The following is a 139,473-nucleotide window of genomic DNA, read 5'->3' on the forward strand; positions in this document are numbered from 1 at the left end:
TTCTACTTGAGTCTTCGGATGGGGTAATAGAGTTACAGCAAGCAACCCAGCAGCACTAGTAAACTTCATAAAATGAGTGCTCCTCGGACTATGCTGCCGATCGGAGGGGCAAACCGTCCCTATCGGATAAACTGGATAAGAGAGCACACATCCCTTTGTGTTGAATTTGTTTTGTTCTAAATATGGTACCTTGAAGTGGCAGATACAGTCTTTTATCTGCGTTTTAACATCTCAATAGATTATACTACGGATTACCGATACTTCAAATTGTGATAATAACCGATAATGATGTCACATCGAGGCCGTGACAGTCGAAGGATCGGCATTCTGTGTGGGGACAAACCTGGAGTTGATATATACCTCTGGTCCAACTTTAGCCCAATGTACCTTATGTCAGAGCGCCCGAATAATTCACGTCTGTAGAATTACACGTGATTTTCAAATGACGTCCATAACAGGAAACCCGTTAATCGTTTCCGTCATGGCGGTATTTTTGTACATAGGTATGGCGGTTATATTTGTGTCAATCGCTGCTGGAGAGACTACCGAAGGGATACCAGATAAGCTGTGTGATTGCATAGGAAAGACACTATCAACGAAACCAAGATGTACCTGTCAGAGAAAGAACTTAACAAGCGTACCTCAGGATTTACCTGACGACATCCGGGTTCTGTGAGTAATAAATTTGAAACCTTCTTGCAAGTTTAGGTGTCGTGGTCAAACAATAATAGCTTAAGATCCTTTTGTATTATAATATTGCCGGTAGTGGTTTTTCATTGGATGTCTTGGGCTTGGTCAACATTGTATGACTTAACTATGACATAACTCTTTCTATACTGTTAGTATGTTAACACGAAAGCATATACTGCTGAACACATACTGCACAATAGGTAATATTTGCGTTTTGCATTATTAGGGTTTAATAATTATAAAATTAATCAGATATCCAGCAAATATTTTCAAATTAAATCAAAATATCAGATAATATATTTTATTCCTGTATATATTGATACAAATTGATAGAGAAAGGTCTATTTGAAAATTTCTTAGACTAACCGTGAAAACCACGGAATATTGCCCTCGCCAAATTAATCAACTGAACAGTATTTAAAAAATGTTACGCATAAGTGTCTTTACAATATTTATAGGAGATGAATGAAATCAGTGTTAGAGCTGACAGTTTTAGGCATATATAAGGTATACAGTTATTGAGAAACAGTAGTATGCTTCTAACCAGCACTCATGATTAAATACACAAATTCTCAAAAAAACAAAAAACAAAAAAATTCCGGACAATCATAATCACACACTCAATGTCTACTTCATCGATCGTCGCTTAAGTCACACATAAAATTCAGTTGTATTTGATTGCAAATAAACTTCGTCGCGAATAAAAACTTGTGCATTGCGCTTACAATGACGTAGAATATGAAATAAGGGTTTTCGTTTCTGGATGTAAATGGTCTGGCAATTTCCTGGAAAGTGTCGGTGATGTAAGACCATAAGGTCAAAATAATTGAGCCATGTAGTCGCTGATTGATCTCCAATAATTCTTTCTATGAAAGAAAAAGGTGAAACACTTGTATGCTGCAAGACGCAACCGTACAATTAAAGCGATAGAACAGAGAAAAAATCTGCTTGTGTTTTGTTTCATACTGGGCATTAAGTGAAATGTGATAATGCTTCATTGTACTGAACATTAATTTGTATTTCATTTGCTTGAATTGCTCTGCACGTCGATTCCGAGGCTGGATGATCACTGGTTTTCATGCTAGTAGCGTATTATTGAGTCCCTTTATTGGCTCCAGTCTCGTTTTGCTTCTCGTAACCTGGATTAGGTGCAGTCAGACATGAAGGGTTTTGTTACTATATACGGGAATATCCAGGCGACAAAAATATCGAAGCTCGCCACAAACAAATCAATGGAATTGAATTTAGGATTGATTAATTTGGAAAGCAGAATTTTAGAGAGAGAAAAAAAACAAAATACACGATTGAGCTATTGAAATCATAACACTAAAACAAAAAAACACTGTGAGTTCGTGAATTCCTCGTGATGGCCGTACAGAAACATCTCTCTAACCATGTGTTCTCTGTGTGTATAATTAAGTACACATCACCGTGAGTTTCTCGTATGACCGTACAGAAACATCTCCCTAACCATGTGTTCTCTGTGTTTATGAATAAGTACACAACACCTTGAGTTCCTCGTATGACCGTAAAGAAACATCTCCATAACCACGTGTTCTGTGTGAGTATAATTAAGTTTACATCACCACGAGTTTCTCGTATGACCATACAGAAACATCTCCCTAACCATGGGTTCTGTGTGTGTATAATTAAGTTTACATCACCACGAGTTTCTCGTATGACCGTACAGAAACATCTCCCTAACCATGGGTTCTGTGTGTGTATGATTAAGTTTACATCACCAAAGGTTTCTCGTATGACCATACAGAAACATCTCCCTAACCATGGGTTCTGTGTGTGTATAATTAAGTTTACATCACCACGAGTTCCTCGTATGACCGTAACGAAACATCTCCATAACCACGTGTTCTGTGTGTGTATAATTAAGTTTACATCACCACGAGTTTCTCGTATGACCATACAGAAACATCTCCCTAACCATGGGTTCTGTGTGTGTATAATTAAGTTTACATCACCACGAGTTTCTCGTATGACCATACAGAAACATCTCCCTAACCATGGGTTCTGTGTGTGTATAATTAAGTTTACATCACCACGAGTTTCTCGTATGACCATACAGAAACATCTCCCTAACCATGGGTTCTGTGTGTGTATAATTAAGTTTACATCACCACGAGTTTCTCGTATGACCATACAGAAACATCTCCCTAACCATGGGTTCTGTGTGTGTATAATTAAGTTTACATCACCACGAGTTTCTCGTATGACCATACAGAAACATCTCCATAACCACGTGTTCTCTGAGTGTATAATTAAGTACACATCACCACGAGTTCCTCGTATGACCGTACAGAAACATCTCTCTAACCATGTGTTCTCTGTGTTTATGAATAAGTACACAACACCTTGAGTTCCTCGTATGACCGTAAAGAAATATCTCCCTAACCATGTGTTCTCTGTGTGCTATAAAACAACTACGAATCCATCACCATGCTTTATGTGTATGACATGTGTGATCACGCTGTCGTTGTTCATAAGTGTCTACATCAACACGTGCTCAATATACTTGCACGTGTATGATATAGTATCTACTTCACCCAATGTTCCTTTCACGTGTAATGAAGTGTCTACCGTGTGTCCGGCGTGGAGGTACCTCGTGCCTTGAATGATCCTACTCGAGCGTCTAACTCACCTGTTGTTCCTTGTGTTGATATAATTAAGTGTATACCTTACCAGGTGATCCCTGTGTGTATGCGCAGTTCATTTCTTCTCATAAGTAACGGTCAAATCCCAATAAGTAAACAAGTACTATTTTTGTAAACAATAGTATTCTTTATTCATATTACATAAGCATATTCTTGACCAGATCATTGAAAATTGTTATGGAACATTTAGGGAAGCATCTTGTCCCTTAATTAATGATAGGATGACTTAGTGCTAAGAGATCGTACTATAGATCGGATAAGTGTTGCTCGACACTTGCTTTTAAAGTTCACTCTGTGTTAAGTGAGCTTGGCTTAAATCTTATTTTTGAGATCAGATTTACGTTGATTTTACCGTTATATAAGATTAAAGTATCACCGTCAAGATAAAATGGGCCTTATGATCCACAAGTTGGTTTCAGCTTTAAGAATTGAGGCAGATATAAAAATGCATTATGTATTCAAAGGAAATGTTAACAATAAATATGCAAGATAGCACGGATGTAAAATAAAAGTGAGCATTTTATAGTAATGTTCATAAACATTAATCAGTGTTTATTTCCAAAAATTTGAAAACGTGCTTCTGGAATCGTTGGTTATAAACCATTATCTAACGCTAGACTCGTTAACTTCTTCTGTTTTATATAGTTACTGTTATGTCATATTCAGAGTCATTGATCAACAACTTGTCATGATTCCCATCCTTGAACCCTTAAAAAATTGCAGTTTATATGATATCAATTCGAAACAAAACGGAATGCATCATTATTACCGAATCCTGTAAAAAGTGACTACCTTCATCGTTAGGATGACAGATTGTCTTTTGTAGAATAACATTGTTAAAATATTGCGTTGTGTGCTAAAATATAACAATACATTGAATAATTGATATGAGCTTACTATGTCTTCAAATGATAATGGTAAAAAGATATAATCTTCCTCACCTAAATTGTTATTCTATATTCCACTTCCATTTTAATGGGTTTTCTTGTCAAATCACAAAGATGTATTGAACATTGCTCCAGTGCAGCTTATTGAATGTATCTATTTCCCGAGACGAGCCAGTATTGATGAAAGCGACCCTTTCTAAATACGATATGTATTTAACGAGAAAATAATGTTAAAAGAAAGAATAAGACATATTTGTGAAAGTTAACATTCTATACACAGTATCAGTTTTACGAAACGACAATGTTAAAAACAGTCCACAATAGTACAAATAGACCTTCTGTACATTTTAGTACAAGGCAGATTCTTTCCAATCATTACCATCCTGTCGATAATTCCCACAGCCCCGTTAGTAATCTTACGTCACGGGAAAGATTTTTTATTCCTAATGTCTCTGAAGCATATGCAGCCATTGAGGACATACCGCGACGCGCATGCGCAGCTTTCTCGCTCCAGGTGAACGATTTTTTTAAATTATAGATTATATAGCGGCATTTCAGAAAAATATTGATATATCGTTTTGTAGATAAAAAATTCCAAAATGAATGCATCTGATTAGTAAATCAAACATTTAAAATGGGTCATTCTGTCAGTTTTGTATTCTGATGTTTAATGTTGTACTAAGGTCAAATAAGACTAAAGTGTAGAATGACAGCATCATCTATAGCTTTCCACCATTTACAAGAGAACAAAAAAAAGACGAACATGTATTTTGAAACCTCTATATCCGTAGATTTCTCCTTGGTTAAGCACTTTAATTCTTTTAATTAAACAAGGAAACGAGAACGTGATTATAACTGGCGTTTTAGATTTGAACAAACGATTTTTCATGTTGATGCCGCTGTTGGTTTGCATTGTTAGTTCCAGTTGTGCGCGTTTTAACGGTTTTCACGAACACATCCAAAACATTGTCGACACTCAGTTATTTCATTTACCAAGTTGGTACTGATTTCAACTTACAATGGAACAGGGATCAAGTGTGTTGAAATCTTCAAATAACATGTCATGATATAACTCATAATCCAAGTTCCATGGTGTTTGTTTTGTACCATTAAAATAATGAACTGACACTAAATACTAGATAAGTAATTCAGGCCCATTGGGCCTCTTATATTTCACGGATTCATCGAAAAATGTGTCCCCATTCGTCACAAAGCATGGCTTCCTTAATGATGTTTGTACTAGCTCTTTCCTTGGACATTTTTGATATCATTCACTATTTACAACAGTTACGGGAAGGAAGGAACATAAAGAGATAAACTGAAAGTGCATGTACTGACAATAAGTAACTTTAGTAAAACATTCTCCGGTAGGGACAATCTATTTGTAAGAAAGGAATACGTGATATGCCTCTTATATAGAGCGCTCTGTGGTTTTACGTGTTAATTTTCTATATAGATGAGTTCTAATTTTAATGAGTATTTTTTCACCAGGTCACTGGTCCGACGGATTTGAAAGTTTTTGTCCAACTCTGTCTGACGATCGTTTAAATATCAAAAGAGTCCAATGTGTTACTTTCACTTTTTCACTTTAAACTATATGCCCAGGGTTATAGCATTTGTGTAAATTGTATAAATTGGCTTAGCAACCGACAAAGTTTCTTTGTAAATTGCAGAACAGGTGAACGACCTAGGCCCATTGGACATCTTGGTTTTAGTACTTATCCTTAAAATGTTGTTGAGAATTGCATACTATGAAAACCGTAACAGCGTTTGATGCAATTTACTTCAATCATGTATTGACAAAACCTAGTCATCTGCAAGGCTATCCGTTTATTGATTGTGAGATAAAGATGTAAAAAGCTCTCTATTAAAGGCAGATATCTTGATTTTTTTTTTTTTTTTTTGAAAAAAAAAAGTCTTAAAACAATCAGCATTTGGATTTCAGCTGCCAGGAATGAAAACATCAAATAGCATTACTTGTTCCATTTGTGTGAACGACACCACGGTTTAAGAAGGAAACTAGTAATTCATCATTCTAGAGGGTAGTCATTCTGAAAAAATGGGCAAAAACAAATCGGAATTTCAGATCCATTCACTAAACGCTAAATTGATCAAAAGGTCTTTTCTGCACTTGAAATTAAAATTTTGTATCAGTATGAAATCCAAGGATAAGTTGGAAATGCTATGACTTCTACAAAACATACTTGTTTTTGTAATGAAACTTTGTATTGTGCATAAATGTAAAGACTTATGTTTAGCGGTTCAAATGTAGTTATCCAAGTGTGTGTACACTTCTAGTTTGATGAAACCAACCAAAGCACTTTCGACTTGGGTAGAAATTGCAGATATATTGAATTATTATAGCTGCTAAAACCAACTTTTTCTTGTTGGATGTTGAAAGTTCCTAAACCGTCCAACTGATGCCTTCAGATGGAACCATTGATCAGCCTGTCAACATGGAAGACGAATACGTCTCTCGTCTGTAATATTGATTTATTCCATACAGCACTCATTCACCAACTCCGTGTAAAAAGACAGTTATTGACACAATTAAAGAATAAATACTGATGCGAAAAAGAAACAAACAAAAACAAAAACAAAAAACAAACAAACAGGGGGCGGGGAAACAAAACAAACAAAAAAATGCACCAGTTTTTTTCCGTAATATTCCATAATACTTATTTAAAATAACTAAGATAATAACTTATTTAAAAGACATAGATCAATACTTTTGTTTTCTAGTACAAGCTAAATATAGATATTCCAAATATAGAAACTTTTCTGGTTCGAGGCACTCGCTCCAATTATATCGTCATTGTCTACAACGTCAATCTTTGCTTAGGGGCGTGAATTGATACGTTCAAAATCATTATTATCTAATGGATCATGATGACCTTAAAACGACCTTCTGGTTGACTGAAGCAATAGGCACTGATGTAGTTATACCTCTACTCAACCATATGAAAGTTCGTACAAAAGACACACAAGTTAATAGGGTCTTTATAGCCACAACATACGCATCATTTGGCAATTTGCAACATTCAGAAAATGTCTGAAAACTGTGATACGAAGTTCAGAAAGGCCGAAAAAAAAAACAAAACAAAACAAAACCCCGACCAATCTGCAAATTCGTCATTAACAGAAATACAGGTAAAGTGATATCACACTACTACGTTTTTTTGTGACGTCATATCACAGGTAGAATGCAGATGTATGTTCATTCGAGAGCTCGCCGTGTATTCTGAGTAGAGCGTACACATATTTATAGTAAATACGGACCTTTCACGGAAATGTTTAAAATATGTTCCTACTTCGGTTCGGCAAGGATCGTAAATAGAGTCATGTTCACAAAAAATTGAATTTCAACTGCTCTTATATCAAAACCAACCGATGATATCGTCTTGAGTTTTTCTCAAGAAAGTTGAAGTTTAACTTTATTAATTATGAATTGATTACATTTCCTTTTCGCTGAAAGCTGTGTATATCGAGACTTTAATTTCAACCCCGAAAACAAAAGGTGTCCGTGCCATTTGGTTGAAATGAGTTGAATGAGCTATATGGACTGCAGAACCAGGATACGTGGATAAAATTTCTCATTCCCATGAGCATCATCTCAAAGTTGTTTTTATTTGGCACTTATAATGAGAGCGTGTTATCTAAAATGGACTACCATCGTCAGTGATACTAATGTGCACCACTTTCTACAAGACGAAGAAGTAATAACACAATGATGGAAACTTAAGATGTCTTTATGAATATGTAATAATTAAATGTTCAGTGATGTTAATGATTACAAGATAAACATTTAAGTTGATTTTCTGTATTATACTTTAGAGCAATTCCTTAATTATTTTTCAAATACATGATTTTTAGTTTTTTTTTTAATCAAATGTCGGTTCGATAAGATAAAAAAAAAGTGACATAATTGTCGTTACTCCAAGTTCAGGTTGTTTTTCTATAGTAAACCGAATTCTTGAAATAGCAAACAAAACCGAACAGGATAAACTTTCATTAAAATGTTAATTTTAGATGCCGCTGTATACAGTTACAGGAAATATGTACATCACTTTATTTAGGGTTATACACAACATATACTTCCTTATTTATTTATTTATTTATTTATCTACATATCTATTGATTTATTGCTCGGCTGTCATCCGCCACGAAAGTTTCCACCACTTTAAGCAAAATAAGGAATTAGGTAAAACTTCGCGAGACAAAGTTGTAAATACCTTTGGTGTTTTGATAAACAACGACCATGATATCTGAATTCAGCTGTCTGATTGTCACAATATATTGATACCTTGGAAGGATAATACGGTTGATAAAGAACAATTTATTTAAACTTACGTCCGAGTTTGACCAGAAGTATTGCATAATTCCATGTAAAATTAATTCTAACGAAATCTTTTGGAGTTTTGTGTTTTCATGTACGCTATGTATAATTCTTTTTTAGCAAACGGAATTTTTATATAACGCTTTGAAGAAATTGCACTTGAGGATTATAATTTGACGTTGTAATTGGCGGCAGAACTTGACTGATATAGCGTCAACACTGTTTCGTTGCTAAGGTACATCTCTTTGATAGTACCCTGGAACTCTTTGGAAGCTTTTGACTAAGTTTACATGAATTATCACCACAATCAGATTTCAAATTCCAGAATTCTGATTAAATTGGCCTACGTCCCTGATTTTGGTACCCGAAAACAGATATTTGAGTTTGTGCCTCGATCTTGGAAAACTGGCTATATAAGTGAAAATTGCAAAATCATCACATTTTCTGAACTTTCCTTTTTTTGCTTGTTATGTAGTATCAGATTCCTTAAATCAAATTTAGCATTTTCACATTATTGTGTTTCGATATCCATGGCCATAGGCATACTATTAGCTTTTAATGACAGACAAAAAAAAACATGATTTTGAAAAAGATTGCCACGCAATAACAAAGAACGTCTGTCATTCAGGAAAGTGTAAAGGATAAGATGTGAAAAATGAATCATTGCCTGTATCATGTTCTACATCTTGCATCGGAAAGGGAAGTGTGGCGACATATTGATTTTTTTCTTTGAAATCATTTTCTATTATCTAGCCTTTCAAAATCATAGCGAATGGGAATATTAGTCTTGAAAACTGAACGAAGCACCATTATTATCAATGACGGCCTTGCAAGCAAGCACCATATTGCACTCTGACGTAATAAAGTATAATTGCATTCAGGCTGTGTCAGTTATATCAACTATAAATGCCATTACAAGATATTTTGATGCTTAACTGAAATCACAAATACTTATGAAGTGGCAGCAGTGGGCAGTTTGAAAATATCAACCTGGAATTATAGCATTATGTCCGACAAGTGAGCAATGCCATAGACATTTGTATCTCATCTTCTACTCTCTAATCTCCATTTTGTTTTGAGAACGCAATACTAGATGAGGTCTGTACAATCCAAATCGACAAGCAGGGAACAGAAACCATGGCCATTGTTGGCAAGTACATTAAACCAATAATACCTATCGATTTTCATCTATGACGTACATCTTGTCTTCAGTTGTCAGTGTCCACACTTCCTTCAAGAAATCTAATACTGACAGAATAGCTATTTAGTTTGTTTTTCTCCTAAAAAATGAGAACATCTCTTAGGTTTGACATTTGCATGAACTCGCCTTTTATTGGGTAAGAAAAACATCTGTTATGTGTGGATTTTTTTTCTAGAAGACATATCTTCCTTTATAATAAATAAAACATCTGATATAAATTTTGTTTATAATTCTTAAAGTAAACAAGAATGATTTAATAGTTCAATGAGTATTGATTACGAATCAATGGGACACAGTCTTAATCTTCATACTAAATAACTGAAATGTTTCCTAATGAAAAAAAATTTAACAGACACTTTTTTATTTTCATATTTTCCGTATTTATTCCTACGTGTTCTGTATCACGTTATCTATTTTTTATTTTTTTTCATACTTAATTTGGCGATGATACTTTACCAAAACGATCAATATATTTGTCAGCATGTATGACAATATAACTGCAATGTACCTTCGGTACACCGTTAATGCCTTCTGGTAGCTCCTAACAGAGGTCGGTGACACCGTTTCTCGCTCGCCGACATGATTGATATACCACGATCAGACTGATTAAAGATGTTTCTAAAACAGGCACACGGGCATCTATTACAAATCTCTTGCTTTTTGAGCCAAAAAAAATATGTAGTTACATACTTACATCTATTGAATTATGCCTATTCAAATTCGTGTAAAAAAGTCATCAACTGAAGGACAGACTCGTTACACAGGGTTTCAAAAGTTGCAGGTTGATGAAAATTATACGTTTTGCGGTTGTAAAAGTGATCTCGTTGAGAAATATTGTATATCTTTATGCGATATCAAGCTGGATGTATTTGATGCTCGTTAGCTGGTTCCGTTGTTGTATACCATGTTTGGTTTGAGAACGTGACATTACTTACTTGCGTTGACCAAGGTTACCATGACGGGTATCGTCGTTGAAACAGAATACGCTCACTCTTCCGGAACACCTGGGTTTATTCTCGTTCTACATATTCACTAGTGTTCGTGTAGATTTTTCTTTTTGTTCATATTATGCACGTTTTATTGAATTTGAGTTCGGATTATAATGACGTTGGCTTGTTGGTCTTTTCTTGTTGTTTATTAAGTGCCATCTATTGTTAAAGTCGATTTGGGTTTTCTATCTTATGTTTGTTTCCTTACAACTGGCCAAATGGTCTAATGAGGCAGTATTCACATTCGTTGACTTATCTAAATATATTGTAACACTTTCACATTAACACATGGCATTTTTATGCCTGCACTAAGAATCTGACTCTAAATCACTGGTTCTACCCATTGTTGTCTTCTGACATATATGACAGTTAACAACATAATATCCTACTGATAATGCCAGTATTCAGCAGTTGAACAGTTATGTAAATGTAAATTAAGCATTTCGATTAAAAACTCTAAAATATAGTAACAAACCGATCAACAGTCAAAGCTATTGACCGGTGAAGAACATCCGATGCATCAAGCATTTAAACGATTATAACGAAGCGCCTTACTGGTCGCGATTGTCGATGTAAACAGACGATTTATTATCTTTTTCTAGATATGTCTTACATAGTATTACATAGTATTACATGTGTATAAATTTCGAAGTATTATATATCCAATTATTTAGGGTAAATCCGGTAATAACAAAGTTGTTTCGTATCTTATCAGTCAACAAACAAACTTTTAACATCTCGGTGTTGGGACAAACACTTTAGGGAAATAGATTAGACTGTAGACTGATAAAGTATTAAACAACTGTATAGTGACGTCACTGGGCTATAAATATCACAGTCTTATAGTTAAAATTTCATTAAATTTTTGTCTATTGTTAATGTTTTAACAAAAGTGAAACCTGTGGCATCACGGTGCTTTAAACACCACCCTAGGTTGACTTCGATATTTATACGGAACGAAATGGATTTGGATTTTACTTTAACACTTTAGACATTTACCACTACTGACGAAATAACAAAAAATACGAGGCTGTTGTTATTTAGCCTTACTTTAACCAATATAAAAATCTGAAATGAAGTGTTAAATTCCAAGTTTTGCATACAGTCTAATTGAATTAGATAAATCTTTTTTTAACTTCACAATAGCACGCAGTATTCGTTTTAACATTCGTGCTATCGTCATCCCAGAGGATGTAAATGCGATAAAGCTACAGTCAGGTTGCCAGTCTGTCAAATGTCACTTCACGTCATACACATAAAAAGGGAAATCTCACAATTATAAGTAAATGGTCATGGCCATAACGAAACGTGTTGATATAGTTAGAGTTAATGTAATGTTTCGGCGTTAGATGCCTCGCAATAACACCGCATTAAGACAATACCTCTGGGAAGGAGAGAAAGATCGACATATCAACATCATCGCCTAAGCTTATGCAACTCCTGAGAGAAGTATACATTTGGAAGACAATTTTTCCCATGTTGTTTACTTCTACTTTAATACATCAATATACATTATACTGCAGACGATCATCAATGATTCAGTAATTTTTTACAAGTATCTGTAAACCAGTCATACCAAACTATTGATTTACAACGACAAAAACTAAGCAATTCAAATCTAGTTTAGCTTATGTGAAATATGTCAACTTATGTGTCTTTTGTACAGTGTTTGACATAGCCTATTTTCCTCTGTCACCTGCTGGCTTAGACGTCATGATTCAGGCATTTAGCATCTATAGAAAGACAAAACAGCTAGATGGCGCTGTGAAGTTCATATATATTTTTTTTGTGGTGTTTTTGTATTGAAAGATACTATCACTCGTCTATTATACAGTCTTGCACAAGTCCTTCATTTATAGTTATAATTATATCAAAAGTTCTCATCTATATTTACCAAAAATAATCTTTTGCGTCTTCCTTTTCTCTGGTAAATCTGCGGTCTATTTTAATTCAATATCTGGCCCATCGTGTATCAACGTGATGTTGTTAAAAATTCATTCGGAACTGCAAACTTACAAAGTTTATCGCAAAAAGAAAACACTACTTGTTAAAGTTTTCAACACTTTTCTTATACTGACTGACCATATCGCTTGATTTTGATGATAGCAATACATCTATTTGCTTTATTAATCAGATTTCATTTTTCATACAATAATATCACTATTTTCAAAATCATCAATAACTTCAGTTATGCAATTGTAAAAGTCTGGGGTATCATAATTCGGCTCATAGAAAGTAATGAGAGTTATTCTCGACACTTCAACTGTGATATCTAAAGCTCAAAAATTACCTGTACTATCCTTCTTTTCTTTGTTTACCTTAAATTCCAAATTATTGCTCATTAATATATTATATAAATATATATTTTTTGTGAAAAAAATGGTTTTCAATGTTACTGGCTCCATTCTATTATGCTAACATTGTACCAGTATGAACTAGTATAATTCGTGGACATTTTGTTTTGAGGGTTATAACCACCCAGAAAATCAAAAAAATAGTATACCAAGGACAACGAACGTGTTGAGAAAGGAAGTTATCAAAACATCCTACAGAAATCTTTCTCACATGTGTCAAATCATGAGTAATAAAATTCACTCTAGGAAAACATTTTGTACACAAATTTACTCAGTGACTGTACTCTCTCCCTTGAGCGTTTGTTTGTCACTGATGTTGTAGTAAACTTAGTTAATTTTGTGTCTATTAATCCTTAGGTTTACGTCAGTGACAGTCAAATAGTCTGCTGTTAAAGCGTAAAACGGTGGCTCAAAACGGAAATGATACTCTGGAGATTACAGTCAGCAGTATCGGATTTTCAGTGAATTAAACTTATTTGAAATCGGTGGTATTCGAATGAGATTTTTTTTATATATATATATCTTATAACTGTGTGTATTGTACTCGCTATTTCAACCAATACATACATAAAAGTTATTTCCACACAACAATCGTTATATATGTATTACTCCATATGTGTCGAAGCTCATTTTGTAACAAACAATAATCATTTCCTATGGAATATCTATCGATAACTGTCATGTATCTAAATACAGCAAAAAGTTTGTTCTTACAGAAATTGGATTCTTTTAACTTCAAAAGACTAAAAGTTTTTTCATATACTTGTTCAAGTCTTTTGTATATGTCACATATTCAGAATATATGGATAAGATGTCCCACATAACAAAGACAAAAATATGTGGATGTATATATATTATGGGGAAGTTTTATGGTCGCCATAGTGATCTAATTGAGAAATATTCTATTTCTTTATGTGATATAAAGCTTGGTGTGTTTGATGCTCGTTAGTTTGCCTGTTGGTTTCGTTGTTGTATACCTTGGTCTCATTTAAGAACGTAACATTACATACTTGGATTGACCAAGATTTACATACCGGGTGTCGTCGATGGAGCACATGACGCTTACTCTTCCGGAACACCTAGTCTTATTCTACTTGTACTTTTTTCAGGAGTCTCAGTGTAAATCTTTCGTCTGTTTATATTTTGCCATAGTTTTATGTAATTTGAGTTTGTATTATGATTATGTTGACATGTTGGTATTTTCTTGGTGTTTATTGAATTGTCGCGAGTTAGGTTTATTGGTTTTTTAAATCATTCCTCTCTTAAATATCCCTACGGTACTTAAAGGTTGAATACCATAAACAATACTGGCCTTGTGTAATCTAGTCACACGTATAGCAGGTACTTGTCCTTGAGTTTTGACACCAAAGAAAATTCTAAACCTATCTCTTACTTGTCCTGGTATGCTGTCTCATTGTACTGACACAATAGTGTAATGTCCCTGTGTGCTGACAATGTGATACGTTGCCCCCGTGTGCTGACACTGTGGTATGTTGCCCCTGTGTTCTGACACTGTGGTATGTTGTCCCTGTGTGCTGACACTGTGGTATGTTGTCCCTGTGTGCTAACACTGTGGTATGTTGTCCCTGAGTGCTGATACTGTGGTATGTTGCCCCTGTGTGCTGACACTGTAGTATGTTGTCCCTGTGTGCTGACACTGGTATTGTGGTATTGACACTGTGGTATGTTGCCCCTGTGTGCTGACACTGTGGTATGTTGTCCCTGTGCGTTGACACTGTGGTATGTTGCCCCTGTGTGCTGACACTGTGGTATGTTGTCCCTGTGTGCTGACACTGTGGTATGTTGTCCCTGTGTGCTGACACTGTGGTATGTTGCCCCTGTGTGCTGACACTGTAGTATGTTGTCCCTGTGTGCTGACACTGTGGTATGTTGTCCCTGTGTGCTGACACTGTGGCATGTTGCCCCTGTGTGCTGACACTGTAGTATGTTGTCCCTGTGTGCTGACACTGGTATTGTGGTATTGACACTGTGGTATGTTGCCCCTGTGTGCTGACACTGTGGTATGTTGTCCCTGTGTGTTGACACTGTGGTATGTTGTCCCTGTGTACTGACACTGTGGTATGCTGCCCCTGTGTGCTGACGCTGTGGTATGTTGCCCCTGTTTGCTGACACTGTGGTATGTTGTCCCTGTGTATTGACACTGTGGTATGTTGCCCCTGTGTGCTGACACTATAGTATGTTGCCCCTGTGTGTTGACACTGTGGTATGTTGTCCCTGTGTACTGACACTGTGGTATGCTGCCCCTGTGTGCTGACGCTGTGGTATGTTGCCCCTGTTTGCTGACACTGTGGTATGTTGTCCCTGTGTATTGACACTGTGGTATGTTGCCCCTGTGTGCTGACACTATAGTATGTTGCCCCTGTGTGCTGACACTGTAGTATGTTGTCCCTGTGTGCTGACACTGTGGTATGCTGCCCCTGTGTGCTGACGCTGTGGTATGTTGCCCCTGTTTGCTGACACTGTGGTATGTTGTCCCTGTGTACTGACACTGTGGTATGTTGCCCCTGTGTGCTGACACTATAGTATGTTGCCCCTGTGTGCTGACACTGTAGTATGTTGTCCCTGTGTGCTGACACTGGTATTGTAGTATTGACACTGTGGTATGTTGCCCCTGTGTGCTGACACTGTGGTATGTTGTCCCTGGTATGTTGTCTCTGTGTGCTGACACTGTAGTATGTTGTCCCTTATGCTGACACTGTGGTATGTTGCCCCTGTGTGCTGACACTGTGGTATGTTGTCCCTGTGTGCTGACACTGTGGTATGTTGTGTCTGTGTGCTGACACTGTAGTATGTTGTCCCCTTATGCTGACACTGTGGTATGTTGTCCCTGTGTACTGACACTGTGGTATGTTGCCCCTGTGTGCTGACACTGTGGTATGTTGCCCCTGTGTGCTGACACTGTGGTATGTTGTCCCTGTGTGCTGACACTGTGGTATGTTGTCTCTGTGTGCTGACACTGTAGTATGTTGTCCCTTATGCTGACACTGTGGTATGTTGCCCCTGTGTGCTGACACTGTGGTATGTTGTCCCTGTGTGCTGACACTGTGGTATGTTGTGTCTGTGTGCTGACACTGTAGTATGTTGTCCCCTTATGCTGACACTGTGGTATGTTGCCCCTGGGTGCTGACACTGGGGTATGTTGTCCCTGTGTGCTGACAGTGTGGTATGTTGTCCCTGTGTGCTGACATTGTGGTATGTTGTCCCTGTGTTCTGACACTGGGTATGTGTCCCTGTGTGTGACCCTGTGTGCTGACACTGGGGTATGTTGTCCCTGTGTGCTGACACTGTGGTATGTTGTCCCTGTGTGCTGACACTGTGGTATGTTGTCCCTGTGTGCTGACACTGTGGTATGTTGTGTCTGTGTGCTGACACTGTAGTATGTTGTCCCCTTATGCTGACACTGTGGTATGTTGCCCCTGGGTGCTGACACTGGGGTATGTTGTCCCTGTGTGCTGACAGTGTGGTATGTTGTCCCTGTGTGCTGACATTGTGGTATGTTGTCCCTGTGTTCTGACACTGGGGTATGTTGTCCCTGTGTGCTGACACTGGGGTATGTTGTCCCTGTGTGCTGACACTGTGGTATGTTGTCCCTGTGTGCTGACACTGTGGTATATTGTCCCTGTATGCTGATACTGGGGTATGTTGTCCCCGTGTTCTGGCACAAATTTATGTTGTTCCCATATTCTGACAATGTGAAATGCTTTCCCTGCATGCTAAGAACGTTTTCGCCCTATTGAGGTCACGCTATGTTATTTTATCCTTGTATGTAGTCAATGGGATCCTCTTGTCCATTGTGCGTTGTTTCTATGTATTTTGCCGTGACGTACATATTTTCTAATTAACATTTGTGATGTTACTGGAAAACTGATCCTTAAGAACTATCTTTATAATCCCTGGAATGTCATTGGATACCCTCTATGGAGAGTGTCTATGTTCCACATCCATCAATGTCGTCATTATTTAAGAATTGTTTGTGATGTAAGGATTCAAGTGTTGAACCTTATGTACGTTTCGATAACCCAATGATGAGAACCAGTTACGTTTATGGCATTGCTAATAGTACACTAAGGATCTATTTGTTCTTCAGAATTTTCATAATGCCAAAGGTCACGTGATAAAAGTGCCCACCACTAATTGGACCATCTAACGCCCACAAAAAATATCACTAAGGAAGTCACCAACTGAACAAAGACAAATTATAATTGAGATAATTACCTGGATTTTATTAATATTTTAATATCAAAATATTGGGGTAACAATCCATTTCAAGATTGTTTGGCATATTGAAAATTGGTTTAAAGGATCTGGAGTGCGTTTTGACATTCGGCCGTGCATTATGGCATTCCGATGAGCATGATGGCACTGCTGCCAACGCTATGATACATGTAGGCATGCTTGCGAAGCTTTACGGCTTTTGCCTGTTGAAATTTAAAAATAGGATATTTTTTTTAAACATGAATTATCTAAAATCAAATGAAAATGATACTGAAACAAAGATTTACATTAATCAACAGACATGCACGTTGCGGAAAGACCAAAATTAAGTATAAAGAAAGTAAGCATTTCTCACGGTCACTGTTGGTTCTGTGTCTACTGCAAAGTGTTTCAGGTTTTATTGGCGCGAAAGAATTTAACACTAGATAACAATAATACTTATCCATTGGTATAGATAAGGTCGCAGGTGAAAGTAGTTATAGAAACCACGTAAACCTAGAGATCGAATGTCACCTTTAGGACAAGGCTGTATGTTGTTCACATTGTAAAGGAATGCGATGCGCACTTCGTTGGTAATAACACAGATGTGGCATTCTATCGTACTTCGACTCTGTTGGAAAAAGTGAAGAAGTCATTGCATTGTCTTCTTTGAATTCAGCTGATTTGTGGTAAAAAAAAAAAAAAAAAAACAACGCCCACAAAATTGGCCCGAATTCTCATCCCCTTTTTATATGTCCGTATCAATGCGCTTTCATCCGGACCAACAAGAGTGATTAATATAGGTTAAAAAACGTGTTAAGCAAATGTTGCCATATAGATAAGGTTTAAGATTCATTAACAAAGACCATGTTTTTCATTAATCTTCTGAGGATCTGTGAGCTTCTACAACAACGTTCAAAATAGGAACAAATCTGATATTGCCTTTATCTCTAAGCGTAGATATTGTCAAAAATAACCGAACTAATTTTCTCCACAATATAAAGGAAACTAGAACAGAAAATTTAAATAGCTCTCTGTTTGATGATTTCATATTTCTTACTGCTGCAAATGTCATCATAACGTCATCAAATATTTGTAACAAATTAACTCAGTTACAAAGGTTACGCGTGTCATTAAATACACATAATTGAGGACTCGGGGATTTTCGATTTAGATTTATGACTACAACGCAGTCGATATCAAAGAGTTTAAAAACTGAATATGCTGGAAGAAAATGTCAACAAATTTCGCTAATAACGAGCTGTAGAGGTTTCGAAAGGAATCGATACATATCCATAGCTTATCGTGACATTTATATACCATAATTATGAAAACAGTCCGTATTTGGAAACACAGAGCCTGACCTACAATGTTTTCTATGCAGTAAGAAGAACGTTACACTTGGCCCAGCGAACTGTCCATCATTGTGTTTATTTCGTCAATATTGTTGTGATATGTTCGATTTCCTGGACATGATCAATTCTGAAAAAAAATGTTCTCTGAAATCTAGTAAGATTACATCAAATTCCGCATGTACATAACACACCCCACCCATAGAATTACACAGGTTAATTACACATCCCTCCCATAGAATTACACAGGTTCATAACACACCCCTCCGATAGAATTACACAGGTTTATAACACATCCCTTCCATAGAAGTACACATATTCATAACACACCCTCCGATAGAATTACACAGGTTTATAACACATCCCTTCCATAGAAGTACACATGTTCATAACATACCCCTTCCATAGAATTAGACAGGTTTATAACACATCCCTCCCATAGAATTAAACAGGTTCATAACCCACACTCACATAGAATTACACAGGTTCATAACACACACTCACATAGAATTACACAGGTTCATAACCCACTCACATAAAATTACACAGGTTCATAACCCTCTCCCATAGAATTACAAAGGTCCAAAACACACACTCACATATAATTACACAGGTTCATAACACACACTCACATAGAATTACACAGGTTCATAACCCACTCACATAAAATTACACAGGTTCATAACCCTCTCCCATAGAATTACAAAGGTCCAAAACACACACTCACATATAATTACACAGGTTCATAACCCACTCCCATAGAATTACACACACACACTCACATAGAATTACACAGGTTCATAACCCACTTACATAAAATTACACAGGTTCATAACCCTCTCCCATAGAATTACAAAGGTTCAAAACACACACTCACATATAATTACACAGGTTCATAACCCACTCCCATAGAATTACACAGGTTCATAGCCCACACTCACATAGAATTACACAGGTTCATAACCCACTCACATAAAATTACACAGGTTCATAGCCCACACTCACATAGAATTACACAGGTTCATAACCCACTCCCATAGAATTACACAGGTTCATAACATACAATCACATATAATTACACAGGTTCATAACACACAATCACATATAATTACACAGGTTCATAACATACAATCACATATAATTACACAGGTTCATAACACACAATCACATATAATTACACAGGTTCATAGCCCACACTCACATAGAATTACACAGGTTCATAACCCACTCCCATAGAATTACACAGGTTCATAACACACACTCACATAGAATTACACAGGTTCATAACACACACTCACATAGAATTACACAGGTTCATAACATACAATCACATATAATTACACAGGTTCATAACACACAATCACATATAATTACACAGGTTCATAACACACAATCACATATAATTACACAGGTTCATAACACACAATCACATATAAATACACAGGTTCATAGCCCACACTCACATAGAATTACACAGGTTCATAACCCACTCCCATAGAATTACACAGGTTCATAACACACACTCACATAGAATCACACAGGTTCATAACACACACTCACATAGAATTACACAGGTTCATAACATACAATCACATATAATTACACAGGTTCATAACACACAATCACATATAATTACACAGGTTCATAACACACAATCACATATAATTACACAGGTTCATAACACACAATCACATATAATTACACAGGTTCATAGCCCACACTCACATAGAATTACACAGGTTCATAACCCACTCCCATAGAATTACACAGGTTCATAACACACAATCACATATAATTACACAGGTTCATAACATACCCCTCCCATAGAATTACACAGGTTCATAACACATCCCTTCCATAGCATTAAAACCCACCCCTCACATTGAATTACACAGGTTCATAACACACAATCACATATAATTACACAGGTTCATAACACACAATCACATATAATTACACAGGTTCATAGCCCACACTCACATAGAATTACACAGGTTCATAGCCCACACTCACATAGAATTACACAGGTTCATAACATACACCTCCCATAGAATTACACAGGTTCATAACACACCTTCCACACAACTTGACATGTTCATAACAAATCCCTCCCATAGAATTACACAGGTTCATAACCAACCCCTCTCACAGAATTACACATGTTCAAAACACACTCCTTCCATAATGTTGTGTGTGTGTTTTACGGATATCTACATTTGAATAACACGTGTACGACACATGACCCTCACATTCAATTACACGATTACATAACCTGTCCCGACCATAGCATTTTGCATGTACTTAAGACTCTCTTCCATATGATTACACGTGTTTTCTATTGAATACACACGAACATTAACGTTCCCAACATACAACTTGCCCCTTTCCTAGAACTGTTATTGTAGTATATATCCATGTCATAGAATTGGGAAAAATATGATGAAGGGAACACAAACCTGATTTCAAATTTCTAAATCAAGATCGAATTATACAGAAATTATGTTACAATCGATACGGCCGTTCATTATCCGTGAAATGCATGTTTCAGAAACCGCAGCAGTCACCTGACCATGTGGCTCCTTGATTCAATGTTTATAAAAAGCTCGTGTGCTCATGTGGGTTTAAGATCCATCATTACAGGAGTGTTGACACAATGGTCTACCCAGGAGAGCCGTACTCTCGTAACTTCCATTAGCAAGGATCAGAGATAACATGAAATGGTGATCAACATGTCGTCTCCGTTTTGTCGAACATATGGAAGCCAGTGCATGAAAGACCGAAAACCTGCCAAAAGAAGTGTGTGGATGTAATATCAGGATTAAAACACTGACCTGTTTTTTTTTTTTTTTTTTTTTTAAATGTCCACATGCTAATTATCAATTATAGGAATGATGGACCGAATGAATTAAACCCACATTGAGAAATAATCCAAAGCATCATATTTCTGTTTAAGAAAAATGAAAAGTGAATTTTAGCTTACCTATAAATAAGTAACTATTTGGATGTTTCAGGTTGATTATATATAATTTGGATTTATGACAAATTTGAAAAGCCTATCAAACAAAATAACTTCTTAAAATGATTTCAAAAAGGGAAACATCGTTGAGTTTAATCGCCTGTATATGTATAGTGGTGAGAAGCGCGACACATTTTCTTTTCCATTCGCTAAGGAGATTGCTGCACTCCTAATACAAGGAGCTGAGTTTGCAGAACTTGATGGCAAGGTATAAATTTGTAGGTTTGTTCAAAACAAACTGTCAAGTTGATGGTATTTTACATTCTTTATACTGCTGTGCTTTTGTGCAGACGGCGGGCCAGGCGTTAAGGAGCCATTTTAATGTTGCGTCACTCCGAAAAACCACAGCCACGACACAACAGCTTGCTAGTACATCTTGCCACACTACACTGACAACTCGTTGAAAAGTCTTTGCTGTAACCCATTTCAAGTACCAATTTTATGTACGTTGATTCGATCAGACATTAAAAAAAATCATTAACTTCCCTGGCCAAAGGCTCAATACTAGGAGCATAAGCAAGGTGAAGCGAAATATTGAAGAACAAAAAATACGACCAATCACTTCCATCTTCAACAAACATCTTGACTAGCACGGAAGTCATGTCAGATAATACGAAGGAAGCATCGCAGTCTGAGCAAATACAACCCCTAATAAACACCATATGAATGATATGAGGATGGAGAGTCGTTTCATTGGTTGCATCCGTGTTGATGAAACCTGAGATGGCTTAATGTTTAACAAAGATGTAACTGCAGAACTTCCATACTCCACAAATGTGTCAGTTTTGACTTTCTATCTATAGATTTACACTTTCCTAATGGTGATGTTTTGGAATTTGTTTTATTTATTTTTATTTTTAAGAAAAAAAAATATTTTCAAACTGCAGTGCAAAAATTGACAGCCTAAATATGCTTTAGGAGAAATACCGTTATATTTCCTCGTCAAACTACGGTTTCTACATGTGCATCATTCCTCTCTTACTATGTAATGGATTAATATACAGATTTTCAATTTTTACGATAAAATAATAAAAGTAATGCCGAAAACGAAAGCAACATATCTATATAAGCTTGTATAAGTATTGCAGTGTTGAGAGGGTTTCCTCTTTTGTTGTGTAGATCGCTATGCGTAAGATGTTTTAAATAAATGACACGTCATTGTTTCAAAGTCTGGTGAGCTATTTTTTGGCCGTGTTCATATAGTTAGTGACAGCGCAAATATTAAGATGGAAGTATAAATCCTAAAAGTTTGTTTATACGTTCATTTGATATTATTGTAAGCTTTGAAACAGTCTGGAATCCGGCCACATCGATTGTCAATAGTCCTTGCAATAAATTTAATTATTCAGACGATTTAACTAGTCACATGGTTTCCGTCGAAATGAATATATAATAGATGCGCTTATCTAGAATACTTGGCCCACATGGCAATCAATAGTCTCTAGGACCTGCAACATTGTACATTGTAAAAAAAATCCTAGACCTAAATTGTTTGTTTTGGTGTTACGTCCTCACACCAGCAAATGTCATTTGAAGACGAAAATTACATTGAATGTGTGCAATGAAAAATGGGCAAATAATTCGTTCTACTTCGGCCTGATTTAGTACGTGGAATCGTTTAACCAAACCACAAAAATCGATTTTATTTTTCCGCAGATTCACAGTTGACTGCGCCGCAAAACTAAAGACGCGGTTCAGGTTGTTAAATTGCATAACGTTCTATCACAACTACATAATTTCAGAACAGAATCCCTGTGTACGAGAGGCGAGTGTACGTGGTGAGTGTGTGTAATTATGTGAGAATCCGCTATGCTCGCGTAGATAGCGCGGATCTAACGCTGACTAGTACTGCAACACTGATATATAGATATGTTCACTGCTGAAGGCAACGTGAAGGACATCACATCCGGTCACATGATACCGACATCGGACAAACCCGTCGTTACACTATCACAATGCAAAGCGTCACCAGAGGGACGTAAAGTGTCAGTAACTATCATGTTTAAAGACTGGTACGTTGTATGTATCAGAACCCAATGCATTTCTGTACTGAGTAAACACTCAAGTGAAGGCTATTTATTTTATTTATTTTAACGGGTTTACGTCCACTATACAGACTTTTCGGTCTTTCAGTGGACGAGTAGTAAAGGTGGACAGTGAGGCAGTTTTAAGAGAGACATCGGCATAAAATAAGTATAGAAACGATCAGATCCGGAAATTTGACATGTCATTCGCACCATGCTCTGCTGCAATTCTTGCGCCATGCATCTGCATTCCAGTTAAGGGCGCTGTTGCGTTTATCTGGAAACATGGTTAGTTAACATCGACTCCTTCCGGACATTTTGAAAATGTTTATTTGAGAACCTGAAGTGCTTATACAGTATTCTTATCAAAAAAGAGATAAACATATGATTAAATGTTATTTACCATTATCTTGCTCAAAAGACAGCCGTTAAAGTTTGCTTTTGTAACCTAGCAATGACCAAAAGTAGTGTGTAAACATGTACACATAGTGGCCATGCGGTTTTATGATAAGTATTCTCGGAATGAAAACAAAATGCTCTGAATACTGATAGGAGAAAAGTAATGTGATAATCATGAAAACAAAGGGGATTGAGATTGTGCCCGACATTATTGTCATGATCAGACATCTTTATCAAAAAATGACTAGGAAATCAGCAGAAATTTTCAGGAGGAAATCAATATGCAACACTTTGTGTAATCATCATCAGAGTATTTATTGTTCGTATGGGAATATTGACGAAATTGAAATAATTTAAAATATTATGATCCCTACTGATGTATCCGTGTATAGATTATAGTGGGATGGGGGCATGTTACTACAATGTACATATAAATGATATTAAAGTGTGATTAGGCTTTGAACCTTTGTTATCTTTCTTTGGGGGAGGTGCTGAGTGTGAGGATGGACAGGGGGGGGGCGGTAAGGGTGTATAGAGAGAAGGGGAGCGGTGTTGGAGCGGTGGGCGGTAGGGGAGCGGTTGGGTGGGAGGTTGGAAGAATAAAACGTGCACTTGTTGTTCACAGATGTGTGAACGTATCTCATATTGCAGTAAAGTTGTTGTCGATTTGATCCCGAATGAGTTTGTAATAATGCTTCTCGTTTCGTTATCGTTACACCGACTGATAAATTGTCCCACGTAATGACAAATTATTGTAATATCATCACAAGAATTCTCCTATCTGTGAGTTATAAGGGTTGGTCGATGGCGGTTATTATATCAAGTTGCGCACAGCTCAAACGCCACGGGAAATGTCTCTTGTCGTAATACATTTGCAGATGAAAATTGCCCCCCAGAAACTTGTAACGGTGTCTATGTTGTGTCAACTGCAATAAATTATATCCTAACGAGGTCTGATGTTGGTCAATAAAATATCGATTAATTTTTGTTAGTGCCTCACATGTTTTCATATAATTTTATATTAATGTTAATTGGTTTTAATGTGTGATTGCTTAATCACGTTGCAGATCACAACGGAAGTATAAATCCACAGACAGTGGCATTTCGACAGCCATCATGTCTTGCGTGGCGTCCTGCGTTTAAGTAATGATATCATTGTAATTAAATACTGTTACGAATTACTAATTAGATATTTCCATTTTCATTTCCTTATTTTTTTTTTTTTTTTTTTTTAATTATTTTCTAATCATTTATCCTTTCTTCGACCGTTTTCCAGCTTTTAGTTTAACTAAAACGCGATGATTGCAGTACAGAAGAAAAATCATAAATATCTGACTACTTTTCCGCCTTTATGGCGTCCTCCTCTTTGGGATCAACTTTCGAAAACCAACAGCAGGTCTAAGCAGGGCAAAGTCATTGGATTGTCTAACAATGTGCCATGACCTAACCAAGACCATTTTTTTCGAAGGCTCCGCTTTCGTTCAAACCCTGACCTTATGATTCTTTAGTCTAAAATCGACAATGTGAGTTTTCATAATTTTGATCTTATATTAGGTGGCATTTGTTTCATCTGAATAACAAACTTTTTTCAGTACGAAAGATATCATAGGATGTTTTAACAAAGGGAGCCGCCGGAAGCTTGTGAATTATCTGTATGTCCGGGTTCCTATATATAGTGAGAGAATACATGTTAGTGTCTTGAACTATAAACTGTATTTTGGCGAGGATGACGAGAATGACGAGCCTCTGGCGAGCCTCTTTTGTCTTTCTGTAACATTGGTTGAAAATCTGATTATTGAAACTTAAACAGTTTTGTCTTTCAGTCTGAGTTTACTTGATGAAGACGTTACGTTGAATTTTGCCCGATGGCGGACGCTAAATTTTTTACTACGCACGGAAATATAGTTCCAAACTTCATCGGATATAAGATTGTACAACGGACATAATTAGACGAATTTCGTAATTTTCATCAATTTTACAATAAAGTCAAGTACATGTGTATTTTCATGAACGTTCATTACGACATGTAAAATCGCTTATTTCAACAACTATTTACATTTCTAAACGTAACATTTACGAGAATTCATAGAGTATTTCTGTCGAATCACAGCTAAAATACAACTGTTTTCCGTCACTGTCGAATGCAGCAAAAGTATATGTGGCAGGTGTATTCCGACAATGACAGTGCCACTTACATGATAAATTTACATCCCTTGCTGGGTTAAAGTAAAATAAGAGCTGGTTGACGTTTTAGCATATACGTATAGTCGAGGGTCCAAAAGTCGCATTTTCGTGTCGGGATATTTTTATATCTATTTGGGGAAATCATTGAATGAATGATTCCTTGATTTCGGAGCCAATAAACCTGAAAATAAGTATAAGGATTTCACACTAATATAGACGCACTTTCGTTAAAATACAAACGAACATTCTTAACATTTGAGATGTCAGACTGTAGGATAGGGATACTCCAGCCGTGGGGACACAATATGTCGTAAAACCTCAGGATTTTTGTCGAGGATTTAACCATATTTTGTGACCTCTAGGATGAAATATCACATCCTTCACCCTGATATAGGAAAGGGTATAATTCTCTCATTTCTCATTCTAAGATATTAGAAAAAAAAAACACAGCTTCAGACGTCGTTGTACTACCAAGGACGCCATATTACACAAAACTCTTATCATTATGCAAATTAATTGACTTTACTCTCCATACCTTGATTGGTAAGTAAAGTTGGTGCTAGAAAATTTAAACGAAATATAAACAGTCACTACAAATAAATATTTGTACACAAATATCAAATATCAGGTGATGTCGTCAATCGGGAATGAACACATCATATTTTTACACCTGTACTGCATGGTTTGGTAAGGAATACAAGAACAGCGCACCTGTGTGTGTATTGCCCTGAACAGACCAGTATTTCACAGGTAGAAATGTGAGGAAATGGAATATATAGTCATAAACATTGATGTGTGAGACATTATATTTGAGGAAGACGGCATAGTCCACTGGACATTATAACTTCATTAATTATTCTTTAAGATCATTCGTGTATCCCAACAACGTCTTGCAATTAAAAAAAAATATTGAAATACATGTATATCAGCCATGAGATGTTCTCGTACCCCTACACTATAAGATCACCGCCTCCAAAACATGCACTCGGTCAACACATGTTTTAGCATCCCAAACACGTCGACAATGTCTCGAAATTACCATAGATGTTCAATGCAATGTAAAAACGTTAACAGGTTTAATCTTTATGTACATTTTATTAAGTTGTAATGATAATAACAGATAACGGTCATCTAGGGTCCCCTTGTCTCCCAGTAAAATTAATAAGGGTTCCAATTATGTTTTATGCTTTGGTGTTCGTAATTCGTGGTCATTTCATTTTACAGCATCTAAAAAAAATTCCCACATACTGAATTGTTTATATTGCTCCATCTTTGCGTCTCAAGCAAAGTCTGAGAGCACCAGACTGAGTGCTATTGGCAAGATAAGGTTGATGAGTCGGTCCTGTCAGACTTTGCAATGATGTTAAGGGCTTCCGGAAATAGATTGGAAGAGGTTGAGTCACTGATAAATCAAGAGAATCGGAAGAGATTTCTATGAAGGCACACGGTTAGACATGAACTATGGCATAAATAGTTGATGTGACGTACAAAATATGAAATCCTGGATTGGTCACAGGTCAGAGACGTGGGCAGTAAGATCAGATATATGTGTACCACAAAGCCTGTATCATCATTTGATTAAAATCCCCTACGTTTCCAAAAGAAAGCTTTCAGACATACTGTAGTGATACGCAATAGTGTTAACCCAAACATCATTTCTAACATACAACGTAGTAGTATGTGTCAGAGGGTTTCGTTTGATATCGAAGATAAAGGATGTGAATTTATATCAATGGAGGTCATTTTTTTCTGACATGGAATGTCTTGTCATTTTATTTCAGCAACGAACTATCCAAATATATCATATACAATAATCTTGTTTATTTTTTATGAAAATGTCTCCACTATAGCGACTTCAATCCAACCTTTGATAAAACTAAGAGGTTTTTTTCATTCTTAAATGAAAATATCAACACCAGTGATATTGAAATTCGAATCCTGTGATAAAAGAGAGATGCTACTCACTTCACTGCCAATCGCGGCATTTACCTTTTTTATATATGTTATATCAAATGGACTTCGCATGGAAACTGGATTTACTGAAAAATACCTAAAGAAGAACTATTTTACTGCACGGTTTCCCTCCTGACTCGCTCTCTAGCAAGAAGAGTTATAAAACACGGCTTTATCCTTTAAAAAATCTAAATACATTAATGCCGTATGGAATTAACGAAACCCTGTTTTCTAATATACCATGGGATAGAATATGGCTATAATTGTTTTCTGAACTAAAATGTCATGAAAATTGACATGACATAAACTTCAACAGGGGAGTCGCCGGGCAGAACAACAATGATGATTTATTATATTTAAAAAAATACAAATATGGAAATGGCAATAATAATTCCAAATGTTAAAGAGCAAAAACCAAAAACCAAAAATAACAATGAAATGGTAACATTAAAATACCACCAGGATCGAAACGGTCGTGTAATGGTTATAAAACATACCAATTTTTATAGAATTTGGAGAAAAATTTAGGAAAGACATCTGAAAACTTGAATGTTTAAAAAGGGCAATAACTCGCTCAAAGATTGTTTCACCAAATTGCTTTGAAGGAAAACACAACTTCAAAACATTAAAAAAAACCCACAAAAGATGGGCGGACGGACGGACAACACTATATTATGATACGACCCGTCAAAAATGTTAACGGAAAGTATACAAATGGTGGTAGCGATTGGTTTGTCCGTTGTCAGATTAATGTCGCCGTGTCTTATGGATGCCCTCGTCAGCATATTTCAGTGTGGAAGCAGTATGCAGAGATGCTGAGGACACACGCCACAAAACAATGAGAGTATCTGAGATACATATTCGTTATGGATTTTTTTAATATACTCTATGGCAACAGTAATTTGTAAACACATCACAAAATGAACTATATTGTATATACGTTACCTGTTTCATCATCAATGGTCGTTAAAATTGTGATGCATCGAGAGAAAGAAAGTTTGAAGTTAATGTGGTAAATATAACGCAGATTCAGTTTTGGAATTTTACGGTTATTTGTTTCAAATGGTACCATACAAAATACGACGAAACACAAATGGCATGTGACATTTTTAAACTCGTCACGATTTGTTTATCATTTTAGCGCCTCCTAGGTTAAATAAAATGAAAAATAAAATCTCGTTTCATTAATTCACACGTCAAAATGAAGTTCATATAGGATCCAGGCTATACTTTTCGCGAGTCTCTGTATAAATCTTCCTTTGGTTTATGTTCTGCATTCGTCTTATGATATTTCAGTGTAAATGGTGTAGGTTTTTGATAGAATTGATATGATTTCATTCATATCACACTGGTGAAATACAATTTTATTGTTTCTGAAATGGTATTTCTATAGATTTTTCGTTTTTTTTTCACCCCGTTTTCATGTGTCTATGACTTTCTTTTACGCTATTGTTTGAGAAATAGTTTCTGTAGAAGTATGTTTTACAGTAAATCGATATCCGTATGATGAAAATAACTAAAAAATACAGATTTCCAAGAACGCCTTCTGTTTAAATCGGAGCGATGTAATATGATCATACGCCATGTGTAAATGTGTTCTTTATAACAATTTAATGTACCAGTTCTTGTCAGTTTTACTTCCATACTCTACCATCTTTACGACTTTACAGACTACCGAATCAGATGACACCATGTTTCGACGACAACTTAACCACACACACAACATCATAGACTAAACGAAATTAAAATTCCACAACATTTATATGGGAAGATCGCAGTCATTTTCATTGTTGTTCTATGTTTGGAACCTTCACACGAATTCGTAGTTTGAAATTAATGACACAATTAGATATGTTTGTGAAGACACTTCACTGTACCTTTGGGTAATAAGGCGATTACACATGTATAAGATTCACTTATCATAGATTTAATGTTTCTTCTGTTAGGGAAACAGACTTTGTTCCTCTGGGATCAATTATTTTTCATGACGGTGGAGCACGCAGTAATCTAGATAGAATCATAGAAAATGGGAGATTGATAAAGAATTTGGTTATAATTTAATCTTTATATAGGTTTCCTTTAACATCAGTCACTTTTTTTATTTCTATAAGCATCCGCCGCACTAAAAATCAAGAACGGGTTTAACCATTTTTTTTCATGGCGATGTTGTTATTTGATCACCAGAACAACACACGTGAAACAGACAAAAGGCTTCAAAAACGTATATCGTAAAAATTACAAACAATTTTATCGACAGCAATACTTGATTCCAGCGAGTAAAGATTTATCTATGTCTTCACGCCTACAAGTTAATGGTGATTATTATCTTTTCACAGAATATGTTAGAAACTGCCATATTATGGAACAGGCGCCGGAATGTATATATCGTAAAAACAGCTAAAATCATAGCATTTGGTATTAAGATATCGTTAGTTAATGTAAAAAATAAGTAAATGTAACGCTGAAGTCATCTTCAGGAAAGGAAATAGAGCTTCTGATGTTGTCTACAATGAGTATTATTGCACCTACAGATGAGTTAGTTCTGGAGGATGTCTATTTTCTTCATTTCTATAGAAATGCTAATTTGATTTCGATGATCCGTCTGTTAGTCATTGGCATTTACTGTGAAGTTATCATTGCAGACAGTCGTAAAACGGTGAATATAATGTCGATGAGTAGCAATTAGCTCTCAAATTCTATTATGATAATGATTGTAGGAGTGAAAATGCGATATCTACTAGTGAACAAGGTTGTTAACGTGATGTTAGAAGGTTGCCTTCAAAAGCGGATTTATATAACTTCCACTCTCCATGATTAAATGTCATATATCAATATAGTGTTTCAAGCTTTGATCAGTGATTGCCTTGTTTTATTCGATGAACACACATGTACACTTTTTATCCAACAAAATTTATCAGGTGTCTATATTGGCAAGCATTATGTTCCGAGTGAACCGGAAACATCAGACTCTAAAGAGTGAGTATTTAAAGGAGCAGGTGACTATTATATTTGAGGCCCATAAAGGAAATTTCGATGCGTACGTAATTATTTTGCAGTTCAATGAATGAGCTGAAAAGGTTATTTTTATTTTTCAACTTCTAGTATATCATAAAATATAGGAAAATTAAAAGAAACTAACAATTTGATATTTTAACTTTCCGAAGCCATTATAAATTGGTGTAAATGCTGTACCCCTATCTGTTGCTTAATATATCCGACTTAGACCACACTGTGTTCGCATCGTTAGCCTGTACTTTTAGATACAAATTCGTAAACATTATTTGGTACGAATGAACTCTGAAACAATCTAATCTCTAAGGAGTTAGTTTAACCTTGGTTGAATTGTCTTGAGGGGTCAAGATTGTTTACAAACATAACGATAATAAGCGTCCTACAGTGGGAATATTTTATCGTTTTGGGACATGTGATAAGGCGCTCCATCTACTACGATAAATTTACACTGTATGATGGCTGACAAATGATCAAACTGGACTTATTTGTGATGAAGTTTTGGAGCTGCCTTGCAAATCATAATATATCGGTAACGCATTCCCCTTTCATTGAATTTTTTCTTCGATCTGACGCTGAAACATAAAGGGTCAATTACCTACCCAAGGGGAATTCCCTGATTGTTTCTGTTTTCTGCGAGAGTAAGACCCCTTCCACCCTTTTATCTGGTCTAACTGGGTCGCATAAAGAGCGAATACAGAGTAACATTAATACATTATAGTTACTATGATAATACAGATACAATGATATCACCTTCCAGTTAGGTCATTATGTTTTTTTAACAACTGAATAATTGCAATGTTTACTCTGAGACGAGATCAAATGTCGCTACAGTGTTAAATGTTGTTTGTATGCACATTTTTCAATTCCTGATTACAAAGTTAGCATGTTTCTTTGTCATTTCAATTTATTTCCAATACAGTAACTAGTTCTTTGAAATCATGTTTCACGTTGCTGTGTAATACAAAATTGTCAAACACGAAATCGATTTGTTCGTGTATGGAATATTCTGAATTAAAAAAAATCCGATATCCCTTACACTGTATGAGATCAAAAGTATCATATCTGGGGGTCATCACAACATAGAACTGTTCATAACCTAAATATATTTCTTTTTTTATTAACCGCGAAATATACATAACAAGAAAGCATTGTAATATATATCATTTTGCGTACTGACAGATAGCTAGAAGATGAGATTAAGCTGATGCCTTGACCTACATCGGTAGTTACTGTTGTACTCTAAATCTGTAAATAAACAAAATACACGTAAACAAACATTATCAGGCCCTTACAACATATCACTGTAAACATGTTTCTCACCAATTTTGTGTCTTATGATGGTTCCTAATGTATCAATGCAATGAAGATTATGAGGGTGATTGTCTTTTGAATGAGATGTGTTATTGATGATGATGATGATGATGATGATGATGATGATGATGATGATGATGATGATGATGCATGTTACACATCCTGATGTATTTATGGTATTTTGTGTGTGAAAGTGTATGTGTATGCTGACAGGGCTTTATGTAATGTATAAACAATTTTTTTTTTAATTGTGTCGTCTAGATTTTATTTCCTCAGTAGAAAACATTTCTGATTTTAAAGAAAATCTCAAAGAAATTTTTGTCTCATTTGACTGAAGGACTTTCTTACTTTGTTATACAACAGGTTATCTATGTAGGGATTCATTTCCATCCCGCCTTGTCAACTTTGTACCATTCAAAAGTATCAAATACGAATTCACCTACAGTTGTTTCATATGTCCATTGATGACAATCTCTTGTAAAATATATCAAAAATATAAAGTATATTAGTATCGTTGAGAAAATAGAAATTGGAATTACTGAACTCCCAATTAATATTATTTCAAACGAAAACTTCAATGCGAATTCTTATTTTTTTTTAAATTTTCCCAACCAGCCTTTAAGCACAGAGAATCCTTGACAAATCCTACAAACAGTTTTATTCAATATTTGTATGTTTTGTATCAAATGTCTACTATTTTATGAACGTTGCAATTTCTCTTGCCGTCTTATGCATAATCCTTCAAGATTTGTGTTCGTGAGAACGTTTCTGTCAGTTCGAACCAAATAAAAAAAACAGGTTTAGGTAAGGATTTAAATTCACTTGCTTCACAGTTTTACCATTGCCCTGAAATGAAATGTCATCTGTTCATTCCTGATGTTCATTGTTATCATCGGAACAAACATCATAATTCATCATCTTGAACATTGTGCTCTGTTAGAAAATTTGGTAATAGTTCAGCATTTTGGATATTAAACATTGTGTTCTGTTAGAACAATGTGGTAATAGTTCAGCATTTTGGATATTCAACAGTGTGTTCTATTAGAAAATATGAAATGGAATCGATATGCTCCTAGTCCCTTCAATTCCCAATTGTATTAGTTCCTGGTTAGCTAAAGTCACGTGATACTGTTTGTATTGTAAATTCATTATATATAAGGTCGAAGTTCTGGCAGACATTCTTTTTAGGTCACTGAATTTGTTAAATGTCACATTTTCATGTGTGTTGCTTGTCATGGGATTTCCCAGAAAATGTGTATGAGGATGCCTCGCAAGCAGTTATCATTGCTATCAGGTGCTGCCTGAGTTCAATAACTTATTAACAGGATGAGAATCTCATTCATTCGAAAAGGGAAAACTGTGAATAACCCCTGAAATAACTTTTAACCTTTCCTGGTTGACCTGTTGTGAATCTGTCATTAGATAATGAAATTGGCGTCAAACAATGGAGAACGCAGATATCGGGTAACGATGATTAAAAGTTTGATATTGAAATTCCGTCTTCTGCAATATCTGTCAACGAGAAGAGATCAAACTTGTTTCCATTGAAGACAGATTTTATTTCACCCATCACTCCAGCGGCCATAGATTCGTGTAAAACAAAACCTGTGAAATTGGAACTCCTACATTCATCCACCATGAGATCCGCTCTTCTTGATGTTGTCCGTTTTCACTTGCCCTATCTGCAATAAGACATGTAAAGATTAAATTTCACTTTACAAAGACATGATGTTTTGCCTTTGATGTAATGGGTACTTCATTTAACATCTCTTTTTTTAATTAAAAGCAGAACATGCCCTTGATAAGAATCGGATCTGGCACTTTTCGATATCGATGAATCTTGAGACTTGCCGTTCTAGTACATTCAGGATTACCTAATTATGTCATCTATCTTAAATGTTTTTATTTCACCGCTGAAATAATTGCAATTAATTCTGGCTCTAGACACAATCGAAAACAAAATCATTACAAGAAATATCTATTCAGACTCATTATCAATGTATTAATAAAAGAAATTTGAAGAACTTTCTAATCCAAAATTTGCTTTTCTTATCCTTAAAATGCCGTTGAAATTTCACCATATTTTCATATATCTGGTCTTCTGGTTAGAATACACAGAGATGATAAAGTAGATAAAGCTGTTTTGGAATCGCTTACCAACAACCTCACAATACCTAATTACCACGATGTTAAACCATGAATTTATCAAACTGAATTGGGAAAACACTCGGTTTGCATTAGTAAACAAGCAGCATGAAGCCCAAAGAGAGCAACCCGCACAGAGAAAGTTGCCCTTTTTGCGTTGACGCAATGGCATCAGGTATATTGCGGTTATATTTTAAAGAAAAGATCCATTTTATTCCATGTATGTAGTCAACTTTTCACCGCTAGACATACGGATACGTGCAATAAAAATGTATTTGATATGGTTTCTACATGGTCATATTCAATGATTTACATGCAACAGAACTGTATCATATGACATGATATGTATTTCATTTAGACGTTTGAAGATTTTTGAAGTGTGATTATTTTACTAGTCTACAATCCTTTATTTCAGTTTCCAATCTTCTCACGAAGCTGTATTTAGTCACCGTGTAGATTTTAATTGTCTATATATAAAAATCGTGTGGGTTTTGTTTTCCTTTGGAGTCAGTGGCAGTGATGTGTCTGTATAAATAGGTAGCTGTATTGATTTGTGCTCTTCAACGACTGTCACAGGATTTGCAATCTTATCCCCATAACTAGGATTTCCTGAAGGGAATTTTCCGAACACAGGTGTTATTATACGTCATAAATAACCGAGAGGAAAACTCTTGGGTGTATCATCTTATATACTTAGCACCACCATGTCGCAAAGAATGTAGCTTAATGGTGTTGTACTGAGTTAATGAAGTTCCCTTAGAAAAAAAATCGATGTAGACTTGTTCATAAAATGAAATGTTATGGAATTTACTACAGAATTATATCAGACGATGTCTAAACAGAGTGAACATTATCGAGATATTAAGCAATCCTGCTTTATTGTGCTTTTCCTGTGCTGCACTCTACTCTTACCCTTACGTTAAAAACATTAAATGTTCCTTGCTCTCTTTCTTAGCGTCACGCTTTAATACTGGAATTAATGGTAATCTCTCCGACTATCCTGCTGGTATTGTGGGTTTTTTATGGTTTGTTTTTGTAAATGCTTGTTGATGCAAAATACATCAATCTTCACATCGCACAAAGAATTAAAATATTTCTCAATTAAATAACTATGGCGACCGTAAAACTCATTTTCATCAACCTGCATTTTTTGAAACCTGTGTTACGACTTTATCCGTCAGTTGACGATTTCTTGCATGAAAATCGCGATAATGGGAACAGGCCGTTGATGATCCAATCAACTGCGATATGTAAACACCATAGGTTGGGGTTGAAGAGATGTTGCCATTCAAAAATGGAAAAAATAATAATAGGGAATTTAAAATCTTCACGCTTATCATACGAGCTTCGTGGAAAGCTGTCCATGTTGGTTTCATTGTAGGAGAATATCGAGATAAGCGGCTGATGTAGAAGAGTCTGCGGTGTCCTTGATTTTCAGTTATGGTGGGTGTATATGATAGACGTGGTTAACAAATGTCTTGCTATTTAGAGACAAGACGCCATCAATAAATCTGAAAATGCTATTAAACGTCTAAGCAAGGTCTTCGTGACCTGTTTTGATAAGCTCTTCGATAAATTCAGTCTCATATCAATAAAAAAACTTAAGCCAGCCAACAGATAGTCACGGTTAGTTCCCATGGGTATACAATGGTTTGTTGGAAGATCTTACCATCACTCGATCGCCTTGCATCCCAATTTCGTACAAAGAAAGCCTTGTTTGGTCAACGCCTTTGCCTTTTTTAAATCCTTCCTGTTAACATATCTCATATTTTCCCATATCAGTGAGGGCATCTCTTCATATGGCTTCGCATCATGAATTTCGTTGAGTGATATTTTAGACAAATGTTTTGGAAACCAAACGTTGGTCGATCATGCGCTATTTTGTGACTTTGTTTTTGGGAAAGACATATGATTTTGGGGATTTTGAGAAACAATGAATATATAATAGAAGCAACATGATTCATTTTGACGATGTGAAGGAAAGGGGAGACGCTCGACAAATAATCTTAGCATGTATTTCTTGTGTTTAGAGCATATCTGACTAGTGTTAGAGAAACGGGTTTTGTTGTAGCCCTTCCTGTGAAAAATTCACATGGTAATTAACTTAATGGTAACAAATATGTCTTTTATTGTTAAAGAGGATTGGAAAACAGCTTAGAAAAAACGTATCAAATCCTTTCCTCTAATTTTTACTAAATTTTCGGTTTGATCTTAATTTATTTTACTGATGTATTCCTGTTTATTTCTGTTTTCGATCGAAACCTTATCTATTCATGTACGTATTTATATGTATTTATGAGTGTTGACAGAAACGTCTTTCCCTCTACGATATGAAGCACGAAATTGTAACTGTATCATCGTATAAATGAGTTAGAAATGTCACACAAACACACAGTGTCGTTTATTGATGTGCAAACACAGAATGATAGATTGGGCAAACAGCCTAACCATCTATATGTAAATCAATACCAGCTGTTTTGTTGTCAGGTCTGTAGGTACATTGTGTATGCATAATAGTTATCGATGGTATTGTTAATGACGTCATCAAATGACACATCGACATCACATGGTTTTGATTACTCTTCACGAGCTGTCATTCAATGTGTATTCATTTATTAAGTACAAACAAACATGCTACTCTATTTCGATTAAACAATTTTCTTCTGTGGTCATTTCGTTAATGCATTTATCGTAACGTCACTTGTTCATAACTCTGCGCGAGACATTTGTATAAGACATTTTGTCAGGTTTTCATCTTTTTACATACTAGGTTCTATATTATTAACGCTCCTCCTAAGATTTAATTATTGATGTCATTACACCATCACTGATTAGTCCTAAAAGGATGAAACAGCTGTTTTCTGCAGTGATGGAGTTAAATTCATTTTATAGTTATTATTCAATTCTTATTTGGTATTGAAAGGTGGCATTCAATCTTGTGTCTTTTAAACCGTGTTTGCTACGTGTTCGTAATTTTTACTGTTCATATTTTATTTGTATTTGTCAGACAATTACACAACACACTCCAAATCCGTAGTAGAAAACCTGGATGAAAACAACATGCATAATGTTCATAAGTTTTACGAATCTCATTGAGATTTCGTTGGAAAAAATATTTGTTTGTGTGATATGAAACTGGACGTGTTAGATGCTGATAAGTTTGACTTTTGTTCTGTTGCTGTATACCTTGACATGACTTACTTGGAATTGCCAGGGTTTACAAGGAGGATGTCGTCGATAAAGCTTAAGACGCTTACTTTTTCGGAACACCTGGTCTTGTTTTCTTTGGGCTTTTTCATGGGTCTCCGTGTAAATCTGTCGTTTGTTAATATTTTGCCGTAGGTTTATTGAATTTTTGAATTCGAGTTTGAATTGTGATCACATGTTGGTACTTTGTTGTTGTTTTTATTCTAATTAGTTTATGACTTCTTTGTGTGTTTTAGTAATATAACTATACCCTACGAAACGAGTAATGCAATTTCAATAGCATAGTATAAACACACACATACATATATATAAAACATAATTACCTTATTCCTATTAATACCATCAGTGATTAATTCGTATTGAAAGTCCATTTAAAGATGTTATTTATAATTAGATGTATCTCGTGTATAATCCAGATATAAAACTGGACGCCTAGATTGTATTCCCTTGTTTGAACAGTGAAAAAAGACCACAAGCTGCTCATACATAAACTATTTGATGTTATCTTAAACATTAGCAGATTATTAATTCTATAGGATTATTTCCGTCAACTTTACGTCTTTGAGTCTCCTGTCCTCCCCTTTGGATTTCAAATGTTGTTAGCTCACAGCCCCTCTATAGGTCCAAAGAAGGACAAAAGACTGTAGACGATAGAGTTTTGTTCCTAACTAGGGACATGTTTCTATATCAAATAGAGATTGCCTAGTGTTTTAATGCTTTTAACGAAATGGGATACAGGCTATAAAATTGTTGCTAACGAGCTATAAACAATATGTTCAAACCACCGTAAGTCCAATCAAAGCGCAACTTTATACATATCTTTACATCCTTTTCTCATTTATAGAAGCTATTTTGATAGATTTAAAACCAACTACCGGTCGTAATTACGCGACGCTTAATGGCTACGGTATAGTTAAAATGGCTATCCTTATGTATTTTTAATTTTGTAAGAAGGATATTCGTCCAAATAAATTCATGCGTTGAGAAAATTAATCCATGTTTTGTTGATTGATATATCAGAAAACAATTTGCACGTCATGTACCAGGATCACTAAGATTAATGTAGCCGCATGCCGAAGGTTTATGATCCAGCGAAAGTTTCAAGCGGCCGTCAATCAGTTTCAATGTATGGGGATTTATATTTAGGAGAATGTGGAGGTGTTAGGCAAGAAATATTTTTTTAATGATATGGAATTTCCTATCTCAGGGCGGACAAGGACTGGGTAATATCGTGCATCCATCCACTAAACATTAACATATTCGAAACCCTTGATCCTTGATTCTAGGCAGAATGGAGAAGCTAGGAGACAAGGAAGTAGTATTCCATTAATGTTCTAACGCTATTGTAACGTTTATAAAGAATCAAATTCAACATCAATATCTCTTACGTTGGGTAAGGGTCCATACGGGAGTGACAGGCTGGCTTACAAGAACTTTAGATGAATTTTATGTCGTTTTCTCCGCTGTTATATGTCTTGCAAATCGTCGTTATTAAAAAAACAAGATTAGCTAGAAGAAATCCAATACAAGACCAGTTAACAGGTTAACCAAAGAAACTACAACCAATCACATCGCACGTGCATCTACATTCTACAGCGTTTTGGTCTGTCGCTTTTAAAACTTGGCCGTTAATTGTGAAATCATTGTGAAACCCAGATAAACAAATTATGCATTACCACTTTAATACATTCAGTGACATGCAATAATTTTTTTTTTCTAGAAAATGATATGGTAATGCTATGTATCCGTACAGGAACTTCGTTGCAAACTGCATTTAATTTTATATAGCAATGACTCATCCAATTGATTGCATTGAGGCCTAGGTAAATATAATCTTGTAAACGTGTTTATTTGTGTTCTGGAAAATCATCTGGGAAATTCGCTGTACGTTTTTCAATTTTTTATGCTGTTTTGTTATCCTTTTCATCGCGCAGGATACCAGTAATAATCGCGTATTTTTGTCAGGCGTTGAAAACAAGACGATAAATGTAACGGCTTATGCAAAATCTTCGACAGCATATTCACCACCTGGCATGATACTGAGAACGCGGCTCAATCAAATATTACGAAATGTACCCTAAATTCAATATTCAGTACATTTTGTGTAAACGACATGTTCAGAATAATACATACAGAAATATAATTAAAACCATTATTGTAGTTGTAATATAACTATATCTATCGAGGATATTTTCTAATCGTTGTAAGGGCATTGTGTGTACTTCTCCTAGTAAACATATCTTTTTCCCGTGATCCACAGTCTTCTTCAAAATCAAATGTACTTAATTTTATTTAGTCCTGTTGTTGTGTACTTTTGGTATAATAAACAAATATAACTAGGTTGGGATATTACGACAGAGGACAGACTTCATCATGTAAAAGCGTTCTAACACCAAGGAGAGCATTTGCCATATACAAATAATCGTGTTCCGACATCAGGCAGAAAACAGTTGGTCTTTTTCTTCTTGTACTGTTTCTGAGTGTATTTTTTTCGCCTTGGTTTATTGAATTTGAGTTTGGATTATGATTGTGTTGGCATGTTGGTATTTTCTTGTTGTTTTAAGTACCAAGTCATTGCCAAAGAATTCTGGTAGGGCAAAAGAGTGGTATGAATTTTATCCTTTTTTGCATATACTGTCTTGTGACTTATTTAATACTTGTATATTTTCAAAACTTACAGATTAAAAAGTTGGCATACATTGTACATTGTATGTGACCTCAGGCAGGAAAATGTTTTTTCATTTGAAGCAAACATAAATATATAGCAGCGAAGATGAACTACCTGTAATTTATCATATCTTTTGACAAAAAGGAATGAATAATACCATGTAGCGTTACACTGTGTTGCAAACCGAAAACTGACGATTCACTTATTCAATATTGAGATATATATACACCAACAATAAACCATACTACAACATCTCCATACCAACAAGCATGTATAATCAACTTGTAATTGACAAGATAAAGCCGTAGTGAACAAAATAAATATTTTACATGGAAACCATTAAAATCAGAACAAAGAGGATTCATCCAAGCATTCTGCCAGACAGAGTAATTGTCTTAGAACAGTACCATCGACGACACCCGTTTCATTGAAGTTAAGTCAAAATCGTGTCAGTTTCCCCGAAGGAAGAATGGAATAGAGCTACTGGTACCATTGTCCATGGTATCTAGCATCAAACTTAATAATACATCAAGCAGCTTGTCCTTAATTCAATTCATATGTTGTATACTTAAGTTTTGTCTACAATCAACGTTTATTACGGAATTTATGTGATTAAACAAAAGACACAGGTGGATAACTCATCATAATTGAATATTATAGATTGATACCGCGTAGTCACTGTGACATTAACTGCATCGTACAGTTGTTCGTCCTTTTAGGACTTGTCACAGATGCTACCAACCTTAATTTGGAAGCCTGGGAGGCGACCGAGGAAAATCCCAACCAATCAAAAGGGAATCCACAAATCTAGTTGGGAAGGTCATCTTGTCAAAAAACTCAACACATTTCGTAATTTTCTTAATTTAAGAACAAAAAACGTACATTTTTATATTCTGAATTCAAACGTGGCATGCAGACCTCGTGAAACCTTGGGGACTAAAAGTCTACCTGTAGTGTCTTTCACCTGCAATCTCGAAGATAAAAAGGCACACTAATTAATAGTGCTTTTAAATATAAATTTAGATCTAGACATTCTAGAGCCAATAAATGAATTCAGCTGCATCGCACAGCTGTTTCGTCTTTCTAAGGCGCGTCATTTATGACAATGTTCTCAATTTTCAAAATCCAAAGTGATCGGAAGAAATTAGAAACAGGTCCTGATATTTTCTTACTCTTATACACAAGTCTTTTTGAGATACTGTCCGTTTGCTTAATCTGGAAGTACTTTTCGTATGCTTGCTTATTAAGCTTATCAAGGATGTATTAAGATGGGGAAAGTAAGTAAGAGTTTAAGGTGTGGTGATTTGTAATTTAGGTGAAACCGAACAGCGATCTGGAAGCACTACTTGTTAAGAACTCCTCGCACAGAAGAGTTATCTACCGTGATGACAAAAAAACATTTGTAGCCATGATAATTAAGCGGTAAGTGGATAACGGACGCGGTAGTCACCGAGGCAAAATTTGAATAAAAAGCAAGAGATAATAACCTGTATTTATTCGAACGTCGATTGAACATGTTTATATATCATTTTTTATCAGTAGTAGAAAGATTGACAATTTGAAATTGATTGTATTAACTTTTGTTACCTTCAAAAAAGAAACATATTATCTGTTCACATCTGCAACACCACCCTATATCACATGCCCTTTCAGTCCGAAATATGAAGAAAAGCATCATTATATAGATGACGACTTTAAAAAGCTGAGTAATTTTCAATACATATGTTAGTTTTGGGATACATCGCTTAAATTATTTTGGAAACGAAAATCATATTCATTTGTCACTGTCCGACAAAATTATGTTGATCAGGTCGATCAGTGTGCATACTTACCACAGCATAGACGTGAATGGAGAGGAAACATCGATGAATTCACGACTCGGTGAATATTACGAAAACTAAGGCCAGAGATTACATACTGGGCCTAGCGCTCATCCTTCTATACTATACGTCTCATAAGAAAACCTATTCAATGAATGTTATTTTTCCCGAGAGGAACAAAACATTCTCCGCTGAGGTATCTAATGAAGTTGGTGATTTTGTTACTTACGACACCAATATTCTCCTGGTTGTTGGTATGCACGTCGAGATAAAGACCAGAGTTGTGCTCGTTAAGTTGCATAAGAGTTCGTTATTTACGATAGAAAACACACTGTTTTATTTATCACACACAAGACACTATTAACTGATGTCGATATCTCTCAATGTGTTTTGCAGATAACACAATCCTATTGTAGATCTGTAAGACGTCGCGTTCTTTTACAACACAGTATCAAAACCTGTGACATATTAACTGATTTTATGAAAGTGAAAGGTGACCTAGGAATAATGTTGTTGTCGTAATGTTCAAAGATTGAACAAAAGACACATAAGTGAATGACATATCTTACTATAACTTTAGAGTTTGATACGGAAAAACCACAGAATGTATTAAACCGCATCATACATCTGTTTCGTCCTTCTTGGACTCGTGAGTGAATCTTATGGCCTAGAAGGCGACCGACGAAGAACAGCAAGTGATCGAAGGAAAACCAAAAATCTAGACGGGGAGAAACAATAGCCTCATAATGTTTTTTTAAAAAATCGTAATGTTCATATATTTGTTGATCTCTTATTTCAAAAAGTTGAAATTCTTTGACAACTGGACAAGAACTCAAGCAGTTCATTGGTATCTTCGGCTAGGTTCGAGTTATCGTGGCGAGCGACAACAAAGAAAAAAACTGATAGACAACCACATATATTTTATTTCATAAAGAGAAATCAAATGGAGAATATTTTCGAATTTCTGATAATTTTATTTTGATAGCATTGATTTTAAACAGAACAAGAAAAGGAAATTGAAATCGTGATGGTTGTCATGTAAACACATGCGTTCAGAATGTCTGAAGCACGATCATAATTCAACTTTCCTATTAACTGACAATACAAATAATATGTTTAAAGTGAATAATGCGAAGAATTAATATTTACTCAACAAAAAAGAAAAGTTAACATGTTTCCTTGGCGAATACCTGTAAATGAGTGAAAACAAAATGACGTTTGGGCAATATTAGAAAATGGTAATGTTTTACATTACAAAATCCAAGGGGGTTACCAAAATCATTCAAGCGTGAAAGTCTGTATTAGCGAAAGAGCTGCACGAGGTTTTCTGCGATTAACTTGTATCTTCGCTTTAATTTCATAAACATTCAAACTGACAACTGTTCCGTAGATCCTTATGACTTAGAAATCACCGAATCTTGCTATCTATCAACTTTATCATTATGCCCTGGCTGTCACAAGTACAGAGAGAAAGGGCTGTAGGCATGATCCAGGCTGGGGAGTCTCGCCGTCGAGTTGCACGGCATTTTGGTTGCAGTGTTAAGACAATTTGCCAGTTGGTAAGTCGGTTAAACCAAACTGGGTCAACATCCGATCGTCCCCGAAGCGGCCGACCCCGTAAAACGACCGCCAGGGATAACCGTTGTATATGATTGATACACTTACGCAATCGATTCGTAACCGCAGTAGAGACTACAAGGACATTGTTTTGGCGTCGTGTGTCTCCCCAAACAGTCCGCAACCGGTGGAGGGCCTACCAATTGAAAGCGCGGCGTCCCTACACTGGACCCAATTTGTTGCGACGTCACCGTAATAATCGCCGTAACTGGACCCGTATTCACCGTCGTTTGGCCTTACGACAATGGAACAATGTACTGTTTTCAGATGAGTCCAGGTTTTGTCTGCAACACGGTGACGGAAGGCGCAGAGTTGGGAGGCGACGAGGGGAGCGTTTTGAGAACTGCTGCGTCGCAGAACGGGACCGCTTTGGCGGCGGAAGTGTAATGGTTTGGGGTGGTATTTGTGGGGGACTCGTACCAGGCTTGTTGTGTTAAATGGTAATTTAACCGGCATCCGATATCGGGACGAAATTTTAAGACCAGTGGTTCTTCCATTCATAAGACGCCATGGCGTTGGCGCCATTTTTCAACAGGATTATGCACTAGCGCACACCAGTCGCCTCAGCAGAACTTTCTTGCAGCAGAATAACGTACAGGTGTTAGATTGGCCATCTAAACCATCTGATTTGTCACCGATTGAGCATGTCTGGGACGTTCTTGGGCGACGCGTGATAGAACGTCAAAATCAGCTGTCAAACTTGCAGGAGCTGGCCCAAGCCTTGATCGCTGAATGGAACAACATCTCTCCTCGAATTATCTGCCGGTTTACGAGTTCCATGCGACGACGCTGCAATGCTGTTTACTTCGCAAACGGTGGCCATACCCGTTACTAATGGTGTTACCTTTGAAATTGACCCTAACGTCCTTTACAGTCGAATAAAATCAACTGAACGCAAAGTTTTATAATGAACCATGACTGCAGTTTTATCAGAATTGATCAATTACTTTATTCGTACATGATTGGTAAGGATTTATGAAGGGGTTGATTAATTAATCACAGAATAAAGTAGTGTTACCTTTCTTTTTCTGTTTAGTATATGTATATAGTCCTTTCCGAGCCATGTTAATATGTCGGCTGATTTCCTCAACTTTGATATATATATATATTTGAATGAATTTCGCAGAATGAAGAAAATCAATTTGCATAGGTTCCTGTGTGCAATCTCATCCATTACTTGGAAACTTATACAAGATAGCTTTCTAGGATTAAGATAATTGAAGCTTCAAAATGTCACGAATAATAGGCTTTAAAACCATACAGTGAATTACCTACATATTGATAGGGCAAACTCCAGTTTACCATCTGTGTGTTTTGCTGTTAGAGTGCCTCTTCATCAGGTTACATTCTAAACGCATCAGCATTTGAAACATTTTCCTCGAGTTTTGTTTATTACGCGAATTAAATTTATTTGTGGTGCTTCATGCAGTAATTACCAATTAAAGGGTAATTTCTTTCAGTAATCTGTTTCAAATGCTCATACAGGAACATAAAATTGACTCGTTCCTCTTTTAGGCGCCTCGTTGACCGAGTCGCTAAGGCCTCTGAACGTCATTAGCGCTAGCCTCCATTTCTTAGTCGCTGGTTCGAGGCCTACGTAAGGCAGCCGGCAGATCCTGGCCACATGAATATCCTGACCGAGGTAGTAAACTGGCAATCTCTGATATCATTTTCTTAAGCACTAGTAACCAAATAAAATATAACCTTGTAACATACGGTGTGTTAACAAGAGGTAGTATACCTTGCCCGTCATATTTGAACGATGATAAATATCTAATTAACAGGCTGGGACAGACTTGCCAAGATTTACTGAAATACGCAATAAGAGGACGTGTTGATGTTTCGAACATCCTCGAAAATGATATGAGATGTTTGCAACCTGTTCAGCGATTATCGCTGCCCTTGTTTTTATGGTTGACTGTGCATTTATTTTAAAATCAGGAAGAGTGGGAGAAGGTAAAACAAGTTGAATTTTTTTTGTTATCTAATTCTGCGTCCTTTATACAAGACCAAATGTTCTAAATTAGGTAACACCAAAATATTCAAATGGATGGCGAAGACTAAAGCAACTGATATCTAACTTAATGCTTCACAGTAAACTGGCTGACTTTTACCACCAAAAAATGCTGACATTTAAGAAATATTCAACCAAAAATTTCACATTAATTTTACAGAAATTTTATGTGATTTTTGAAGATGCAGTTTTTGCAAAAAATATTCTTTAAAGAAACTATTTTTTGACTATTTCTAGTTTATCTGACACTATTACTGCAATAGCAGTTACGAATATTTCTCGTATATCCAACATCGAATCAAAGAGTTACCACTTCTATCTACTGCTAAATAGATTTGATCATTTGACATACACAGACTTATTAGAACATCAAGCTTCAAAGCTCGATATCTCGATAACTGCTAGCCAGGCAGAACAAAATGTGTTAAAACCAATATCCTTCCTCTTTATCATGTTATAATTACTATCAATATCAAAGTGAAGCGGTACAACACAAGTATTTTTGGAATTCGAAATATGCAAATTTAAAGGATGCAATGGCGTTTAAGCACCAATTAAATTGAAAACAAAAAATAAAAAGTCCATAAAACACTGTAAGATTAATATTTTTTCTCCATAGACAATCGTACCCTATAAACATATATATTCAAATATATCAATTATTAATTTTAATGTGTTCACATAGAACAAAACAAAACCAAATGATAGAATATTATACTGAATTATTTGTAGAGCAAAAACATGCTATTATTATATTGTCTTGCCAGGTATTCAACAAGAAATATTTCATTTTTATCGTTACATATATATATATTTCCAGGGACTTGATGATGAACAACATTTCCACTATCCCTGATTATGCCTTTGCAAGATACCAGCACCTTCAAACATTGTAAGTATAAGGAAATAAAAAGGAATAATTGGTTTGTTACATTCAAATTTATGCTTGACTGTATGTTACCCTGTATTTCACATATTCAATACAGCTATGGTTCTTTAAAAAGTACTTTGTCGAATATCAAAGATATAAAACTTGAAGACTAAACAGAAAGCTGGAAATGAATTTTCTCTGGTGCAATATTTCAAAGATACATTAAATAAACCCACATAACATAGGCCTGGTTAAATGTACATTTCTCGCTTTAAAAGCACCCTTATAAACATTTAGTGTTTCGTCAATTTTATCTTCATCCCATATACGATTACATAACATTCATATTTGGATTTCGCTTTGGGAATGATTCCTTGTAAAAATGTGACGAGGTAATTGTGAGAAATTTTATTTCTCCTGTCATATGCCATATCTAATCTCTTTGTTAAACCTTTTGACTTTTAGAGTTAGATGTGATAACGTCATCACGATTCCTAGTCAAACATCTGAACGATCTTGATCATATCAGTATAGATATACTCATGCTTTCTACCAAAAATTGTCAAAAGGTAGTGGTATACTGCTGTCTCTCTTAACCTTACCAGCCTTTTTATAAATTATGTAGTGTAAATATTCAAACCACTATACTAAAAACACAAAAACCAACAAGACTTTTTATGTAAGATTTTAATTGCGATTGTGTTGAGATGAAAATATTAGTTTCTGATTTTGTAAATAAAAATAAGCTTTTATACAGATAGGATACCGATATACGATGTGATTTATTTTATAACTTTTGATACATTTTGACGGGATGACTTAACATATGGCTGCACTTCAGAGAAATCGGATCTGTTTTTAAGTTTGTTTTGTTACATTGTCGTTGTAGACGGCTCACCAGCAACGTTCTAATGGAAATGTCATATAAGGCTCTGCATGGTCTTACTCGACTCCAAGACCTGTAAGTATGTTTACAAGTCATCAATTGGCGTTAATGTTTAAATAAGGGTCTGCATTGTGGAACTAATTAAACTAGCCGGATATATCAAAATGTTGGCATACATATTTCATATATGGTCATAAATGGTCGACGAGGATGACAAGTTTATTCGGTGCTATTCTTGTTAACCAATACTTTTTGTCATACAGTATTAGCTCCTTTGTATGCGGTTATCTATTGAGTAGGGAAAATGTTCTTTCCAATGTTATGTAGCATCCCTTATTGTTTCCCTGGCATTATCTTGTTCTTCTTTTATGAACATGACATCATTTAAACATGAAAATACGATTTCCTGACTTGATAACGTTTTAAAAAGTTGTGTTTTCTCAGTCCGATCATTATCTTTTGTCTCTGTGTTTGAAGGTATGTTTTATCTCAGTGCATATGATTCAGACCAGAACCATTCCAAACATGATTCAAATATTCATTTCATTGGGAACATTGCGAGATCGCACAATCCTCTGTTTTGTGAAAATGTACACTATATACAGTTTTATTATTAAGATAAAGTCTCATACATAAAGATGCCTGTTATCATGAATCAATATTGACGAAATCATAGAATTTTATATTCCCGCGTTTCGTTAGTATAGCGGGAATTATTTGTCTTTAGCGACATCGCATGCATATCGCTTCGCACGTTCCGCGTGCGCGAGAATGCGGGTATACGGGTACGAACCCGGATACGTGTTCTGTATGGTCACATTCTAGCTGCCATCTCAGCAGGGCGAACACAGAAAGTCTTCTCGCTCTGTTTTTTCTCAATAATGGACCCCGAATTAAGCAGACATATCAAGTCTACAGTCGATGAGGCACAGGTGGCTATGGTCTCCCGCTTAGGTGTTTTAATGAGCGAAAAGCTGGTCGAATTGGAGGCTAAAATACACGCTAAACAGGTGGACATTTCTAACGCTCAACGGGCCCAGATACGCCAGGACATTATGAATGCTGATAATCACAAGTTCTCCAAGAAAAGTTGTGAAGACCAGTTCAGGTTTAACCAGAAAGTTACTGCCAAGATGCAAGAGGCGGAAGAATCATCACTCCATGTCCCTCGGGCCACAAAAACACTAATTGTAGAAGGTATGGACATGATTAATTACCGCCAAAAGTTGATCAAATTGGCCGACACATCAGAATCCGGATGGAAAGCCGTGGAAGAATATGTGTCCAATCCCCTTGCTGAAGATTCCGACGACGAAAAAAGAATGGACAGAGCACGTTCCAGGGCCGATCGAAAAATAAGGGCTGCGAAGCAGAAATCTGTAACGAAATGGAGATCTCGGTACTCACCATATCAACAACAACGGGTTTATCCAGCACCGACGGAAACAACCAGTCAACCGGATAAAATGGCTATTAGAACCCCGAGGCCCGGTTTGTGTTATGGATGTGGTCGGGCCGGACATTGGAGGTCGGAGTGTCTAGCCATGTCAACTGCGGGATCCAGCACCGTACAAAAGCTAAGTAGAATTTTTGATTCTAAGCATGGTCAGCTTAATAGCGATGAAACCGTTCCGACGGTGGTTGTAAAAGATGTGCTTTCACCTTTTGGTAGGTTAAAGAAATGTTTTGTATATTGGAAAGCTTCTGGCACTAATGACGCGGTTTTATCGGTAATAGCCGATGGTTATAAGTTACCATTCAAAGAAGTTCCGCCGAATGTTCGTTTGCGAAACAACAAGTCAGCGCGTGACAATATGCAGTTTGTTTATGCAGATGTCAAGAAATTGCTTCGTATAGACGGTGTGTCCGAGGTCAAAGGTCGGCCACGTGTTGTAAAACCTCTGACAGTTGCGTACAACCGTGCAAGTAAAGCACGTCTCGTGTTAGATTGTCGTCATATCAATCTATTCTTGCATAAGTTCAAATTCAAATCGCTCGAGAAATGTTTCATCAAGGTGACTTCATGTTCACTTTCGATTTAAAGTCGGCTTATCATCACATTGAAATTTATCCAGAGCACAGAGATATTTTAGGTTTCGAGCTTGAAATAGGCGGAGTTACACGTTCTTTTGTGTTCAATGTTCTTCCGTTCGGTATCTCTACCGCCGACAGGTTGTAAAGCACGTGCGATGTCAAGGTCATCGTTTAGTGCTGTATTAAGACGATGGTATTGGCGGACACGAAACGGTAGGTGGGGCTAGAGAAGCCAGTAATTTCGTTAGTAGTCATGTCGTTATGGGAACGTGGGACGATTCCGAGCGCATGCGCAGCTCCACGTGGAGAGAATTGGAAGCGGCCAAACGAGTTCTGTATAGTACTGTAGGTCAGGTCAAAGGTCACAATGTCAAATTGTTAATGGACAACAAGATCGCGTGTGCTATTGCGAAGGTCGGTAGCGGTAAAACACACCTACAAAAGGTCGCTATGGATATGCACGCGCTCACGTTCTCTAATAGCGTCAATCTTGAAACCCTATGGCTTCCTAGAAACGAAAATACAACAGCAGATTTTCTCAGTAGATGTTACGATTCGGACGACTGGTCCGTTCAGGCATGGGTGTTTGATATTTGCGAGACCAAGTGGGGGGCCACACGAGGTCGATCGGTTCGCTTCAGATTACAACACTAAGTGTAAGCGTTTCAATTCCCGGTGGTGGTGTTCGGGTACAGAGGCTATTGACGCCTTTACCGTTTCCTGGAGTAAGGATAACAACTGGTTAGTGTCCCCTCCCCGGCTCGTTTGCAAAGCTTTAAACAAAATGAGATCGGAAGGGGCATTTGGTACTTTGATTGTTCCAGTCTGGAGATCGGCTTCTTATTGGCTATTTTTATGTCCTGACGACATTTTTGCCGATTTTGTGACGGAGTACATTTCTTTATCCAGAAACGGAGTCACAAAGCGGGGTAGAGGAAAGAACGGGGTTTTTTAGAAAACTATTTTGTCGTTCAATATGCTTGCAGTCCGGTTGGATTTCAGACATTAGCATGTTGTCATATTGATGTGTTGATTATTGTTTTCAACAGGCATAGGCCTCCAGGATCAATTGACAAGGCCGTCAGGGATGCCGGGGTACAAAATGGATCATCGCTCTATTATTTGGCGAGTAACATGGCAATCCGACTCATGGATAGTAAAAGCGAAAACACCAATAAAAAGTACTTCGATATTTTTCGTAAATGGAAGCAGTTTTGTTCGTCACACGACTGCTGTGCATTGCCTGCTAATTCCGTACACGTGGCACTGTACCTCAACTACTTGTTGGACAGACATTCATCTTTTCCCGTCATTTCAACTGTAGTGTACGCCATCAAGTGGGTGCATGAAATCAACGGACTCTCTGATCCTACAACCAACAGTTTCGTTCAGAATATGCTGGAGAGCTCCAAACGGACAGCCCGCAAACCAGTATGCAAGAAGGATCCAGTTAGCAAGGACACTTTAATTGAACTGTGTAATATCTTCTCTAATGATAGAGACTTGCTTGTAGTTCGGGATCTGTCTATGATTTTGTTACGTTTTTCAGGATTTCTACGCTTTAACGAGCTTAGTAACCTCTTGTGTGCAGACCTGAAAATTTTCGATGGTTATCTTTCATTGAAGATCCGGAAAAGTAAAACCGATCAATATCGACACGGAAACGAGGTGGTGATAAGCAAAGGCGAGACGGCCGCCTGTCCTTTCGCGATGGTTCTCAAATACATCGAGATAGCAGATATAGACGTTCATTCAAACATGTTTATGTTCATGCCAATTTTTTTTTTTTTTTTGTAAACTAATTCATAAGAACAAGAGTTTGAGTTACACAGGGGCTAGACAGGCCATTATGAAACGTTTGGCTTTGGTTTGTGACGTTGGCAAGTTGGGGTTGCATAGTTTGCGCACAGGCGGCGCTACCGTCGCTGCAAATAACGGCGTCAATGATCGGTGCTTCAAGAGGCACGGCCGATGGAAAAGCGACGCAAGCAAGGACGGTTATGTTGCCGACTCGTTACACGCTAGGTTATAAGTCACCCAAAAGCTAGGATTGTAGTTTTACAGTAAATGTTTCATCTTGTATACTGAGTATAGTAGTTTTTGTTTTGTAATCAGTCGCGCGTCAATCTTTCCCTTTCTTTGTTTAATTCTAGAACTCTGGCACACTAGTACGGCAAATTTATTTGCTCGTTGTGTTGTTTTTTCGGAAGTAGTGAAGCGAAGACTTTTATATTCCCGCGTTTCGTTAGTATAGCGGGAATTATTAACAATCCTCTGTTTTGTGAAAATGTACACTATATACAGTTTTATTATTAAGATACAGTCTCATACATAAAGATACCTGTTATCATGAATCAATATTGACGAAATCATAGAATTTTATATTCCCGCGTTTCGTTAGTATAGTGGGAATTATTTGTCTTTAGCGACATCGCATGCATATCGCTTCGCACGTTCCGCGTGCGCGAGAACGCGGGTATGCGGGTACGAACCCGGGTACGTGTTCTGTATGGTCACATTCTAGCTGCCATCTCAGCAGGGCGAACACAGTATTTTTTTTTTTTTTTTTACAAATTTATTATCGTTAATTCAAGTCAGTTTCTTTTGTAGACATAGATATATATGTTAGTGGTAATAAAGAAAGTAATTTCGGGGTATCTTCGAAATAACGCAGGTCCAGCGTTACCCTTAGGCCCACCTGTCTGGATGTAATTGTTTTCCTGCCTTTGGATACAGATTTCCGGGGGCTATCTCCGGTTTTTTCTGGGCGCCAGGTGCGAGCTAATGACGGGGATTAGCGTTTAGGTTTTACAAACTACATGTACATTTACAGATACCTATATACCATGAAGCGATATGTAACAGATTGTATAGTAAAATGTATGGTGGCATTAAACTCCTTCTAGAACTCTGGCACGCTAGTACGGCAAATTTATTTGCTCGTTGTGTTGTTTTTTCGGAAGTAGTGAAGCGAAGACTTGTATTATTCTTATCTTCAACGCATTCAAAGAAACAAATACATGATTTCTTGACTCCCACGTCTTCAAGCGTTATTCCTTGACCTTCTGTTTCCTCTTTGATAACCTAGAATCGAAGACAATTATCTTTAAACATTTAAAAAAAACGAGTTGAAGAATCAAAGTAAGAGAATTCCCCTTCCCTGCTCAGAGCCATGACACGTACCGTTTCTTAAGTCGGCAGCAGCCTTGGGCGGAAATATCTTGTGTAACACTAATTGAAATCTTCATTCTCAGAACGATATCAATATTTCTATGAATATGGGTCAGAACTTATCTTCCGCGTGATGTCTAGCAGTTGATATGTATGTGAAGGCGTGTTATACTTCAAAGCGATTTCTACAATGATCAATACGAACTGTTTAACGTCACGTGTCACACCATTATTATTACTTGTGTTTGGTTTGAAATTATCAAGTAAAGCTGTAGTCATGACTTGCGTTGTTATCATTTAAGGACCGAATTTCTGAATGTCTGCTTGAGATATAGTAATGGTTAAAACCTGTCGTTTCGTTTCATTTTATGAAATGGTTTACAAGCATCGAAAGCATTGTTTGACGCCTCCAGCGCCTCCGAACGGATTAATATAAACTTAGCGAAATGTATTGTAAACAAATTAATTCGCTATCCCTACAATATTTACGACGTTGTGATCTGATCGACAAATATCATGGTATCAACACTAAATCCATGATTTAAAAATTTAATTTAATTTAAAAAAACAAATGTATAATACTTGTAATTGAGTTTCGATGCCTTCAGTCGTTCCAATGATATATCTCGGTTGAGCCAACAGGTTGTGTTCTAATGATCAAGAAAGATGTGTCATGTATCTTACAACGGTTGGATTACATAATACAGTATCTGTACACATTTTAAATCTCATATCTTAAGATTCGTATACCTATAGAAAAGCACTGCCATTGTTATCAATTGTTTTCGTATTTAGGGAGATATCGCACTGTTTTGTTTGATGTTATGTTGTTTAATGTCCGATAGTCAGTAAAAGTCATGAACATGCGTAGCATGTTTGTAGGAAGCTGCCGATTGTTCATGTTGGCCTGCTTGTGATAATGTTACCGCATGAAAATGTACTGCCGAAGTCCTCCTGCGGGACATAACACTCGGTTACCTTATTCTGACAACGAGTGAACCAGTCGTTACACCGCCATAATACTGATAATTGAACTGCCAATTTCATAGATTCTGGTATTTTTCGTCCAGAGGATAGAACCTCAAGCCTTCTTACATCGCTGAGGCAATGTCAAGGGGAGGCATTAGGGGTAAGGAATGGTGTTTAGAAACAAGAAAACGACAGAATTCCAGGTTTAGAAATAGGAGCAGCGGATACGGTTCATACGCCCTGTTTGAAGGGAGGAGACTGAGACCTACACCATCACATACTTCAACAATATAAAATATCAATATTATTGTATGTCCTCATTTGAAATAATATTCATAAAATAACATGTGGTTCAAACAATTATGTCCACTTTTCTTTCATTTTCATATCAATCATTAGAGAAAAAGATACCTGCTGGCCAGTAATTGATATACATCTTTGAAAAGAAAAAAATATCTCTTAGGTGTTATCATAATTACCTTTTTGACGGCCCATCAACTCATAAAAAGATCACTACAGCCAATAGGTCTTAAACGACCGAAAAAGGTGAAAACTAATGAATAAAATGATAAATGATAAAACATTTCCTTATTAACCCTTGGCAAGTAGATAAAAAATAATCTAAAATTTTCAACCATTTCAAAAGACGTTTTAGAATCGTTTAATGCTTGGTAGTAAGGCTGTTCGTTCCTCGGTATATATTTTAACGTACATGTATGAACAATTCGAAAATGGGCAAGGACTACCCCACTTCTGCATCTGTTTCTGTATAATCGAAGGTATTTCGTTGACTGTGTACCTTTTTCGCCGCTGTGACGTTAGATAGACGTTCGTTTTAATTTTTTTATTCTAAGGTGGCTACTCTTATCGCCCTCAATTTTCTGCAAACTATCATATATGTAAACACATGTCAATGGGGAAATTCCGGGCTAAATCCGGGTTAGTTATCGATTGTAAGCCCCATTTGTTCTTGACAATTATTGACATCAAACATTCTGATACGTTCCTGTATATGACATTGTCAAAACTAGAGACGCATTTGTTTATTTGAAGAAAAACACCATATTACCGTCAAAATGATAGACGTCTGTTGTCATACATGCGACCAATGATTTCAAAAAAAAAAAAAAAAAAAAAACTCATATTTTCAATTAAATTACAGAAAATGTTCAGATACTCAGCACGTTGTTGAATGACATGGGAAAACTCCCTCTAGTAATACCAGACATATACCGAGAGAGACAACTAAGAATATATCAATATGTTAACATAATCATAATCCCAACGCAAATTCAATAAATCTAACAATAAGTCTGACTTTTTCAAAGTGTGTGCGATCTGTGCGATCTGTGAGGGTATGAGTTGGGTTTTTTTCAAAAAGAAATTTTATTCTGATTAAACTGTAATCCTGTAAAATCGTAAAAGTAAGACTTGAAATGAAGAGCGGACGAGTAATCCTCACCGTTATGATGTTGTTAATTTTCAGTTTGAATGAGTTTGGCGAATCGCATTGCAATTTTATCTTTTGCTGTTTGGTATAACATCCTCATTTATGTTTCATGAATTATGTTTTACTAGCAAGTCTTGTTTTAACGATCTGATCCATATAATTACATTGCCTAGTAGTATTCGTTTTGAGTGAAATTAATGTGTCGTTTTATGTCTCATTACTAAATCCTGTTTGAAACAGATACCTGGATGGGAACAAGTTGAAAACCGTCCCACGGGCCTTCCATGAGCTACATAACCTTGTGAAACTGTAAGTATTACAAGACTAAACATTTTTTTTCAATATTAAAATAATAATAATAATTTCTTTTTAAAGACAAATTTCTATTGCCCAGACAAAGTTGCCGTGCTTCTACTATTGACAAAGCCGTGTGTGTTTTCTGAAACGAATAAACAACCTTTAGAAATGCGATACGCTCCCCCAAAATGCAATTTTCAAAAAAACTAATTTTAGTTTCCAATAGAAAGATATTGGAGACAGTTTCCCATCGACATAACTACTATGTTTTTTTTCTTCTAGAAAACGTTCGTTTGAATTCTTCCTATTTAAAGATTGAGAATAAAAATACTATAAGCGTCTGGCCGAAAACTTTCATCGTTACTATAGATATATAGTTGCGGTAGGATATAAATATAAAGAGATTCATTTATAAACCTCTCGGCTAACGGAAACAGTTGTGGAGTTTCAATATCGATAGACATTTTCAAATTAGTAGAAGTAAGATAGAGAAAACCATAATAGTGTTTCCGCTTCATATATGATCTATGAAGACAAGAAAACGATTTATGATCGTTATCAAATCTATTTCAGCGAACACCTGGTGATCTAAAATGGAAAACTTTGGCGTGATTTAATTGGCTCATATGAAATGGAAATTTAATATCTGTGATATGATTTCAGAAATTATGAGAGAAAATGGGAAATATATCGTGATTTACAATAAAGAAAGCTATATTGTAGCAGGATAGACATTAACATTCGTAAACGCATATATTATGTTCTTATTTATCTGTGTAATTTCAATATCGATATGTCTTTCTAAATTTATTGGCGTGTCATATAGAAAACCATACAAGTGTTTCCTTTTCATACATTTCTATGGTCATATTCATTTTCTGTTTTTGCTAGAATCTAGTGATCAAAAAGGAAAATAAGACGTGGCGTGATTCTGATTGTCTCTCATGAATCAAATGTAACATTATGTTTCTCATGCAATAAAGAAAACTGTTGTAAAATGTATCATCTTAATGTCCCTTCTTTCTTTTACATGAAATACGTGGCGTCAATATCGAAGTAGTCGCTCAACGATTTAATTACGGGTGTTAAAGATAAATTGTTTTATAATAAAAAAAAATTGTCATAAGATATTAAACTATCCTTTTGTAAACGAGTCAGTGAAAGTCTTTAAGAACAATTTATATTGAAATTCGTTACATATTCCTTACATTAATTGTAATTTTCATTATGTATTAAACTGTGTTATTCATATGTTCATATGTCTTACAAAAGCAGTACACAAAAGACGTTGTTCACTATGTTCCTAATGCTTTTTGTTGATTTTACAATGTCTAAATAGTTTGTGAGGTAGATGTCGAATAGATAGGAAATCTGTCTTTGACACACCGCGCTACATACGCTGTTTGTTATTCTTGATTATATTAATATATTTTCATTTCATAGTTTTTGAAGTATTTAATTGAAATTAAATAGTATCTGTTTAGATTATATATTATCTCTTTATGATTTTTCCTTCGCTTATTCTATTGTTATTTGTATTGTTATAATGTATAATGCACATATGTATAGCCGATATTTGTGATAGGTTATGTACATGAATTGGCAATTGTTTTTGATTATGTACATATATATGTATATATCATAACTCATTTCTGTGTTTGTTGGTGACATCCGGGTTCCTTTTGTGACGGATGGTTGCCGCCACTTATATCTATCATACTAAATTAGTGTTGTTCTGTTTTCGAATTGAATCAAATAGTCGTCTGTTTACAAGATATGTGTCAGTTGTGACAAATGGAATGTTACTGAAATGGTTAGAATAACAGCTAACTGACCTTTCACCAATAACAAAATGCAACTGCGTTTCAATACCTGTTTCAGACATCTCGATGCCAATTACATCAACCAAGTGCCTGCGGAGAGCTTCAGGAATTTAAAGCGACTGAAGATACTGCATTTTGAAGCCAACGCTCTTTCTTCATTTCCGGCGGATGCGTGTCAATATCTCTCTTCTCTAGAAATCTTGTAAGATGTTGCAATAACCTATATATGAAGTCGGCTCAAAATCAATCCTAGAACAATATATCAAACAATTTGAATTTGCATAACGACATCAGCGTATGAACTAAACGTCCAAATGAAAGAAAGGTAATATACGCTGGACGAAATCGTGAAAAATGAATATCAAATGATCGCATTGGTATATATTCAATACATTTGTACAATGTGAAGTTAAACGTTTTTCTGCTCTTTAATAATCTGATGATTTCGTTGCCGTTGACCGTATGCGCAATTAAAAACCGTACGAAATTACTAAATTGTGATTATTAATCGCCGCTAATTTCAAGATATAATGAGCACCTTAGATTACGAATTACAGAGGCAAACCATTGACGTATTGTAATGCCTCATCGACATTCTGGACGCTCGGATCAAATGTTTTTCTTGAATCAAATTATTGAACATTAATTGGAATCTGTCCATTATAATTATTTTCGCAGACACGAAACACCAAGTTCTCTTTCCTTTTTCTTTTGCAGGGATTTATCTGTCAACAAAATAGAACGAATCCCTAATTATGCATTCAGCAACCTGACCAACCTGGTGGGACTGTGAGTACATATATATAGATATATAAATGGTTATATCAATGTTAACCTCTCTCACCTGTTTACAATATTAAAGCATGACAACATACGAAATAAAATTTCAAAGATGTTTGGGTACGTTCCGGTACGTATATGGAAGATGATCAGAAAACATGCGGGTAGTTATTAAATTTCATTGAAAATTTCATATTTTAATATGTAAATTAAAACCTACAGAATAAAAAAATGTTAGAATGCAGTGTTGACACAAGTATAAAAGCCGTAACGAATATTTAGTTTTATATCTCGTAACCTTTGTTAATAATCACTCTCTCAATTGATTTCAAACATAATATACAACGAGTTTTATTGCAGATTAATAGCTGACAATCGGCTGACTGAAATCGGCGACTACGCATTTCAAGGATTAAATGTACTCGACAATTTGTAAGTAACTTGGATTACCATGTTATTTGAGTTGATACACCGGCATACCTTTATTTGTCACATATATCCAAGCCGGTTCATATAAGTACAATAAATACTTTCATAAAGAAACCTTACGGAAAGATTATTGCCCCCACCCCCAACCCCCGCCCTAGCCATTTTCGCCATATTAACATAGTGTTCATATCAGTACATTGTCGATATTATTTAACAAAGTAGTAAAAATTGCGTTTCAAGAAATCAGAACCGAGTAAGCAAAAGAATCCACAAGGCATAACAATGAACATATACTGATCATGATTGTAACCCTTAACCTTCATGGACCAGAATCATCTAAACCAAAAGAAGATAATGATGGCGTGACAGGTTCATTGCAAAGAAGCGAGGAATTTGTGACAACAGGGTTATCGGTAGACAGGATGCAACAAGGAGGTTAGGACTTAGGACATGCCCTTGTGTTGAGAAACAAATCGCTAAACGTCTCTGTGAACGGAATCCCTGATATATCACATATGTCTAGAAAAGGATGGAAAATTAAGTATCGTGAATAAGGAATAGACTTGTTCGTCGGCGTTTGATGATGCAAAGCTTTAAAAAAAAGTAGGTTATTACAGACTAGTGTAGAAAGTTGCTTTAAAAGCTCCTTAAATACTAGTAGAGTAAGGTGTAATTACATAGACCAAGTGCAGCCTCATGTTATATATATACATACGAGAAGCATATAGATCAACTTCATCCAGTTTAATATTATGGCGTCAGGCCACTGTGGTGTAGAGGGGCGGGGCACAAAAGACGAAATACAGCGGTTTCTTTACAGGCCTTCTTTTTCTATAGAAATGATTTTTAAAATTTGGTCTGATGTTTCTTTGTTTCAAGAGAAATCAGTTTTATAAAAAGATGGGTCTTGGCCTTTTTGGGGGACCCAATAGAGGGAAATAGAGCAAATTGTTAAAAATACAACTACTCCTGAAGAATGCTCGGGTTTTGCCAAATTTGATCGGAAGCGGGCCCAATAAAGAAATCTTTAAAAGTCTACTCGTATAAACGTATAATGGGTTTTGCACACAATTTTATCGGCAAGCATTTCATTTGAAGGGGCGAAATTTTGTGTAAATAATTATAAACACATCTTCTTCTGAAGGAATGATAAGATTCTTTCTCAATTTTGTCTGAATCATTTTTTGTTATAGAAGACTTTTGTATAAATGGTTTTGCTGTTCCTTTCGGGGTAAAGGGGTTGGAGCCATTGGGAAAATAAATATAATTCTTTATAACCCCTTTTCCTTTAGTTTAGATTAAGTACTTACAGCCAAAACTAGGTGAACAGTACAGGCCCTATAAACATCTTGTTTCGTGTACAGCATCATTGCGTTCTCTGTTCATGAAGAAGCCTGTTGTGGCACACAACAAAATTGATTGATTATCACTTTCCAACAATTGCCAAAGTCGCACTACAAATGGCGATATTTCTGTATCATTATTACGACTTCTGTCCATGAATGAACGCTTTTGTCAGTACATTTCGTGGGAAGAAACTCAATTACCACTGACAAATAAGGCTTTAATCTAGTATAGGCAATCAGCTTGATTTCGCTTCATTTATGGTTTTACAAGGTAAACAATGCCTTAATAAGCAGCAGGCGTTTCTGATATTTCTCGAGTCTACCTCATTTGGCCCAGTTAGGCCCACTCGTTTTCGTTTGTGCTTCTACGTACCGGTTTTCCGCTCATAATTAACAAAAGTTGAAATGATCTTTTATCGAATTTTTAAAAAATTATCTCTTTGTGCTCCATATAACCGCATTAACATATTAATATACTAATTGGTGCCTTAAGGCAGATTGTGAAGCTAAAGCAGCTTTGTTATTTTGTTATTTATCCTGGTACATTCTAAAGCTAGTTTTACAGACTTTAAACCGATTTTTTAATATGACATTGGTAAATTCATTGGACAGTAAACGTAGACAACAAATCGAATTCTATTAAACCGGCAATAGGTGACATGGTCTCTTTGCTATAGAAACTGCTGACGAGAAGTTGTCGCCTTTGCCCCTCTTTTTTGTCCATCATTATTGGTAATGATGATCTTTCTAGTAAAACGTTAATACCTTATTCGGACTGGATGGGTATGTGTGTTGGGAGGGGTTATGTTTTTATGTGAAAGCTATCTCTCATTGTACACTGATATAAATGGGTTTTTATTTATCAATGTTGTATTGATAGAGTTCTTGACGGGAATTTTCTGAAGCACATTCCACCAGCTTTTACAGCTTTGGGAGACCTTAAAACACTGTGAGTATAGTAATCGATGTTATAAAATGCCAAGATTTTCCAAGTTAATTTACAAACATATTGCATACATTGAATGTTCACATTGATGGCTGCCCTACGTCTATAAGAAACCCTTCACAACAATAAAAACATGAATCATCAACGTAGTTTGATTGAAGTGTTTTTGCATCACGACAAGTTGAAGTCGATTACGTAGCAATCATGCCACCAAAATCCACAAAAATGCATAAAAGGCCTGCGTATGAATAGAACGTTCAATACAATGTAATATAGTATAGCAATATAACGAATAAAACTGCATCATACAGCTATTGCAGCATTCTATAAATAGTCTGTGATGATAAGAGTCTATTTTTCAACCTATGAGGCGACTAAGGAAAATCAAATTTGGATCGAAGCAAATGTAAAAACCAGACGAAGGTGAACTGACCTCGGAAGTTCAATAACTTTGTAATGTTTGATACAGAATGATTCTTTTAAAAAATCCAGTACTTTGAATTATGCCACTATTTAAATGATAAGGCATGCAGGTTATGCAATGACTCCTTGGCTTGAGTCGTCTAATATTGCATAAATATGTGTTGCAAAGATGTTTCATTCAGTTACATTTTCTTAATGTTTAGACAGTGGCGTGGACAAAAACCATTCAAACTCATGAAAAGAATACTTTCAATTAACAGTTGTGCTAATGGTTATCAATTCATAACATAATTTTTTTGAGGAAGTTGTTACCATCCGTTTTGTTTTGAATAAAACTGCTTATATCACAAAATTGATTCCATTCTAAAATGCAGCTTGATGCCATATGTTTAATCAAACTGTCATTCTCTTGTAACTAATGTCATAATTGCTTACAGGCAAATACAGGACAACCAGATCGCGCACATTCCCGACAATGCATTTGCTGGAAACAACAAGATGCATATGCTGATGCTCAAAGATAATCCAATCGTTTCATACGGAAAACTGGCTTTCAGTAACTTACCATTGAAGAACTTGTAAGTTATTCACACCAATTCCAAGATAATTTGGCAAGAAGTTGGTATACAGGAAATTTTATTCTGTGTGAGTCCCCAGAGAATTGAGATACTGATTAACCATTACTAAGGGACAGACCGTCTGAGTTTTAAATAACTATCGATTATAGAACGCTGTACTGTCTTATTATTATCAAAATAGACATATAAGACATCTCCAGTTCTGTGTGTAGACGTATTACACACACGGACGCGTACTATATATTACAAATCGGAATCTTTACCAACTATGTTGAATTGATCAGCTAAATTCTGACCCTTGTAAGAGCCTTGTTGGGCAAATGTGTTCTTCAAAGTTTTGTTTAATGTAAAGATTAAAGTCAACTGTGAAAGGGTGTAGCCACCTTCATTCAATTCTGTATAAAATAAGAACACAACGTTTTACCAATTGACTGTTTAATCACTGTCACAACCATTCACATCAACGCCTAATGCTGTAGACAGCTTTGGGATTGTTTTGTGTTGTATTTATCTGGTTCTCACTTAAGAGAAAGCATCGACAATGTTTCAGGGTTTTTTCTTTTGATTTGATTGTCTTCCCTCATTGTCATAAATGATAATTTATCACTTCCGACTTTCGATCAGCATTGTATTCATGTACATGCCCTGGTAAAGTTTGGAGAGTGAAGCACACACAAGGAAACTCAATAATGTTACGCTTTTCATGTTATGACGAATTTGAACGATAAAAATACCGGGTACAATTATGTTATATAAGGTATTATGATATCCAAGTTTGGTGACTTATGTATCAAAGTTTATCGTAATAGCACGTGATTTATCCGGCGTACGTACACACGTGAAAACGATCTACACACATCTAGTATTGAATATCATGATTTAACCTATATCATAAATAACTGACCCGAGCTAAGTACGGCAACATCGTTGGGTCGTCACAAAAAATCCGAAATTTTGTAGAATTTATAAAAAAGTCTCTTTAGAATTTTAGATTTTTTTATTCATTTTCATTCGATGACGTAATATAACGGTATTTATTAGCCCATTATCATGAAATGATGGGTTATTCAAATTGCCTTTTGTCCGCATCTTCATAGAAGATGTAGATGTAAAAACTTGTGCTCATGTACAATAAAATATGTTTCAATCAAAAATGTGTCGTGCGCGTCCGTGTCCCTGTCCTTGTCCGTGTCACGTTTACGCGTGGACTGGAGATGTCTATTAAGTATATACATATAGCAAGTCCGTATATTCTACATGTCCCTGAAATATTCATCATTACAACAGACGAAAGAATGTAACATGTCTGCAAAGCGTTGATTAAAATGAAAGATACTTAAACACCTCTTTCTTTACATTATACATATGACAAGACACAGACATATTTTGATTTAATGTTATGGTATACGCCTGTGCTTTGAGAGGCGGGGGGTGTTGAGGGGGGAGGTTTTTTTCAGTGATAGATGTAAGTATCCATAAAATGCATTAGCGAAAAATGGAAATGCACGTATTGATCTTCCAAATGGACGTGGAATTTGATATATCGCAAAAAATCAATTTTCCAGATATTTGTCGTAAACTTTTAAATTCTCTATTTTCTCTCCCAAATTGACGCGAAGTTTTACCTCACAGCTAAACAATGACATTGATAGAATATCACGTCATATTTAGTTTGACAAACATACTAAGTATATTTTCTCTCTGTATAGACACATATCGGAGGCCAGAGATACGACGGAATTTCCTGATCTGTCTAGCGCTATTCATCTGACTACTCTCAAACTGGACAGATCTGCCATAACCGAGATACCTTCTGACTTTTGTTCCTCTCATCCCGTTCTCACTGAAATGTAAGTACAGTTGTACTCTTAATATAATGGATAGTCATTAAGGATTCGTGGCACATTGATAACAATCTGTGGCAAAAATCGATTTCAAGTAAAATATTATTATTGCATACACCAAATTAGTAAATGCGATATTACGTATTACAGAAGACATCTTCGCAAGCATATACAAAGGTTAGTCGCCTCTTAGAATACCAAGCAGGTGAGATATTGAAGGTTGTACAACAGGCACACAAATGAAAATGAGATTTAGATTGAGTCGAATAATGAGTTAACTGCAGCAGACAAATGTTTCGTCCTTTTCGGACTCATTAGCGATGCTACGGGTAAAAAATGTTGATACCTTAGAAGCAATGTATGGAAGCCTATATTGATCTTAAGAAATGTCACAGTAAAAATGGGGATTACTAGGCCTACGACTTAATACTTTAAGTAATTTAGAGGCACCTGATTACTTTTTTTTTAAAACTACATGTGTATATTCTGAAGTGTGCTAAAATACAGTTTACGGCAAACCTCTAGGACATTTTTTTTTTCATTTTATAAATATCCGTATGTGGCGCTTTCTCTGTAATGCTTGTTGGACTCTTCAGCATGATAGTATTTGCAGATCTTGTTTACCTTGGAGAATTGGTCTGGTTTCAAGTCTATCTATAGACGTGTACAACTTCAAAGGTCACTTTTGATCTATTTGGAAGCAAAATAAAAAGTATGAAACAAAGATATTTCAAAGATTATCAATAGATCTGTATTTATAGATATTACTTGTGATTTTAAATAAGGGTTTAATAGACAATAACTTTTAACCGTTGGTGTATATTGCTGTTTTTGCAGAAATATTCATTCCAACAACATCAAAACGATCCCGGATTTGAAAGAATGCCATATGCTGAAACTGGTGTAAGTATATCAAGTAAATGAAAATAAACAAAAATTATGAAATAAAAAATCATCAAAGAAAATAAGTACGAAGAAAATCAGATAAGGTGTTCTAGAAGGATATGCGTCTTCTGGTTCATCGCCGGCACTCGAAATTGAAATTTTGGTCAATCAAAGTAAGTAAGGCCATGTTCCAATGTGAAAACAAGATCAATACCGATCTGGCATACTAACGAGCAGCTTCAAATACGGCCAATTTCATTCACATTGCAGAAATAAAGAGAATGTTTCAAAACGAGATCACTATTACAACAATGCAACTCCCTCGAAATTTTTATCAACCTGCATATCTTGAAACCCTGTTTTAAACTTATCTCTCAGCTGTCGACATCGTGAATGAAATATTGATATTGGGATCAATCCCTTGAATATTGAATCAACTGCGACACCTAAATACTATTGCTGGGAAAGCAGGGTTGTTCTTATCTGTAAATAGAAATTCTAAAGAAAGAAATCGAAACTATTACGTTTACTATACAACTTGGTGGAAAGCTATCCTGGTTGGTTTCGTTGTAGAAAAAGATCGAGGTAAGCGATTAATATAAAAGAGACTGTTGTGTCATTGGTTTCCTGTTCTTGCGGGTATATCCGTTTGACATGGTCAATAGTTTACTATGAAATCAGAAACAAGTTAGCAAAGAAAGGGGCACAGTGCGTTAAGCGAGTGTAAGTCAATTTACGTAGCAAACAGTGGAAAGTGTAAACAAGCAGATACAAATAAAACTCTCTATCACGTGATATTAGGAAAGTGATAAGAAATGAGATTTATTTACAACTGTAATGCCACAACAGTTTATTTGAGTCTTGATGATAGATTAATTTACATTCATAATCTGGTTATTGGAATCAATACGGTTACATGAAGACCGAGAGTTTGAGCTGTTTGAGGTATTTGATATGAATTTGCCTCTTTATTTTTATTCACAGCTGTCAATAGCATTAATATTTGTTCACAACTTCTAGAATAATTTGCAATACCTACAAAACAATTTCTCGTCCGGAAATTAGTTACCGCTTCGTGAGATTTATTATGTCTGGCTACGACGTTGACTTCCTTGCACCTTTCAGCTCGTACACATTGGAAAAAAATATATCGCGTTCGCTTCTTTCTGTTCACGATGGAATCTCCTTGCAATGAAGATTAGATAGCAGCTGCTGGAAGCTTCTTTTCAAATTCGAAACGACAATATTCAACTCGTAGACATTCTTATAAAATCCATATCGTTTAATAGTTTGGACTTGATATGCCACACCATCACTTTAATCATTGTTCAACGACACTCCCAGCTGTTAATGTGATGGTAGATAATTTGGAAAACAAAGAAAGCGATAACGGGTCGCTTTTAAACAATAAACCGATATCAAAGCATAAAGTGTATCTTTTATCTACTCTCTTTCTGATACTATTCTTTTATATAAACTTGGCCATAAGTTTTGAACCATCAATTTCATTGTAAAAATTTTAATCAAAACTTAAATTTCCTTTTGTAAAAATATACCTTGTTCTATTTTTTTTTTTTTTTTTTGTTTAGTGTCGTATGCCACCAAGATATATATCAATATTAACGATTTTTAGTGTCAGTCATTCTGCTATTTCTCTTTAATAGACAACATAAGTGGGTTTGGCCATCGAAGAGTAAAACGTCAGATAGAGATTATATGCTTCTTTTAATCATGCACGTGCTCATACTGTATTTAAACCACCAATGTTCGCGTTGTCCGGTCCGCGTTATCATGATTACATTTTGCGCGTATCAGCATTTGGTGATGGCAGTGTAACTGTAAGCTTCTCTAGCATGTCCTTAATAGAACTTTAAATGGGCAACAGTATCATGACCACATCATTCGACCCTTGACAAATAGGCCTAATGGATTACAATGCCAAATCATATAGTATCCACTTAGTTCAAGACTATTTTCTACAAGAAGTGATAGAGACGTTCCAATGCCCTGTAATGTAACCAGACATTAACCAAATTGAGCATATATAGGACTTCCTCGCACAGAAAGTCGATGCATGGGATCAAAAATGACAAACAATCGGAGAATTGTGTGTTGCATTGAATCAAAAGTGGCAGAGGTTTCCTCAGAGCAAGATTTGGCATCTGGTAAATGGTATGAGAGGACGGGAAAAAGAAGCGTGGTGCCTATAATCGATATTTTCATACAAAATAGAGCTCGTTGATTCGTTAATCTGCTTGATAAAGTTACATGTTTTGGTGATTTGCTGACGTATCTGTCAATGACAGGCTGTTAATTTCAAACTTTTTCAAGACTTTGGGAAAGCCGTTTTGAGCAGCATTCCACTGTTGTAATTTCTTTTCACATTGACTGGTGCAGTTTCATTATATCCCTTATTGAGATGGCTTTGGCTATTTTTCTTGAAAAAATATTCAGTTTCTGGTTATACATTTTAAAGGTTTAAAGGAGTCGTCATTCAATATGAGGACTCTAAATATTGATACCATATAACTGAAAAATCGTATACATTTTTGGTTTGACTCTTTAGTGGTGAATTGATAAAATATTACCTATTTCAATTCTGATTTGTCATTTCATTGGACACTCTTTGTAATTAGTAATAGCATACTTATTCCTACATACTTAAACTCATAAAATTGAAGAAACGCCATGAAGATATTTACTTGTAATTCACGAAAACCAGTGACATAATTCAAACGCCATTGTATCCTAAACTTATACAAGATTATATTAATTGGATTGGCACTACGGTGGAGAATGGGCGTAACATCTTTAAAACGCCAATGAATTTTATCATGGCATGTTTTTGTTCTATATGCACAAGAGCAAAATTGAAATATCTTCCTATAATATTAAGATTTACAAGACGGAAGTTGTCGATGATGCAGAAGACACTCTTCCAGATCACCTGGTCTTATTTTCATTCCACTTTGCAGGACTCTCCGTGTAAATCTTGCTTTTGTTCATATTTTGCCCTAGTGTTATTAATTTTGAGTTTGTGATTATATTGACATGTTGGTATTATTTTTTTTTTTTTTTGAAACTCTATCTATGAACATGTGAGAATATTACATTCTCTGTTTAATCCTGTTGCCACGTTCTTTCAATAAACTTACTGCACTTGTCCTTCCCTTTCCTTGTATAGATATATAAAATTATCTGCATTGTGAATGAGTTTTGCATATACATTTGCTCATACAATAGTTCACTAAAAAATATCAATTTGGTCGTTTGACGAATCGGTTGCAAAAACAAGTGTGTTGGCTGTATCTATGATTTAACATTCACATTTCAGATTAATATAACGTTACAAATGTGAAGAAGCATTTTAGAACAAAACAGTAACATTTGTCAATGGAAAAAAAAACAGTGATGTATTGCGATAATGTTGGTGCCATATCGCTTTCGACTCAGTGGGCTGGTGCCGTTAAAGTCTATGAGAGTGTATACTGTACTGTGTTCAGTCCCTGAGATCGAGAAGGAGAAAATCAATATAACGAACTTGGTAATCAAATACATGTCTATAAGTCAGACGAGATTCGTGCGTTCTGACAATTCCTGTATTAAATTAGAAGACGCAACAGATAAAGGTATAGAATACAACTCAAACTGTAAACATTGTAAGTTTGTTTCTCTTTGAGGTATCATATTCGTCTTTAAAGTTCAATGTATTGTTCCGATAAACTTTCGGTAACAAAAAGTACATAAAAAGGATTTTGTTTTGAAGAATTTTCAGAGGTAAAAGATTAAGGTTTATACCAATAACCGAAATTTATCCTGAAAAAATCTAAATGATTAGTCTCCATTCATTCCATAATCTTCGTAGTTTCATGCCACGAAATTTGTATTATGGTTATTCGCACCAGTGAATCTTTCCAAAAACTGTTACTTACATAACCTCGCACTACCTTGATCCTCAGCTAGAAGTTGCAATTTAAGTTTGAACAATCCAAAGTAGACTATCTTTTTCAATATTATGGTATCATTTAATATATTATTCGGCATATATGGTATTTCTTATCTATTTTATTTTTAGTTTGCTTTACATCGTTACATATGACAGTAGTCTGTCGTGTGTTATATATTTTTGTCAGAAGAACTTGCCTTCATAAAGCAATAAACCAACAGTATTGTGTTTTCGCCATGAGAACAACATCGGGAGAAAGCGTTCAGAAAGCAATTGTCTACCCCATGATCATCATTTGAAAATTCAGAAGCAGCAACTGTTGCTCATATTTAAATGAATTTCGAACATGAAACAATCTTCTAATTCCAGGAACTTTGGTAACAACGACATAGCGTCCCTTGATGGCAATTTGTTCGGCAACCTGACACACCTAAAGGACCTTACTCTTACCCGTAACCGCATTACGTATATCCCTGAGGATGCATTCTCTGGTCTCGTCAAGCTTGATTATCTGTGAGTATAGATTCGGCTATCTGTGATTACAGACTCGAATGTCGGTGAGAAGAGACTCTTTAACATTCTTTTAGTAAAGAGTCAAGACTCAACTCTCTGTTGGTACTGGCTCTACTATCTTTAGGTGTAGATTTCACAACCTGTGAGTACAGACACAACTCTCTTTGAGTAAGGACTTGACTGTCTGTGTGTAAACTCGAATATTTTAGCTAATAATCAACTATCATAGTATGAATACATACCTCTGTGAGTAAAGACTGGACTGTCTCTGTGTGTAGATCGAATATCTGAGTAAAGACTCGACTGTATGTGAGTATGAACACATCCCTCTGTGAATAAGACTGGACTGTCTCTGTGTGTATACTCGAATATCTAAGTAAAGACTCAACTTTATGTGAATTTATACTCGTCTGTGTTATGAGTAAAGACCTAACTATATGTGAGTTTATACTCGTCTGTGTTATGAGTAAAGACTCAACTATATGTGAGTTTATACTCGGCTGTGTTATGAGTAAAGACTTAACTATATGTGAGTTTATACTCGGCTGTGTTATGAGTAAAGACCTAACTATATGTGATTTATACTCGGCTGTGTTATGAGTAAAGACTCAACTATATGTGAGTTTATACTCGGCTGTGTTATGAGTAAAGACGCAGCTTTATGTGAGTTTATACTCGGCTGTGTTATTAGTAAAGACTCAACTATATGTGAGTTTATACTCGTCTGTGTTATGAGTAAGACTCAACTATATGTGAGTTTATACTCGGCTGTGTTATGAGTAAAGACCTAACTATATGTGAGTTTATACTCGTCTGTGTTATGAGTAAAGACCTAACTATTTATACTCGTCTGTGTTATTAGTAAGGCTGTGTTATGAGTAAAGACCTAAATATATGCGAGTTTATACTCGGCTGTGTTATGAGTAAAGACTCAACTATATGTGAGTTTATACTCGTCTGTGTTATGAGTAAAGACCTAGCTTTATGTGAGTTTATACTCGGCTGTGTTATGAGTAAAGACTCAACTATATGTGAGTTTATACTCGTCTGTGTTATGAGTAAGACTCAATTATATGTGAGTTTATACTCGGCTGTGTTATGAGTAAAGACTCAACTATATGTGAGTTTATACTCGGCTGTGTTATGAGTAAAGACCTAACTATATGTGAGTTTATACTCGTCTGTGTTATTAGTAAGACTCAACTTTATGTGAGTTTATACTCGGCTGTGTTATGAGTAAAGACCTAACTATATGTAAGTTTATACTCGTCTGTGTTATTAGTAAGACTCAACTTTATGTGAGTTTATACGCGGCTGTGTTATAACTATATGTAAGTTTATACTCGTCTGTGTTATTAGTAAGACTCAACTTTATGTGAGTTTATACTCGGCTGTGTTATGAGTAAAGACCTAACTATATGTGAGTTTATACTCGTCTGTGTTATGAGTAAAGACTCTCTGACGAAGGTCGTTTTAGGCGCTAGTGCTGGAGGTGTCTCTTTATTTGTAAAGTGGTTTAGAGGAATGTTTTTTTGTAATAAATCTAAAAATGTTCTTGTTGTAGTGATTTGTCTAAAAACAAAATCAAAGAAATTGACGACGACGCTTTTACGGATTTAACAGAACTGGTAGAATTGTAAGTATCATTGCATGATCATAATTGTACAAACGACACACAACATTTCATGATTAAGATTGGGAGGGGTGGGGGTGAGGCGGGCAGACTCCATTATCAGATCAAATTTGTAATTTTCATATATCAGATAATTTTTTAATAGCGTCAAGTACATGTGTATTTTCTGAACCGTGCAACTATTCGAGAGAATGAAAATGTGGTGGCAAGCACGTTAAGAACAAAAACAAAAAACAAACTTTTTTTTTCAAGATGGTTATGGTATCTGATATCATCACATAAATATATAAAAGGATATATTTGTTTGTTAGGGCCCATTTCATTGATAAAAAGCCTTGAGAGAAAAGAATACAAATCAACTTAAGCTTTAAGTGTGATCAAATAATAAATAGAGCCTTAAATGATATGCTTACTTTTTGGATTAGTTAAGTCTAAAAGGAGGATTTTCTTTAGATAAATATCTTGATATAAAATACACTATCTTCATATAAACCGGGGTTTTTTTTATTTTATTTTTTCACTTTAAATTCGAAAAGAAAAATATTCACCAGTATGAATTTAGTTGTAGCTGTTATTATTTTTACCTATTTAATGTGTTAATTAAGCAGCAATACTAATGTTATATCAATGTTACTGATATTTCTCTTCCCAGAAATTTAAGTGAGAATGAGTTTCCACGCCTACCTATTGACGGTCTACAGAAACTACGAGTTTTAAAAACGTTCCATAATACCAACCTTCAGGAAGCCCTTCCTTCTGCCAGACTACCTAACATCGAAATTCTTGTCCTGTCATATGCCTACCATTGTTGTGACTTCATATATGGCGGCAGAAAGGTAACAAAGAAAACACGTTGTATATTTATCTACTTTTAACAAAGAACATGTAAATGATACGGTTGTGACGTAATATGGAGTCATGGCCAGAGACAGGTGCTATCCCGATCCAAAGGAATCTTAAAATTAAAATACACTCTAAGAGTTTCGTTTTTCCTTATTTCAATTATAAAAGTCATGATAGCGTTAGAAGCTATTGTTTCATATAATTTCCTATCACGTCCAGTAAATTTATTAATAATTTTCCGGCACGTCAATGTTTTAGAACTGGAAATGCAAATGATAGGAGACGGAATTCCTCGTGTGGAAATATGGGGAGATAAATATGCCCTTTCTTAAGGAAAAAGATAATTAATTTTACGATATTGGATAATTTTGGTTTGGTTAAACACTCAGCTGTTGATTTATGTGTATTTGCCTCACCTCATCACAAACAACTGGAAGATTCTAATAAGCGTTTGCTTCATTTTTTTTTTTTTTCACCCACAATATATAGAGAACGCCAGTTAATATAACACCTTATCCTTAATAACATTCAAATAAGATTAGTTGTCTCTGTATTTGTGAAGTAACAGACGCTGTATACCTAAGTACAGTTTGTACAAAAATTGATTCTAGGACTATGGAGAAACCAAATTGAAGGAGGATGTCCGCTGGCTTAATCATAAGCATGGTGTTGTTGATGATGATATGGACTTTGGTAGGTATCTGATCAATGTGCATAAGAAAAATAATTTTGCTATCATCACCTTATTTAAAAAAAAAACTATAATATTATCCTCGAAACAAAGATTTGTTTTCGAAACTAACATTGAAATTTATTATTTAATTTTAGCATCACATTCCGAACATTCATTCACTGTCATATATGATTTAATTGTTATACTTTCACTTCATTGTTTAACTTACAATTCAAAAAGAAGTCTGTATTTTTCATATTAGAATAATTATTAATTATACTTTTATTTTGCTGTTTCTAAAAATGAGAAATAAACTGCCATTCTGATGCGATGGAATCAAAAGCAGCTGTTTTTATTCTGTTGAGCTAGATAACCAAACTTTTCCTGACAGTGATGAGACTATCAGCATTGATCACTACGCGATTTACGTGGGCCCTGGTGATGATAATGGGGACATCACTCCCTCGGATGCAATGGATAGAGCAGATGAAATAATTCACGTGAGAAAGCCTGTGGATTGTACGCCTTTACCAGGTTTGCAGTTAGATATGAACCAAACTAAATCAACAAATCAAATATCTAAAATCCTATATTCTGGGTATTGCTGTGTTCTCTGAACTGTCTATGGGGTGCCAATCCTTTCGAGAGAGGAAGTTCTGAATATCGCATATCAGCCTTATATCCCCAGCGGATTGGATCATCTTTGCTAAAGATAAGAATTTAAACGTTACTGACAGCAATAGTTTTAACAGACCGACGATGCCGGTGTATAACCTTCCCAGTAAACTGTCAAAAAGGAAACGGTGGCATTTGTAAATATAAATTCTCATAACAAGAAAAGAACGAAAACATCCCAACCCCACATTCAACGAACAGAAAAAATCAATAAGGATATTTACAGTAAATAAATAGATAAACAAAAGCATTCCATCAATGTCAATGGACTATTTCCAAATACGTTACTTTCATTAATATCACAATGGTTTATTCCAAACAGGTTATTGATAATATCGCACCGAGTGTTCCATGTAACACAAACACAGGGTTTTTGGCTAGACTTTTGATGGAATACTGTAATATCATATACCTTCGAGAAATAAAAATTTCCACAATGCATATGAAGTCACGAAATTCGTCCGTTGTTCTTTAGCATTGCTTTCAAATTGTCCTCTGAGTAGCGTGACTGGCATACAAAGGATATAATATTTCTATCATTAGAATGGGCTTTATAAATGTGTTCGCAACACATTAATATTCTTATGACAACACAGACAGCATGTCTTATTAAAGCGATTACAACTCTGTAGTTTGAGAAAACATTTAGCATGATACCAATTCGATATGAATAGAGAGAGTAAATGTACTTTTACATGGTGTCATTACATTCTTACAAGGTTTGATCATCATTGTCAATATCCTACACTGGAGATACATTAAAAACTTGATAAGGCCATAACATCTGTTTCGGGTTTCTGCCTAAAACATTAGGGTTGGTAAGTAGGAATATACTGTTATTATTTTAGTCAATGCTGATCGCAGATAAGCATTTTTATATAAGAGCATTTGAAATACAGCTGTGTTTAAAAATGATACAAGCCATCGAGCTAGTGTTCTCAATCAAACATAATTCCTAACTTTTACAGTCAAATTATTCAAATGCTTATTTGAAATTATTTCTTTATTTAAAAGTCGGTGTGCCTAATCCTAACATCACATTATGGCATTGCTTCCAGAAACATAAGTTTTTCAAATCTGAAATGTCAAAATTTTCTCCTTACAAAAGAAGGCAAGTCTTATGAGAGAATGCTAGACATCGGTCTGTATAAATATTTGTCAAGCGTCTATCTGAATATTTGCCTCGGGGTACTTCAATTTTGGTGATAGCCAACAAACAAAACATGGACAAAATTAACATGGAAATATGATTATGGTCGGTAGCCAACAAATAAGAATCGCCAGGAACCCGGAATATATGTGACCTAATAAAAAATGATCCAAATTTGTATTAACCAGTAGTAACACAATTTGTAAAAACACTAAATAAACAAAAAGGTGAATAGCAATTGTATTTTTCACGAATATACAAAATATTTCGACCAACCAGAATTGATTTTTTTATCGTTTCCATTTCTGATTTCAGGTCCATTCCTACCCTGTGACGATCTGTTCGGATGGTGGTCGCTCCGTTGTGGCGTATGGATGGTCTTCCTCCTTGCAGTCGCAGGGAATGGTATCGTTTTATTTGTGTCTATAAGTGGACGATCCAAGATGGAAGTTCCAAGATTCCTCATATGCAATCTGGCCTGTGCCGATTTCTGTATGGGTGTATATCTGGGCATGTTAGCCATTGTCGATGCCTCAACCATTGGTAAGTACTGTTAGTGCTGTGAAAGTGGCAAGTTGGGGTTGTTTTCGTTCGACTTGTGTTCACAAAGCAGAGAAAATTCACTTGTAATTGTCAAATTATACCTTCTTTTATGTTGTTTTTTCTTCAACACAAGAGTTCCAATATTAAGAACAATGTTGCTTCCTCTGGACGAAACAACGATAACTTATAATGTGTTATCTTTAAGCATATACATTTCCTTTTTACACGAAAAGAGGTTTGTAATACTAATAGAATACAACTAAGAGATTCTTAAATTGCTTGAACATTTGTCCTTGTTGATGAAATGTTTATTAAGAGACCAAACATAATTTCTTGGGTGAATCTATGTTCATGTAACGCATGGAAATTCTGGACGATTTGTATCGACTGGTACTCTCAGTGTATGTGCGCAATGACTTTATCGCCTTGCTACCGCTGTTGACCACTTTTGTTTTACACGCTAATCAGCAATATTTCCCTTTGTTATTAAAAAGAATATCATAACTATTACATTTTCTTTCATTTTACTGTTTTTCGATTAAAACATCCCCTAAAAGCATATCAAACAAACAACGACAAATCTGTTTCAAACCATCCCGTTTTATTTTCTTCCAAGGGGAGTTCCAACAATACGCTATCCGTTGGCAGACGAGTCCTGGTTGCCTGGTGGCGGGTTTTCTTGGTGTATTCTCAAGTGAACTGAGTGTGTTCACTTTGACTGTTATCACGGTGGAACGTTACTATGCCATCTCACACGCACTCCAGTTCAACAAACGACTCACATTGAAATCCGCTGGTAACTACAATCAACTCCGTGTAATTTATGAAAGTTTCATATATCACAGTCTGCAATACATATTACAACTGATCCTAGATAAAGGTGATGTCCAGCCAATAGTGGATTGTGAGATATCAGATATGCCTAACGTACTGACTAATCAATGCAATAAAATTATAGATTTTCTTCTGCTGTTGCCTTCACCGATAATGTTTGTATCTTATCTCTGTAACCTTTGTGATTTTTTTATGAAATCATAGAATATTGAAGTGCAAACATTGAAATAAAACTGGCGTAGTCTCAGGCAAATGTGTGTTTCCACTTGACAGCATGATGGAATTATTGGAAAATCATATACATACCAGATTCAGTAACTTACTGATAGATTTTACGAAAGTGTCAGTGTATAGCATATGACACAGTAGGTGTTGCTTATCATGATTTCTGTGGGTATATTGATCCTATCTGACATATCCCTTTGTAATTAACTAATTATTTAACAACAATTGCGAGACATGTTATTTCAATGTATACTAATCACTATTATTGGCCCGTATGTAAACGCGCTAGGGGTCTTGTTATGGGAGGTTTCGGTGTACCCGGGGAAAACTCACGTGGTCCGGCAAGTGGCCCCTTTCCTTTTCACGTCCGTCCGAGATCGATCCACAGACAATCTTTAAAGAATTGTGCAAAAGACACCAAATAGAATTTCACTTTTCAATACATAAAAAATCAATTCCTTTTGCATTATATTAACAGTTCATATATCGCTATTTATTCAATTGCAACATGCAATGAAATCTTGTATGTTTACAAAGACATGATGGTAATAATACAAATAATAATTGCTCGTTTTCCAAATGGTGACGGCATTTACATCAATATGACAGCAAGACAATCATTCCAATTATTCAGTTTGAATATGATATCGCAAAAGCCTGATAAGTATGTCCGTCTATGTGCGTCATTTATCATGGTATAATTCTGTTTTGTTTTATCAGGAGTCATAATGACTGTTGGGTGGATCTTCTGTATAGCTGTTGCTAGTCTTCCGCTCTTCGAGATCAGTGACTATCGAAAATTTGCCATTTGTCTTCCTTTTGAAACCAGTGAAAGAGAATCCTTGGGTAAGTGAATGTTTTCAATGCTGCTGATAAGAATTGGTCAAAACCACATTCCAATATCTTCTTCTTGTTTGGGTGTTCATCTTCTAATATTTACCATTAAATGGCATCACTTAGATGTAACCTTAATCAGATGTGTATTACTAGCTCATGGACTGTACCAGCGTAGAAATATTGCAAATAATGTGAACAGAATGAGGGTTTCTCCTCTTGTTACAAGACGGAAATTGAAAATGATAAAGATAATAATTGACCTGCATCCATTTGTCATTTATGGACATATGTATGCCAAGTTGATAAAGGCAAATTCAAAATGCGCTTGATTCAATTTTGCGCCTATGTGCATGAATGCAAAATGAAAAACTGTTCAATGGTTAGATTAACTAATATTCTTGTCATTGCCTTCACCTTACAGCAAAAATGATATAATTGTCGCAGTGATTTTTAACCTGATTGTCATTTTTGAAAGAAAAATATTTACAATAATCACCATCTTTTATTTTCCTTTTTGGTTTCAAACTTTTTTACCTTTTCATATTTTACAGCTTACGTCTGTTTCATCATGATTTTCAACGCTATATCATTCATCGCTATCATAGCCTGTTACATCAAAATTTATATTTCAATACTGGGATCACAAGCGTGGAACACTAAAGACTTCCGTGTTGCCAAGCGAATGGCCATTCTTATCTTCACAGATTTTCTTTGCTGGTCGCCTATCATTCTGTTTTCTGCGACAGCTGCTTTCGGAAGTGAACTTATAAGCCTGAATGAAGCTAAAATTCTTACCATATTTGTCTTGCCGCTCAACAGTTGTGCAAATCCATTCCTGTATGCAATATTTACGAAACAATTCAAACGTGACTGTGTCAAGTTATGCAAACGGATTGAAGAATCGTCCATATCGAGAAGTCTTTCAAGCCTAAATAGTCGTAGAGTATCACTCGGCTGCGGATCGTCATGGCGACACCTACAGCTGCACAGCCCAATGGGCACAGAGAAGAGAAGCAGTTGTAGCAATTCATATAGTGGCGTAAGCAGTCCGGATGGACTTCTTAGTCCACATGGCATTGATGGCAAATACTTCCGGAAACAGTCTGGAGATAGTTTGCTTGGCGGTATGTCTGTATCTAGTGAAGACAAGGGCCCTCCTACCACAAGGCTTTTCGTTCGTCGTGATTCGTCACCTGGTAAAGACGTGATGGAAAACATGGGTGGTGATAAGAAAAGACGATTATCTGTCGGATTAGCAGGATCAGAATCACAAATAGTTATTCATTTTGACCGAAAAGACATGAAAAGTGGATCAGACGATTCAACTCTAGGCGATGAACCAAAGGTTAACTGCATAAAGAGGTATACGCGACGCCGTGGCAGTGCTACCCGCGGGACGTCTGCTACGACTGGTGGAGAAGGCCTTGACATACAGACAGTGCTGGAAAGTTCGCGTGAATGTGATCTGGAACGTTCTTTTCGAAAAGATGGTATTGTAAAAAAGGATGTCACTGCTCAAGAATTGTTTGCTAAATACCGTCAGAACAAAGAAAAATTAAGAAATGTTGTCACGGATTTCGATTCGGGGAAACTTCAGCATGGTAATTCAGCACCAAATGTACAAAGTTCAGAAACTAAACCAACTTTACGGCTTCCAGTACAGAGTGACTCACATGACAAAAAATCAGACATCAATGAATGGAGAAAATCATCCCACCTTTCATTTCTTTGGCGCAACTCCCTTGATCTGGAAGGAAATATGCCTTCGTATAAATCAAATAGTCTAATCGAACTGCCGTGTTCATCAAAAGACTTTCGATTATCCCCATGCAAACGTCGGAGTTTGTCGTCTCGTCATGAGGGGTATATACTGCTGAAAAACAACAACAGGGACTCGGCTTACGAGGACGAAGATGAGATGTTGGAGTATCAGGAAAGTATTGCTCAGTCTGGAAAACAGTGTAGACAACTCAGTTCAATGTCTTATGTTAGCAACGCTCATACAGATGACAGGCAGTCTGGCGACGTAAGGGAAACAACTCTGGACGAGAAACACAGCGTAATGAGTCATACCAGCCAAAACAGCAAAGAAAGCGGCATCAGTTCCGAAACATGCTGCCATGACAAGAAGGACAGGAGGACAAAAGATTGTGTACAGACTGATCTGAGAAAAATTATGACATAAACAGTTTTGGAGGGTATTGTAAGTACTCACATGTCAAACAACGAGTTATATGTTCTAGAGGATTGCGTCCAAAATGATTATGTACTTGTATAACATCATCCTTACTGGACATCTTGATATTTCTGGGTGTTGTTAAACGATGTGCCATCGTTTTGATGAGGAAGTATCTGTAGCGATACTCAGATCGGAGTTCAGTTTATATGTAAGCAAACGATCAGTTTTGCATGTGCCTTGTGTGGTTTTCTGTGTGGTTTTTTGTGCTTTCTTTACAAAATGCTCAATTTTTCTCAGCTTTCGTGGTCTTTCAATGCAATGTGTGCAACACAAAATACAACGTGAAAAACAGTATGTACAGTGTATAGTGTATCAAATAATCCTATCAAACATAACACACGCAACATTCTAATGTTAATATAACACATGAATTAAACACATCATCCTTAATGAAACGAAGTTCACTATGATCAGCGAAGGGGCAATGGCACAATTAACGAACAGCAGTTAAAGACATTCTCTGCCATTGAAGACAGGAACCTGACGACTTTCCGTATTTATCATTATTATCATCCTACTTCGATTATAGGATTGTAAAATAATAAATATATATCAACTTGCATTATTGGTACGAAAGACGATGAAAGTTGTTTGAGTAAAACTTAAAAATTCAGACAGCTACCTTATATGGGACCATGTTAAGTGGAAAACTGCTTTTAAAAGTCTACATTAACATTCACAAGTGCTTTGATACTGATTTTTTTCGAATACGTTTATTTTACTGAAAATAATAGAAACGGGTCTTACGATCATGACATCATTTGTATCTTTTTTAATAAGTTTGACAGCTGTCTACATATATTTGTATTCATTTTCTGATCAGCGTTACTCGGTCCAAGTTACCACTTTAAAAATTAGCTTCATATAGAAAAAAAACGATCAAAATTCCAACACAGAAACAGTAATTGAAATATCAAAGGCAATAAAACTAGAAATAAATATAGAAATTTGAAAAATATATTATAGTATGAAAAGGGGAGAAAAAGTAAACAAAATGTATCTTGATATTCTAAGATAAGGATTTCAAACTCAGTAAGAAACAAAACATCGAATTAAGTAACTGAATTTTTTACTTAACAAATTTTAAAATAGGGAAATAGACTTCTTCGGGATCGGTATCCTAACAAACATTTGTCAGTCGATACAAGGTAAAAAGACACCTTTATATGTGTACAAAGCATAATAAAAGATCAAATCCCTTAATCATTTACAACAAGCTTGAAGATATACAAAGCGTAAAAATGGCATTTTACCAAAAGAGAAAGTGAGTTGCAGATTCGCTATCAAAAACTTATAAAAAAAACTTAATTTTTTCTTTGTTTCCTTTTTTTTCTAAAAATATTTCTGTTCGTCATTTGTTCAATCCTTCAACGTCTTTTTCTATACATTGTTTTCTTTATTTGTCTTATCCGATATAAACAGAGAATGCGTTGACATCTGAAACAGAGAAGTATAAATATGTCTTGTATTGTACATTCTGTTAAAAAAATAAAGGAATAACAACTATCTGGCAGATTCTTTGTATCATTTCTTTGATTTTTATGAACTGTATGAAAGATTACACACAAGACCAACGAGTGAATAGTACTTTCTATATGAATTAAGAATGAGATACAGCTGAGCCAAATAATGAATTAAGCTTCATCCGTCTCATTATTTTATTACTCGTCAGTGAGGGCCTATCTTAATTGAAGATGAAATAACCATTTGAATGGATTTATGTATTTTCTTGATTTTCGTGTGATGTCATAAGTCAAAAACAATGAAAATATTCTTTTTCACACAACTGAATGGTATCCATTGTTACATCCTTCGGTAACTTCGGGCTTCGGTCCCCACGAGCCCCTCTTTACCACATCCCATATTACATTTACAATGTGATATGGGATGTGGGGGGGGGGGGGATTTTCAAAGAACACCTCATGATAGTGAATATGGATATGATATGACGTTGAAAATCACAGCCGTGCTTGTAACGCTGTACAAGACCCATATGTCAGTGAGCTTCATAAAGGACAATCTTAACATACACTTCAAAATCACATTTTTATGCAGACCTTCCATGCTCAACCATTTTTCAGCCTTTCGAATTGTTGATATACAAATGATAATTCCTGCCGTCTTAAGGCACACGTTAAGTCATTCATATTTATGGCTTCGTCCAGGGAGGTTCAATCACCGATCGACTTCGGAAAACAACTCGGAAAGACTTGCCTCTCATGCTCTTAAAACAAATGTTGTACAATGGGTGCGACAATTACACAACGCCACTCAACCGAAAATGGCATGACGGTTACGTTTATACAAACTGCATCCTAGCCATTGGCAAGTTTGTGAGGTCTGAAACTGGATTTACGGGACTCTTATCGTTTGCTCTGTGATTTCCCCAAGTTCCTAAAGTGTTATAATTTTCGATCAAATTTGTATCCGTTCAATGACTCTAAATCATGCTGATCACGAACATTCTACAAGAATATGTGTTGTCAGAATCAAAGACTGTTTTAGTCCATTTAATGCAATTCGTCACATCCGCATCGTGTAGAGGCACTTGAGGTTAAGCGTCCTGGCTTCAAAAAGCTCAGAAACCATTTTTTATTTACCAAGACTTATCTCAGATTTGACAGATCTAACACTATGTATGGTTAGAGTAATTTCATAGTGGTTCACTAGATTGAGCTTGGGCCCCGATGCATCGAAGAGTGGTATATTGTTTTGATTTTGTCTCGTCCTCAAATTTTCATGTAAACATGTAAAATACATTCAATTAAACTAAAGTCCTAAAATGCAATCTGTGAATCTGTAGAAGGCAAGATATTATCAAAAAATAATAACACCAAATTTTTCTTTTGACTTTTTTATGAGTCATGTTTGTGGATCATGCAAACAGTAATTGCATGAAAGTATCAAAATTAAACATGGCAAAATATTCATTAGTCACATATTTCCTTCAAGACTTAAAATATTTACAGAACACAATTGGATATTTCTTAATACACACCTGTCCTCACAAAGTATGTATATTTCTACAGGATATCGTACATCAGTAACAAAAAACAGACATATAACTGGCAGACACATTTGCAAAACCGGTGGTATGTTAAGGACATTACGCACGCACAACTTCACAGAGTACGTTCTATACATCAGAAAATATTTCAACATCACAGTGACATAAATAAACAGACATCATCAAATGCAAGTAACATGGTCATACATACATTGTGTAATGGAAGAAATTTACTACATCTGTTACATCATTTGCAATGTCAGGGTAATTTCTCGTCTGCAACATTCCCAGTGTCAACAGCAAAATTATGCAAGGATAAATACATTTAATATTACTTTTTCATGTGAAAATCCATAATTCTCCACATGAAAACTTTCCCCAGCCAAAATCTTCTTAATGGATACTCTTCAAATTCAACTTGTAATTAAGACTGGCCTCAAGATGATTACGCATTACACAAGTAGGGATAATATGGATTCTGCCGTCTGTGAATTGACAGAGCTGAATTTTACTAACTGCTGTGTATAGAAGTTGTAAAGGTTTAAAAGATTTCTCCTGTACACTACAGTTGATTAAGTAACATATTTAATCAAAAAGTTTGAATCAAACAAGTAAAGGCTGAGAGCAATTCAAATTTGTAAATAAAATGTATGTAAACATTTATTTACTCTTTGGTAAACTGGATGTACATGTTTCAACACACCTCTCCAACTAGTCACATTCACACTATAACTTAATTAGTTTTTATACAACGTTTTGTAATTAACATTCCGTGTCTAACTTATACACAGAGATAGCACTAATCAATTATTTGACTGGGCTGTAGATCTATAGATTACTGATCACATGAACTTCATCAGTATCAGCAGTTGTCTAAAATGCAGGGTTCAACTTTTCACAATAAAAGTCTGCTACAAGATGAAAGGGCACTGTTTAATATGCATCTTTTTTTTTAAACATGTACCTATGTTCCTGAGAGGTCTGAACATTTCTTTTCAAATTTAACGGAATTTGTCGATATTTACATTCTGAATTCTGTGTGCCATGTATATCTTTGAAATAGTCTGCAAAATGTATATAATATATAATACCCTAATTTTGCACACACCTGTTATATAAATAAGCAGTGACATTTAATCTCAAACTGTTTATAAATCATCCATTTGTACGACAACTTTTGTGCATTTCTGTCAAGACATGACAATTAGTATGAAAACGTGTTAATTTCTTGCACCTAACAACATCATGATTGAGTAATGTATTGTGTAAGACAACATACCAGACAATTTGATCTGAATTCAGTCCAAGTATTGCGTGTTTCTCAAGAAATTTCATTCAACAACATATATCTTTATCAAGTTTATAAAGGGTCGTAAATAAATAGAGTGGTTATATAATGGAGTATGTACATCAGTTTTGGTTCTTGATATCCGACTCCTGGAGCCAATATTGGTCAGCCTACAAAATAAATAACTACACTACCTATCATTTGTCCATTTGTTTAAATATACTTTAACGTGACAAGCTTGCAAGCCAACTGAATTCAAACTTCAAATAGGAACTATACTCCAGAGATTTCCTAATTCAATACTCTTCTATTGTCAAGCCCAAACTCTACAAATAGCAGCCCTCTGTTTGTACATCACAAGACATTTGAAGATGGTAAATTCTGAATTATGTCAAAGACTATGAAATTACAAAGGCCAGAGGATTGCCAACTAATGTCACTTGATACAATGCCCAGGTACAAGGTATAGGTGCGCAGCTTGTAATGTACCTATTTCTTCAAGAAAAACATAGGGTGGACAACCCCTAAATTAAATTGTTACTACAATTTTAAAATTGACAGTTTTGGAAATACTTCCTTTTAAACAATAGGACCATTCAAAGTTACCTCCTCTAGATGAGGTGCACAGCATCACATAACAGGTATTGATATTGTTTTTAACCCATGAAATACTACAGTTAGATCGGAATTCATTACATTTATGTGGTTTCAATGCTAACATGGATTTACTGGCCTATAAATATTCTACAGCACATCTACACAAACAGCACTATAGAAATTCAACAGTCAGTAAATGCTTAAGAACAACACAACCATGAAAATGAGACAGCTAGAATATGAATACATGAGGACTCATCAACTTTTCAATATCACCATGTTGAAATGTAGACCCTTATTTTTTATGAAAACTTAGAAAAAATGAACTGCAGATTCCTCTGATCGCTTCTTCTTGGCTGCTGGATCCTGTGGAGAAGTTGATACAGCTGGGCGTTCTCTTTCTTCATCAAGAACATCCACGTAGCAGGGGAGGAAGCGATGTACCAGGTTCTCAAACTCCTCTTCAACCATCTTACCATGTTTCCAGATCTCTGAAGTTGCCTGCAAAGAAAACAGTATGTCGGTTTTGTAATCTATCACACATTCTCACAGGTGCATCTGTTGTTGATGTTCTTGTGATGTATTCAAGAAGATGCAAGTTTTCTGAAAAAGGCCAAGTGTTACAAAGCACTGCTAGGTTGGTCAAGTGTAACTAACAGCTGTTCTTAGCAAATTAAGACACAGGACTCTACTTCCTCCCTATTACAGCTAAGCAAATGATCAATTAAATGATATGGGTTACTAGGAGTAATTCTCCTAAACAAAACTTGAAGTCTATGGGGTGGGGTCAAGATGTTTACTAGAATCTAGAATAACCTAAAGGTTATGTGACAGGGGCAAGACAGGGGCAGGTCCGCAAGCAGATTTTTTTCAGAATAGTGTCAAGTTAATGACAAACATTAATATGAAGTTCAAATACAAGGGAAAGAAGGCTACAGCAGACTAAATCATGACAATTTCAAATTTATCCAGGAACATAAATCCTCTTCTTCATAAATGGTACTAAGCAGAATATAACTAAACAAGTTAAACCTTTAAACCACTAATTCAGTTATGCACGACTTTGTACTTCAGAACACTGCTCAATTTATCAATCCAAAATGTTACTGTTTGTTTTCTGATATCTACTGTTGACTGTGATAATTCATCAATATTCAGATTGGACACAGCACAACTAAAAAAAAAAAAAAGACTTGGCAGTCTTCCATTATCCTGGTAACACTTCAGGTCATGCTGTTACATAATAGGTGGAATATGTTCATGATTATGTTACATTTGAAATGATTTTTATATCAAATATAGCCTAAATTAGTAAGATATTTTAGTAAAGAAAACAAATCATTAATGCAGTATTATTTTGAATCTAAAACAAAACACGTATTGTAAGGATCTCAGAACATGCAATAACAGAAAGTAAATAAATATTTGAAACAGTATTTCATTCAGAAATTAGTAGTAGTATATTTTTCTATCATCTTGGAAATTAAACTACTTTGAACTAGTTACCATAGTAGATTACTTATGTAATATGATACCAAAGATAATTTCATCAGCAATTTTTAAACAAAATCTTAATCGATTGAGTTTCAGCTATACCGAAAATTAAATCAGAAATGTCCTGCACATTTTTATCCATTTTTCAATCTGCAACAGTTTGAAATATGAGAACTGAAAAGTGTGATCTAGTTTGTGTACAAGCTTTTCATCATGATTAGCTAACCCTTCCATCTAAAGAGACTTTCAAACAAAGAAGGAAGATTTGAGTCTATGATACAATATGACCCCTTCAACAATCTTTGATGCTAAATGAAAAAAAAAACAGATAAAACATGTCTGTATTATCCATATGTGAAAATAATACATGTTAGTATAAAAATAAAACACACCAAACAGAAATTCAAAATCAACTGTAAAATTAAACTTCTACATAAACACTCCCATAAAAAAAAGATATTGAATAGTGAAATAAAAAGTGATAACCTGAAGAGCATTCACTTAAAGAGAATGTGAAGTTGGGACCAAAAATAAAACCACAACATCAAAGTTCAGCAAGGCTTATAAAGTCATGTTTTCCGGAAGATAAATTGCATCCCTGTTTTCATTATCTGTATGAAAAACTACACTGCTCATTAACCGTTACAAATACCCACGAGTTACAAATGAGGACCATTAAAAGCAATCCTAATTGTTTCCATAGAGAAAAACATACAAAATATGTCCAAATTTGCCTACCTTGTTTTGATAGTGAAATAAGTTGTGAGCTTTGCATATACTTTTCCCCCCAAAAAAAAAATTACTCAGAAAAACAGAGTTGCTTCAGTGTCAAGTGAATTAATATAAAAATATTGGAAATTATTTTGTGAATTAGGAAACAACACCAAAATGTAACAATAAGAATTGCTACAAATTTTTCCTCATGTTTGGAGTAGAAAGTAAACATAGACTTCAATAATTTAAATGCTTCTACAATATCAGCCATTCAAACACTTCGACTTGGTGTACTTCAGTAATCAATTAAGACAGGAGTTTCATCTCTTCTGTATTCAAACCCTGGACAAATGTTAATTATATTTTCCTAAACAATAAACCTTGTTGGTAGGTGTTCCATCTTTATACCATTACAAATTACAATATTATATATCAAATAATTGACTTTCAACTGAAAAACTTTCATTGCAGACCTGAATTTCAGGTTAAAACCATGCATTTATCTTCCGGATAAAGATGACATTTGGTGCAAGCTGGAGGATGGCCAATCTACCCAGCTAATCATGCCAGAATTTGAATCAGTTCCTACTTTGATGTTATGTACTTGCGCCGTGGAACTTACATCGTTGTAAGTTCTGCAGTTTCTGAACACCAACAGCATGTCTGCAATGAATTCGTCCACAACGTTGTAGTGATTGAAGTTCTGTCGCTGCAGTTTACATTTAATTTTACCAAAGTCTATAGGATTGGTGATGATCTTGTAGTAGTTGGGAACCTATAAACAAAAACAGAATTACTATTTACACATCTTACTTTAGTAACATTATCTTTGATTGACACGATTCTTAAATCTTGCTCCATAAAATCTTTAAAAAACATTTTGGAGTTTGATTAAGCACAAAACATAAAACCTACATCCTCATGAAATGCAGACCTGCTCGTGAATTCATAAATAATATGAGAAGTTAATATAAAATATCACCTTATTTTATATTACATTATTTAAAAAAAAACAAAATTGTTCTCGACAAATTAGTTTCTATACCTTATCAAATACAACCTTGCAGGTTGATATCATATCAAATATAGATATAAAGAAAGGTGTAAATAATTCATGAACACAAATTTCACATCAGATTTTTTTCTTGAATGAAAGATTTTCTTTAAGGTATAATTAACTTCAATAGCATTGTTTTAGATTGTATTCACTAACATATGGCCTTGTAAACATTTTTAGTGACTATATGGGATAACCAAAACTTAAATCACTCACTGCTTTGCTGACAGGTTCATGAAACACGGTACTCTTTTGATGACAGTATAGTTCCAGCAGTATCCGTTCACAGGCCTAGTAAATACAAAGCAATTATGTTCTATCAGAATAATGATATTAATAGGTCTAAGTGGACAACTATACATAGCATTTGGATTTACAATTACGTTGGAGTCAACTATGGGCAATTTTCAAGAACCTCCTTCACTACAAGTAATAACCAGGAAATCGTACGAAATTCTACCATGTCGCATCTCTCGACCAGAAGCTTAACAGAAATACTGTTTAATTACAGTTGAATGAAAGTTCTGCTACATAGCTGTTTATGACTAAACCAGGAAAAAAAATAAAATACATAAACACATACATAAAAATCCTTTTAGTAACAAATCACAAGAGATTACCTTTAAGCCCTTATCCTCTAACCTTGTTGCCTACCTTGATTTCATTGTCTGTGAGTCCTGTTGGAGCCTTTCTCTTGCCAGTCCCTGGTACAATGGTAAAATCCTTATTTTCCTTATGTGTCAGACACAAGTCATCTTCCTTAGCACACAAGATACAGCTCCATTCTCCACTGTAAACAAATCAACTACTACAATCAAAAACTTTCCTCCAATGTATCAACTGACGATGACAAAATGTCTATGAAGTCAAAATGTCAACAAATACAAAGACAATGGATTCTGAAGGACAGTTTAAAAAACAGTCTGCACACGTCCATTTTCAAAATGAACAAGATATATCTTGGTGGTTGTTGAAAGTTAAAATTTGTTCTATAGAATGTTACCTGTATGTGTTTTAAGATCAATCAATTTTGGTTAAGAGTTAAAAGTTCTAAATAAAATCTCTTCACTTTTCTTTATTATAACTGTGACAACGCTTATTTGATCCTTAGTTCAGAAAAGGAGTAATTATGTCATTGTAAAGAGTAAATAGAATCTCTTAATGTGTAAACTAGGGATTAGAAATCCAGAGAGTATGTCTTTCAGAATCCCAATATGTAAGAAATTGGTAATAAAAAAAACCAGGCGGACTTACTGGACGTACCTTGGGTAAGTGTTTAGCTCTGGGACATGACACTTAAGGTGGAAAACTTTCGGACACTTGTCACAACACAACAGGTCACCTCCATTCTGACAAACAGCACAGTAGTCTTCATTAGGGTCATTATTGTTAGGGACTGGCATGGTCTTGCCTCCCCCAACAGGAGCCACTGGTGGCTTCATGTGTACAAGTGGTGGTGGTGGCTGGGAGGGCAGTGGTACTGATGGCGTTGAAGTTACAGACTGCAAAACAATGTTTAGATTTCAAATTAAAATGGAAATGTTTTTAACAAGCCTGAATCTAACACGACTATCTTGAGATCACCACTGTCATTCCTAACACAAAACATTCAAAGACTACGAGATCCAACTACCCTGTAAAGAGTGCAGCGAAGTTCTGTTATGCAGAGTTTTATTAGGTAAAGATATTAAAGATTAAGATATCAAATATTCATAATAAAATCCTCAAAGTTAAAGATGTATTTTAAATACGCAATCCATAAAAAGTCCTGACTCTGATGATTATCAAATTCAGTGTGAACACCAAACAACAATCTGATCCCAGCTTAAAACAAATCAATTTATCCAAATGAACGGCATTAATGTTGATGGACAACATACATGTGACATTATTGAATTGGTCTAATTCGAGAATATTTTGGTAAAACAAAAAAAAACTACCTTAACCTATTAAAAGGCTTGTCAGTGATTCTGAATGTATTGATGCAATGGGAGCTGTAGTGGTTGTGAAAGATGTTTTTATTTTTTCTTTGAATTTTGTGCACCACAAGTTAAAAAGGGACAACCCTCCTCAATGATATAGAAGATTTCAAAGACAAAAGACATGATTAGGCAATGGAATATGTCTGTAGGCAATGCAATGGAATGGAATGTTTGAAATACCAAACAAAAATAATTAAGGAGATATTCAGATAATAAAAAGGTACCAGAAAGCAATGAGATGGTAAATTTAAGTGACAAATTCTGAACTGAAATACCTGATCAAATATAAATTTGTCCCTTTGTTGCTAAGCTTAATACTTCATCAATGAGGGGATTGTTGGCTTGAATCCCCATTCAAAGAAATATAACCAGTGACAAATGGACACATCCAAATGTAACAATATTGAGAACATTGAATAGTGACATTCAGTGCTTTTTTCACAATGACACATCTCCAATCACTTTCGCCTTAAAACACTAGTACTGGAAGTTCTGAATTACCTGTGCTTGCGTTTGGGAAAAGGAACATGGAGGAAATTCTGTAAACTCCTGTTTTACATGACTGAAATGAAAAAAGAACATTAAATGTATACATATCTCAACAAATACAATCATGTGTATCATTTTTTATAGCCTAGGTTTTCACCTACAATATGGATTTTCTCGAAATTCTCCGACAACCATAATTGCTGTATGAAATGCCTGTTATGCTTGTTGTTTTATGTTTAATATGCATGGTACCAACTTAAAATGTTCGGATAGATACATTACGACTCACATTTTCTAACATTGTATTATACCTGTTAGTAGTTGATCCAACAGCCTGTCCCCCATGTCCTGATTCAGCAGTACTGGTAGCAGGTGAAAGGTCAGGGGTCACCCTAGTCCCACCTTGGCTGGCACCTCCTGATTGGTCAAATCCTGCCCCTGCTGGACTTGGTGTCTGGTTGGCATGAGATGCAGCCTGTGCACCTATAACAAGTTGTTTGAACCAATAAAATCCCTTGGCATCTCTCCATTTTATAAACTTTTCCTGCCATTACAACAACTGTACCTTACTTGGTGTTGTCCTTTACTAAACAAGATGTGTTCACTTTGTACATTGATCAAGTCACGTTTAAATTTGATTTCAGTAGAGATGTGTAAACCACACTGTATATTATGGTACCTTGTATTACACACAATAGTTACACTTGTTTCATAAAAAATATTTACCAGGTATTATATTAACAAAAAGTAAAAACACCTTATAATACAACAATATGTAAGCTACTTTTATATACATGTTGTGTGCAATTCCAAGTGTTCATTTATTCAGTCTAAATATTTTCTTATTAACCACCTGTCTTTAAAAATCGGTAAACAGAGAACACTGGTCCATGATGTACCAAAATAACTAGCAGTAACTGTTGTCTAGATACTGATGTACAATATTATTCAACATAAAATTAAGGCCAACAACAAAATGTCGTCATTTGACTACAATTGTATGAATCTGAAGCACAGCATTGCTTTTGTTCTTGTGAATGAACAACATTCAGGCTTACATTAGATCTGAGAGGCTGACTTGTGACAAAGTATCTGGTTAACACACATTTACATATATATATATATATATATTAGGATAAACAATTTACAGCAATTTGTTGCTGTCCACTTTTCATTTTTTCAGATGTTTATGTTGAGAGAGACCATCTTTAATGCACAGGGTTTATATATTTCACTCACAGCAGTTATCAATTTTAAACAATGTGAACAAAAAAAGCCTGGTCTTTAATAATGACCAAAACCTGAATTTTGCTAGTACGTCCAAACAAAGAAACATTGTATTTTGATATGGGTTCATACAAATAATAACAAATGGACTCATGCACAACTTATTGAAAAATGTTTGTAAATCACTCCGGTTTTATTTAAATATTGCCTGCACAACTTCACGCAATCAGACCTCAAATGACAAACCAAGAAAAATTTACTAAACATGAATGACAGTAAAAGCAATTTCCATGCGAAGCAGTCAACTGAAAGGTACTTTTTTGTCTACTAGGTGTTAAAGCTTTAAACTTATCAATATGTGTACATGGCAGAAAGATGAGTAATTTGTGTGTATGAATGAAAACTAGTTCATTTGAATACTGACAGGTCAGCAAGATAAACTGTGGCCATCACCAAGTTTGGACTTTATATTTGTTAATCATTTCTTAAAATCAAAACTCCCCTTTTCCCCATCCATATCTCCTCTCTGGTAACACTGTAACAAGTATGTATCACCTTTGTATCATGTCTTAAATTATCTTTTGTCCATATTCTTGTACTCAACAGCTATGTATGCTTGGTGTGAACCTATTTCAATTTTGAGAGTCTAAGAGTCCAGACACTTAGCAAATTATGTATCCATAATGTGCTACTTACAAATATGAAAACTGAACATTTTTTAAATAGAAGAAAGTGAATTATTGAAGGTTTTTTTATTATCAAAGGATGTGGGTTGATAATTTCATATCAACAGTTAATCAGTATTTTAAAATTACACAGCATCATGGCCCTGCCATTTACAGCTAAGACTGTTAGTATTAGTGAGTATTTCTACCGACTACTTCAAAGCATGCAAACATGAAAAAGACAAACAGCTGCTGATCTTGAAAAATCACAGTGAAATTAGACTATTCACTAGTATTTTATCAAACATGCAGCCAATTTCTGTGTGGAAAAAAGGGTGTATAACTCAAAAGAGTTTTCTCCCTTGCTACAGAACGACACTGGGACAGAAAAACGTGCAAACAGTAGTTAGTATTATTGACTATACATGCTCTATTGGTGATTTAAGTGGTTAAACTAATGCCTGGGAAAATGAGTAGCTAACTAATTGACTCAGGGGTATATATACTCACAACAACACAATGAGATGGCAGGCCTTACCTGGGGATCTTGTTTGCTCAAATGTTTTGGGGCCTGATTGCGTGGAGGGCAGATATTTATTGGTAAGATCACAGATACTTGTATGCCACCCAGCAGTGGGGCTACATGGCTGGTGCTGCCCCTCAGTTGATACTTGTGGCCTCTGGCGGTACCCAGCCTGCGTTGGCCCAGATGCCTCCTGACACAAGCCCGATCGTGGTGCACTGTAACCACCCGATCCAGACTGGTCAGGGGCCGTGCTACGCTTTGGTAAGTTTTGCTGCTGCATGGCATATGCATTCATACCTTGGGGTACCACAGGTCTGCTGTAAGATGGTGGCGGCTGATTGCGATTTCCTGCAGGAGCATTAGGTCGACTAGGTGCTGCAGAATTATAGTAGGATGCATTCATGCTTGCCAAATTGTGAATGGCGCCACTGGCAGGGAATCTGCTTGGTGCACTGGACATGGCAGGAGCACGCACCTGCATGCCCCCATTGGCAATATTGTTGAGGTTACGAGTGGCCTCAATAACTGGTACCTGCCCTGCTACCTGTGAATAGTTGGAGCCACCAAGAATCCCACTGTAAATGCCCTGTGGTGTCTGATGCTGCTGTTGCTGCTGTAGTTGTTGTTGCTGTCTAAACTGCTGCATGGCTTTCTGCTGTTGTCGGAGCTGGTACTGTTCAACCATTTTCTGAAACATCTCTCGTTGTTTTTCAGGTGGATAATTCTTCACTTGATTTTTAATATGATTGTATATATTAGGTGGCACTCTTGCGGCCACACTCTCAAAGCCTGGGATTGCTGGCCGGTGTGGTACAGTCATGTTAGGGCCAGCATGGGAGTGTGGTGCATTGGTCTGGAAAGGGGCACCAGGAAGTGGCACTGTGCTAGGTTGTGATGTTCCATGACCCCCTAACCATGTATTTGGATAATTAGTGCCATCAATTACCAAATGTCCCACTTTTATAATGTTTTTCAGGAGGAAGTCTTTTTCATGTTCGAATGTGATAGCATAGTTTAGAATGCTTGGGTGAAATGGAATGCCTGTACGGGATAGTTGATCAAGGACTTTCATCATCGAGCCTTTCGTGTAAAGAATGGACAGGTCATCACCTAATGTTAGAGCATTTTCCACAAACAGTACTGAATGCTTCATCCGGAACACAGCATCATTAACTAACCTCTGTTTATCTGATATGACACTGGTTTTACCACTTATATATTTCTCTAAATGTGACACTAACTTCTCTGAATGTGATTTAATTTCATTAACAAGAGTATCAGTCACATTTCTGATATTGTCACAAACATCTTCCAATTTCGTCTTTAATTCTTGGTTTTTAGCTTGGAGTATTTTGTCAGCTTGATTGTAATTTTGTAACTTTTGTTTTACTTTCACCACCACATGTTGAAGAATTTCACGCTGTTTAGAAATTGCTTCATTCATGAATTGATACCTATGATCTTTATGTTCTAAGAGTTGACAGTCCCGACACGTTAACTTATCACATGTTTCACAAAATAATTTAAGAGGTTCATGTTTATGGGTATGACAAAACATGCTTTTTTGCCCTTTTGTGACAGGAGGTTCATCGTCTTTTTTAAGTTCACTTTTTGGTGAAATAGAATGATCTTTGGTTATGCGGACACGTTTGTGTGCAAAAACACATTGATCACACAGCCATTCACGACAATCTAGACAGAAGGATAACGCTTCCTCATCTTCATCACAGGCTGTACATTTATGAATTTCTTCTTTCTCCTCTTCATCTTCATCTATCACAATTGGTGTGTCTGCATCAACATTTACAAACAGATTGTCAATGACCAAACCTTTATCAACTGTAACACTGCACGCTGGACAGGACACTGTGTAACTCTCACTGTTCTTCTCACTATCCTTTTCTGGAAAATAGAAAAATGTAGAACATTTAAAGAAAACATATTGACAATCACTTTATTTCACACTGGACTTAATATATTTAATATTCACACATTCACATTTTAACACATTCCTTTACTTATGAATCCCTGTAACAAATATGTGTACTAGATTACTAATTGTTCTCATTTAATTCATAATTACCATAATCCCATTAAAGTAATTGGCAGGCTGCAGGTAATAAGTTTTAAGCCAAACTATAAAATTCTTCAAATTTCGTCATGAAAATAAAGATAAAACTTTCAAGCTAGCAGCACATCAGTAAAATACACTTAACTTGAACAACCCCAGTTCATTTTTTTATTAAAAGAGCTCTAGATCTGATGATCTTTTACTTTTGTAATTAGCCACTAGTTTCACATTTCTGGAAATACCTAAAGTGAGCGTAGCCTTGTGCTTCTTATACTTGTAGGTATCTTTTTTGTTCTACCTTAAAGATATATCTGTGACATGTTATATGATATAATCAACACATTCCTTATTTTTTGCTTAAGATCAAAGGACCCGTTAAACAATAAACATCTCATTGTCCTGACAATACTGTCTAGAGTGTTATGTTGAATCGTTACAATTTTTTTTTTTTTCAGACTCAAATAAACCAACATTGGTTTCAGTAATTTTTGGAACTCTGATATTTGTGTCCTGGACTCACACAGGGATGATTTTCTAGTCGGACTGCAGAATTTGGGGAACCAACTATATCTCATAGCTACTTGTCAAGATTGGAAAAGGTCTTCTGGACTCACTTAAAGCAATCTTTCAAAAATTGTTGTTTGTAATTGTTCAAGTAGTTAGTGAATAGTACAATTCCAGATAATATGTCTGTTACACAAACCTTTTAAGAAATAAAATAACCACAAAAGCTGATTTTACCAGTAACTCATCCACGTCAGAAGGTATTCTGATGGCAGGCTTTATTTGGGATAGTTCAGGATACAAATGTTACTTTGGAAATAGAACATCGCATTTCACAATTTCTATGATCTGAAACTATTTCATCAGTAATTATTTTCCTGCATATGATCATGACATGCAAATTCATGTTACAATACAAACTAGAGTAATTCCCCTTTGAACAACAATAAATTGTTGAGATTTCCAACCACCAGCTACTTCATCAAAAATCTGTAGTATACAAATGTGACCTATTGAAGCAACCAAGCAATACCATACTGATTATAAATAAACAGTTGTTTTAAAATCATAACCACATAATTTCTAACAAACGCTTTCAGCTAGTACTGCTATCAAAACACTTAGGAAGATATTGGTAACTTTCCTCATACTATATGAAAAAAAAACAAAAAAATAACATATATTGATACAAAGAAAATATAATCAATCATATGCACTTCAAAACACTTCATGCAATTGAATGGTACTTCTTTCAGATAACTAGTAATCTCTGGTTCTCTTCTAGTTATAAATGCCACATGACCAAAAGGACCATACTGTGATGATTATTGTTTAAGTGCAAGTAGAAGTTGTATTCTTGTACATTTAGAAGCTTAATACAAGGTACAAATATTTATTTCAAAGAAGAGTGTCCGACGAGCGCAGAAAACAATACAAATATATACCTCAATATTGTCTTAGTTGTTTATTTTAGCTAAAATTGTACGTAAATTATCACTTCGGACTATCAACATGTAGCTTACGAAGAGAATTTTAATACCTGTAATCATGTGTAATTATCTATCAGTAATAAGTTGAAACAGCTGCACATATACACATGTGATTATAAATCGTACAGTACATGGCCAAGAAACAGGTCCAGTCTGTAAATTTACAAATCTAACTAAATACTGTCAACCCGGTGTAAAACACTTACTGGCAGTATCACCATTTGTCGGTTTTTCAAGATCCACGACAAAAACCTGGTCACCTGTAGTTGTGTCATCGCCACTTTTTTCTCCAGTACCGTCGGTTTTACTAGAATTTTCCTTTTCTGTTTCACTCTCTTCTTTCGAGCCATTAGGCTTCGAATCTTCAGGTTTTAGTACCTTGAAGAGCGTCTGAAAACAAGGGTTGCACAATGTGTGCAAACATGGAAGTAATTTAGGAGATTTGTCCTTTAAATCAGTTGCACAAAGCACGCACAATTTGAAAGGATTCTCCTCCTCTGTAAAGTCTACCTCCTCTGCCATTTTTCACCTGAAAACAGGAAGTAATCGCATTATTATCGGAACAGATTAGTTCGATACGAACATGCCGCCATTATCGCAGTCTCGCTTTGGGCTTTTGGGCTTCACATTGTTACTTCCGGTTCGTAAAGCTGAGGACCGCCATGGGGTATCTATGTTAACAAAGGCTGTCAAATCACCAAGGGGCTCGTGGCGGCAAACAGGCACATATGTCACATAACGTAATAAATATCCACAAAATATGATGTCATTGTCACACAGGAAGCCTTGCAATAAAGAATTTTGTCAAGTCAAAGATCTGTTGTCATGTGTCGTAACAGAGACGTATATATCACATCATATACGTCTCTGGTCGTAATAAATCACGTTGTTCATCATAAATATGACATCAGATAACATCTAAATGTCGATATTTACGATGTAATATTTATTCGTCTCAAATAGTTTTACATGACGTCATCAACAAATATGGAAAGGAATATGGCGTCATCTTTAAAAACAGATCGCCAAAAATAATTCTGATTACGTCATAGGAAAAACCTGTTATGACGTCATATACATTTTCGACGTTTTCAGTATGACTCATTTAAATGGAATCCGCCACATGATCAAAAGATTTTTAAGTATGTGTATGCCTCCTGATCTCTAGAACAAGTCTAGAATTTTGTTTAATTTTGAAAAAAATGCCGGATCAAATGAAATTAATCGAATGTCTACTTTTACTGACTTACAGCCTCAATAACTAATTTATAGAGGATACATGTCTTCTTTGTCTTCCCTCTTCGTGATCAGTATCTAGTCGTTCCATATGATGCCCTGGTACTTCCGCGCGTACGTGATATACGATACGGAGATCACGTGATATAAATTTGCTACTCAGTGGAAAATCCCCAGAAAACGCCTACGAAAATTTCCACAGCCTAGTTACGACTTGCGAGCTTATCTATTTTTAGTAACATATTAAGATAAACACCAGCTGCCAACACTTGGCAGACTGCCAGATGACTGGGGCTGGAATAGACGCGGCCTTTGTTTGCCTGCCAAGTTATCGCTGTAGGCGATCGCTCTGCTGACTAAGTAGGTGTAATCTGTTATTGACGGTATTTACTCACAACTTGACACAACTTGTCACCGTGGCCGTCACAAGCGTTCTCACTCACTCTCATTCACTCACTCACTCAATCACGCGGATGCTGAAACCGGGATTTTTAGCCCACCGCCCTGCGTCCGTGGCCCGTCCGTCATCAAAACAATTCTTGATATTTTTTTGCTTTTTTTCAGATCAGTTATGGAAGGATCTCTCTCAAATTTCAAATGAATTGCACCTTTCACCCCAAGTTGTGCCTTAATGAATGCGGGACTGATCACAAAATAAAATGGCCGACACACGACCATATTGGATTTGACATTTAAAGATTGTCTTAACGATTTCGCGAGAGGAATTTTCATATTCAGTATAATCAAACGCAAAAACAGAACAAAGAAAGATAAAGGAGAGTATAAAGAAGAGTAAAAATCAAACTTTTAAAGAACAAATCTATTTAAACAGCTTCAATATCCTTTTGCTTTTGGGAGTGATATTTAGTCATTTATGTTTGTGATATCTAGTCATCTATGCATGTGAGAGATAATACTGGTATACCAGATTTTATTTTCTGTCAGAAAACGTCGACAGACAACTAGTATAACTGATGTTTGGCATTAACAAGGCTGTTATCGTGTTTTTTCTCTCTGAATTCTAAGTTGTTGAGATTGTCGCATTAACACGTTAAAACGTGATAAATAAAATCTGGTATCACCAACGATCACGTGTTTCCTGTCTGTATGATGTATGATTATACATACATCCCTAGGGAAGTTCAATGCTAATTATTACAAGAATTAGAAAAAACACCTTATTATATAGTTTTGTGTTTTTATAATGTGAAACAATTGACGATTGATGTTAATGCGTTTCCCCGTGGATTCATTTAACAAAAACACAAAACAAAAACAGGAAACGAGAATACCAACGTGACAAAAGAATCTTAATTCAAACTCAAGATCAATTCAGCGTAATAAAAAAAGCAACACATGAACAAACGGAACTTTGACACGGAGACTCCTGAAAAAGTACAAGAAAATAAATTTGGATGGTTCAGAAGGATAAGCGCCTTCTGTTTCATGTAACTTTAGCTTTTTACTGCTGCAAGGATTAAACGATTTAAGTTTATTTCGTAGACTTTTATCTCCCTAATTCAATGTAACAGAATAAATTAGACTATGATGATACAAATAAACGACATGTGTTCGTGTGTTATACCAAAAGTTAAAAAAAAAAAAACAAATTATGAATGATAGGACATCCGTTATTTTTTGAAACATTTTCTAAACAATGTTAAGCATACCATTGCAATTAAGGAACACATTGTATTATCCCCAAATCTACAACTTTGATAATGTAGTAACACTATTCATTTACCAATAAGCACGTGATACTATATAGGACAGTAATGCGTGCACGAGAAGGTTCTCATTGCTAAAGAAATCAAGCAAACACAATAGTCCCTAAAATGTCGTGTTGCCAAACAAATACCGTGTTACTGATCTTGGCTATGCATAGAACGTCCAGAAACCATCATTCAAGCCATTGGAGTGCTGGTTCTCTCAGATAATATGATTATTTAGGTTACACGTTTCCAAGGCAACGCTGCAGCTGACACAAAATTACATTCAATTAATTGTTATCAGATTAGTAATGCAATCAACAGATGTTTGCGTAGAATATCTATTGGCATATACAAGTTGGTAGTATGCAGGAAAACAGTATCAACGTATGCCATAAAGTTCGCGGGTGATTTATTCCCCTTTCATAGAAACGATATATTTTATTTATTCAACATACTGTAACAGCAATCAAAATACAAATATAGATTACGTATCTGTACACTTTTTTGTGACAAAGACTGATGAACAAAACAAATAGAAGTGACCCTAACTACTGACAATTCATTATTCATAACTTATCGGCAAGGGACATTTCGGAAAAGAAACAGACACGATCAAATGTAATACAATCTTACGTGACGACATGGTGATTGTCCAAGCATTGAAAGGAATACGTGCAGTTAGACGCTTTTAACATATGTATTGAAATGTATACGATCGAAGCGTTATGAAGACTTTGTCATTAATAAGATATGGCAGCCGATCAGTTTCCTGTTGAACTTGGAAAGGTTTAAATGTAGAAATACAATTCCTGGAGAGAGTCTTATGTGTAAAATGTGTTTTGCGAGCTATAAATGAAACCATTGCATAAGTCAGATATGAGAAAAGAGAACGTACTGCACCTCATGATTTGAGTTTGATGTAAAGCGGGGTGATGATATTTGCAAGCAAGCAAACATTGCTCTTGTAATGCATTTCACTTGAAACAATATCTTGAAAAAGATTTTTTTCTCAGGATCGCAACTGGACTTGATACGCTTCTGTATAAAAGACTAAACGACATATACTAATTTCTAAATTTTGAAAAAAAATTCTCACAGTTCCAAACGCAATACCAACCGAGAAAAAACCTTGTTTTGGTATTGCCATGCTCTACGAAATGACATGATGTCAAAAGTTTGTTTGAAAATCTTTATCTTAATTTGATATATATAAGCTTTGCTTTGTTGTACACCATGCGCGGCTAAAACAAAACAACAGCATTAGAACACACTGTTAATATAATGTGTTTTTTCTCACCAGATCATAAGCGTATAAAACAACACAAGACTGTAAAAGTGTATCAATTTAGTTTGCAGAATAGAGTGCACCATAAATTTAACGAACAAACACTGACTATTAAGACCATACACAAAGTTGTCTCAACAATGCTCTGAAGTCATTGTATTCCCTCAATTATGTGTAATTTTATTTGCATTGGCAGTCAGTGATACTTTAGCAATAACGGTCTCATTTGCTTCGTTTTTTTATATACCGGATCCATTTCGTATTGGTGACGTCTAGCTTATTCATAGGGTAGTTTATGTTAGTTCAGTTTATACACCTTCAGTAAAAACCAAATGATAACTGAAAGGTTTTAATATTCTATCATATATTGACCACCGGAAGTATTTCCTTAACGTTTAATTATCGGATTTTGCCATTTGGGTTATGAATGCCATGAGTTATCAGGCAATTACTATAATGAATCATTACAATTTCCAATAAGCCGAAATTTTTAAATAAAAGGAAATGACAAAACGAAATATAGACTCCTACACAATTCAGACGAGTCACGATGTCCAGAAAAGTTATAGTTTTCATCTAACCGGAGAGCATCCGTCATATCGGCAAACAACGAAGTATGTAGGTCAGAGCTATTAAAGAAAAAATGAAATCTCGTTTTGAAATGAGGTCACTAGGGCTATCGTGTATTTCCACGGTGTTTACGTTACTCTCTCATTTGTGAACCATAGTTTTTCTAATAAAACGATACCATTACTGGACACTTGCTCAAAAATGATAAACTAACAGGAAGATCAATGTTGTTATCAATTTTCAGATATAAAGTTTAAAACTCTATTTGGTTACAGTTACATTCAGAAATATTGTAGTAAAACATATTGAATGTATTGTTGAGTTACCACTCCATATTTCACGGTGATTGCTACTGTGATTGGCCAAAGTGTACTGATTTTTATGACCTTTGACCTTGATGTAGAAGTTAAAGATGGCAATAAGAAGCGACAAGAGCTCCTGTTTCTTATCTGAAAGTTGTTTTGTCTGAGTATTGTTCTTCCGTCTCAAAAAGTCAACAAGTAATTCATGTATACAATATCTTGGAAATATAGGATAATTCCTTGATCACAATGAAAAAGATCATAAACACAATGTTACTAATAAGCATGTCAGTGAAGCAAATAATTACACATAGAGTAAATACGAAAATTATAAAAGTATTTAGCTTTATCTAAAACGTACATAGAGATGATGTAAGCAGCTCGTGCAAGATTATTGACAAACTCTTATGGGTAAATATCTTTTTACGAAAGTTTCATTTGTTCCCAGTTTCAAAGCAATCTAGCACGGGGAAAACAACGCAAATGTTGTTTACGTATCTCATCTTCAGCTCTGATTACCGTCACCTAGAAATCGATATCCGTATCAAAACCAACGAGTTTTACAGCTGTCCGGGTGTTTAATAATTAATTGTTGTCATGGTTTTCTACAGAAAGTATTAATTTCTATGCTTATGAACGAACTTTTGCAGCTGGATTATTAGTTATAATAAACTTTATTTATTTTACAACAATTTCAAAACAAGTTATGTCAACTTATACTTATCACTCTTGTTGGCCCGGATGTTAGCGCGTGAGGGGTCTTATTGTGGGAGGAAACCGGAGTACCTTTTTAGTTGAACGATTGCTTTTAAATGCTCATATTTAGAGACTTTCTTACTGTGTTTCATATCACGGATGACCTATAAACCTGTCCTATATATACATGTAGATATAATCAATAGATAGATAGATATAGGGTACCATAGCGAGTGTCACGATTGGTAAAGAAAGTACTAGAAAGTGCTTGATCCATGGGTTTCCCATTTTCTAGGGGGATGAATCAATTATTTTCGTTGAATATAAGATCCAATGTTGTCCTTGTACTTCGATGCTGCGTTTCTGAATAGTTAGGTGGCCATTACATGATTTCAGGCGAACAAATGCTCTTACTGAACACCTGGTCTTACGTATCTCTCTCCATACAAAACTGTCTAAGAAATTATTTAATTCATTATTGTTTTCCTCTGGTTTCATCGTGTTAAAGTTTTCATTTTACATCTAATTAATAAATAAATATCAGTATATGATAATTTCTAGTTTATGCTGTGTCTCACAGAGCGTTATACCCAAGCCAAATTCAAAAGTCAATGTTGAAAACACAATACAAAATATCAAAAAAAATGTTCGCAACTCTCCTATTTTTACGTAATGGCATTATCAAATATTGTTATTTCCTTTTCCAATCAGAATCTTTTTCAGTTTTATTCTTATTTGAAATATCACGATGTTATTGACGTCATTTCATGTAGAATAAGCGATGATTTCAAAACGGGGTGAATGTGCGTCCTTCCACTGGATCTATGACAATGAACTTAACAGATAGACTTTAAAGTGTGAATCTGTTGACAAGTTGGTATTTCTTGTTCACTAGGCGTCCAGCATTTTAGGGTAGCGTTTGAAAACAAATATCTCAGAGACAGCATTTACGCTAAATGATGGTATAAAGGACATTTGTTTGATAAGGAAGGAGGAAAATGTATGTATAGGTGTAGAAACGACGGTGTGATGTATTGTAATGAGAATCAATGATGTGTAGACTACACGTTTATCAACGAAACAAGTCCGGAAATGTAATCCTACTTTTGAGATAAACATTTCCTCTCTGCCAATGCCTGGTTCTCATTGGTCAACTTTAAGGAAGGAACATTTTTACTATGACAATGGTATATAAGATTCGAATTTTTTCTTAGATAATGGTGGGGATGATAATGTTAACTAAGTAAGTGAATGAAACTTTATTACTGTAAATATAAGTCTTGTTTTTGTTGTAACATACGCTTATCAGTAAGTCATTAGACATAGGTGTATAAAGCATTACGTGTCACGGCATCAACATAACAAAACGCGATCGTACACTCAACATAAAATGACGACATGACCTAAGAACATAAGAACATCGTGTAGTTATGTCTCGCCTGTCCCGCTATGTTAATAGAGTATGGTAGTTCTTGGGGTAAATGCAAAAATAAAGTTTTATGTTACCTACTACCGAAACGCAATAAATATGTTCCTGTCCACCCCAAGGACTTTAAAGCAATTTCTAAACGTCTTAATATTTTCATCCAAAAGGAAAACAAATATGTCTACTGAGGGGATACCAAGACAAAGAGGACAAATATGTCTACTGAGGGGATAGCAAGACAAAGGGGACAAATATGTCTACTGAGGGGATAGCAAGACAAAGGGGACAAATATGTCTACTGTGGGGATATCACGACAAAGGGGACAAATATGTCTACAGAGGGGATATCAAGACAAAAGGGACAAATATGTCTACTGAGGGGATAGCAAGACAAAGGGGACAAATATGTCTACCGAGGGGTTAGCAAGACAAAGGGGACACATATATATACTAAGGGATAGCAAGACAAAGGGAAACAAATATGCCTTCGGAGGGGATAGCAAGACAAAGGAGACAACTATGTATACTGAGGGGTTAGCAAGACAAAGGAGACAAATATGTATACTGAAGAGATAGCAAGACAAAGGAGACAACTATGTATACTGAGGGGATATCAAGACAAAGGGAACAAATATGTCTACTGAGGGGATAGCAAGACAAAGGGGACAACTATGTATACTGAGGGGATATCAAGACAAAGGGGACAAATATGTCTACTGAGGGGATATCAAGACAAAGGGAACAAATATGTCTACTGAGGGGATATCAAGACAAAGGGGACAAATATGTCTACTGAGGGGATATCAAGACAAAGGGAACAAAGGGGACAAATATGTCTACTGAGGGGATATCAAGACAAAGGGAACAAATATGTCTACTGAGGGGATATCAAGACAAAGGGAACAAATATGTCTACTGAGGGGATAGCAAGACAAAGGGAACAAATATGTCTACTGAGGGGATATCAAGACAAAGGGGACAAATATGTCTACTGAGGGGATATCAAGACAAAGGGAACAAATATGCCTACTGAGGGACAGCAAGACAAAGGGAACAAATATGTCTACTGAGGAGATTTTATCGACGACAACCTTAAAGGACAATACAATGGAATGACAACAATGGGAATGACAACGAACCATGACATTACAACAAAAGGCACAATGAGAATCTAACCGTAGTGGTATTTCTGGCATCACATAAGGTGCCTACCATGAATACAAATCATTGTAAAAATTCCAAAATTGTTAAATTAACAACAACAATGGGAATAAAACAATATGCCATTAAATTAGCCCCGGCGAATAACGATACCATGATGAGATATACATTCTATAAGCATAGACGGGGTATTGAATAATAAAGGCCTTATGTTGGAATAAGGTCGTTATATAGACTGTAGTCCTTCATTCGTCGCACAAATTATATCAACTCTGTGTTTCGATATGATGTGGATAGGTTATCCTCGTGACAATAGTACTTTTTAATGTTTAGTTGGAGGCTTCCATCTGTTTATATTACAGAAAAACGATTGAATATTTTTCTTTCACGGTTTCCTTTCTTCAGTTATAAGAAGGTATTGTGTTAACTAGAAATCATCCTCAATGAATTTCGGAATGAGTACCATCGAATTTGATAACGTTATTCAATGTTTGACTGGGTCACGTGATTGTGAATTATCTTTTTTCAGATTTATCATTCCCTGGTATAAACACGAATGTATGCCTGAAGTGTAGGAGAAAAATGTGTTGTGATAAGATCTCTAAAGATCCTGTAGAATCACAACAAAAAGGTGCAACTACATCTGATAACATAAGATAAAATTCAAATCAGATGTAAATACAGTTAAACGCTGCGACTTAACTGTCAGGGTCGCAGAACATATTTCACAAATTTACCGTCAAAGTGATTATCAATCGTTAATATTTCAAAAAGAAATTCGAGAAAATACCAACATGGCAACATAATCATAATTCAAACTCAAATTCCATAGACTTTGGGCAAAATATGAACAAAATAATGATTTACAGGGAAATTCGTGAAAAAGTACACGGAGAATAAGACCAAGTGTTCCGGAAGAGCAAGCGTCTTCTGCTTCATAGACGACACCAGCCATGTAAATCTTGGTCAATGTCACGTTCTGAAATAGGAATGTATACAACAATGAAACCAACAGTGAAACTAACGAGCATAAAACACGTGTAGCTTCATATCGCACAAAGAAATAGAATGTAATCACTTTGACAACAACGAAACATTCCTTTAATTTACGTATTGCCTACTCTTCTGTCAGCGTGAAGAAGACAAACTATCATATAACATTGGTACTTGTATTTTGGTAGGACATACAACGGAATATTGTCAAGAAGGAAGTTAGGTAACGTTTTCAGTTTTGACTTCCTGTTAAACTACATGAAATGCTTACTTAAAACGAAATTTGTAGTTAATGTGCAAAGGAAATGAAACTGCACTGATTATCTTTACTTATTTACTTAAGATTTATTGCCATACAATCATATGTTAGGACCAGCTGTGTCAGTGACAATGGTAACGGATTTTCGCATTTTATCGTTTGGGTTGGGGGTAAAGATATTCTTTGATAGAAATGATAAAAAGTAGTATTAGATAAAAAAAAGCCAAATACATCTGTATATATAGAGTACTCTATACTTTAGAAAATGTGGATGTTAAGAAGAAAATATATCGTTTGAATATGAAAGGAAATCGCGATCACTCTGAAAACATGTTTATTCCTATGGCATAAATGTGAAGCTAGTAGAAAAGTTAATATACAGAACACAGTGACATATTCATTTTTTAAAACCTAGTTTGCCTTTTTATTTTTGCGAGTGTAAATTTACCCGAATACCAAGTCATGAAATCACTAAACAAAAGAAAAAAATAAGTAGAAATGCATTTATTGTTACGTATTCCTAACGAAAGTAAACCTAATAGATTTGTATGAGATCGAACAACAACGATGGCATAGAAGAATTCCAATTATGTCAACTCAAAATCAAAGAAAAATGACTCCTCTTAGGTTTCAACAACTCTAGTCGTTACTACCTTTAAGGGTCCTGAAAGACGAAAAACAGTTGTGTGATGTAGTTTAATTGATTATTTGGCCATGTGGTATCTTAATTCTAGATTTGTATCGAAATTGATATTTACTTATGTGTCTTTGTATGTGTTAACACTAAAACCATACAATTCAAATATAATAGAAAACAAGTTTGTTTACATGATCAACCGACCGCAACTTTTCCGGAACTCTAGCTCTAAAATAAATCGAACCACTGAATAACTTAGTAATGACCTTGACCTTGCAACAGGTATGTACACTTTTTTCATATCAATCTATAAAACATTGTAATTTTCATGTTGAACTCAGCATGTTACCGATAATGCAAATCCAGTGAACCATATAACAAAACAAGCAAACAAAATAATCATCCAAACTACAATTCCATAAAACTTCCCCACAATTTTCATCAACCTGCATCTTTTGAAACCCTGTGTTACGAGTCATTAATTGACGACCTCTAGCACGAAAATCGGGATAACAGGAACAGGTCATTGAATATCGAATCACCTGGGACCTGTTGACTTCAAAGGTTGGGGATTCATAATAACAGTGACTAATGGTATTATATATATATTGACCTCACGCCATATTATAAACTCCAGTACCGATGAATGAGAAAACCTAGAACTGGTTTATCATTCTATCTGTTAATGTTTTGTTTCATTGATAAGAATTGCATAACAGAATCACGTTTTTTATAACCGAAGAAGTTTTTTATCAGTGTACCGTTTCAGGATAAGATCTTTCTTCCACGTCAACAGAATAAATAACAAAATCACGGCAAATTAAACCAAGCTTTAATTGCATTTCAATGGATAACAAAGGAATAAATGTAAGCGATACAGGTACACTAGTATAAACAAGTCCAGCGTAGATTGTAAAGGATATTTAAAGGTAAGTAAATATAAACTTTCCCCGAATGTATCATAAAGAGCTAAAGAGAAGTTCTCACTAGCCCGATTGGTTGAGCGTCGTAATAAGCCAGGGGTAACGGGTTCGATTCCTAGCGGAGACATTGAAATAAATAATGACCTCTCTGACTAAATGTGTACAAGATCATATAAGGTTGTGTACTTTTAAGGGTTTTGTCTTATGGTTTAAATGTCCGCTGCTTTTTAAATCAGGAAGGAAGAAAAATATATTTTTATCTTTTATTTTGAGAAATCATAAAACATGCTATAGTTTAGTTTTCTGAAGATTTTTAATCTGCCTTTTTCACGATACTGTTTTATCATTTAAGAAAACAAAATCGAACTGCTCATCTTGTTTTCTACAAAAACAATTATTCCACTCTCTTTTGCTTTATTGTTATTTTGTGATAACATATACTGTGTGATTAAAGTAAATCTTTATAATGATATAATCATGAAATGCTAACAATATGTGTATATATTACGTTAAAATTGATCAATCGTTAAATACGGTCTTTACATTCAAAACATTCTTTGCAGTCGTGGCCTTGTAATTGATTTGACATTTAAGGCGAACTGAAACTAATAAAGACATCAGTAACAAACTATTGTACCAAAAATAGACAAGGACGCAAGGGCTTAAGTTTAATGTCTCTCATCCGAATACAAATTTGTTATAGGTGCACTACATGAACCATAAATTAGGTTATATTCGAGAACGTTTGAATTTCGCTGTATTCGCGGTCAATACTGAAAAAAATAATACCCAGCGAATATTTCTACGGCGAATGAAAATCTCAGAAAACATCTGTTATGCCTTTATATATTGTCACCAATTCACAGACATGCGTAAAATTTGACATCCATGAACAAACCAAAATTGAAACGACCGTAAAATATTAGCACCGTGAAACTAAAGAGCTGTATAGTAATAGAAAACATGCATTGGCTTCATTATTGCCTCGTTACTGTGTCGTATAACAGAAAGTTAAAATGCGTTTAAAACTGTTTTCAAATTATGCAGAAAAGGAACTATAGCAAAAAAAATGCTTATCTTATTTTTAGGCCAAAGGATCTCTTTTGTCTAGACATTTCATAGTTATACGTCATGAAAGATAAATTGTCCGGCTTTTAGCTGATACTTGGCTGGCGTTTGTATTGCTTTAAAAACACATGAATTCATAATATCTCATGATATTTTTAAACAAATGAGGGCTTGCAACGGGTATACCGGACGTTCAGAATCTTTTGTTTCATAACTAACACTATCCATATACGATTAGGTCCAATTGAAGTAATGCTACATCCTTAAATTAAAGATCGGGATAATAACAACGAAACTACAAAACACTGTTGTGAGAATATTCAACCTCATTATTGCATCACGTGAAGCAATAATATATTTTGTTTTGAGATCGTTGTGTCTATCACCTAATTTGCCAACATCCTTCATTGATATGCGTCTCTCGAAACTATACGTAATAAACTTGTACGATAGCAGTCGACAAGCATTACAGGTATAATGAAAAATTAATATTGTATCAAGATTTTCGGACTCCGGATTCACGTGTCCTGGTATAGTCGTTCTATCAGTGAATATTAATTCATAAATGTTGTTTATTGATATCGAAATTCTGAAAGTGAACATGCCAATAAATTGTTGTTTTTTTCATTAGCAACAATTTAATAATGCTTTTCACGTATACTTTTCACAAGGTAAGAATTAGATACTCATCGCATTACCATTTCACGGTTAATGTATTTTATCGTTAAACTTGTGTTTTTTTTTTACTTACAGGTTACGTTTGACCGCCCATGAAATTTTATTTCAATCATAGATATTCTATGTTGACCCGATTCAAACTATTGTTGTTCATGAAACATTCGTACAATTCACTTGCTCTATACAATGTTGCAATGCACCTTTTACAAATAATCTACATGGTTTTGAGTTACAAAATCTCTTTAGTTAAACGTTACTATGTATACTGAGAAATATGCTTTTTTGTAAATAAGGAAGCTCCGGAGTACATTCCGTATAAAATATGACAGTGCACAATTTGACTGAAAACAGCTGACAAATGTACAAAATATTGTTATAGGTGAACAGTCAACTTTACAAAACTTGATTTTAGACATCAGCTAATTTTGGCTTGGAAACTGTTAATGTGTGTGTTCGACGGTATTTAACAACGTGTCGTCAATCGTTAGCATACTTGGTGATTTGCCAACCACTGTCCCACAGGTAAAATGTGTTCTTACTTCTTGTTCCAGTCTGTTGTGGAATGAAACTAACTATACACAATGAATAATATTGTACCAAAACACACAAGTGATTAGCATCTTTCAATACAAATTTATAATAAGAAGGATGTAGTTGTCGGTCTGTCATTATATATAACGTCAACTTATCCATTTGGTCACGTTAGCTGATAGGAACCGCGACTTAGTATCGACATGAGTACAGCTGCTGACATGCTCTGTACTTTTGAGTTTCTTAAGAGCGAGCGTTCGTATCTACGCCAACAGCTAGACCAATAACATTTGTGGTGTATAGCTGTTACAGACTCGTCTGTTCAGCTATTCGATTGCATGCCGGGATATGCCGCATTGGTTTGCCGCAGTATGAGTCATCACACTGACAGTTAGGAGTGGCTGCGGAACAAGGTGTCTGTGTATATACAGGCGCAGGACAACACGTATTCCCCAGGCACGACAGCTGGTATCACTCACAACCACATGCGCGCTATTGATTGAGGCGCCGGGGTTCTGAACTAGTGGATTCATCACTCGTCGATTAAGATAGATTATCTTACAAACAGCTGGCGAACATCTCACAATCTCTCAATAGTAATAACAGTCACGCAAACAATCTATTATTTATTGGCAAAATACAAAACGTCACATTATCTGACTCATTCAGATAGTATTGCGTCACTTATAAAGTATAATAGCAATGCGTCATCTTATAAAGTATAATCTTCAACCGGAAGTGGATATGACTTCCGGTTAACCACGTACCACATTCTTACTTCAAACTATTACGTGAATACATATCCATCAAAAACTTAATAATCGGAAGAGTATTTGTAGCGTGAATTCAGTTGAAGACTTATCCTTTGGGAGGGATGATGATGTAATTTGTTGTTTTCAATGACATCTTCAAGGATGGGTGGTTTCGTGAAGCCCAGATCTCTCTAGATGTAACACTAGCCATGGTCATAAACATGTGCAAAAGTTATCTGCGCTCTTTGAAATTTTATTCTTCATATCATCTTGGTTGTGTTTAGCATGACAGAATGAGTTATCTGATTTATGGTGTTCTAGTTGTTTCATGATAGTGGCATCGATTTTACAATTATTCATATAGACATGCCCTGCTTGCTCTGTTGATGTTATTTGAACGTCTGCTTGTGCTAAAATAGCCACAATGCATGCCATAAAATATAGTGCTAATTACGTACATCAGAAATAACAATCACTGTATCCACATTGCTAGAGGGGGCTGTTGTAGCTCTGTTGTGATAATTTCTCTGCGGTAAGCAATAACAACAGTACACATTTATCATATTGTCACAATGTTCGCTCAATTTGACCATTATAGCATGGCGTTAGTGTGTGTAGTGTGGTGTATTAAATCAACATATTACATTTTGTACTAACTTGGAAAATTATAGTGTGTAATTACATTAAGTAGAATCGTGTTTTACCTTGAAACATTAAAATGGGTGCTTAAATGATTTTTCATAGTTTTTATAGTCTTCAGGTATAAACGTGTGTATGAACTCAAAATAGGATAGAAAGTGCTAACGTAAACCTTAGATATGAAAGTGTGGGTTGATTTTAAAGATAACAGTGTTTTAACTTGAAACATTATAGCGCTTGCTGAAATGAAATGTAATTTCAAAAGTGTATTTATATCCAACTATTCAAGGGTGTTAAATCAAAATATAATAGTGTGAGTTAACATTAAATATGAGAGTGTGAGTTAGCTTGAAATATGACAGTGTGAGTTAACATGAAATATGATAGTGAGAGCTAACATGAAATATGATAGTGTGAGTTAACTTGATATATGACATTGTGAGTTAACTTGAAATATGATAGTGTGAGTTAACATGAAATATGATAGTGTGAGCTAACATGAAATATGACAGTGTGAGTTAACTTGAAATATGACAGTGTGAGTTAACTTGAAATATGATAGTGTGAGCTAACATGAAATATGACAGTGTGAGTTAACATGAAATATGATAGTGTGAGCTAACATGAAATATGATAGTGTGAGTTAACTTGAAATATGACAGTGTGAGTTAACTTGATATATGGCATTGTGAGTTAACTTGAAATATGACAGTGTGAGTTAACATAAAATATGATAGTATGTGTTGGCTTTAACGAAGATAGAATGTGCTAACATGAAATGCGTTCACTTTAAATATCGGTGTTTAAACTTAAATATTTTAGTATTTGTCGAAATAAGATAAGTCTGTGTTAACTATAAATGTAACAGTGCATGAGTGTATGTAAACTTGAAATGATAAATCTGTGCTTTCTTCAGATATGATAGTGTTTTAACATGAAGTATCATATTGTGTTGTAAAAACAAATAAAATTATGTGTTGACTTAAAATTTGAGTAATAATTTGAAATGGTAAAAATCAGTTAACTTTGTGTTGAAATGAAATATAATAATGAAACACTATCATGTATGTTAAAATGAAATAAAGCAGTATTTTGATACGAAATGATAGAATGTGCGAACGTGAAATATTATAGTGAATGTGTTATTTAAATGTCATATTGTATGGTATAATATTTCAGTGTGTGAAAACAACTTAAGTTATTAAATTTGAAATGGTATATGCTTCTACGTTAATAATACAATATGTAATATTGTTAAATGATAAAGCGTGTGTCAACTTTATCATAAGTTGTGTTATTGATAAAATCATTTGTGGTTTCAGTTTACAAATATCATTTTGAACTTTTAATATTTCATATCTGGTTGATAAAAATAGTTGGTTGTTTCAGTTCACACAAATCATTTTGACCTTCTAATCTGTCATATCTTGTTGCTTGGCAACATCAATACTATTCTTAGATTTATATACCATACGATGTGTAAATTAAAAACGCATTATGGATTACTATTAAACAGCATAATTGTATAATTTTAAGTATCATAGTGTGCTATATTGACATATGTTTATCTACATATTACATTATGTTTTTTTTTCCTTTTTGAATATACTGATAAATGTAACGTGTCATGGTCTATAATAGATTCGTGTTTCATAGACATAACTTGTTATGTAAGCTGAACATGCCCTACTGATTTATGTCTACGCGTCATGGTGTGACTTCATAATGACGCTGTATTAACATGACCTAGCATTAAGTTGTTTTAACGTATTGCACTGTGTAAACTGAATATATTACTTTGCATAGTAGACTGTGTTAACTTTACCCTTTGTCCTGCTGCTGTCGTTATGGAGAAATCTGATGAGGCGATTACAAATGCTTCCTAAACGATTACTTTTCCATCAATCCTCACTTTTGACCATTAGCGCTCGTCCCTGCCTTAAAGTCATTATGTTCTGTCGCCTTGCTGAGATATATCAGAATATGTCCAAAATGGCTTAATGCTCAGAATGTGTGTAGTGTCATATTACGTTGTCAATGTACTAATAACACTGTGTTAACTTTACATATTACACGGTGTCCACTACACTTTGTTAACTCTACATATTGCACAGTTAACTCTGCATATTACACTTTATTAATTGTAAATGTTATCCTCTGTTAACTTTACATATTACACGGTGTCCACTACACTTTGGTAACTGTACGTATTGTACGATGTTAACCCTACATATAAGACTTTGTTAATTTTAAATGTCATACAATGGTAACCCTACATATCATACTGTATTAATTGCATATATTATATTGTGTTAACTTTATATGTTAAACTTTACATAGCATTGTTTGGTGTTTCTTATGATTCATCGTCACATGAACAACCATGGTTGGTTGATACCTCACTGATCAAAATACGGAGGAACGTCACATGCCGAAGTGTCTTGTACAAGTATTCCACCACATCGGCACAGACCAGTTCGTTTCTCCGTTTCCTGAGATATTCAAACGACCATGGGTATAGGTAGATGGGTATCGGATCTTCACCTGATGTTACATTTGCGAATGCTTCAACTGGCTTGACTATCGCGTCCCTTCTATACATCAAGTTGTATTAACATCTCAATCTGGTTTTAATTCACAAACCCACTATTAAAAGACATCACTTTAGTTAGCTAACTTTACATTTCCAGACATGTTTTTACAAAGGTCATTATTCGTGCAAATTCCTCTGCTAAGATTCGAACACCGGACCTTTAGCTTACTAATGACGACAATTCGAGCTTAAAAGATTTCTCTAGCCGAGCGCTATATTTCCCATTCACATTATTAACATAGTCGATACTCTCATTATCGGTATTAACATGGATTACATACACCCTCCAGGAGAGAACTCGTCCTTGAGTTTTCAGGGGTTACCGTGATGCTTATTAGGTAAGGCTAGGTATTATTCCCAATTTCTACACGGGTGCCAATGTAATAGAGGCTAATGCCTCCACGAGGATCGAACCCAGGACCTCTAGCTTACCGATCATATGTTCAACCGATTGGACGGAAGAGTATTGTGGCTAGTATATACAAGAGTTACACAATGTGTAACTGGAGATATATAGCTTTTCCCCACGACGTGTCATCTCTGCTGTACCGTAAAAATAGCTATACTGCTGAACCTCTGTCCAATCCAAGGCCTTTATGTTAAAGTAATTAGTTTACGCTGACCACAATCAAACGGTATTTCCTAGTGTAGTGAATTCGTTTGTGGTGATAATAGACCTAATTACTTCGAGAATAGCACCCACGTGTTTCGTAAAGTATGGTCAGAGGATTCTGTCTGACATGGTCTAAGGCTTACGAGCAGGTTTACTTCATCGTGGTAGTTACCTTTATCAGGATAATAGATTTATGGTTGATGTGTGACAACGTGTCCATGACAGGCCTTATTTTTGTGAGTTTGACCGCGTGGGAAAAGCTTGACCTCGTAAAGACTTATATTGAATACTTGCTTATTTATTTAGTTAGTGACACTGGGTCCTCTTTAAATGTCGTTTATTGTTTTAACCTTCTTTCTGTGATCTGCTTAAATAATTTCATTTTGTCCAATTTAGTATCACCACAAAATCTGTATTTTTTATTCGAGACCTCATTTTTACCTCTACGGCATGTACTCTATGTATTATCAAGAATTATATATACCTTATGTATAAGTAAAAACTATAAAAAAAACAAAGTGGTAAAACATGTATCTATCAACGTCTTTATGACAAGATAAATATCTAGCGTGAATTTAAAGTGGTATGGTTTAATACTATATGAAAAAGCTCTCAAAACAATGATGAAACACGTTTAAAATTTCATTGCAACTCAGTCTACTAATTCATGTCTTCTTCATTGATAGTGAAAAAATACTCCTTCAGTAATGTATACGTTTTCAATAAGCAAGGTAAAAAGACTCGCTTATCACTTGTAGCAAGAAAACTGCACTTATAGCAGGTACAAACCACTTAGAGCAGCTGAAACAACCCACTCGTAGCAAGGTAAAACATCACTTGTAGCAAGGTAAAACATGACTTGTAGCAAGGTAAAACATGACTTGTAGCAAGGTAAAACATTACATGTAGCAATGTAACACATCACTTGTAGCAAGGTAAACATCACTTGTAGCAAGGTAAACATCACTTGTAGCAAGGTAAAACATTACATGTAGCAAGGTAAAACATTACATGTAGCAATGTAACACATCACTTGTAGCAAGGTAAAACATCACTTGTAGCAAGGTAAAACATTACATGTAGCAAGGTAAAACATTACATGTATCACTTGTAGCAAGGTAAACATCACTTGTAGCAAGGTAAAACATTACATGTAGCAATGTAAAACATCACTTGTAGCAAGGTAAAACATCACTTGTAGCAAGGTAAAACATTACATGTAGCAATGTAAAACATCACTTGTAGCAAGGTAAAACATTACATGTAGCAATGTAAAACTTCACTTGTAGCAAGGTGAAACATTACATGTAGCAAGGTAAAACATCATTTTAGAATGGTAAACATCACTTGTAGCAAGGTAAAACATTACATGTAGCAAGGTAAAACATTACATGTAGCAAGGTAAAACATTACATGTAGCAATGTAAAACATCACTTGTAGCAAGGTAAAACATTACATGTAGCAATGTAAAACATCACTTGTAGCAATGTAAAACATCACTTGTAGCAATGTAAAACATCACTTGTAGCAAGGTAAAACATTACATGTAGCAATGTAAAACATCACTTGTAGCAAGGTAAAACATTACATGTAGCAATGTAAAACTTCACTTGTAGCAAGGTGAAACATTACATGTAGCAAGGTAAAACATCATTTTAGAATGGTAAACATCACTTGTAGCAAGGTAAAACATTACATGTAGCAAGGTAAAACATTACATGTAGCAAGGTAAAACATTACATGTAGCAATGTAAAACATCACTTGTAGCAATGTCAAACATCACTTGTAGCAAGGTAAAACATTACATGTAGCAATGTAAAACATCACTTGTAGCAAGGTAAAACATTACATGTAGCAATGTAAAATATCACTTGTAGCAAGGTAAAACATCACTTGTAGCAAGGTAAACTTTACTTGTAGCAAGCTAAAACATCACTTATAGCAAGGTAAAACATTACATGTAGCAATGTAAAACATCACTTGTAGCAAGGTAAAACATCCCTTGTAGCAAGGTAAAACATCACTTGTAGCAAGGTAAACATCACTTGTAGCAAGGTAAAACATCACTTATAGCAAGGTAAAACATTACATGAAGCAATGTAAAACATCACTTGTAGCAAGGTAAAACATTACATGTAGCAATGTAAAACATCAATTGTAGCAAGCTAAAACATCACTTGTAGCAAGGTAAATTTTACTTGTAGCAATGTAAAACATCACTTGTAGCAAGCTAAAACATCACTTATAGCAAGGTAAAACATTACATGTAGCAATGTAAAACATCACTTGTAGCAAGCTAAAACATCACTTATAGCAAGGTAAAACATTACATGTAGCAATGTAAAACATCACTTGTAGCAAGGTAAAACATCACTTGTAGCAAGGTAAACTTTACTTGTCGCAAGCTAAAACATCACATGTAGCAAGGTAAAACATCACTTGTTGCAAGGTAAACATCACTTGTAGCAAGGTAAAACATCACTTGTAGTAAGGTAAAACATCACTTGTAGCAAGGTAAAAACATTGCATGTGGCAAGGTAAAACATCACATGTAGCAAGGTATAACATCACTTGTAGCAAGGTAAAACATCACTTGTAGCAAGGTAAAACACACTTATTGCTCGAAAGACTTGTAACACTCAAGCAATATTGGACGTCTTGGTAAAGATCACTTGAAAGCAAAGGTATATCTTGTTTTGGTGCCAACGTTAAGGCAAGTTTGTCTTTCTTTTTAACTCACATTTCATTTTTTTTCCCATAAAAATAAGATAAAACGTTCATCCTGTAATGAAATCTTGTCGTAAATCAATTTCTGGTTTCCTTAATGACTTATCACAGCCATTATGAAAGCATGCTACCATAATCTGTTTTGGATTTTGACCGATTAATCAAAATTGAAAAATATGGGACGGTTCATCTTTAAAAGCCTTTAGTAGACTGACAAAACAATACAACACAATTGCCAAGTAAGGTAATCAAAAATTGTCCGGTAAATGTTAGCTTCAGAAATGTTTTATATCGCTTAATAACATTGTCAAATGACAATGTCAAACACTATCACCTGGCGATATATACTTCTGTCCAATGGCAAGGTCAAACACCGTCCAATGGCAAGGTCAAACACTGTTACAATACTATCAGAGGGCAATGCCACACACTACCCAATGGCAATGCCACACACTTCCCAATGGCAATGTCAAACACCGTCATAAGACAATGCCACACACTACCCAATGGCAATGTCAAACACCGCCATAAGACAATGTCACACACTTCCCAATGGCAATGTCAAACACCGCCATAAGACAATGTCACACACTTCCCAATGGCAATATCAAACACCGTCCTAAGACAATGCCACACACTACCCAATGGCAATGTCAAACACCGCCATAAGACAATGTCACACACTTCCCAATGGCAATGTCAAACACCGTCATAAGGCAATGCCACACACCACCCAATGGCAATGTCACACACTTCCCAATGGCAATGTCAAACACCGCCATAAGACAATGTCACACACTTCCCAATGGCAATGTCAAACACCGCCATAAGACAATGTCACACACTTCCCAATGGCAATGTCAAACACCGCCATAAGACAATGTCACACACTTCCCAATGGCAATGTCAAACACCGTCATAAGGCAATGTCACACACTACCCAATGTCAAACACTGTCATAAGGCAATGTCACACACTACCCAAAGGCAATGTCAAACAAAGTCACATGAAAAGATCAAACACTCACTTGACAAGGACAAGCACTGGCCAATGGCAATGTCAAACACTATCCAATGGCAAGGTCAAACACTATCCAATGGCAAGGTCAAACGTGTCACATGGCAAGGCCAAAAGAAGGAAAGTTACGTTCAAATGTATTTAGTAGTAAAAAGAAGCATTGACAAGAATTAAGCTTTAACATCAAGTTGAAAGACTGCAGAAGGCGCAATGTTAAAACAATACTGCATAATAGCTATAGATTTTAATCACAACTTGCCGATATGCTTATAGCTGTTTTAAAATCACTATTTAGTAGCACGCATCATCTACCTTTTAGCCAAAAATGACAAAGCTATGTAGTAGCATGATAACACATTGCTTGGTAGCCAGGTTAAAACTATCTTATTCTAGTAGTGTCGTTAAACCAGGTTAACCATGCTGTGATTCTTGTATTTGGACCCTCAACACTGGTCAGTTATACACATTGTATATAAGGAAAAAATAAACACAATCTTGTAGAAAGGACAGACACTACATATAGTAAGGTTACCAATACGGTTTAAATATTGTATCACGGATAAACTCTATTCCGCAACAACGTTGAATACTATCTGGTACCAAGGTCAAACATAGTCTAGCAGCAATGATCAAACATGTCTAATACCAGAATTAAACACTATCTGGCGGAAAGATTAAATAGATTCTTTTTAATCTTGTAGCAAGGTTAAAAGCTATCTTGCAGAATAGTGAAAAATTGCTAGCAGAAAGATAAAATTACCTGTAGTACCTATTTACAATTTGTCAGATAAAAAACAATAAAGGCAATCTTACAGCCATGTAAAGGGATATCTTGAAGAAACAAGAAAACTTCCAACAGCTAAGTTGAAAACTATTCCAGCTTTATCTTAGTCACTTGTGTGTCTTGTGAACAATCTTCGCTGTATAATATTTTCACTACCTACAAACAAGAATGAAAATATTCTGTCGACATGAGTCGACTTGATCTAATGACGAGGCTCTAACTGTCTAGCAGCGATATATATATTTATAAATATCAAATACGTAAATAAATAGTTTAAACTCTGTCCTTCTCAGGAATAATGTTGATGTTTCATTGATATTTTATAAATATAACAAGTATTAACGATGTAAGATCGAGATGTTTCTAACACAAAATAAAATCTTACTTTCAAATGAATTAGTTATTCAGTGTGTTTGAAGGAGTAAAGGGAAATTGGAGATCATTTCTAGGTTCAAAAACTGTGATCAAATATCGTTCCGGCCTGACAGTTGAGTCATATTGTTTACCTTCACGAGTTGTCCACATGTCACAAGGGCATGACATAGCACCTCAGCTTGTGCTTACGTCATCGTTGTAAGTGTAAAGAAATGTAAATAAGAAACGGGATCTGTCAACTTTAGTTAATTTGCCTTCGGACAAAGGTTAAAAAGGTTTAGGACAGGTTGAAAACTGTCTATCAAATAAGGTAATATACTCGTACCCATAATGTACATGCGGTTTTGTAACTTAAGATTTTAACAAACTTTAAAATACATCCCAAGGGTACGATCTACCGTTTGCCAAGCAACAAATCCAGCTTAAACTTAATAGCCATGAACAGCTATAGGGAATGAGACAAACTTCAGCTTAAAATTTTCTTTGTCTTAACGTAAGAACAAGGTACACATTAGTTAAATGTATTTACAGTAGATCAACATGTACATCAATGGACTTTAGCCTAAGTGTATTTGTGACCGCCCTATGTTGATATTTATATATTTGACCCCTATCAGTCTCACGTGGACATGAACGTATGACAAACTTTACGTGTAGTTGTTGACGTACAAAAAAAAAATCGCGAATTTGTCAGAATTCTCCTCCCACTGTAGAAGTTTTAAATTAGAAATAAATCAACCCCGATCTTGAAGTCAAACGTTGGATTTATAATGTCATCGGGATGAACCGTCAGTTACGTCAGAGAAGGTCATTATGACGTATATTGTGTACACGTATCAATCTTGCAATAATTATCTTACACTAAGCTTATCATACCACAAGTGGTCTTATTCTAACCCTCAAACGACCCGACAGAGATTTTGATCGTGTAAACACTGATAGAGCGTGTATATATACACACAGACACAAAGGAAATACCGAAATGGCCTTAGATTATTAGCCGGCCTAGAAGATTGTCGGCAGGCTAGCGGGCGTCCGTGATCGTTATCGCTGTGTCTATTCTGCAGAAGAGCTCGAGGATGCCGCAAACGATAGGTTGCCGCATTGTGCAACGAAGCGCTACTCAGCGTGCGTGACACCTGGGACCAGCCGCGACCTGTACACGGGAGGTGACGTTGATATATTACCCAGCTGTCTTATCGCATTCGTCGGCACACTACTCAGCGATGTGTTGGCAACTAGCCAAATTCCTCGAGTGTATTGATTCCAGCTTACAATAAAATTTACAAGGGACCATACGGGCACTGCCTATTTATGGGAAATCCTGTGGGAAATGAAATATAATGAATGCCTCCAGGGAACGTCACACAAGGAGTTTGATTGTGTGGGACATGTAAAAAAAACATGCCATTATGCCGGTTGTACTAAGACGTGTGTACATTACATCAGAATTAACGCGTGTCTTATCACATCTATTACAAATGAAATATTACATAATTAACTGGGTGATGTCATCTTTCAATGAAGGTATATTTCATGGGTTTCTGGTGGCATGTTCAATTGTTATTCGGAATACACTAATTTCGGATAATATATTCTATATATTCCTTTTCCGTCGATATTGCTTAATTGAAAAAGTGGCGCCAAGAACTCGTACAATTGAGCCTTCACTAGATCTATTTACTTATTAGCATTGAGCTCAAGTAGGTGGTCGAGTATTGCGAATTCCGTGTTTTCTATCACCCCCCCCCCCACCCCACAACGTCTGTAAATAGGAACAACTATATATATATATAGTTACACTATACATGGACATAGTTGCATTATATTGCAAATCGTCGTATATACTAACATTGCACTTTGTGGTGTACAATTACATTACACACCGTGGCATATAGTTACATTACACGCTGTGGTATATAATTACATTACACACCGTGGTATATAGTTACATTACACACCGTGGCATATAGTTACTGAGGTATATAGTTACATTACACACCATGGTATATAGTTACATTACACACTGTGGTATATAGTTACATTACACACCGTGGTTTATAGTTACATTACATACCGTGGTATATAGTTACATTACACACCGTGGTATATAGTTACATTACACACCGTGGTATATAGTTACAAACTGTGGTATATAGTTACATTACACCGTGGTAAGGTGTTTCATTATACACCGTGGTATATAGTTACATTACACACCGTGGTAAATAGTTACATTACACACCGTGGTATATAGTTACATTACACGCCATGGTATAAAATTACATTACACACCATGGCATATAGTTACCGTGGTATATTGTTACACACCGTGGTATATAGTTACATTACACACCGTGGTATATAGTTACATTACACACCGTGGTATATAGTTACATTACGTGGTATATATTACATTACACACCACATTACACACCGTGGTATATACCGTGGTATATACCGTTACATTACACACCGTGGTATATATATGGTATATAGTTACATTACACACCGTGGTATATAGTTTTATTACATACCGTGGTATATAGTTACATTACACACCGTGGTATATAGTTACATTACACACTGTGGTATATAGTTATTAACTGTGGTATATAGTTACATTACACCGTGGTATATAGTTACATTACACACCGTGGTATATAGTTACATTACACACCGTGGTATATAGTTACATTACACACCATGGTATATAGTTACATTACACGCTGTGGTATATAGTTACACTACACACTGTGGTAAAGTGTTTCATTATACACCGTGGTATATAGTTACATTACACACCGTGGTAAATAGTTACATTACACACCGTGGTATATAGTTACATTACACGCCGTGGTATATAGTTACACTACACACCGTGGTAAATAGTACACACGTGGTATATAGTTACATTACACACCGTGGTATATAGTTACATTACACACCGTGGTATATAGTTACATTACACACCGTGGTATATAGTTACATTACACACCGTGGTATATAGTTACATTACACAACGTGGTATATAGTTACATTACACGCCATGGCATATAGTTACATTACACACCGTGGTATATAGTTACATTACACACCGTAGTAAATAGTTACATTACACACCATGGTAAATAGTTACATTACACACCGTGGTATATAGTTACATTACACACCGTGGTATATAGTTACATTACACGCCATGGTATAAAATTACATTACACACCATGGCATATAGTTACATTACACACTGTGGTATAGTTACATTACACACCGTGGTATATAGTTACATTACACACCGTGGTATATAGTTACATTACACACCGTGGTATATAGTTACATAACACACCGTGGTATATAGTTACATAACACACCATGGTATATAGTTACATTACACGCTGTGGTATATAGTTACATTACACACCGTGGTATATAGTTACATTACACACCGTGGTATATAGTTACATTACACACCGTGGTATATAGTTACATTACACACCGTGGTATATAATTACATTACACACCGTGGTTTATAGTTACATTACACACCGTGGTATATAGTTACATTACACACCGTGGTATATAGTTACGTTACACGCTGTGGTATATAGTTACATTACACACCGTGCTATATAGTTACATTATACACTGTGGTATATAGTTACATTACACACTGTGGTATATAGTTACATTACACACCGTGGTGTATAGTTACATTACACGCTGTGGTATATAGTTACATTACACACCGTGGTAAATAGTTACATTACAAACCGTGGTATATAGTTACATTTCACCACGTGGTATATAGTTACATTACACGCTGTGGTATATAGTTACATTACACACCGTGGTATATAGTTACATTACACACCGTGGTATATAGTTTCATTACATACCGTGGTATATAGTTACATTACACACCGTGGTATATAGTTACATTACACACTGTGGTGGTACACACCGTGGTATAGTTACATTACACACCGTGGTATATAGTTACATTACACACCGTGGTATATAGTTACATTACACACCGTGGTATATAGTTACATTACACACCGTGGTATATAGTTACATTACACACCGTGGTATATAGTTACATTACACGCTGAGGTATATAGTTACACACCGTGGTATATACTTACATTACACACCGTGGTATATAGTTACATTACACACCGTGGTAAATAGTTACATTACACACCGTGGTATATAGTTACATTACACACCATGGTATATAGTTACATTACACACCGTGGTATATAGTTACATTACACACCGTGGTATATAGTTACATTACACACCGTGGTATATAGTTACATTACACACCGTGGTATATAGTTACATTACACACTGTGGTATATAGTTACATTACACACTGTGGTATATAGTTACAAACTGTGGCATACAGTTACATTACACACCGTGGTATATAGTTACATTACATACTGTGGTATATAGTTACATTACACACCGTGGTATATAGTTACATTACACGCCATGGTATATAGTTACATTACACACCGTGGTATATAGTTACATTACACCGTGGTAAGGTGTTTCATTATACACCGTGGTATATAGTTACATTATAAACCATCGTATAAAGTTACATTACATACCGTCGTAAATAGTTACATTACACGCTGTGGTATATAGTTACATTACATACCGTGGTATATAGTTACATTACACACCGTGGTATATAGTTACATTACACACTGTGGTAAATAGTTACATTACACACCGTGGTATATAGTTACATTACACAACGTGGTATATAGTTACATTACACGCCATGGCATATAGTTACATTACACACCGTGGTATATAGTTACATTACACACCGTATATAGTTACATTACACACCGTAGTAAATAGTTACATTACACACCATGGTAAATAGTTACATTACACACCGTGGTATATAGTTACATTACACACCGTGGTATATAGTTACATTACACACCATGGCATATAGTTACATTACACACTGTGGTATAGTTACATTACACACCGTGGTATATAGTTACGTTACAAACCGTGGTATATAGTTACATTTCACCCCGTGGTATATAGTTACATTACACACCGTTGGTATATAGTTACATTACACACCGTGGTGTATAGTTACATTACACGCTGTGGTATATAGTTACATTACACACCGTGGTATATAGTTACATTACACACCGTGGTATATAGTTACATTACACACCGTGGTAAATAGTTACATTACACACCGTGGTATATAGTTACATTACACGCCATGGTATAAAATTACATTACACACCGTGGTATATAGTTACATTACACACCGTGGTATATAGTTACATAACACACCGTGGTATATAGTTACATAACACACCATGGTATATAGTTACATTACACGCCGTGGTAAAGAGTTACATTAAACACCGTGGTAAAAAGTTACATTACACACCGTGGTATATAGTTACATTACACACCGTGGTATATAGTTACATTACACACCGTGGTATATAGTTACATTACACACCGTGGTATATAGTTACATTACACACCGTGGTAAATTGTTACATTACACACCGCTGTCTATAGTTACATTACACACTGTGGTATACAGTTACATTACACGCTGTGGTATATAGTTACATTACACACTGTGGTATATAGTTACATTACATACCGTGCTATATAGTTACATTTTACACTGTGGTATATAGGTACATAACACACCGTGGTATAAAGTTACATTACACACCGTTGTATAAAGTTACATAACACTCAGAGATACAAAGTAAAAGATTTGTACAACAACCACGACCATTAAGTTGCTAAACTGGAAAGTTCAGAAAAATGTCCGGTTTCAAAATATTATAAACTTGTTACTCATATTAATAATGGTCTGATATGTGTCCAGTATTACTTGAATCATCGGTGAAATCAGACATTACTCACTTAAAAATTGTCATAACAACAATTCGTCAATTGACAGCAGACTTTCGGACTTCAAGACGGAAATTAATCTTCCTCGTTGTAATGTTTCACGATATTTGTCGAACTGTTCACCACTCTGATATTTTGGGATAAATATCTGGTTCTTTCTAGATATTTAGCTGATTAGGAACGCCCCCATTTCATCCCCAACATCACCACCACATCCCGTAAAGTTTATAAACTAATACATAATCTGTATGACTTGCATGTGAATCATAAGTGATTTAATTATATATATATCATAAAACATTAACTTTTAACTAAATCAAAAGATTTCAATTGAGTCATAAATCATAAATAGAAATGACCTGTCAGTTTACAATATTGCAACGTTCAACGTGTCCTATGTTAGGTTCTTTTTTTATTCGTTTTCCGACTTAATATTAACAAAGAAGAGGACATTTTGGCAGTTGATATTGCACCCATGACCGCCTTCCACACGTTCTCTCTCTCTCTCTCTCTCTCTCTCTCTCTCTCTCTCTCTCTCTCTCTCTCTCTCTCTCTCTCTCTCTCCCTCCCCCTCTCTCTCACTCTCTCTCCCTCTGTGTTGTTTCTGTTCTTCCACTTTAATAACTTACAGAAAGACCTCACAACTTATCTATAGTCATGCAGATAGAAACCGAAGGTGTACACATACCTGCATGCATGTTATAGTTTGATATTGAAATGATTGTAAACAAAGACTAATGATTTCCTTGTCTCAACACTTTTCGCTCATCTGGCCTACACCGACGATGCTTGGGCTTGCTACGAGGTCAAGGTCAACTATTGGACAACAGAGAGGGGTGTAAAGGCTGGTCTTCCATATGTTCCTCATATTTATCTCGTGGGTAATTAGTCGTGCTGGATGTATATAGGGTTTCCTTACATAAGTCGCAATGACCTGAATTCAGGGTCAGAATGTCAAAATATGAAGAAATATATTAACTAGTTGGTCATGTGACCACTGTGATGACGTCAACCATGTTTCAATAAATTCACCAAACGAAATAAAAACAGGAAAGTGTGCATACATCTATTCTACTTAATCTAGAAACAAACGGCATTTGATGAATTTTTTTTCAGACCAAATTCGTGATTTTTCTTGTATGTTCTTTGTTGAAACACCAAATGATTATGACCTGTCACCAATATGTGTCGATCAAGCGTTGATTAACTAGTTAGGATGCTTCAAATGCTCCTTACATGTATGACCTTGACTTACGTTCAAGGTTACACAAGTCGTTGTGTCCTTACCTTAACACAATATACCGGTCATTACCCTAAAGCCATATACTTGAAACAAGAAGATAACATATTGGTTACTGGGAGGCCTTGAGACTTGACCCTATCCAAGGAAACGCTACCTCGGGTACATTAAGAACAAGTAAATTATTAATATACCTACACATAGCTATAAAACACACATATTCAATATATTAGGACTTATTTTGACTTCTAAGAACTTCTCAGACCTAATATCGTAAGTTTTGAAAGGCTGAAATATTCCATTCCACAATAACTTAAATGTCATCGCTGGACATGATTCAACCTTACTGTTATGTTGGCCTTGGTTTTTTAGTACGTCTCTGTAGATCTCATCCAATGAGCCCTAAAAAAGGAAAGATTCTACATTTGCTACAGTAGGAAGAATTAATTTTTTATCAAAATTCTTAGAAGGACAGTGATGTATATCAGAACCCACTATATTGAATTTCAATTGTGACGTCACAACCTTGTCATTTCGTATTACGACGTCATGAAAGAAATAATAAAGAATCCAATATTCCCATTTAATAAATTTCCACGTTTTACAAGGAATTTAGAAAATCGTAACAAATCCTTCATTTCACCTCACTTGACGCCCGCTAAAACAACATAGAAAATATTGACACTTCATGCATACTTATAACTACTAAGTTACTATAAGTACTACGGCGATATTGAATTCCAGCTATTTAAGGTATGTGAAGTACATATATATTGTAGCTTTGTTTTCTCATTCATTCACGTTACAACACCTACCTATCAAAAAACAACGGTAAAATATATTATATATATTTCAATATAATTAACGAGATTGTGTCCCTCGGCCAATTTGTCGGCGAGGTAAAATGCGATATCTGAATAAAAAAGATGTTCTCTTGGAAAATAAACAAAACAGACTTATAAACAATCAAACAGGAAGAATATATGATATCCTATATAGCAAGAAAAATTGATATAAGTGCCATTTTATATTAAAACGAGAATTAAATCTAATGATACCTCGCATGTCAGTTTTTTTTTTTTTTTTGCTTATTAGTAAAGTGTAAATTTATGTCCTTTATCCCACAAAATACGTATTTTCCCGATTAATTTAATTTTACAGCAAGCGAGCACCATTTATACCAGTATGTGATCAAGTATTCAATTGTTGCTAAAAATGTAAGTTAAATATTCATGGGTTGTTAAATTTAAGTGGAAGTTTACAAATTCACTAATTCTCAAAATTCAAATAAATTCTATCGTGATGATATCACTCTTCCTGAAGAAAGCGAAACTTCGCATACAGTGTTTGATAAAATTTCATTGAAACTCTTATCTTGATATTACAGGGAAGACTATCGTTTCCAAAAATCAAACAGCGTAGATGTTCAGGCAGATAGTGATATTCAGCTTGATAAACATCTCCTAATACACACATGCAACAATTAGTCACTGGTAATAACGATTCCATAATCAATATGTGGTATTAGAGAAGTATGTGTCAAAAGAAAACGTGCATTATTTCAATAACAATGTTAAATAAATAAATTAAAAAACAAAACAAAACAAGAAGAAAAAAACTAGTCATGTCTGAAGAGAATTTAACAAAGCATACAGATCTTGAATTAATTTCTAAAAGTCGTAGGTTTTTACCTTGAAATAACAGAAAAAATAACTTTACTTCCCAAAGTCCACTTTTTCAGCATCGTGGGATCTAAAAGCAAAGCTTTAAATCAAAAGATACACCGTCGCTTTCGAAGGCGAGAAAACAAAAAACTTATACAAATGTATATATATTACCACGGGCTTCGGTATGTGACATCACCAAATAATAGCAGATTCGCCTCCCTTGACGAGCAACTTTATCAGAAACAGATTTATCTCCCTTTAACTGAGTATCGTATTGTTAAATATACATTTATATGGCAGTAATTTTTTTCTTTTAAAAAATTAATTTTATGTAATACGCAAAATCAAACCCGAAAATAAGCAAGATATATGACACGGAAAGGTACTATTCACAAACAAACGTACACAGACAGGTCGATCGCAGTTAATAACTGGAATCCGAATGAAATAACAGAATAGAGGCGTGTATTTTTCAATGACAGGATATTTATTGTATATGGCGTTTTTACCAGAAACATATGTATCAAATTTCAGAATTTTTTTAGCAATATGTTATGTTTAAACTAAATCTTGTTTACCGGGGTTACAAATAAAAACCTGTACTCAAACGATTTTCTATGAACTACACTTAAAAATGTAAAGTAAAATTCAAGTACTTTAGACATGGTGTCCCGTTTCCGTATTACATCAAATCCGATCTCCTAAATGTTATGTTGTAAAGTTACATAGGAAAATTGTTGCAGGACAAAAAGTTATATACTAGTATACTGTACAGCTTTCTTCCCAGGGACATATAGCCGGTTCATCTCGGCCATTATTTCGAGTTTCTCATTTATGTTAATTTAACTGAAATTAGCTTCTACTATTTTTTAAAAAAAAGTTTAGTGCCTTAATTTTGAATTCACTATTAAAAACGTATGTTTTGTGCATCTTTTAATCTACTGTCAAATATAATGCGTTATTATTATGTGTCAGGTTTGGTTATTTTTTTCAAATATTTGGTCACGACAGAGGAGGCTGTGTATCAAAGATTTCTAACTACCCTATCCCCTGGTTAGCGAATTCTAGTTTCTGCTCAGTTCAAGTCAAAACATTAATTATGTATACATTCTTAATCGATCGTTCATATTACACAATATACGTCACAATTGACCATTAATTGATATATGTCCAGTGTCTACACTGTTTACGTCATAACTGATCGGTATTGTTTGTCACCTTTTACAAACTGATGTACGTCGTAATGGATAGTTAATCAATGACTGTGGCCACCAACTCTGGAGGCAAGACTTACCGAATCCATCATTGATGTCATGTACAAGTCATTCAGATGTCCTGAATCATAAGTCGGGGACGGAGGCCGCAATAACTCTGTACACAGAGACAAAAAGCTGCCTGTGTGTTGTCATTGTTTTGACCCTTGCCTGTGCAAGGAGCTATAAAATGTAAAATAAAGTCGGAGATTTTTTTTTCATGTTTTCATGAAGGTGAGGGAAGGGAACCTCTGACTCTTGCACCAGACCACTTGTGGCCCCATTAAAATTGTAAATGCCATGTCTGACCCGGCCCTTTTGGGGCCAGGACCAAACTCACCAGGGTTATGTAGGATCTACTTTTGGCCATACTAAGATTATGATTTTCTTGTGATGATAACCGTTGCGACAATTTGTCGGTTAATGAAAGTTTTATGGTATTGATGTGTAAATAGATTAATTATAACTTATGTGAATGTGACCTACTTTCTCCGTTTTTGAGATTTAAAAAAAATTAAATGATAAACCCTGATACTTGTTTAACAAAACATTAAAAAAAAACCTAACACTCCAATGTAAAGTTTTTAAGTACATCCCTGCTTATCAGCCCTCAAATTTTCTTTGAACCCACACAAAATCTGATGTTTTGAATAGAATATTATCACTGAGCGGTGACGGAATGGCATGATGGACTGGCATGAACTGGCATCCTTCATTTCAGAAGAAAAAAGGTGATATAATACCTTTGTTTTATCACATGTAGGAATACAATTTGTTTTTAATTGCTTTCATGAAGGTGAGGATGAACTGACATACATACCCTATATTCCCGGCTATTAACCAATTTTTCAAGATTTTTTTAACCTGGAAACAATATGGTATTTACATGTTTTAGATAATGCTAAAACCAGAAATTATAGAATGAAAAACTGATATTAATACAGAATATTGTTTAACTATATCCAAACTTGTACGACAATCAATAAAAAACTTGAGAGGACTACAAGTTATCCTTATATACATAATACCTTGCGCTTATTCTGTTAAATGTTTACTATGGTGGGTGCCACCAAGCATTACAATGGTCCAAATGAACTTGTGACCACTTCTGCTTAAAATCCAAATGTAACTACAGCGTTTGTTTTGCATTAGACAAGGACTTTAATTGAGGTTATTTTTCCAGTGTCGTCAGCAACGGCCACGGTGTCATGATTTGCATCAAACATGAAGTTGTTAGATACAGTAATTACAAATACTTTTGTCCCCAAATACGTTTTATAGTTTTATCTAAGCAATAGGTTCTCGGAACATAATTTTAGTCTATACTTGATAGTTCATTGGAATTGTTAAGTACCAAACTAACCTTTCTATCGAAGGACAAGTGCTGTTATAATCAAACATTGAATATACTTACATATAAGTATGGCCATCCTAAACCACATTTCACACAGATTCTGAATTTTACTACAATATACTGTTATTTGAACTTTTTAATTTTACAATGTCATCATTTTTCACTTAGATCAGACTTAAGCCAAAATTCTGACTAAACACATTTATCACAGACTTGCAGAAGCTAATTTACATCCTACCGTTTAATGGTAATTGCATTTTTTAAATTGGTCATTGAAATACAACATGCTTGCTTAAACCTGATAAAATAGGGAAAATACATGCGAGACATAAAATCACACATGCTTCTTGTTCAGGAAGGAATCATATTTAATCCTCTCCATTTTTTCTCAATGTTTTTTTTTTTTTTTTTTATTTTCATTCAAAAATGCTCCAGACAAAACCAAGTTGAATTTGTTTAACAGATCTGATTGAAGTAAATTTTCAAATGAAAAGCAAACAACAAACAAAAAAAAAACATCAAACAACAACATCAGTTAAAACAACAACATCTTTTTAATGTATAGTTAGGTGTCGGGTTTTTTTTCTCAGATCAGGCTAACTATCATCACTTTCACTGCTATCTAAACAGATAGTTTCTCCATTAGAAATAGCATTTGCTGAGATTCTCATGAGATCTGTGTCTTTTGTAGTCTTGGAAATCTTCTTTTTCACTGATGGTTTCTTCTTAGTTTTCTCCTGACAGAAGTCAAGGTCGTCACTGTCTGTATCACTGAAAGCATATTTCTTCCTCTTTTTAGACAATGGGAATTTGCCTGCTACATCACTTCTAGTGATACCACACTGAGATTGCGATCTGTCCTCAGCACCCGATGATTTCTCTCGGGTAACTACTTCCAAATCCTCATCAGAATCTGTACATTTACTGCAAGTTTGAGGCTGTTTAGAGGTCACATCAATGTCATCTGGTTCATCTGTTAATGTGGTGAAGTGAGAATTTTGTTTGTTGATGATAACTAGTCTCGGTTTTTCCTGGTTGGCAGATGACTTTTGTTTTGCCGGAGAAGAAATTGTTCTTTTCACACCTGCGGATTTTGAATCGGTTGTGGAGGATAATTTATCAGGGGTAGAACTGGTTTTTTTCAGTTTTAATGGTTTGGAGTCTGATGAATCAGTGGTAGTCGAGGCTTTCTTCTTTCCTGGGAATTCCATACCAATCTTTACACTTCCACTTTGTAATAATCTGCTTTTTGCACCTGAAATAAGAAATTATTTTGAGATCAAGCATTGTACAAATAAAATAATCAATCCTGTAAAATAAAATATAAATACCCATGTACCCATGGAAACCGTCTGTATATAAACATTATCAACGTACCTATAATGATCTCAAACACATAGAATACTAGGGTATACAAATAAAATCTACCCACCAAGTTTTCTAGATACATAGATAGATTAATTCTATTTTTATAAAGTAGGATTTTACAATCCTGTAAGTCAGCTCTGAAATGACAATGTGTACTTTAAAACATTGTAACATTAACAGTTCAAATATTTTCCTTAAAGAAATATTTTTGTGGTTGATATTTCCAGTATTCATGTCATTTATATACCAACTGCTTAATGGTGCTTGAATTTACAACATTTGACTGAGGGTTGTTCCATACATCGACATTTCTTTGTGTAATCAAAAATTTTCTAATATTTAATCTAGAAAAATTATTTTTTTCATGTTGATGAATCTTACTTCTTTTCTAGTTTCGTTTCTAATTATCTATAAGAAGTTTTATAAGGGGTATGACATAATCCTGGGTTTATCTTAAATAGGAGAAATACAACCCATTGTGGAAAAAGAGAAATTTTTGGCCTTTTTTGAAAAATGGAGAAATCTCTGATAGCCCTCTTTGTCAGAATTGAGGAGAGAAATGGAGTAAAGATAAATGACATACATGAATAGAATATCACAATATTGGGGTTAAAGTTGATATTTCAATTTTTTTTCATGATGGCAAAATTTGAAAAATATAATAATTTAAATATATTGATTAGCTCTGTTTGGGAAAAGCGTCCTATCTTGGGGAAATATGACATACATGAATAGAATATCACAATATTAGGGTTAAAGTTGATATTTCATTTTTTTTTTCATGATGGCAAAATTTGAAAAATATAATAATTTAAATATATTGATTAGCTCTGTTTGGGAAAAGCGTCCTATTTTGGGGAAATATGACATACATGAATAGAATATCACAATATTAGGGTTAAAGTTGATATTTCATTTTTTTTTTCATGATGGCAAAATTTGAAAAATATAATAATTTAAATATATTGATTAGCTCTGTTTGGGAAAAGCGTCCTATCTTGGGGAAATATGACATACATGAATAGAATATCACAATATTGGGGTTAAAGTTAATATTTCATTTTTTTTCCAAGATGGCAAAATTTGAAAAATATAATAATTTAAATATACTGATTAGCTCTGTTTGGGGAAAAAGCGTCCTATCTTGGGGAAATATCCCAATGTTTTCAATATATTCAGAGGGGAAAACATAGTGAATACTATCCTTTCCCAGAAGTAAAATTTGTCTAGATTAATTAGTCTGGTAACTACCTGCGACTAAATAACTAATGGTGGAGTATGCAGTGAAGTGGAAATCTTCCTTTATATAACCGTTCATCAGTAGGTGGGAAAGGATTCTTTCCAGCTTGTCTCGTGAGATGTTTGGTTGAGGGATATCCTTCACTCTTAAGGAGCTAGCACCACGACCTTCCCAGGCATCCAACAGTTTGGCTGCTGTAACACGTTGCTGAGTCTGGGCGGCATGATCTAGGATGGTCAGGACATTCTGACATAACTTGGTAACATCTCGTTTCTCAGGGGTCACTGCATCCAATTAAAAAATTTAAATCATTCATAAAAGATTGAACTAACAAGGGATTGTAAACAATATGAAACATCCTGTCATAAAACCAACTTATTAATGTAATACAATAAATCCATCATATCAGTCAACAATACATGTATATTAAAAATGAAAAAAAATCTGTACTATGTAGACCGAGATGTCGTAAATTACACTTCAAGACACAGAGATTTGATTTTCGACCTTGTGAGATCAAGAATTATTAAAAGAAAATGGCGAGAAAACAATTTTTTATTAATGATTAGATAACAGCTTTAGATAGTCGAGTAATGATATCATAAATTTATTTCATAGTACAGTGACCTATATCAGACCTGTGGTTTCATTTGTAAGAAAATATTCTTATTCTCAATAAGGCATCAATATCCTTGTAATACTAACTTATCTATGCTGATAAAATGATCAATTCATACCTGACAATTAACAGACTTCTTTTTCCAGCAACCAGCTTTTAATGAAAATTTATAAATTCTAAGCCTTAAGATGATCAAACTCTGAAGTAAAAAATAGTGATACTCAAAATTGTCCAATTTCTTACAGTCTGAGGCAACATTGACCGTTGATAAATCAGTTTCAACAGTGCAAAGACGCAAAGTTTGTCACCTTCAGAGAGTGTAAAAATGTCTATACTGACCACGGTAAGTTTGTCACCTTCAGAGAGTATAAAAATGTCTATACTGACCACGGTAAGTCTGTCATCTTCACAGAGTATAAAAATGTCTATACTGACCACGGTAAGTTTGTCATCTTCACAGAGTATAAAAATGTCTATACTGACCACGGTAAGTCTGTCATCTTCAGAGAGTATATAAAAATATCTATACTGACCACGGTATGTGTCGTCACAATGGTCACACATCTTGTTACATTGCGACCTGTCCCAAACCTCACCAAAGTGTCGAGCTATCATACTTCTCCTGCAACTGTAATGAAAATCATAAGGATCTGATCACACAAACCTACATTACAGAAATATTTGAAACATAATCTCACAGCAAGATTTAAAAACTAAGGTATTTAGTTCATCAGCATACTTACAGTCATATGATGGTATATTGAAACATTTATTGTGATATACCTGTACAATAAGACACTTGATGACATGTGTCTGTACAAAAAGACACTTGATGACAAGTGTCTGTACAAAAAAACACTTAATGACAAGTTTCTCTACAAAAAGACACTTGATGACATGTGTCTGTACAAAAAGACACTTGATGACATGTGTCTGTACAAAAAGACACTTGATGACATGTGTATGTACAAAAAGACATTTGATGACATGTGTCTGTACAAAAAGACACTCGATGACAAGTGTCTGTACAAAAAGAAACTTGAAGACATATGTCTGTACAAAAAGACACTTGATGACATATGTCGACAGCAAGACATTTATTGTGATGCGTCTGTCAGTAGAGAAAGACACTTGATGAGAATATCTATAACAAGACCCTTGCAAAGATATGACTATACAATAAAAATTTTGAATAATAGGGCACTGACTATGAAATGGTTGTAAAATAAGACACTATGATATGGTTGTACAGTAAGACACTATAATATGGTTGTACAGTAAGACACTGATATGGTTGTACAGTTAGACACTTCCTATGAAATGGTTGTAAAGTAAGACACTATGATATTGTTGTAAAATAAGACACTATGATATGGTTGTACAGTAAGACACTATGATATTGTTGTACAATAAGACACTATGATATGTCTGTGCAGCATTAAGACATTTAATGTCATACCTCTGGACTAAAAAGGACTCTTGATAAATATACCTGTACATTAAGACACATCCTGTCATATATCTGTTCATTGAGACACTTACTGTCAAAGTATCTAATACACTTACTGTGATATATCTGTACAGTAAGACACTATGCCATACAAGTTGTCCAATCCTGTCTGCTCTGTAAAAACCATGGTGCTCTGTCTGAAGACATCTTGTAATCTGTAGAAGATAATGCAGTGGGCGACTTTGTCGTCACGACCAGCACGTCCACTTTCCTGGTACAGATTCTCCATGGACTTGCTGAGGGAGTGATGAATTACAAACCGCACATCTGGTTTGTCTATTCCCATTCCAAATGCTACTGTGGCCACCACAACCTACAACAGCCAAATTGGCTGGTAAATTATTTTCATGGAAGATACAGTAAAATCTCAATTTCTCAAACTCACATTACTAAAATACCGATGACAAGTCAATCTGATTGCTTAGTCTCAGGCGTGTCCTCATATTTTACGCTACTTAAGCTTGGATTGTCTGACCAGCTAATTCTCGAATACCCAGTACTTATCAAACTAATTTTTAACCCAGTCCTTTCATTTTCATATCATAAACACATCTGCCACATAATCATTAACATTTATGAATGTATTCTTAACTTTCATTTTTGCTATTCAGTCAAGTTGTTCAAGTATTTTTGATTGACAGAGAATGTCAATCACATCATTCAAACAGAACTTTTTCTCATGTACAAAAAAAACATACTGAATGACACAGGGTTTTCCATAATTGTGTTAGTAGCAGGATGTGTAGTCAGGGTTTTCCATAATTTTGTTAGTAGTAGGCTGTGTAGTGAAAGTAGGAGACTGGCCTTCCATGTACGTGTAGTCGTGTACGGAACATTATTACGGAACTGGATTGGTGTATGCGGCCAAATGGTCAAGGTAGCCGGTCAAATTGGCCGGCGACTGGCTTTTATGGAAAACCCTGATGACAATATCAAGTGACAGAATAAAGATGGGTCCTGAACTCTACACTGGAAATATTTCTTTTACCTTTTTCTTTATGAAAAATTTATGCAAATTATTTTGGTTGAAACCTAACGTCAATAAGAAATAATGTCCTTTATATCAAAGAACTGTTACATCATTTTGTTGATCTGTATAATTAACATATCTATGAAGTGTGAGGTTGTCGAGTATAGCATGTGTTTATGCAGTTTCCTATAATCAGATGTCTACCTGTATTGCTTGATCAACAGTTTAAATTCTCAAAATATTATTGTAAATATTAACATGTCATCCCTATGAAAAAGAAATGTTTTAATTACTAGTAAATCAATTTAGGACACAAGTCACTCATGAGAAATTATCTTCTGAAATACGTTGTATTCCTCAAACAATTTAAACGGTTCTTCAGTGTTTTCTTGTTCGTCATTCTTAATTGAAATTGTTCGAAACAAAATTATTAATATTGTTCTTAACAAAGAAAATAAATATTTTTCTAAAAAAAAATTGGTATTGTTCAAAACAAAAAACTATTGATATTTTTTCTAAATGAAAAAAATTAATATTGTTCTAAATGAAAATGTCAACATTTTAATTTTTGATTTTTGAACATGATCTTCATGAAATCAAATTATCATTAACATGTTTATGCTTCATTACAAAAATATAAAACATACAGAATACTTTTATACATAATGATAAATTGTACAGGTGTACTTTTAATATGCATGGTATCATAAAGATAATTTAAAGATACATGAATGTTTCAGTGATATAAAATAAAAAACACAAATATATCACTAACCTACCTGTATTTTGTTAGAGAGCCACATTTTGTGTACACTGCTGCGCTGTGTAGCACTCATATCTGAATGATAGCTGCCTGTCTTTATTCCTCTCTCCCGTAATCCTATAGCAACGTCTTCTGACTCCTTTCTTGAGAAACAGTATATGATACCTGTACAACAATAAGGATAAACTTATAAACATGTAAAGTAGGTTTGAAGAAAAATTCACACCAATAAGCTGAAGGTCAATTAATCCTATATATCAGATGGTTTTGAAACAAATCCAGATAGTTGTCTTTCTAAAGAAAACTTCAGATAAATACTTTATCTGAATGTTTATCAGTTAGAAACTTTTTTTTTCATAAAATAAGGGATAATCATGAAGTGATTTAAAAATTCAGATGAAAATTCATGAATGGTTTGTGACTGAATGTTTATTTGTCTGGTAGAAATAGTAAGCCATGATCTTGAAACAATTGGCAGTTCCAGAATATGACAATATAACAGCTTAAGCAAAACAAAAGGCCCATGGGGCCTTGACAGTCATCTGACATAAAATACAAGATTTCAAATTTTGAACTTGAGAAGAAGTCGAAAATGTGTTTTCAAGATGGCAGCCATGGCGGCCATGTTGAATTTCAGACCAACCCGATATTAACAAACTTTGATCAGGATCATGTCAGGATCATTTCAGGTAAGTTTCAGCTCAATGAGACATGTGCAACTTGAGAGAAGTTGAAAATGTTTACGACAGACGCCGGACGACGCCAGACAAAAGGCGATCGCAATAGGTCATCAGACCCTTCGGTCAGATGACCTAAAAGAGTAGACCATAAATTATGATATATCAACAGTTTCTCTAATCTCACCATCTATAGCACTACACTTATACAAATTAAGATTCAGAAAATGTTAATTACCAATTAAAACCCATTCTGAAAATATCTGAATTTTTCATAAAAACAAATTCTTGACTCTATTTATATGTTTATTCCTTGTTAAATGGAAATTAAACATGAATCATCAAAAGACACCTATAACAATGCATATCTCACCTGACATGCCATCAAACTTTTTCTTTATCAATTTCTGGATTTCGTCCAGAGCATCTTTACTTCCAGATGGTTTTGGTCGGATCTGTATAAAAGCAACAATTTCAGTCTCATTTCTTCTACATATATTTATCAACTGATAGACCTATTTCATTGCAGACATGTATGACAAAATGAACAAGCATACTGAGTATTGATGAAGCAATACATGTCACCTACCAGCCCCCACAAGCTAGAGAGAGCCCTGTATTGTCCCCTACCAGCCCCCACAAGCTAGATACAGCCATGTATTGTCCCCTTTCAGCCCTCACAAGCTAGCGTCCTAACAATGATTTTCTAAAGATATTGACACTGACCTTGACCCAACAACCCTGAAACTCAATGTCATCTAAGATAACTTGATGCTTCATAATTTTGTGAAGAGGGATGAAAATCTCTCAAGTCGCTAGAGCGCTAACAATTACTTACTAAAAACATAGTCACAGGTACCTTGACATTAAAATTTTTTAAAGTAATTTTGATGCTTAACAAGTGAGTGAAGTTTGGTGGGAATCCCTCTTGGAATGGAACTTCTACAGTGCTGACAAACTTTCACAGACACAAGGACAGATGGATGGAGAGGAAAAAATATGTCCTTGACCGACCCCCAACCTCAAATCCTATCCAGATTTGTTCTCACAGTTTAACCTAGAGCAATAATATCATCAAAGACAGAGGTGATAATAAAGGAAATTAGATGCAGTTTCAGGCTCTGGCCAAATTCGGCCACATCCATATCAACTACCGGTAGTTAGGAAATTCTCTTTTAAGTACTGCACCAGACAGCTACTTCAATGAGTAATTTCATTACTGCTGACCATACTGGGTTAGATTCACATGGACACATGCTAGTTAGACCCTGGCTGTTAAAAATTCCCCCCAGTAACAATGGAGTATAAATTTGATGTGCATTATTAAATCCAAATAAACAGGTAATTAGCAGTAGATATGGTCTAGTTTGTTTGTACCTCATAATACAGGTTAGGTCTGTTGAAGGAGGCTTTGAACACAAGGCAGTGAGGAATACTGAGGATTTTCTTTACATCTTCCAAAACGTTGGTAGTAGCAGTGGCTGTGAGGCCCAGAATAGGCACCTCTGGAAACTGTCTTTTCATGATTCCCAGGAATTTGTAGTCTGTCACAAAAAAAAAAAAAAATAAATAAATAAAAAATAAAAAAAATTAAAAAATCTGCAGATTTATCCTGTACTGTTTTCATCATGATAAAACATGTATTCTATAACTTATGCAGAATTTTCTTCTACTGTAAAGGTTGTTATATCTAGAGGGTTCTATATTTGCAATATTAAGGATGAAATATAATTGAGAAAAATATGTACTGTGAAAATTCCATAGATACAAAAAAATATAGTTTGTTTTATGCCATAAATAACATCCTTTCGAAAACAACAAAAGTTTGCATCATCAGTAAAAACAACCTTTACAATTAGTCATTAAGAAACAATTAAATTTTTTTTTATTTGATATTCAAATCATAGATAACATGACTACTCTTAATCTTATTGATGGTATCAAAACTATTAAAGTAAAATGTGTTGGTTATACAAATCTCTTTTGTTGTATTTCTGGTTACAATGCATTATATCAACGACAACAATGAAATTGAATTTTAATATGCATATCATTTAGGGAAGTGAATAAATCTAACATTACCTGGTCGAAAATCATGTCCCCACTGTGAACAACAGTGAACTTCGTCAATAACAAGTCGAGAAAATCGTCCCATTTGGTACATTTTTTCCAGTTTGTTCATGAAGCGTTTACTCTTCGCTAGTTTTTCAGGAGTAACATAAAGTAGTTTGAGCAAGGAATTTTTGTCCACCATTGAATTCTGTATTGCTGTTGCTTTATGTCTGTCCACAGAAGCATTTAACATGGTGGCATCTACCTGTAATGCTTCTAGCGCCATCACTTGGTCCTCCATCAGAGAAACCAAAGGGGAGACAACCAATGTCACACCTAC

At 35.2% G+C, this 139,473-nt stretch overlaps 3 protein-coding genes across 6 annotated transcripts in view; 1 reads left to right on the plus strand and 2 right to left on the minus strand.

The window, feature by feature from the left end:
* Nucleotides 1-442: 442 nt before the first annotated feature.
* LOC132560200 (leucine-rich repeat-containing G-protein coupled receptor 5-like) lies at nt 443-78,849 on the plus strand. Its single transcript, XM_060224853.1, has 20 exons — nt 443-672; nt 46,881-46,952; nt 47,821-47,892; nt 55,682-55,750; nt 57,620-57,763; nt 58,279-58,350; nt 58,702-58,773; nt 60,997-61,065; nt 61,923-62,063; nt 63,773-63,913; nt 64,745-64,810; nt 69,108-69,251; nt 70,816-70,887; nt 71,537-71,720; nt 72,339-72,393; nt 72,770-72,934; nt 74,541-74,768; nt 75,385-75,564; nt 76,548-76,673; nt 77,216-78,849. Exons 1-20 carry the CDS (start codon nt 443-445, stop codon nt 78,847-78,849), a joined length of 3,936 nt encoding a protein of 1,311 aa, XP_060080836.1.
* Nucleotides 78,850-81,749: 2,900 nt separating this feature from the next.
* LOC132560211 (E3 ubiquitin-protein ligase TRIM33-like) lies at nt 81,750-96,105 on the minus strand. Of its 3 annotated transcripts, none has more exons than XM_060224870.1 (9): nt 95,720-96,105; nt 92,247-93,851; nt 89,843-90,014; nt 89,544-89,604; nt 88,324-88,562; nt 87,715-87,850; nt 87,277-87,351; nt 86,593-86,778; nt 81,750-84,296 (listed from the first exon to the last, which is right to left on the minus strand). In XM_060224870.1, the coding sequence occupies exons 1-9, from the start codon at nt 96,033-96,035 to the stop codon at nt 84,108-84,110; spliced, it is 2,979 nt and encodes a 992-aa protein (XP_060080853.1). In that variant the 5' UTR covers nt 96,036-96,105; the 3' UTR covers nt 81,750-84,107. The 3 variants fall into 3 exon arrangements, with proteins under 3 accessions (XP_060080853.1, XP_060080852.1, XP_060080851.1); XM_060224869.1 differs by having other exon boundaries at nt 86,626-86,778; nt 91,962-93,851; XM_060224868.1 differs by having other exon boundaries at nt 91,962-93,851.
* A 34,364-nt stretch (nt 96,106-130,469) lies between these two features.
* The window catches only part of LOC132560207 (ATP-dependent DNA helicase Q1-like), a 12,329-nt gene continuing 3,325 nt past the window's right edge, over nt 130,470-139,473 (minus strand). For both annotated transcript variants that reach the window (XM_060224861.1, XM_060224860.1), the window contains exons 4-11: nt 139,164-139,469; nt 138,459-138,625; nt 137,455-137,536; nt 136,421-136,569; nt 134,728-134,984; nt 133,695-133,789; nt 132,554-132,826; nt 130,470-131,189 (exon numbers count right to left, since the gene is read on the minus strand). In XM_060224861.1, coding sequence (XP_060080844.1) covers nt 130,531-131,189; nt 132,554-132,826; nt 133,695-133,789; nt 134,728-134,984; nt 136,421-136,569; nt 137,455-137,536; nt 138,459-138,625; nt 139,164-139,469 — 1,988 coding nt within the window. In that variant the 3' untranslated portion in view covers nt 130,470-130,530. The remainder of the gene's footprint in view (nt 131,190-132,553; nt 132,827-133,694; nt 133,790-134,727; nt 134,985-136,420; nt 136,570-137,454; nt 137,537-138,458; nt 138,626-139,163; nt 139,470-139,473) is intronic.

Source organism: Ylistrum balloti, unplaced genomic scaffold, assembly GCF_031769215.1.
Source record: "Ylistrum balloti isolate Yb309-2 unplaced genomic scaffold, AGI_CSIRO_Ybal_v1 Utg371032, whole genome shotgun sequence".
NCBI classification, from domain to species: domain Eukaryota; kingdom Metazoa; phylum Mollusca; class Bivalvia; order Pectinida; family Pectinidae; genus Ylistrum; species Ylistrum balloti.

Excerpts from the sequence above, each read along its gene's own strand:
- LOC132560200 (XM_060224853.1), top strand. The coding sequence starts at position 443 with ATGACGTCCATAACAGGAAACCCGTTAATCGTTTCCGTCATGGCGGTA. Across the intron at positions 64,811-69,107 it reads TGCCATATGCTGAAACTGGT|GAACTTTGGTAACAACGACA; the intron begins GTAAGTATATCA and ends TTCTAATTCCAG. Across the intron at positions 75,565-76,547 it reads ACTCACATTGAAATCCGCTG|GAGTCATAATGACTGTTGGG; the intron begins GTAACTACAATC and ends TTGTTTTATCAG.
- LOC132560211 (XM_060224868.1), bottom strand. The coding sequence starts at position 96,035 with ATGGCAGAGGAGGTAGACTTTACAGAGGAGGAGAATCCTTTCAAATTG. Across the intron at positions 93,852-95,719 it reads GACAAATGGTGATACTGCCA|AAAAGGATAGTGAGAAGAAC; the intron begins GTAAGTGTTTTA and ends TCTATTTTCCAG. Across the intron at positions 86,779-87,276 it reads ATGAACCTGTCAGCAAAGCA|GTTCCCAACTACTACAAGAT; the intron begins GTGAGTGATTTA and ends TTTTGTTTATAG.